The following is a 140,151-nucleotide window of genomic DNA, read 5'->3' on the forward strand; positions in this document are numbered from 1 at the left end:
AAAACTGCTGGAGTCGGATATTTCCCTCCTCACTACACTGAACTGTTCAAGTGAGCCGTCTCTGCCATGATTTGCCAACTGCTGCTGGAAGCAGGCCTGGCTCCACAGGAGGCTGCTGGGTTCACCAGTGCATAGATGCCCCATTTTGACAATTGAGCAGCTCTGAGGATGCCTTTCACACTTATTGCCATGCATAGGCTAAGCCCCCAGATCTCTTAATAGGCAAATGTGCCAAGGAAAGACAAGCTGTCCACAAAGTAAGGGAAACTGGGAGGAAAAGAGGGTCACTCTATATCCAGAGAATGCAAAGACAGAGGGCAAACAAGTCCCTTCCAACACTACAATTCTATGGTTCTAAGTCTGAATAGCCACACTGGCTCCAGAAAATAGCAGAGCACAAAGCAATGGCATAATAGGATTGTTTGGACCAACCGGTGTTCACAGCTCAGGGATCTCTTCCCCCTTTCCCTGGGGTTGCTGCACAACCGTATCAGAAATGAGAACAGCACGATGCCTTAAAGAGGAGAATAGCCAACAGGGCAAGGGCACTTTCAGAAGGTTGCTATTTTGGGGCAAATTCAGGTTGCACAATTGTTGTTGATTGGGCGATATGGAGCAACAAATCATCTTCCCCAAAAGTTCAGACTTTTTGAAATAAGGAAAGTGAGCGGGAAATGCACTGGAAGGTGTGGAGACACATTGCTTCAGTGCAACTTCATCTAACTTCCCCACAAACCAATCAAGAGGCAGGTCATCTGGAAGCACCTGAGTCCACAAAAACAAAGCCCTTACAAGTTCACCTAAGGCCATTTGGCTTTGTGCATATGGATGCAGCCTCTGATCTAACAGTTACCCACCTAGCATAAGATGTGGCCCACAGCTGACATGCACATTCCCATCTGCCCTGTGCAAATCTATACACATCCTTCTATCCTCTGAGCTCTCTCTACATTTGGGAAGAAGCTGAGCATTATTCCCATCAACCATTTTGCCCCAGCCACATGCCACCTCTCGTGGATCAATCTGCTACAGATTTCTTATTTATAGCTCCTGATTCATCTCCCTATAAAGAGGGATAATAGACGTCGCCATAGTAACTCCTGTGCCTGATGAATTTCACGCTGGTGCCTGTCCCTCTGCTTGAAGCAGATGTTTCTTGAGCGAGGAGAAACTGGAGACTCCCTCAGAGACCTCCGTCACAGCAGAGCGGGCCACCCCACCAGCTAGCTCACTTTCCTCCTGCGGCTGCTCCAGTTCCATTGTTGCTCTTACTCAGTCCTGTGACCCAGCAAAGGTGCTTGTCTGTCTTCATTAGCCACTATTTTCCCCCACTACCACCATGCTGTAGATCTCTCTCCTCCTCCTCTCACCTGGATGGTGCTGTCCTTAAACAGAGCAACCTTGGGGAAGCAACTGGGTGTGGAACAAGAGCATATTCTGTATCTGTTGGTTGGTAGTTCTGTATTGCAAGCTCAACGATTCTGGGCCAAAGACCAGCCGTTTCTTCTCTTTCTGAAAGGCTGAATTGTACTTGTTATGTTGGTGTAGTGGTGAAAGTGTGAGACTAGGGCAAGGGAGGCCTGGGTTCACATTTGCACTTAAGCTATGCAGCTCACTGGATGACCTCAGTTACTATCTCAGCCCAGCCTGCTTCATGGTGTTGCTGTGAGGATTAATAATAATAATAATTTATTTATATCCCACCCTCCCCAGCTGAAGCTGGGCTCAGAGCGGCTAACAACAGTAAAACGGTGGTGGAGGAAGGAAAAACAACTGGGAGCTCATTGGAAGACATGTGCAATAAAAATATCATAAATGCATTTGGGTATGTACTTTTCTCTCCTTCTAGTTCCCCAATAATGAGCCTGGTAAAATCAATGAATGCTGTTTTTCTTGAGTCAAGTTATTACCTATTTACACTTTTGCAACAATTACTCATCATTTCTCTTTCCTGTTCTGACCCACAGCATTTCCCCCCCTAAAGCAAAAGGCAACAATTACTCATCATTTCTCTTTCCTGTTCTGACCCACAGCATTTCCCCCCCCCCCCAAAGCAAAAGACAAGATGGCAGGCAACCCCCACCCCATTCCACTCACAGAAGATGACAGGAATGTCAGCTGAATCTTACTTCAATACATCCCCCCAACACACCAGAAGGCAGCATGCCAGTTCAGGGGATGCAAGCAGGGCACACAGCACACCTAGATCTATGTTCCAACAGAGGGGAAAGGCTGGGGGACTCAGGAGGAACAGCCACTACCTCTCAGCACCTGCTGCCTGAAGCAATTGTCTAACTGTGCCCAATGGTAGAGATGGCCCTGTTTCTAATTGTGCAGATGCCTCAACAGAGGAGGCCGGTTTTTCCTTTGAGCAGGGCACAGGCTCGAGGTTTTAGAAAACCAGTAAGAAACACTGATAGAGAGAGAGAGAGAGAGAGAGAGAGAGAGAGAGAGAAAGAAAGAAAGAAAGAAAGAAAGAAAGAAAGAAAGAAAGAAAGAAAGAAGGAAGGAAGGAAGGAAGGAAAGAAAGAAAGCTGGGTTTTTTCACTCTGTGCCAAGCTAAGGTGAACATTTGCTCTCAGGGACATTCCCAGGGATGCAGATGCTACAATCTGAGACCGCAGAGAGAGCAAGCTCACTAGACTAGCCAGACCACAGAATGAAACTTAGGCCGGGCAGGAAGCAGAGAGGAGAACCAAGGGCATCAGGAGGTCAGCCTAGGGCAGCCTTGGCAGGTCTGCGCTGCGACAAACCCGCCTTGGCTTGACTCAGCTGGACCCAGGCTCATGCAGAGTGGGGGCAGCCAGGTACACTTGCCCTGGGTCTCAGAGGGCTAAGTTGGTCAGGGGCCCTTGTCAGGGACCTGCCGTACTTAAGCTGTCATGTCAAGAACAAGACTCTCACCCCGAGCAAGAACAAGACAAGCTTTGCACAGGCCTGGCTGGACCCAAACCTGCCCCCTAAGACTGCTCTCTGTGACCAAGTATGTGGATGCCATCAAACGGATTCAAGTGCTTAAGGGATGCCCCTTCACTATACTAAGGGTGATTCATTCAAGGAGGGTCGGCTCTTGGCTGCTGTATCAGGTCAACTTTGATAGGTAGGAAGAGCCTTCCACCTGTCAATCACCTCACATCATAAGGACATCAGCTGAAACCTTGGAAAGGGACACACCTTTAAAGTCCACTTGTAAGCAGTTTCAGTACAAATGGACATAAAAACTGATGACAGTTTTGCCTTCACTTGCTTCAAACCCGGCAGGTGGGTGTGGCTTAGGGAGAATGGCATCATGGGCCAAATTGGGACCCTGCTGGGCCTGAATAAGCCTGCTGGCTGAAAGTTCTCCACCCCTGGTTCTATCCACTGAGCTATGAGATCACCCACCACAGAAGTGAGCCCGCCCCAGAGAGCCAGGATGGGCACTGATATAGGATTTTACCGATACAGAATACAAACAAACAGCAGACATAAAAAGTACAGCAAACCCTCACAGCCCATCCACTCTCATATGCCCCTAGTGGCATTCTACATGGGATAATGTTGTGTGCGAACTTCCACTAGAATCCGTTCCATATGCACCTTCCCAGCAACGGAAGATAACAAAGTAAGAGACATATTTGGCAGTTTGCCCCTGATTCCTATTTCCTTAGCATAGGAAATGCATCAACACCAAAGACCATTAAGACTGGTCTGATTTTTCAGTCCCTTTTAAGACTTCTATGCCATGAGTTTTCCCAGCAAGAGCTAATCTCCAAACATTTTTGTACACCATAAATCTATAGGCAGCCCCACCCCCCAGCACCCGGCACCCTTTCTTGACCAATTTTACTGCATCCTACAGTTTCTGTGTGTTTTCACATATGCTCTCCAAAGTCGCAGTTTGAATCTTTAGGCTAGATTTAAGCTAATGTTAAAAAACAGTAAACATTTAAGAAGTCTGTGTCAATTGATTCTGTTAATTAACATCTTTTAAAGAAACGTGATAACTACCTCTTATTGAAATAAATTGGTAGTTTCTGACCCCATAAAATGCCAGTTTCAGAACACACCCAGATCTCAAATTCAAAAGATTCTCAAAATACTGTCATGTTTGCATGTGGGAACCTCAGGTTTGGGTTGCAAGCTGCACAATTCAATCCAGCAGCATGAAAGCCGCCACCCCACCCCCACCCCGCTGCTGCCTACCTCTTGGAGTTCAGGCCAAGCCCTGATTGGGGTTAAGTAGAAAATCGATGCTAGATGGATGCCTCCAGCTGAAGCTGCAGAAAAGCTCTTTTCCAGGCCCTGCACTTGACTCCAGGCTGAAGGGAATGTGTGGCAGCAAATGGGTGCACAGGCAGTGTTATGTACTGAAGTTCTCACCCTGGGCCGGCAGGGGGATACTGTAGATAGTTATGCAAATGAAGGATCGAAAGTGACGTTCAGTGATTGGATAGTTTGTATGCAAATGAAGGATCGAAAGTGACGTTCAGTGATTGGCTAGTTACAGAATATGGTTACTGTTGCATTCTAGTGGAGCTCTATATAAGCAGGCTGACTGAGCTCCTCAGTTCAGTTCTGTTCCAGCTTACAAATAAAGAGCTGCTTTGGAAGAATCGCTGTGTCGTCTGATATGTTCGCCCACAACTTAACAGGCAGGATGGCAAAGGGCCAGATCCCTGGATCTCATAAGGCATGGCTGACAGCAACCACCAGGGCTAGAGCATTGTCTTTGGCAACACTTGTCCTGCAGAATGCATTGCCCACGTGAGGCACACTGGACTCCATCACTGTGGGTTGCATCAGACTAAGTTCCACTCAGGATAGGCCCACTGGAATTTGGGGGCGGCTAATCCTATATGCTAGATGCCGGGTGCAGGGTATGGGGCAAAGTGCTTTGCAAGAGCAGACAATCAGTTGATTGGGTCTTTACAAGTTCCACCAATCAGCTGGTTGTCAAGGCTTGCTTCATGTGGAGCTTTGCAGCAAGGCCTTCCAAACCACGGCACCCAGGACTTACCAAGCCCGAATGATCAGCTGACTGTTGAGGTTTCCAAAGCGCCATCCACATTGTTCTTCAATGCTTGTCCATAGCACTGTGCAAAAATAGGTCACCCAACAGCATTGTTTTGCCACCCATTTTTGCCTAGTGCTGTGCATCACTGTGATGTCGGGTGAATGCCATGTGGGGAGCCCCACCCACCTGCCCAACTTGGCCCATGAGGGCCAAGAGAGATCCAATTCCACACTTCTGCTACACTGTTTCAAGTGACTGGTGAAGATGTGGCCTCTGGCCCCACCAGCCACTGGCATGTGGCATTCAGAAGATTACCCAGAAGGGAATGTGGCCCCTAGGCTGAAAAACATTCCCCACCCATGCAGGAATTAAAGGCGTTCACTGGCTCTGCATGGAGCTGTTGTGCTTCCTCCCTCCAGGGATGTGTTTTGATCTTGTCTCGCAGCCATTGATGCACATAGCCTCCCCAACAGCATCCGCTTTGGCAATGCACGGAGGTGACTGGAGGCGCATTGTGAGTCCAGCCACAGCACATGCCAGCCAGCTGCGAGCGGAGAGACACAAAACATTGCTAATTGCAGGGAGTGATTAAGGCGGGGAACGGAAATGATTGCAGGGTGCATGGGCAGCCATGTGCGCCCCCTTCCAGCAGCAAACGCCCACCCTTCCGAGACTCCAAAAAACTTCAGATCAATTCAATCACAGGGCTCTTCTCTAGGGACCCAGACTCTTTTCTTCCTCTTTTCTTCCCTCTGTTACAGATTTCCATAATCTGCTAGGAGTGCAAACCACAGTTTTGCAAGTTACTCTGCCCAATATTAAACCCTTTGCTGCTGGTTATGATGAGCATGACCAGCAGGAGCGGCTGGTGCCCAGTGGGACTGATGGGGCAGAAGGCAGGGAGACCAGCAGGGAGTGCAGGCAGAGCCACCCCCTGGCTGGGTGTAAGTGAGAAGGCAGGCAGGTAGGCAGGGGCTGGCTGAGGGTAGACCAGGGGTCCCCAAACTAAGGCCCGTGGGCCAGATTAGGCCTGAGGGACTCGTTTATCCAGCCCATGGCGACCCCCGCCGCCCGCTGCCGCAGCCCGCTCTTACCAGCATTGCGCTGCGCGGCTGCCCACTTCCGGGTCAGAGGAGCACCAGAAATAGCTTGTGCACATGCACAAGCATTATTTGCGCATGCACAAACATTATTTCTGGTGCACATTTGGGTCGGAGAACGCCTGTGCACATGCACACAAGCTATTTCCGGTGCTCCTCCGACCTGGAAGCGCACCGGAAATAGTGTGTGCGCATGTGTATGGGCACACACTCCCCCGCCCTCCAGCCTGCCACACGATGAGCACTGGGGACACCAGTCTGAGGTGTGGTAATTTTGCTGACCCCTGGGGTAGACTGAGACCTGAGTGGTGTCGCTGCCACTCCTTGCAATGCTGCTGTGGAGCTGGGATCCTGTGCAGGCAGAAGTCCAACCTACTCAGCTGGACCGAAGGATGCTGAGCTCTAGGCTGCTGGCAGGAGACGCTCCCTGGGGTGGCACAGAGCACTTTGCTTCAAGCACAACAAAGCAGGGATGTTTAATTAAATCACTGGGATGAATCTTTAACGCCATTTGCACTTCACCATCATTTTTTAATGTCGTCCCTGTCCTGGATGGTGGGTTAACAGTAGCAGGGGATTGTTGTGAGGCAGGACAGGGCTTCTTCATATGTCTACATGGACATACATGTGCTTTGCATGGATGTGAAAGACTGCAGCACTTCAAGATGTGTGCCTATATGCACATTGCAACAGGCTGCCCAGGGATGCTTTTTCCCTATAACCCTCCCAACCCCCTTCCCTTTCTCACTCCTCCTGCCCCACCCACTGCCAAAAGATTGGGATGAAGTTTCATTGCTGGTACCCATTTCCTTAGTCAACACAGAGATACAGAGGCACCTTAAATAGTACCTCTCTGCATCTCCAAACAGGCTTTGGGCCATTGCAAGCCATGCCCCACCTCCACCTGCACAATGGGGAGACAAAGGGTAACTTAAACTCTTGATGGGTGCATCAAGACTTGTGATCTTGTGGGAGGGATTCAAGCGCACAACAGAAGTTTAGGTTTGCACAATTAAAGTGGATTTGAGTGCTCTGTCATATTCGTGCAACCATGCACTTTGGCATGTTTGAAGTTAGGAAAATGATGGGGAAATGCATTGAAAAGGGGGGGGGGGGGGTTGAATGAATGATTAATGGGAAGATGTGTAAACAACCAACAAGCAAAGCAGGACAAATGCTCATTGTCATATTATTAGTATTGTTACTATTTTTCATTTATGAATCACATCCCATGAAGCATCTCAAAGCTATTTACTATACAAGGACATATATAAAGCCAGGACAGGGTTGTGGTTAGACTGTTGGACTAGGACCTGAGAGGCCAGGGTTCAAATCCCTACTTGACCATGCAGCTCACTGGGTCACCTTAGGTCAGTGACCATCTCTTGGTCTAACCCACCTCACAGGGTTGTCACAGGAATTAACTGCGGAAGGGGAGAACCATGCATGACACCTTGAGCTCCTTGGAGAAAAAGGAGGGATATAAATGCAATTAAAAATTAAGCCATACTAATAAGAAATGTTACATATATTTTAAACAGTTTAAAACAATTGCATAGAAACACAATGTAAAAAACAAACAAACCCAACAGTTTAGAACAACAGTATATAATATCCACTCAGAGCCAAAACAGAAAGCAGCTGGATATCTGGATATAACCACTGCACAAATAAATCAGAATGAAGGCTCAATAAAGAATAGACAGCAGGCTCCTCCATATGAGCTTTTCATTGCACATTCATGGTGCTCAGGGCTCATGATAGTATTGGATCAGTTCTGCATGATCCCACATTCAATACTATTTGTGTCTGCAAAGGTTTCAGAGTAGACATACTGTTTCACGTCCAGTCAGTCTTTGTCCCATGACTTCCTGCTGAAATCCAGGATGTTTTCATGCCACAGGTGTTCCAGGGCATCTTTTGCCCTGCTTCTGGTGTGGCATGCACTCAGCGCGACAGCTGGATGTTTGGTATCATCAGTCCATGCCTGGCCTGGCTGGTTTCACTTGTGTGGCCATCCCTGGGCATGGCAATGCCTTAAGAGGAGCAGCAACAGGGAAGAATGGCACCACACCTGGCTTGGGCCATCTGTGCAGGACACAGTCATAGGAAAGAGTTGCCCACAGCTGGGAGGCCTCTTCACCCCCCTTGGTGCTCCTATGCACAGCGACCATCATATGCTAGTGTGCACATTTCGCGGAGCCCCCTCCCGTACCAAGCTGGCTGGCAGGAGGGGTTTACCAGGGAGGCTGCTACCTGTGGATGGAGAGAGTCGCCCACCTTCTGGCTCCCTGCAGGGCAAATTGCTTTGGCTGCACAGCTGATTGGCACAGCCTATAATTATTCTCAGGGAGAGAGGAGTGGGCACAGCAGGTGCCAGAGTGCAGCAAATCAGAGGGAAGGAGGAGGGGAAAGGTGCTGCGCAGGTTTGTATATGCCAAGGGAAGAAGGACCAATTTTTGACTGAGCTGACACCAGATGCAGAACAAACGGCAGGAGTGGGGGAGGCTCCAGAAATAGTTGGGGGGGAGTCGGGACAGAGAAGCCCACCGTGCTGGATGGATGGGGAGAGAGAGGTTTTTGGTAGGTATATGCGTGCGCATGTGCGGAGATGCTGCACATCAGCTAGAGACAGCATGTTTTGAAAGTGTTTTTAATTCCCTGTCCTCAGCCAATGAACCAGAAATTCATGCCGGTTCCAGTGGAGTTTGCTCTGTGCGGTTAGAACTCATCCAAGGTCAGGTTAGGTAAGCGTTAGCATCCTTGAAACACCTCTCAATCAGAGTGGGGAAAGGGTGCGCCATTCCCCCTTCTCAGCTTGCAAAGCACACTTAGGTTCTCTAAACTCACAGGAGGTTAGAACTAACAGCCAGGGGGCTGTAACTATTAACAGGCCACAAGGGAGTGGCAGTGGCTACAGACAACTATTGGGTTTGGATGGGATTTAATCACAATACTGGCAAATTCAGGTTCCATAATTGATTGGGAGGGCTTAGACAACAAATCCACTTCCCCAAAATATCATTTTTTTGCAGTAAGTAAAGTGATGGGGAAATGCAATGGAAATGTGGAGTGACGCTTGCTTTGATGCAACATCCCTGGACTCTCATTAAACAGCCAATGCCATCTCATCTCACTGCAATGAAATCAGGACGATTGCCCCAAAAACAGGCAGTCTGAAAGTGCCCACAAGTGAATTCCAGTGGCACAGCTGATCAACTGTTGAAACACAGTGAACCTCATTCACACAAATAAATCGTTCTGCAGAATACCACTGGAGGAAGCAGTGCATGGGATAGGGTGGAGGGTCACTTGGGGAGTGTGCTGGTTTTGTTCTGATTTTACAGTGGTTGTACTCATGCTGGCTTTTGCGTTTTCCTGTGTGTGCTGTGTATTGTATGTAATTGGTGTCCAATGGAACCCTTAAGATCTTCCCTTTTGCAACTTTTATGATTGAACCCTGGCTTTCATAAAAGGTCCACAGTCTGCAACCTGGCCCCCAAAGATAACCCCTCGGCCACTGGTGCCGAACCTTTGGCACGCGTGCCAGAGGGGGCACTCAGAGCCTTCTCTGTGGGCAAGCGAGCCCTTACCCCAGCACAGAGCTGGCAGAAGGCGAGGGCAGTGTGTTGAGTCCTCAGCTCAACTTGTGTCCAAGGAGAAGTGCCTCAGATGGGGCGTCAGGTATGTGTGTGTGCAAAACGGAGCCACAACCTCCAGGGCACGCGTTTTCTCTTGGGGAGCCTCCGCTGTGGGTGGGGAGGGCTCAGAAGCGCCACCAAGAGTTCTGAACAGCCGCCTTCCTCCTCCTCCTGCTGCTGCTGCTGCAAGGTTGAGGCTTTACACACCCTCTGGCTGGGGCCAATGGGAGTGGATGGAGTCATAAATGGAATGGAGACTTCCTGCACCCCAGCTGGATCCCACTCCTACTTGCATGCAAGCAGGAGCAGGGCAGGGATGTCTCAGCTGGGAAGTGCGAAGCCTCCACTTCTGAGAGATCCCCTCCTCCAGTCCTGCTTGCACGCAAGTAGGAGTGGGATCAGGCAGCTCAGCTGAGGAGCGCCTGGCTGCCTTCAGGTGATGCAGGGGCTCTCAGATGCAGCTTCCGGGCTGCCTCCACCTCCCCCAACCTCACCAACTATTCAGCCGGACTGCCTTCACGGGGTTGCAGGGGATCTGATGCGGAGGTGGGGGCTTCTTTAAACTTCTCCCTTGAGGGGAGTGCAGCCACAGCCCCGATCCAGCTCCTGTTCCTGTGCAAGCAGCAATGCTGCCTAGCAGGGCAGCCCAATCCCACTTCTACTTGCCTGCAAGCAGGAGCAGGCTGGGGTGGGGTGGGGGTGGCGGCAACATCCCTTGCCTGCTCGCTTGCCCCCGGCCCACCTTCCCTCACTCTGAAAACGGAAGTGTAGCACTCAAAACAGAAGTTATACTCAGAACAGAACATGTTCCGCTTCCGGAAAAAGATCGAAAACTGGACCACTCATTTCCAGGTTTGAAGTGTTCGGGTTCCAAGTAGTTCGAGAACTAAGCTGTTGGAAAACAGAGGTTCCACTGTATTGCTCCACTCTCTCTCCACATGGATGCTCCAACTTTCCCTTCTCAACTAAAACCTCAGTATTCAGGTTAAATTGCCTTGTTGGCACTTTGCGATGAATGAGTGGGTTTTGGGTTGCAGTTTGGGCACTCGGTCTCTAAAAGGTCTGCCATCACTGTCCTAGCCTCTCTTTCGCAAACCAGAAGTGTTATCTCATGCTTCTCCTCTGTCCATAATGGGATGTTGCTGCCCCCTGGTGGCTCTCAGTTAGATTTGCCAAGAAGCAGCAGTCACCAAGTCAAGGATTTTGCAGGCAACCTGTTTCTTGGGCTTTTGTCCTGATTCGCTTGCACAAAGCTTACATGGTGATTAGACTATATCTGGTCTTTATAGAGCATTTGTTCTGATTTGTTTGCAGGAGGTTATATGACAATGAACATTTGTGCTGCATTCATCCTGATTTGTTCATGGGGTGTTATTTGTTTATCTTATTGGTTTATTTTTATTTCATAAAATTTCCACAATGCTTGCTTGTAAAAACAAACCAACCTTCGAGTGGCTTTAAAAAGATAAAATAATAAAACAGAGGGGGGAAATACAACCATATTTTAAACCGTATAAAAGTTAAAATTCTGAGATTAAAATTTCCTCAGTCTTCAAAGGATCTGGGTAGACTTGTTTAAATAAGAATGTTTTTAGCAGGTGCCAAAAAGTACAGTGAAGGTGCCTGCTCAGTCTCAATGGGCAGGTGCTGCCTTTAAACATTTAGCAAACCCCACATTTTTCAATGCACCATTATCCAAACCTCAAAACATCCGGTCTATTTTAAGTGCATCTGTGAAAAGTTAACTTTCCCAGGAAGAACAGCATCCCTTGCAGGTCGGCTGATATGGCCCGGTTTGCTCCCTCCCCATTCCCTCCCTCTCCACCCCAGAGTGGCTGCTTCGGATGAAGGTGTCGTATCTGCTTTTGCAAATTGCTCGGCAACAAAAGAATAATCCTGCCTCCAACAGAGCGCAAAATTATCTGTGAAAGGAAAATAGATTTCCTCTCTGTGGAGGAACCTGTGACCTGCATCTTCCGAACACAGACAGTTGAGTTGTCAACAAGTGCCGCTCCTGCTGTTGTTGTGCGGTTTTTTAAAAAGAAAACATTTTCCTTGCTTCATCAGCTTCAAAGAAAGCCTTTCGCTCTGTCGTTTCCAAGATTATAGCAAATTGCTACTGAATGGAGAAAAGGGTCTACAAGATGAGCTTGTCCTTTGATGGGATTGTGCCTTGCATGATGCTGCCGCCAGCCTAACCCAAAACCCAAAGCCTTCGGCAAGCTGGCTAAAGTGACTGCGAAACAAAAGAGCAGAAAGGACAGAAGCATTTTGTTGATAACATGGAGAAGCTTGCAGAAAAGCTGCAAATTAAACATTCATCCTGGTTTGGTTTGCAGGGAGAGTGGACAACACTGGCTATTTAATGGGCATTCACTCTGATGTGGGGGTGTTAGGTGGTGTTGCACCACACTTTCCAGTGCTTTCCCCACCTCTCTGGTTTTACCAAAGTAGGAGCCTGCTTTTGTTTTGCATATCTCAGAACCACCGGGCAGACTCCCAGCATCAGGGCCAGCCCTACCATTAGGCAGAGTGAGGTGGCTGTTTGAGGCAGCAGATGCTAGGTGTTGATTGTAAGGCTGAGAAGGGTTCCCCATTCTAAGTATTGCAGTTGGTTCACAAACCCATAAAGATAATCAGTTGATTGACACAACCCAAGACAAAGTGGGTTGGTGAGGCTTATTACAGGGTTGCAGCTGATCACCTCCCTGTGGTGATATTTTGCTCCGTTCCTGGCTTTGCACAGCTGATGATTCAACAGGCCTACTAATCAGGATTTGCCAGCCTCCTGTTGAGCGACCCAATTTAGCCAGAGGCAAAGGAGGCCAGGGGAGGTGCCACAAAGCAGATGCACCCCCTGCAGCAGGGAGCCCACCTCATTAGAGACCGCTTAACCCGTGCGCCAGGCCTGCAGGCTGGCAAATTAGGCAGCCACAACGCAGAGAGACGGCGGCTCAAAGCCCCAATGAATCATTCAGCAGTTGCCTGTGGCACACTTGAAAGGGAACATCGCTTGTTCCAGGAGATCAGAGGCCCGGCTTGTAGGAGAAGAGGTCCCTGAGGGGGAGCTGCCCGCCCCGTCTGGAGCACAGTGCCAAGCATCACTTGCTTTGTGAGATGGGAACTGACAAAAACTTATGTCTAGAACCAGCCTGAAAAGGAATGTGTCCATGCCAGTTTTTGAAAATTCCCCTCGTCCAAGCAGAGCTCTTTTCCAAGAGGATCTCTTTTTGCTGCCCCACACTTTCTCCTCCCTAAATCTGGAGATTCCCTGCACTTTGAAAATTTGAATAGGAGAGCTACATTGATTACATTGGGAATCTTAGATTTAGGGAGGAGAAAGTATGGGGCGGAAATCACTGGAGAAAAGCGTGCACCGAAGAGGGAGAATTAAAGGAGGTGCAGGAAGTTCACAATCCACATTAAGCAGAGGTGGGGGATGGGCCAAAACATTCCCCCCCCCCATTTGATTTGGGAATTTTCCCACCCACCCCGCTTTGCATTTCTTACTCATAAAAATAGCAGAGACAAGACAGAATATGCATCTTAAGTATTTGCAGATCCTGCCAAAGAATTGCAACACACCAACATGCCAATCTCCAGCAGACTTCGCCAACCTGGTACCTTCCAGATGTTCTTGCTATGCTGGCTGAGGCTGATGGGAGATGCAGGCCAAAACATCTGGAAGGCACCAGGTTGGTAAAAGCTCATCCACACCAATCAAGCGGTATAATGACAAGTTTTGAAGTGCAGGATTTCCTCATGACAGCCCCGGTCACCAGGCCTCCAGAGATCCATATACACAAAATTCTATGCTAATTCACTGAGTAAAATCCATTGAACTCAATCATACCTGCTTCTGACTGTGTAGGTTCAACTTGTAAAATGCTTTGAGCTTTATCAAAAGATCTTCTGCCAGCTGAAATTAATATTTATTATTATTATTAATTAAATTTGTATATTGCCCTTCACCCAAAGATCCCAGGGCATTTCACAACAGAAAAATACAAAATTAGAATATAAAATACATTTTGCTTTCAGTTAGAACTTTGCAAAAGAGGTGTGAGAATGAAGAAGAAACTGCACCAATAGAAAGCAGTATATACCCCTGACTGATTAACTTCCTTATTCCTCTGCACTGATCTGTAAATCAAATTTGAAAGCCCCATAATCTTCGTCATTCACCTGCAGAGCAAAGCAGGTCTTCTGTTCCCCTAGCATTTTGGCAAATGGAGCGCTAAGAAGAGACCTAAATTTGGATCAGATCAAAGGCCCATCTAGTCAAACATCCTCTAGTCACAGTGGGCGATCAGATGCCTCCAGGGAGCTCACAAGGAGGACATAAGTGCTGTAGCCCCCTCCCCAGCCACTGGCCTTCAGAGGTAGGACACAGCCATCATGGCTGGTGGCCACAGATCACCTTATGTCCCATGAATTTGTCTGAAACCCTGCCCAACAAGCTGCTCCAGAAATATGTATCTCCCTACTCCTTGAATCCTTACAGGCTCTAAGTGACAGAGCATCTGCCTTACATTCAGAAGGTTCAGTCCTGAGCAACTTCAGGTAGGTGTCTTCTGTTGCCTGAAACTCTTGAGAGTCCCTGCTGCTACCAGTTAGACAGTGCTGAGCAAAATAACCAAGGTGCTGACTCAATGTAGGGCAGCTTTCTTTATTTCCTAATGCAGCAGTAACTGATAGACATGGGCCTCCATTCTGCAACTACTACTGAGGTCCTGCATTTGTGAGGAGTCATCTCTTAGTGTGCTGTATTGATTAAAGAGTTGGACTAGGACCTGGGAGGCCAGGGTTCAAACCTCCACTCGGCCATGAAGTTCACTGGGTGACTTTGGCCCAGTCTCTCAGCCTAAGCTACCTCACAGGGTTGTTGCCTGGTTTGAATGAGGACTGGGGGAAGCTATGGACACCACTTTGAGCTCCTTGGAGAAAGTGGTGGAGTAGAGATGCAACAAATAAAAACAAACAAATTAGGGCCATGGTTTCTAAGTCGTGAGTCGTGAGCTACTTTCAAATAGATCCTACATCCCATCCCCCACTGTGGAATTCAGCCCAATGTAGAAGCACATGAAATGAGAATGAGCTGGAGAGAGCAGGTGCTCACTGGATCACCTACAAAAGGGTTTTCTGACTCCTTTGCTTTTGACATCGCTAGGACAAGCAGTACTCCAGCTTTTAGATCTTTGCCAGGAAAAATAAACTTACTGGCTGAATTAATTTCTGCTTGGCACATGGCTGATAAAGGCACAACAAGGTGTGTGAGAGTGAGAGAAGGCAGCCTTTTTATCATCCTCAGTGACCACAAAGCCAGCCAGGAAAAGCATATGGGTGTGGCGGCCAAGAGAAGAAAGCTAGAGGTCATAAAGAAGACTTCCTTGGACTCCATCTTCCATAACCCTCTTTGACCAGGTTGGCCAACAGGCTAGGATGATGGAGCCACATCTAGGTAGATAAAGGATGGCATGAAAATATCCTGCTTGTGACGAGTGACCTCATGAGAAAAGAAGCCAATGCTCAGGGCCTTATCAGCAAAGGAACACAGGGAGCAGCCTTTTACCAACTCAGACCATTGGCGCATGCAGCCCAGTATTGTCTACACTGACTGGCAGCTGCTTTCCAGGACTTCAGGCAAGCATCTCTCCTAACCGTGCCTGGAGATACTGGTGGCAGTTAAACCTGGGACCTTCTACATGTAAGGCACTGAGCCACGGTTTTTCGCTCTATTCATGGTGCATCCCTGGAGCTGCCACTATCACGACAGTATGAGATCCCTTGCTGACACTAAAAGAGCCCAGTATTTCTCACTGTGGAACCAAGCCCTAATACTTTGCTCTGTGCTCCAAGACTGTCTTTGTTGCCGTCTTTGCCATGTATAGGACTGGGCTGTGAATGGGAAAGTCCTCAGCTTCCCTAATTCTGCAGTCACTCCCACCCCATACATTTAAGCATTCTGATATCACTTTAACTGCTACGGCTTTCCCCCAAGGAATCCTGGGAGCTGTAGTTTGTTAAGGATGCTGGAAACTGTAGCTCAATGAGGGTTCTCATGACAACTCTCAGCACCCTTAACTACAGTTTCCAGCATTCTTTGGGGGAAGGCATGAATGTTAAAGTGGCAGAAGACTGCTTTAAATGTATGGGGTAGATGCAGCCTGCATCAGATTGTGGTGTTCAGCATCTCAGCAGGACATGCTTCAGTTGCAGGGATGTTGATGGACTACAATTCCCATCATCTGTCGCTGTTGGCAGGTACGGATTGGAGGGGTTGGCCAGTCTTGTTACCTGGGCATGATTTGGGGGGCTCCACGTGTGAGAGTAGAAGAAGAAAGTGTGAGAAATCCAGCCAGGGCCACAAGGACCTTCAAGGCCCCCAGTCCCAGCTATTTGAGGCCTTCCACCCTGAGAACAGAATTCCAGGTGCAAATTGCCTCCTTCATTGCCCCCACCTCCCAGTGCAACCAAAGAAAGCATCCTGATGGTGACTTCTCCTCCTGAGGAGGCTATGCGAGGCTCAGCTCCACAGACTTAAGACTCCTGAAAGGCTAGCAGGTGTGCTTATCAACCATGATGATTCCCTGCTACATCTTGCTGCTGCTTCTAAAGCTAGCAGGCACCTGGGCTGCTCAAGAGGGAGAATGCAATGAGGCCTGGACTCCTGTGACTAAAGGACCAGAGCAGCTGGAGTCTAGAAAAGGAAACCTGTTGGCTGTACAAGAGAGAAAAGATGCAAGGAGAGATGGGCATGCCCTGGGAAAACAAATTCCCAGCCTGAAATGGAAGGAAGAAACCCAAACACTTGAGCCAAGGCCGCCTGAGGATCTTGTAGGGGAGGACCACCAAATTAAAGAAGGTCCCTCCTGGCAGCAGGGCCCTTGCCTCAGCAATGGAGGCCCTCGGCAGTGGTGCGGCAGCTGGATGGTGAAAACCAGCTTGATCTGTGTTTTGGGGCTGCTGGCCCTGGTGGGCAATGGGACCATCATCACAGTCATTGCCTCCTCTGTGTCCGGCTGGAGTCACAGCACTCGCCTGGTGCTGTTGTCCTTGGCTGCGGCCGATACCGCCCTGGCAGTGCTGGTTGTGCCCCTCAACCTCTACCGTAGCTTGGTGGTGGGGCCGATGGCAGAAGAAGGGGAGACGTCGTCCTGCCGGGCGGTGGCCTTCATCAACTGCTGCATTTTTGGGGCTTCCCTCTACTCCTTGGCAGGTGTCTCCCTGGAGCGCTACATGGCCATTTTCTACCCTCTGCACTATAGGCGCCTGCTGAGCCACAGGAGGGTGGTCCTCCTCATCACCGCTGCCTGGCTCCTGCCGGCCCTTCTGCTGGTGCCGCTGGCCGTGCCGGGCCCAGGAGCCTTGCTCCAAGTTCGCTTCTCGGCCTCAGCCCTGCTGTGTGAGCCAGACTACGGCTCAAACACCACCTACTCCCTCTTCATAGCAGGCACCATTTTCTGCCCTGCTGCTGGGACCATCACCTTTGCCAACCTGTGTCTGTGGAGGGCAGCCCGCTCCCAGTGCCAGCGTGGGAAAGGTGGCAGGGCCCTTCCAGCGAAAGAGGCAGGGCTGAAGATGCGCTGTGTGCTGCCGTTGGATGCTGCAGCCCGCATCCTCCTGCCTGTCGTCATCGCCTTCTATGTCTGCTGGGTGCCCTGCATCGTCACCATGCTGTACAATGGTGAGTGTACAGAGAGGGGGTGGCTGCTGTTCTGGGGATCCAAAGCAAACCGAAAGCAAGAGGGGCAGGGGTGGGGGCTGGCTAGCAATTCATATGCGCCTAGATACACTTTGATATAATTACTACCAGCAGGCTCTTGCCAGACGCTGAAACAAAAACAAAACAGAAAAGATGCTGCAGTTTTGAAATCGGGGGTCCAAATCAGTGCAGTATTGAAAGGTTCGGTCTGCTATCTTGAAACAAAATGGTATCTAATTATATCCAAACACAGATGAAAACTTGCTTCTTGAGCTCTGGAACCAGCATGCAAAATTTGGATATGATATCCTAAGAGGTGCTCAGATGCAAAGCAATCAGACAAACAAGTTTCCAAAATATATGGTACAAAATAATGGAAATGCAATACATCTCACAACATATGGGGAGATTACGACCAGGATCTCAGTAAGCAACACCTGGAGAACAAACTGTTGATGGCCAATTTCAAAGGCTGATGTGCTCTCCCCTTCTCATGGGTTTTTTAATCTTTAAATTTGACATGGACCGGTCCCAAAAGAGGACTGTCCTCTGACAGCAGTTCAAACAAAGAAACTTCCTCTGCAAAGTAGGGCCGTGGGCACTCTTATTGCTGCCTGAAGCTCTCCCCACCTCCAAGTACTAGATGCTGTATTGGTTAACTCTGCAGCAATTTGTACTTCATTGATTGAAAAGCCAAAGTGATTCAACAGAGAGAACGCAAGCATAATTGTTCTAAATAGGTTATCTACAGTTTGAAAAACACTTCAGCAGCTGCAACGTCTGATTTGCTGTTCCCCATCCTGCAAAGAAACATAAAGAACTAAAAGTCTGTATGGATGCAACAACAGAAAACATGTCCCCAAACTATGGGAGATTGTCTGTGTTGCAATTAAGACACAGTCCTTACATACACGTATACACCCCAAATTCCCTAAATACTACAGTGCATTATTCACAAAGATTTTCCAAACAATGTGGTCTAGAAGCTTGCTTAAAAACAAACAAAAAATGACTTTGACCTCATGTACCAAACATAAACAACCTGCAATGTTCACTTCTTTAAAACTTGTTTGGCATTAGGTAATTTGATCCTAGAAGGATGGATGTGGTTGGGCGAGTCTTTGCATGGAGGTCTAGAGACTGAGGTAATTAAGCACTACAGTTTCAATCAAATTTCTGACATCGCTGGGTAGATTTTCCTCTTTCCAAGCAGTAAGGTGTGTGTGTCTGTGGATGGCATTTCAAGAGTAGGGGTGGGAGGGATAGAGAAACTAGTAGGAGCCAGTGCTAAGACTGTTACGCTAAGATCAATTACCTGGAAGTAGAGATGGGGGAGAAATTTGATTTGCTTCAAATTTAAAGGCAAACCTACCAAATCCACACTTTCTGAAACAATTTGCGAACTGAAACACTGCCTCCCTTTTGAAATTCACTAACTTTTGCAATCCGTTTCTCCATCTGAGTAACGTGTAGAAAAGTGCATATTCTAGGGTACATGGTGGAAATAGCATGCAAAAATAACACACATAACTGCTTTGCAGAAATGTGTGTATGGTATTTGACAAAACTGCAAAACAAAAATTGCGTATATTAGGAGAAAATCATATTAAAATGCTGGTGGGTTCTCATGAAGACTTTAAGAAAATAATATGAATCCGCAAACTGGTGTGAAGTTCAGTGCAGAAGGGAATTTAAGATGGGTTAATTTCAGTTTCTCATTTTTCCAATTCACCCAGCCCTACTTGGGAGTAAGCTCTGTTAAATTCAGAGGGACCTAGTTCAAAATGATCATGTATCCAAACTGAGTTGGTGTCATAGAAGATGGGCTTGCAGGCAACATGGCGGGGGCAGAGAAGGCTTATCCATGATTGGAGTGAATAGGGTACTCCCCTTCCAACCTCAGTCTGCCCTCTGCCAGCCCCCACCAGCCTGCCTTCTTACTTACCCATAACCAGTCCAGAGGGTGGTCCTGCCTGTCAGTTCTCCTCTTCCTCCTCCTCCTCCTCCTCTGTCTCAGCATTGCCCTTTACTGAACTGAGCAGAGGGACAAAACTGGAATGAGTTTGCTCTGACTGCCTTTGACTTTGGCTCCATGTGCTCTTGGACTCCCTGTCTTATGCCTTACCTGTCCCAAGGTGCACCATCTATCAATGCTCCTTACCTGCTATATATTGCTGCAGACATCGGAGGAGGCACTTCTTAGATAGGAAGCTGCCTTATACAGAGTCAGACCATTGGATAATCTAGTATTGCTTGTGGTAGTGACTGTCTGAGATTTCACACAGTGAGTCTTTCTGTGCCCTACCTGGAGATGCCAGGGATTGAACCTGAGACCTTCTGCATGCAAGGCAGATGCTCTACTACTGAGCTACGAGGTAGAAGATCTGCTCAGTGGTGACACGTAGCAGAGCTTTAACTGAGCAGCCCACATGGCTGGGAACTTCCTTCCAGTGGATATAATACAGGAGCCTTTAAGGATCATACAAAATCTTTGGGGATTTTGGTTGCTATGAAATACATTTTTATTTCACCTGGCCTCCCCAGAAGGATAATCCAAGCCTGGTCACTGTTAATTTTGGAGCACTATAATGTTAATTTAATAGGTTTTTTGCTTGGTTTTCTTAATATATTGCATTGTATTTATTTCTATCCTGTACATCACTCATTAGAGGTTCTTTTGAACATAAAGCCATTAGGAAATAATGCTGTGAACTGCCCTGCGATCTAGAGATGAAAGGCAGTATACAAATTTTATAAAGAAATAAAAGAAACAAAAAGAAATATTCTAAGATAAAGAATGAAATCAGATAAATGCATTGCATCTAAAACATGTCTTCCCTGTGCTGTCTCATTCCAGCTATCACCCACAAAAGAGTCCATGGATGGGTTGAGATGGTGGCCTTGTGGCTCCCCATAGGCAGCGGCTTCCTCAACTGCTTTGTCTACTTCTGGACCAACAGGAGCTTCCGGCACAAGTTCCAGAAGATCGGGCGTAAGCTGTGCTGGCCCTGCTATAAGGCCACAGAGGACCAACGGTGGCAGCGGCAGCAGCAGCAGGAGCTCCCTACCGTCAGTGCGGCCGTGAGCAGCATAACCTCCCCCTAAGGCTCCTCCTGCAACATGAGTCGCCCAGCACCAGCTTTTCCAAGAAGGCCAAGCCAAACTGTAACAAACCAACACCCATCCAGGCTCTCCTGGAAGGGCAGTTCTGGAAACAGCCATGCCAGGAAGTGATTCAAGAGAGGAAACTCAGTGTCTTACTTGGCTGGGTTTCCACTTGGGGGTTATTTTTGTGACTGGCTGTGCTGAACTAGGCTCTAAGCTGAGAAGGCCAAGGAGCTGGGGACAAGTGCTGTGCCACAACACACCCTGATGCGCCTGCTCCCACTTTTCAGAACTGCTTCGCCAAAACATTGGGTGGTTTGCCCCCCCCCCCCCAAAAAGCACCAGGCAACTGCTGGGAAGTGGTGATAGAGCAGCCGCAGGCAAAATTTGTACAAGGGATGTAAAAGGAAAGCAGGGGTCACTGGAACATCAAGTTGAGCAGAGAGCTGCCTCTCCCCCCCCCCCCATTTATATTTCTATCTCTGTTCTCTCTTTCTATTCCTCCTCTCTTCACCATTACAAACACTGCAGCAACCATTTTGTTCCCCCAGACCTATGGAAAGGAGACTTGGTGGCAAGGAGAGAAACCCTTTTAAAAATAATAATAGTAATAAAATATGAAAAATGGTAAGGGTCATGGTGACTATTTTAATGCTCCTTTAGCAGCCAGACTCTGCCATCCGCTTGAATTTTAAGAGTAGGGTTTTAGTTAATGGTTTCCCTCCTCCAGTGTGCTGGGCTGTTGTTGACAGAAAAACACGTGTGGGAGACCCATCGTCACGTTCCGTAACAGCCAAGGCTCATGAACCGAGGACGAAATTGCTATGAAATGAAAACATCTGAGAAGTTCATCTGAGCTGACCTACCCTGTAGGGTCCACCCCCCGCTTTTTGGCATGTTGAATTGGCCACAGACCCCATACCAGACCTCATGACATCTTGGAATCTCTTCATCTCAAGCAGAAGTGGAAAACCTTTGTCCCTCTGAACGCTGCTAAGCTTCAACTCCTTCAGCCCTGGAGAGCAGGGCCAGTGGGAGTCTGGAGGTCCAAAGGCCCTCCACTTCTCCTCTAAAGAGATGTACCAGGATGCAGTGGGTTAAAACAGAAGACACGTGCCAGCGCTTTCACAAGACTGCAAACCCCACTGAAAAAGACCACCACTTGGATTCACCTCATCCCACAGGGGTGGAAAATGCTTGGGCAACTAGTTCCTTGTTCCCAGAAGCCATGTTATAGCATGTAGCACTCCTGTGGCTGTTCGTGTTTTTACAGCAGAATCAACCCTCCCTCCCTGTATCCTGTTGCTGCCCAGTCAGTTTTTACATAACCTTGTCTCTCCCTGCCCCACATCGCTCTCTTCTTAACTATTTTATACACTAGTTTTTAAATGATTCAGAGTGAGAACAGAGAAATGAAGAGATCAACGTTTCTGAATGAAGAGATCAAGGTTTCTGATTCAATTGCCTCCCCCCCCTTAAGATCCTAGCAGTTAGAGACATGCAGAAACACAAGCCATTGCATAGAGAGTGACTAATTCTCTTCCTTGGGAAACTCTTTCCCTCTCCTAGTAGGCATTTTTTATTTCTATTTTTTTTGCAAAAAGGCCGGTGGCGGGTGGGGTATTGGGGCAAACTTGTTACAGAATTTTTTTCTGCTGCAACAAAATTGGACTAAGATCTCAGGCAGGGCTTCTGTTCAGAAAACTAGCTGTGTTCGTGATGGGATGCCAAGAGCCCTCTATTTGTTTTCCTCCTTTCACCTGCAATATTCCTACCCTCTCTCTCTATGTGTGTGTGTGGGGGGGATTCTCTCCCACTCTGTAGCTGTTGTGCAGCAGCGATTATGCGAAATAGCATGTTTGTATCTGATTTGCTTAAAATAGCCATATTGAGAGTATTATTGTTTTTTTATGTAAAGAAAAGAAAAACAGCATGAAATGATCCAAATCTACTTTGTAAACCCAAACCTCTCTCTAAAACTATCCCCCTCTGTTTTATTGTTTTCCGAGCCTTTTAAAAATCCTTTTGTGGCTTGGAGTTCTGTGTGTAAGTAACAATCCTTTCTCTCTCTCCACCCTCCCCCTTTCCTTTCTGATCTGTAAGTGTTGTGTTCCTTGGAGAAAAATTATTAAGTTATAATTTAAAATGATTAAATAAAAATAAAGATTTTTGAAATAACTTTTGGATTCTGCCTCCTAATTTTTATTTTCTGCTAGCACTGTCAAAGGCCCTTGGGTTGCTCCCCCCTCCCCCATGCCAGTAGTTTGGGGGATGGAGGGAGAATTGCCAGCATAATTTTCTGGCCCTGTTCCTCTGCCTTGACAGAAGCCTATTGTGCAGGATTTGACATGGTGAAGCTTTTCCTGACATGCGGGTGGGGGAGGAAATCTCAACTTCTGGATGGCAGCATGTCAGTGGGCTGTGAAAGGCAACAGAGCAGGTTGAGAAAATGCCATTGGCAACCTCCTCTGTGCTGCTGTTTTTCATTCCTTTCCATTATATTCTTCCCCTTTAGAATACAATATTGCCCAAGAACAATTTTGAGTGATGTTGCATTTGTAGGTGGGGGGTGGCTGTTGGAACACTCTGTAGAACTCAACTGAGCCTTTCACTTCCTGGCCCCTAAGCAGCAGAGTTCACTCAGTCTCCTGACACTATAGCTCATGTGAGGTCTTCTACAGCCTCATAAAAACTGCTAATGGATTTCTCTCCCTCACTCAACAACATTTCCAGGGTGGCAAATTATAAAATGTGGTGGCAGAAAATGCAAATACAATACAGGAAAACCATTATAAAAATGACAGGGAGTTAATTCAGTGTGTCAGAATATAACTCACTCCTGTGTACATGGGGTCCCCACTTGGGTATCAGAGCACCACAGAACTATGTCTGGTCCATGTGTGTGAAAGAGAGAGAAATGGCCACCTTGCCCTAACCTGCTGCCCTCCAGAAGCTTTGGACTACAATTCCCATCAGCCTCAGCCAGCAGCCATTCTGGATTTTTAGGTTTGGATGTTTAACGGATGTGCTGTTGCTGTTTGTCATATATATATATATATATATATATATATATATATATATATATCATGGTTGTTAGCAGTTTATTTATTTTTATTGTATTTTTATGTACTTTGTGGTGTGGGTATAAAAAAAGAAGAAGCAAGGGGTAAGTAATACAAAACTGATGAAGCACACTTTGCTACTTCTGTGAGTTCCAGCAATGTTTAGTATACACACAAGATGGTACTGATACAACATTTTATTGAGTCCTGGGTACAGGCAGCTGACTACTTAAGAGACTGCTGAGCACTGGCCACCCTGGCTGGGACTGATAGGAACTGGAGTCCAACAGCATACGGAGGGCCAGGATCAGGTTTCCCACCCCTGACAGAGTGGTAAGCTGGTAATTTACTCCCCACAGAGCCTTCCCAACCACCCCCTGCTCATTGGCAGAGAATGTGGCTTCTCTGAAGAAGATCCCCATTTCAATCTCATCCATCTCTGGTTAAAGGACCTCAGGTAACAGGAATCTCAGGCAAAAGATCTTCATTGCTGGTGAGGGCCCTCCAGGTGTTTCAGACTACAACTCTCATCAACATCAATGGTCAACTTGGCTGATGTTGATTGGGGTTCTGGTCCAAAACATCTGGAGGACACCAGGTTACAGAAGGTAGACACCAGGTTATGGGAGGTAGACAGTTTCTGTCTATGTGGGTGACGACCTTGAATCGGAGCTCGTTCACATTTCATCTGGCATGGGAAAGGTCCCTGCAGAGCCTTTGTCCAGTGGCTGCCCTTTTCTGGCAAGCTGGTCCCCATACACCCACCATTGGTCTGTAGGATTTGGTTCTTTGAACACAGTGGCTATAATCCCTTGGCTCCTGGATCCTGGATCCCAGCTGGCTATAATCCCTTGGCTCCTGGATCCTGTTGCCATCAGTCCATGAAACACGGGCAGCAGTCTCCCATTTCCTGCTGGTACTTCTTGTTGAATCTCTCAATCTGCAGTGGGGAAAAGTGGTTCTTCCAGTCTCCAACAATACCTAAGAAGAACACAAAGGCATTGTCTGGCTGGGTCAGAGCACAGCAGACATCACCTTGTCCAGCAACATCTGGCCAGAGGCAGCAATTAGTGACTGAGGAGTGTGGGAAATGCAGATAGTGGATGCCTGTTTTATCTCGACAGGAATGGTGCTCTGCAGAACAGGGGCAGCCACACTAGCAGCCTTGCTCTGAGTTACTGCAGAGCAGGCTTCTGAGATGGAACATGCAGGAGAAACTCTGCCACAGACTGCAGCAAACTAATACTGGGTTTGTTTTGAAGGAGCACAGAGCAGGGAGCAGCAGCTTTGCTGCAGAAGTTCCCACTCGCCCAGCCCTCCTTGTCTCCCCACCCACCTTTCCGCATGAACTGGCTCTTGCTTGGATCCATGATCTCATGAGGGACGAGTGTACCATTCACCATGGTGTTGTTTCTCATGGAAGCAAAACTACAATGCTTTTGGATGGAAGCCATCTGGCCTGGTTGCAAAGGGCAGTCAAGAAAGGCGCTCAGTCGCTCCACAGAGCCTTCCATATCCTGGGGAAAGGGCAGGCAAGGAAATCCATTTTAGTTTCTCATTTTTCCCAATCTTAAGTTCAGTTCTGTGCATTTCTGCATTAGTGTGAGATTTATATTTTAAGAATGAAAATTCACCGGCATTTTAGCTGTGAATCCCAATACAAACACGTTTCTATGCAATTTTGCCTAATATAAACATTTTTGCAAAGCGGCTTTCTCTTAATATAATGCATGTCATTTTCAGTAATGTAATCATTTTAATGTAAGCTTTACTCAGGTTGGTGCATTTTTGTGGACCTACCTTCCTTGTCTTGAGAACTGCGCTGCAAAATTCAGAGAAGTGCGGATTACGAAAGATTGCTGCTTCAGTTTGCGTATTGTTTCAGAACGTGCAAACTGAATTGAATTTATCTCTTATCCTTACCCTGGGATCACAGAAGTGAGTAGAGGGAAGAAGCTGGACCTTACAGGCTACATCCAGCTGTTGAGAGACACACAAAACACTCAAGGCGCAGGCCTGGGACACTCATTTGCCCCCGGGCAAATCAAGATGGGTAGGTGCCCAGGATCTCATTGGCACTGAGCTTTGCAGCATGTCCAGCTACTCTGCAAAGTTGGCTTTTTTTTTAAAGCTAGAAAAGGGAACAGAGGAAGCTTATACCTAGTTAGACCATTGGCCCACCTAGCTCAGTATTGTCTACACTTACTGGGAACAGCACTCAAGTGTTTCAGGCAAGGATCTCTCTCAACCCTACCTAGAGAGGCCGGGGATTGAACCAGGGGCCTTCTGCATGAAAGGCAGGAGCTCTGCTGCTAAGCTATGGCAAAACAATACAGGGAATGTAGCTCCCTGATACTGTCTATACATTGATTAGCAGAGACTCTCCAGAGTTTCAGATGGGCCTTCCTCAGCCCCACCTGGAAACGCCACGGATTGAACCTGGAGTCTTCTGCATGCAAAGCAGGGTCTCTGCTGCTAATCTGCAGCCCTTCCTCAAGCATCACCATCCAACCTGTTCCCTGAGCTGCCTGCATGAACCTGTCACTCCAGGGCAATTGCTCACACCCACCCTCCCAAACCAAGACTTCCCACCTGCTCTCCAAACAAAAGGCCCACAGACAAGGCTGCATCAACTTAACCACCCATATCATGGGGGGGGGGGCTAGGGCATGGGTAGGCAAACTAAGGCCCGGGGGCCAGATCTGGCCCGATTGCCTTCTAAATCCGGCCCGCAGACGGTCCGGGAATCAGCGTGTTTTTACATGAGTAGAATGTGTGCTTTTATTTAAAATGCATCTCTGGGTTATGTGTCGGGCATAGGAATTTGTTCATCCCCCCCCCCAATATATTCCGGCCCCCAACAAGGTCTGAGGGACAGTGGATCGGCCCCTGCTGAAAAAGTTTGCTGACCCCTGAGCTAGGGGAAATCACCTGATGCAGTTCCTCGTAGGTGATGTAGAAAACATCCAACTCCTCCTTGCAGCTGAGCCAGCCTCTGGTGTGTTCAAACCAGGAGCCGTAGTGCACTGTGTGGGACAGGACAGAAGAGATGGGTCAGAGGGGGAAAGCAGTGTCTTTGCCTTCAACATTGCATTAATCTTTCTCAGTCTGGGGCGACCTTCCGAGGGCCACATGGCAGCAGTGGCAGGACCAGATGCAAAAGTGGTTAAGGTAATGACTGTAAATGTAACCTTTATACAGAGTAGGCTACTTTCAACACACAACGCTCTAACCTCCATCCACAAAAGCAAGTGGCATGATGAGAATTCAAGGACACATTCCAGCCCAGCAAAAACACTCTGGGACTGGTGCGGGGTGTGTTTGACTGGGGAGAGTTCCAAGGGCCACATAGAGAGGCTCTGGGTCTGATGTTTTCCACCCCTGCAATAATGCCAGCCAGCCAGTCTACAGGTCTCCCTGGAGGGCAGGGTCCATTCCACCCTCATGCCCTTTGCTGAGATTTCAGAATGTGGTTAATCCATCAAGTGGCTCTGGCTCATTTAAGCAAAGGTAAATAGCAAAGTGTGCAATGTTGCTCTGAATCAACAAAAAATTTCTTTTTCTGTTCTCTTATTCTGTAATTTATAAACTCTTTCTTTTTTATATAAGATATTTATTAAGGTTTTCAAAATATTACAAAATAAAAATAGAAAAAAGAAAAATACAAAATAAAAATAGTTAAAAACAAGTCAATCTTTCCATTACTTATTTTTCATTAGCTTGTTTCCCGGACCTCCTAACGCCTCCCTTTTTTGTATTCCAGTTCAGTTTGTTGGTTCAGCAAATCCTTCCCCTCTTTGTTTATCCTAATCTTTAATCTTAAAATAATATTTCAGCTAAAAACCATTTAATTTCTATCCAACATCATTCTAACATTCATTAATTTTACAATATTTCTGTAAATAGTCTTTAAATTTCTTCCAATCTTCTTCCACTGACTCTTTTCCCTGGTCTCGGATTCTGCGAGTCATTTCCGCCAGTTCCATGTAGTCAATCACCTTCGTCTGCCATTCTTCCAGAGTGGGTAGATCTTGTGTCTTCCAATACTTTGCAATGAGTATTCTTGCTGCTGTTGTGGCATACATAAAAAAAGTTCTATCCTTCTTTGGCACCAATTGGCCGACTATGCCCAGGAGAAAGGCCTCTGGTTTCTTCAAGAAGGTATATTTAAATACTTTTTTCAATTCATTATAGATCATCTCCCAGAAAGCCTTAATCCTTGGGCATGTCCACCAAAGGTGAAAGAATATACCTTCAGTTTCTTTACATTTCCAACATTTATTATCGGGCAAATGATAGATTTTTGCAAGCTTGACTGGTGTCATGTACCACCTGTAAATCATTTTCATAATATTCTCTCTTAAGGCATTACATGCCGTAAACTTTATACCTGTGGTCCATAACTGTTCCCAGTCAGCCATCATTATGTTATGTCCAACATCTTGTGCCCATTTAATCATAGCGGATTTCACCGTTTCATCCTGAGTATTCCATTTCAACAGCAAGTTATACATCCTCGATAAAGTCTTAGTTTTGGGTTCTAACAGTTCTGTTTCCAATTTTGATTTTTCCACCTGGAAGCCAATTTTCTTATCCGAATTATATGCCTCCATTATCTGATAATAATGAAGCCAATCTCGCACTTTGTTTTTTAGTTTCTCAAAACTCTGCAGTTTCAATCTGTCTCCCTCTTGTTCCAGAATTTCCCAATATTTTGGCCATTTGGCCTCCATACTGAGCTTTTTCTGAGCCTTCGCTTCCATCGGTGACAGCCACCTTGGGGTTTTATTTTCCAATAAATCCTTATATCTTATCCAGACATTAAACAATGCTTTCCTGACAATATGGTTCTTAAATGCTTTATGTGCTTTGATCTTATCATACCACAGATATGCATGCCATCCAAATACATTGTTAAAACCTTCTAGATCCAAAATGTCAGTGTTTTCAAGAAGCAGCCATTCTTTCAACCAGCAAAAAGTTGCTGATTCATAGTAAAGTTTAAGGTCTGGCAGGGCAAATCCACCTCCTTCCTTTGCATCTGTTAGTATTTTAAATTTTATTCTAGGCTTCTTGCCCTGCCAGACAAATCTAGAAATATCTCTCTGCCACTTCTTGAAACAGTCCATTTTGTCCACAATTTGCAATGTTTGAAACAAAAACAACATTCTAGGCAATACATTCATTTTTATCGCAGCAATACGACCCAGCAGTGAAAGCTTCAAATTTGACCAAATTTCTAAATCTTTTTTCACTTTGGCCCAGCATTTTTCATAGTTGTCTTTAAATAAATTCCCATTTTTTGCTGTCATGTTAATCCCCAGGTATTTCACTTTCTTAACCACTGTTAAGCCTGTCTCATTCTGAAACCTCTCTCTCTCAATCGGTGTTAAATTTTTCTCTAAAACCTTAGTTTTTAACTTATTCAGTTTAAATCCTGCAACCTGACCAAATTCTTGAATCAGTTCTAAAACCCTTTTGGTACTAGATTCTGGCTCCTGTAACGTCAATACTAAGTCATCTGCAAATGCTCTCAACTTGTACTGTTTGGCTCCGACTTGTATACCTTTAACCAACTGGTCCCTTCTAATCATATTCAGCAAAACCTCCAGGACCAATATAAAAAGCAATGGGGAGATTGGGCAACCTTGTCGTGTCCCTTTTTCTATCTTAAATTCTTCCGTCACCACATTATTTACAATTAGTTTAGCCTTTTGTTCTGAATAAATTGCACTTATACCGTTTTCAAAGCCTTGGCCTACCCCCATCCCCTGTAGGTTCTTCTTCATAAAGCTCCAAGAGATATTATCAAAAGCTTTCTCCGCGTCCACAAATATCAAAACAGCTTTAGTATTTATGTTCACTTCTAATTTTTCCAAAATATTAATTATATTCCTCAAATTGTCAGACAAGTGTCTTCCCGGGAGAAAGCCCGCTTGGTCTTTATGAATCTCTTCCATCAACACTTTTTTCAATCTCTTGGCCAGAATATCTGCAAAAATTTTGTAATCCACATTAAGTAATGATATGGGGCGGTAGTTCTTAAGCTGAGTCTTTTCAGTCTCTGTTTTCGGTATAAGTGTAATATACGCTTCTTTCCACGACTCTGGTGCCCTTTTCCCGTCCAATATTTCATTGCAGACTTCCTTTAAAGGTTGTACTAACCACTCTTTCAAGGATCTATAGTATCTAGAAGTCAGCCCATCCGGTCCTGGAGATTTGCCTAGTTGAATGTTTTGAATGGCACCTTCTACTTCCTGTTCAGATATTTTATAGTTCAACATTAGTTTGCTTTCTTGAGAGATTTTTTGTAGTCCATTTATCTTCAAAAATCGATCTATATCCATTTCTTTCTGTGGCCCTTGTGTATATAATTGTTTAAAGTACCTCTGGATGTAATTTGTAAACTCTTAATAAATATCTTTTTAAAAAAAAAATCTCCCCTAGTAATGCAGGGAACAGACTCCCCATCTAAAATAGGAAGAATCAAAACCAGTGATCTGGCACAGTTGGAGTTGCCACTTGAATAGAATAGAATAGAATAGAATAGAATAGAATAGAATAGAATAGAAAGTGTACTGTGCCTTTAACATTAGTGGTATGACAGGCAGAAGTTCCATAGGTGCAAGGATCCTTTCCATTCTCTTTCACAGCAAGCTGTCTCAACTGGATTTCTGATTAAATAAAGGTGGTCTCAATAACTACCAGTTCAAGCAAGTTAGAAGCTGGGTTTATTTAGTGGTTCTGCTTTTCAGAACTGCCACTTTGCAATGACTAAAATCACACAGCTCCAAGGCTTTGCAAACTGCAGTGAACTTTGCTAGGATCAAAAGGGAAACCTGACCTCTGCTGTCCTGTGGGTGTTTGCTAGAAAAGTGTTTCATAAGCTCATATTAAAAGGGCAGAAGTTCGGGAAGGTATCCAAGCTAACACAGCTGGAAATTTAAGAAGCTACATTCCCTTAGAGTGACCCTCCTGAAATCTCAGTACAAACCTCAGAGGGCAGAAATCAAACAACTGCTTATTATGGTGTCATATTTGTGTAAGAATTTCAATTACTATTTTAAATTGTTTTAAAATGGAGGCCAGACTGCCCCCAAAATGTTTTATTTTTATTTATTTTTCAAAAAACAAACAAACTGGATTTCAAAGAGAAAAAGACACTACTGGTAGCAGTAGGGATCCCAGATTGTAGTAATAATATGACACTTCTAGTGGTACTAGAAATTCCAAATAGAAGCAGTAAGTTGTAGTAGTACTAAGATTGTACTGGTAGCACTATAGATCCCAGAGTAAAATCAAAATGCGAGCAAATGTAAGGTTTACAAACAGGCACTATTGTTAGCAGCAAAGATCCCAGATAGCACACAGGGAGAGAAGTTATATGTTCTTTTACTGTGTTATTGTGACCTTAAATCTCAGCTTTTATGAGTTTCCTCATGGCTTTTTAGCAGCAATGATGACACTGTAGGGAACTGAATTTCTGTTGCTGCAGGTAGCATCATTATGGGCCCAGCCCTCAGTGCTGCTGGGTATTTAAATGACGCCAGGGCACAGGCCCACAGTGCAAATTTGCACATAAAATTTGTATATGCTAATTTAAAGGTACAATTTCAAAATTAGGCCAGATTCCAGAGGTGGGAAATACAAACTCTGCCTTTTGCTTACTCTGAGGAATGGGATGCTAACAGGTCTTCCAGGGCCCAGTACACTGTGGATAGGGCCCTCTGCAACTTAAGGTGACTGGGGTCTCCATGACACTCTGTGTCTTGCAGCGCACCCAGCTGCCCTAGGAAACACCCTGGGCACAGTGTTGATGCCAAGAGAAATGACCCAGCAACTAGCTTAGAGAACAGATGAGCAAGATCTGAAGTTTATAAAATTATGCAGAGCACAGAGAAAGTGGATAGAGAAAATGTTTTCCTCCCTCTCTCTCAATGCTAGAGATCATGGATGTCCAATGAAGCCGAATGTTTGGAGATTCGGAACAGACAAAAGAAAGGACTTCTTCACGCAGCGCATTAAACTATGGATCTCGCTCTCAAAATGGGCAGTGGTGGATGGCTTTGAAAGAGGACTCGACACATTCATAGAGAATATGGCTCTCCACAGTCAGAGGCAGTAATGCTTCTGAAATATCAGTTGCTGGAAAGCACACAGGAAGGGAGAGGGCTCTTGTGCTCAGGCCCCTGGAAGGTTACCCAAAGGGAATGTGCCTCTCAGACAGAAAAAGGTTCCCCACCCCTGGGCTACACTGACAGGCTCTCCGGGGTTTCAGACATGCATCTCTTCTGGAGGTGCTGTGAATTGAACCCAGGACCTTTCACCACTGAACTTTGGCCCTTCCTCTATTAGGTAGAAGTATCTGTACCATCTCAAAACTACATATTCCCAGGTGGCTCTGGGGTGTGTGTGTGATTGAAGCCATGATAGTTAAGGCATTGTTAGGCAGGCAGCCCAAATGACACCTGTGACGCAGAGATGCCCCACCTGACTCACACACCTGTGCCATCCAAGAAGCTGAGGAGGAACTCATCAAAGGTGCCAGGGTCAGGGAAGAATTTGGCCATCCTGCAGAAGTGATAGAAGGACACAGCAACATCTTTGGGGTTTCTGGTCAGGTGGATCACCTGCTGGAGCAAATGAAGAGGCAGAGGGCACACGCCATGTAGGTCAACATGACACAGCCCAGGTGGAAAGGATGAAAAGCACCCCTCCATTTTCCTTCCCCTCCATAACAAGAGCCAACCAACCAGCCCCACAATGGCCACCTCAGTGCCTCTGGGGAGCCCACAAACAAGACCCTCCTGCTGCGGTTGTTCCCCAGGAACTGGTGCCCAGAGGCATACAGTATATGAATCTAGAGACTGCATAGAGCCATCATGACTAATAGTAGCCACGGATAGCCTTATCCCCCTTGAAGTTGTCTAACTCCAAATTTTAAAGCCATCTAAGGCTGCATACAAACCATAGTGTTTAAAGCACATTTCCAGGATAAACTGTAGCTTACCCTGCATAGAATTAAAATTCCCAACACCCTTAACAAACTACAGCTCTCAGGCTTATTCGGAGGAAGTGTCCTTTAAATGTATGGTGTGCATGCAACCTAAGCGGGCAAGGCTCTTCCTATCTTCTTATTCCCCTCCCTTTTACAAACTTTAATGAAATTTGTAAAAAATAAAATAAAATACAAAACATAAAGTGTTGTCTTCCAGGACAAATACATGTACACATGTTAAGTCTTGTATGCAGTCATCCACATGACATCAAAACAGACTTGAAAAATGTTTTACATTACAGATTAAACTCACATCCACAGTGTATTCTTCAATCTAAAGTGTGAAGATAATTTCTCCATAGTGGCTGCTGTGACTGAGACAGAAGGAATCCCACTGTACTGTTGTTAATAAACGACATGAATCGAGACCATAGTGCCAAATCCATCTTTCTTCTTATCTTTTTGAGAGGGCTGCTGGTTGCCAATAAGCTTCCTTAAGTTAAAATGCCTGGTGGGAAATCTTGGAGAGCTGCTGGCAGTCCAAGTGTTAATGACTTGGGGTGGGGAACCCCTTTTGGGCTCAAGGGTCGCATTCCCTTCTGGGGAGATTTCTGGGGGGCCACATGCCAGTGGTGGGCGTGGCAAGAGGCAAAAGTGGGTGGGGCAAAGGGGTGCAAGTTTTACCTTTGAACAGTAGCATAGTTTCCACATACATTCTCGCTCCCTTCTCTGTTCTCTATCCAGCCAAGCAAGAGTTCAAGGATATATTCCTGCTGAGCAAAAACACCCAACGAGGGTGTGCAGCAGGGCCAGTGAGGGGGTGTGGCTTAGGGAGAGCTGGTGTGCTGCGGGGAGGGACCCAGGGGCCAGTTAGAGAGGCCTGAGCTTCCCCATGCCTGATGCAGCCAACACTGAGCCAGATGGAACAATAGTCTGCCTTGAAATAAGGCAGCTGCTTATGTTCCAACAGAAGGGAATGGCCAAGGGGCTCAGGAGGAAACAGCCATGAAGGCTGCTGCTGCTGCTGCTGCTGCTGCCACCCCCGGACATCTGCCGCCTGAGACAGTTACCTAACGGTAGAGCCAGCCCTATATGGCCAAGTATGGGATCTCCTTGCACATACCTTGGGCTTAGCTTTCCTCAGAGAAGCTGATAACACACGGTAGGGCAAATGGGTGGTGAGGAGGCGAGGTCCTTCTGTCTCCCGGAGAATCTCTGAGAAGTAAGTGTGCTCCAGCCATGGGTTCCGGGTCCAGTTGGGGATGTTCTTGGCAGGCTGAGGGTCTCCTTTGCTGTAGATTAAGGTCAGGATCTCCTGCATCCAGGTGGTGCCTAGAGGGGAGGACAAGAACATCAGCAGGGGAAGGCCTCTGACCTCCAACCACTGCATGACCTCCAGGGACAACCTCATTAATGGCAGGCTTGTTAAATATAAGGACTGCAGTTGTTTCTGTTGCAAGGAAGAAGGCTTATTCATATAGGTGTAATAAGGTTACAGACTATCGAAGGCAGTCTTTGGTCCACCTTTGGTCACATCCACACTATACATGTGAAGTACATTTAAAGCAAATGAGTTCCACCAAAGGATCCTGGGACCTGTAGTTTCATTCCTCACAGAATAACAGTTCCCAGCACCCTTAAAAACTGCATTTCCCAATATTATTGGGAGGAAGCTATGCCCTTTAAATGTGCTTTAACTGTATTGTATGGATGAGATAAACTGTGAATGTGCACACGCCACACATTTAAAGCACATGACTTCCTCCAAAGGATCCTGGGACCTGTAGTTTGTTAAGGGTGCTGGAAATTGTAGCTCTGCGGGGGTAAATTATAGTTCCAGAATTCTTTAGCGGGAAGATCTTGTGCTTTAAATGTATGGTGTGCATGCAGCCTGTGTTAGCTTATTCATTTGATGAATAAAAGCGTGAGTTAGACATTTCTTATAGACTGGGGGCAGGTCCAGATGGGAGTTTGCTGTGGCATTGGTTCAGTTTTGTTGTTGTTGTTGTTTTTGGCAATGTTCACAAGTCGTCATCATCATCAAAATGCCAACCCTTACTTTTTATACATTTAATCCAGATGTTCCCTTGCTGTAGAAAATCCAACAATTATGAATAAATTGTTATATGTCTACAGTTGTTTCTGGTATGGAAACTCATTGGCAGACATTTTGGGAGGAGGGGAGGAGAGTTGAACACATTCTCTCTCTCTCTCTCTCTCTCTCTCTCTCTCTCTCTCTCTGCATACATACCAAACATTTAAAACACACAAACACACACACACAAACGAATTCTGGGAACTGTAGTCTACTCCTCATGGAACTACAATTCCCAGCACCCTTACAGTTACAAGGATTTTTTGGGCAGTGTGGGAATATGCTTTAGAGGTATGGTGTTTATGCAGCCATCTCTCTTTCTCTCTCTGCCAAGCTCCACAACAAAAATAAGTGCTTCTAAAGCTGCTATTGCATTTCAGTGGAAACTCCCATTGGCACAAATGAAAGGCTTCCTTGAGTCTCTAATCCAGATACTGGAAAACTCTTGGGCCGACTGCTCCCCACTTGTCTCTCAGTGAGTCCGTGGCCTCATTGTCATTATTACCAGATGCGGTTCTGCTTCAGCTTCTCATCATTGGTACCAGTCCAGCAGAGACTATTGAGGCTCAACACAGATATGGAGAGGGTAAAGAATTTCTTTTATTTTGCTATTTGTTAAATTCATTTCTGTAGTCTCTACTATATATTTTGGAAAGTTCATCAGTCTGTTCGCCACGCATTTGCATACTGCTTCAGATATTGTAACCAAATTTTGTGTCAGCCAACGGAGTTTGCTGCAATACCAGAAGCTTAGTGAAAGGAATCCTTGTTTTGGAGCACACCTTCAAATGGAAGGCGTTCAGACTGGGACTATAAAACAAGAAAGCTTATGTTTATTAAGGGAAGTATATTCTTGAGTTCTACAGCACTAATTAGTTGGAGAAACAAAGAAGCCAGACTTGCCCCTTGGTTCTCAGAAGAGACATCTGAGATGACCTGTTGGCTCAAGGTCCAGAGAAAAGTGTGTGAGGGAAGGTGGAAGTGAAAGACAATGCAACTTGACACATTTCACTTTGACTTCAAAGGGTAGGTCAGCACAGAGATCAAAGGGACAGCTTAGGAATCTGAAGGCCTTCGATGCTGTGAGTCTTAACTCCATGCAGTCCCTTCAACTTCCAGCCGCAACCACTACTACCCTCTGGTCATCAGAACATTGCCTCATCTCTCATGCTTTCCTTCTCCAAGATGGGCTACTTTCCCAGGCTGAGCTCCAACTGCCCCTCACTTCCCTCTACAGCACGTGCAGAAACCACCTTCTTGACCATTGGACCCACTATTGGTCTTGTCCACTCAATCAGCCGGAGCCTGTCTTTGCATGCAGGAGAAGTCCCTAGAACAATGAGGGCTTGAGACCCATCGGCTACCCTCACCTGGTTTAGCCAGTCATCAAAGCTGTTGCTGGGATGTGGCCACTGTCACATGTTGACAGCTTGTAGGAGCCACAGTTCAGTGCTGAGTGCAGGATGGGTATCAAAAGTGGACAAACTACCCCAAAAGGAGCATGACATGTCTCCCACCACAGGTAATACCCCTCTCCTAACACTCCATACACCTCTGTCTAGCGGTATTCAAGCTGGATATGAAGTGCAACCCACCTACCCCTGCAATTAAACTACACATTTTTCAGTGCACTTTCCAGTTTCTCCCCTCTAACTTGTCTGCCATTTAGGGGGGAAGATCTCTTAGCTTAAGGAGCCCCTTGGCCTTCCACTTTACAAACTGCTATAATCTTGACTCCATGATAAAACAAGAGGCATCCCAGAAAGGAAAAAACAGATGAGCTGAGCATGTCCTGTTTCTCCCCACACCAATCAGAAAAGGATTAATTTGTTTAATTTGCTGGACCCTTTTAGCAAAGCTGAATTATACAGTGGTGTGGCCACATTCTGACACCACATCCTTCACTGCAGGTATGAGTATCAAAAAGTTTGTTGAGGGTTTGGTGGTGGTGCTAGAGAACTACAGATTGAGTCACCATCCTGTTGCAAAACTGAGCCACTGGTTAGGCCACTGGTTCCATGCAGCTTTGAAGGCCAAAGTGTGATGCTGGGACCACCCCAATGCTACGAACCTGGAGCAACCCAATGTGCCAGGTGATGTCCATGATTAAAATCGAGATGGACTTCCTCTTTGCACTGCCTGGGTTTTCACTAGACACCACCTATCTCCCACACTCAAAGTTATCACACTATCTTTTTTTTAAAAAAAATAATTTTTTTTAAACTTTCTTTTCTGTCATTACAAACATCTCATATCAGTAACATACATATTACACATCTTCACCCCTTCCCTCCCAGGCTTCCCTCAGCTTCAATTTCTGGTTTGTTACCCCCTTATTGCATACTGCTGTTTCTTACAATCCACTGTATCATTTCTTCATTATTTTAAATGTTCTCTATCAATAAAGATGTGAGTGTTTATTTAAATCCTGTCATCAAGTCAATGTTTTTTCTTTGTTTCTGCAAATATGTTATAAAAGGTTCCCACTCTTTTTCAAAGTCACTGTTGTCCTTTTCTCGTAGTCTATCCGTCAGTTTTGCCAGTTCCACATAATTCATCAATTTCTCTTGCCATTGTTCCTTTGTTGGAATTTCTCCAGTCTTCCAGTTTTGTGCTATCAAAATTCTCGCCGCTGTAGTAGCATACATAAATAATGCCCTTTTCTCTTTTGGCAGATCTTGACCTAAAATACCTAACAGGAAGGCTTCTGGTTGTTTAAAAAGTTATCACACTATCTAAGGATGGGTGAGACATTTGGTTTGGTTTGCATTTTACCACAAACTTTTCTAATCTGCACATCTCAAACAGCATGCAAATGAAAACAGAGGTATCTTTTGAACTCTGTCCTTTTCTCAATTTTGCAGTGCAGTTTTCTAAGCAAATAAAGTGTACAGTTCAAAATGCTGAGCCTTATGTGGCTCATGTCCACAATAACCTCCTCTCCCCACAAGAACTTACCTGGACCCTACGATCGTTATCTGAGGCCCTTCTTTGTGTGCCCCCATCACAGGAGGCTTGGAGGGTGACAACACACAAACCGGCCTTTTCAGTGGCGGCCCCCTGTTTGTGGAATGCTCTCCCCAGAAAGGTACACCTGGTGCCATCTTCATACTGTTTTAGGCACTGGACAAAGACTTTTATTTTCTCCCCTGGATTTTTGCCCTCTGATTTGAAGGATACCATGGCCTCTTTTCATGGGGTAGGGCTTGTAGTCCTGCCTTTTTGTTTGTGTTTTTAGTCTTTTATTTGAATTGTTGTGTTTTTAGGTTTTTATTGTTGTTTTTAATTGGTTTTAATGTGGGTTGCTTTGAGTTACTTGGTAAGAGTACAATAAATAATAACACAAAACTGTGTACAGTACATAAGTGAAAGTGTGCCTAAAACTCCATATACTAATGAGAATAATATAGAAAGATGCCTATGAGGGGGGAAATTGCTTGCAAAAGCCTTCATGTAAAGCAAAATTGCATACATATGTTAGGAGAAATGTACACTAGGTACACATTTGCCCCACACATTTAAAACAGAATCATGCCACTTTAAACAGTCATGGCTTCCCCCAAAGAGTCCTGTTATGTTAAGTTTCTTAAGGGTGCTAAAAATCGCTAGGAGGCAATTCTCCCAATTGTTTATGTCACAGAGCTACAATTCCCGGAGTTCCCTGGAAGAGGGATTGGTTGTTAAACCACTCTGGGAATTGCAGCTCTGGAAGAGGAAGAGGAGTCCTTTAACAGAAGGGCCCAGATTCAATCCCCAGCATCTCCAGGTATGGCTGGGACAGATCCTTCACTGAAATCCTGGAGGGCCACTACCGGTCACAGAAGACAACACTGGACTAGATAGACCAAGCTCTGACAGTGTAATACAGCTTCCTATGCAGCTAACAGGTATTTGTGGCTCAGGGGTACAGCATCTGCTTTGCATGCAGCCTGTCTTAGCCTCAATCCAGAGCTTTTCCAGGTAGACCTGGAAGAGAGAGGCCCCTGCCTGAAACCCTGGAGGGCCCCATCAGCTCAGTAGACCAGTGGTCTGACCAAGGCTGTATACACTCTCTCATTTACCCTGCAATCAGTTACCCGCAACCCATATCTAGCCTGTACCTAACCTGTTGTTTCTTGCAAAACACCGCATTCTGATGCGCCGTCCCCTAAATAAACCCTACCGTATTTACTCAGGTCTAATGCGCCATCGAATCTAATGCACCCCTCGATTTTTGCAGCGTAATAAAGGTGAGCATTAGATTTGAGTAAATATGGTAATTAAAATAAAAAGGAAGAAGAAGGGTGACCTAGCTATGTCCATTTGTACACAGAATAAAGCAACTCCCTAAGTTCCTGTTTCAGCCCAATGCTTTTGCTGCAGACAGAAAGGAGGGCGGGAGGTCCGTGAGCCTCTGAGGGGCTTTTCCCTCCACTGCCCTGCCTCACACAGCCCTTACCTGATTTGGGGTAGGTAACCAGGAGGACGTCAGAGCTGCAGAACGGGAAAGTGCTGGCAAACTTCAGGGACGCCTGTGTGTGGAGATGGCCAGGCAGGCTGAGGCCGGCAAAGGTCTCCGTTACATCCAGCCTGTACATATTTGCTGGGTTGCAGCAGTGTGTGGGGAGAAAAGCAGCAGCAGGCGGGGAAAGGAGAGCTCCCTTCTTCCTCCCCGCCCCAGACTCCGGGGTAGGGGGCGGAGCGAGGGCTTCAGAGAGGCTGCTTCTGTTTAAGACTCGCATTTTGTGACTGGTACACTCTTTACTCTCTTAACTTAAGTCCCCCCCCCCCGCCAAAAAAGCCAGCGTGCTAGTTTGTGTGTGTGTGAATGACATTCGTTGTGAATGTAATTGTGCAGCTAAACAGCTTGCAAGCCTTGCTGTGGTCTGTTTCATGAGAGAGAGGATGATGGCAATAAATCTGCTAGACTTTAAAGAAACAGCAAGACTCTTTTGTTGCTTAGGCAGCTGGGTGCCCCTGAAATAAGCGCAGAAACCAGAGGCGGGGGGGGGGGGGGGGGCTGATTGCGTCTTTCATGTCTGCGTGTGCCTCTCTCTGCAAATTAATTTTACAATGTGCTCAACCCGCTCTTTGGTACAGCGAAGCTCATGGGGCGACATGATGCCTGCAATTAATGCAATAATTTTGCATCACAAAAATCACAGAACCGGAAAGGCCCTCAAAGGTCACCTGGTCCAAACCCATCGGTGTGGGAAATCCAGTTCAATTGCTACCCCTGACATATGGTTATCCAGCTTTTGCTGGCACATCCTGTAAAGCTCTCCATACCTCTCCCAGCGATCAGAAGTCCTGGGAGAGTTTTGCTTCCTTTGGATGAAACAGAAGAAGATATTTAAGGGGTACCTCCAAATGACATTTTTGTTCAGGGTTCATTGTGATTTACTTGTGCAAAGCTTACTCAATGGTTAGACCACAGTCCCCTCCAAACAGGTGGGTTTTTGCAGGTGTATTCCTGCAACATGCCGTCGATTCAACAGTGGTGCATTATGATGGATGTATAGCTGAAGATCAATACGCCACTCTTTTTTTAAAAAAACAAAACCAAAAACTAATTTTTATTAAAAATTTACAAAAAGTATGTGCATTGTCTTTTTCAGGTTGCAAGGTCTTTTCTACAGATCAGTTACATTTGATAGGAGTCGCAGTCTATACGTCATTCTGCTTTATTAGTTGTACTGTAATGCTTCCCCAGCGTTAATGCATCCTTGACATCTGGAGGAGCACTCTTGCACTATAGTGTAACAAAAGCAGGACAACAACAACCCAGCAGGAAAGGCAATGATTGCCCTTTTGGAAAGGGCTGCACCTCCATGGTAAAGCATTGCTTGGCATACAGTTGGACCAATGCTCTGACTCAGTATAGGAAGACTGACCTCCCTATGTTTCTTGAGGAAGGGCGTAGCTGAGCACCTGCCTTGCATCCAGAAAGTCCACTTTTCCTTCCTAGGTATATCCAGGTAGGGTGTAATAAGACCCCTTGCCTGAAACCCTGCAGAACTGCCGGCCGTCTATGTTGACAGATCTGAGCTAGATGACTCGCATTCTGTGTTTCCATGTGTGTCCCTTCTGAAACGAAGCATGTGTATTTGTTTGCTTGATTCCTTCTTTATACTTTTATTTTATTTATTTCTTTATTAAAATTTGTATACAGCACTTCATCTGAAGATCCTTAGGCAGTTCACGTCGTAAAAATGCAGAACAAAGCCACATAGCACATAATAAAAGCAAAAACAAAGAAAACCAATAACCCCATTTCCACAAACAAAGGACATAATCAGCCAAAGGCCTGGTTGAAGAGGAAAGTTTTTTCCTGACACTTAAAGATGTATAATGAAGATGCCAGGCGAACCTCCCTGGGGAGAGCATTCCACAAATGGGGAGCCACTGCAGAAAAGGCCCTTTCTTGAGTTGCCACCCTCCAGACCTCTCATGGAGGGGGCACATGAAGAAAGGCCTCAGATGATAAATGCAGAATCTGGGTTGGTTCTTATGGGGAGAGGCAGTCCTTGAGGTATAGTGGTCCTGAGCCGTTTAAGGCTTTATAGGTCCAAACCAGCACTTGGACCCAGAAGCTAATTGGCAGCCAATGCAGTCAGGACAGGATCTGTGTAATAGGCTCAGACCATCTTGCCCCAGTGAGCAACTTTCAATCCCGGTGCCTTGATCTATTTCCATGAATTTGACATTGTTGGATTGGGTATTTAACTGCCAAGTGTTGTGCAAACATGCACACAAACACATAATTTGCATTATATGCTGTACCACAGAGTTTGCATGATTGACTGCTATATATCAAATTCCTTGGGGGGGGGAGCTTGTAAAAAGTCCAAGTCCAAGTAAGGGCCAAAAGTATATTATACATTTAAAAGCAAACAAGCAAAACTGCTGCACGTAGCACTTCACCTATGCACACCCACACACCCCTGGTCTGTTTCCCCTCAGTGTGAAATTGAAGACCACAAGAGGGTCATGAGCTCCATTTTCAAAAGGAACAGTTTTCAAAGTGTGCACAAATTTAAGGCTTGTGGTTGTAGAAATGCAGGTCAGAGAAGCGGAAGTGGAGGTGGAGGCAATTCTGCTAATTATGCCCACAATCTACAAGAAAAAGCCACATCATACTTTAAAGGCATGAAGTGGCCTTTCTGTTGCTTGCTGCCTTTTTCACTGATATAGTGATGCTATGAGAATGGGAAAAAATAGTCAACTTTTCATATTACTAGCTTCACACAATCTCACCCAGAATCAGTCTGGGTTCAGGCCTGACCATGAATCTGAATCACCTTCTCCCTTTATTGGGAGAAAGACAGGGAGAGTTCTTCCTCAATCTCTCAGCAGCTTTTGATACCATGGACCATGGCATCTGTCTGCGCCAACTTAATGAGATGGGTATGGTAAGCACGGTTTGACAGCAATTCCCACCTTATCTTGAAGGTGGGTTTCAGAACTTCCTCCCATCCAGGCAGATCTGTACTATGGAAGGGAGCGGGTGGCACTGAGTTCTAAACCACTGAGCCTCTTGAGCCTGCTGATCAGAAGCTCGATGGTTCGAATCCACGCTCTGGTGGTGAGCTCCCATTGCTCGGTCCCAGCTTCTGCCAACCTAGCAGTTCGAAAGCATATCAGTGTGAGTAGATAAACAGGTACCGCTGTGGCAGGAAGGTAAACAGTGTTTCTGTGCTCTCTGGCACTCGTCATGCTGCCCCATTGTGCCAGTAGTGGTTTAGTCATGCTGGCCACATGACCTGGAAAGCTGTTTGTGGACAAACGCCAGCTCCCTCGGCCTGAAACGAGATGAGCGCCATACCCCATAGTCGCCTTTGACTGGATTTAACTGTCTAGGGGTCCTTTACTTTCCTTTTACTTACTATGGAAGTAATGAAATTTAATCTTCAGGGCCCCTGACCCCCTTTTGAGCAGAGTTCTTTCCCAGTCTGTGGCTGTATTATGATTGTTTTTAGATGGTTGTAGACATTCCAGTTGTTTTATCTCATGTTCGTTTTATCTCTTGTCAGAGTGTTGGACCAAGACTGGGATGAGGAACTTGTGGTCCTCCAGATTCTCTGTTGGACTCCAGTTCCCATCAGCATCAGACAGCAGAGCCAGTGACCAGAGATGTTGGGAACAGGAGCCTAGCAATGTCTTGAGGACCACAGGTCTCCCATTTCTTAACTAGGTTATGGGAAACAAGATTTTATTTTATTTTATGGCATTTTAGGCCAATGTCTCTGAGTCTAACTTACCTCACAGGGTTGTCTTGGGGATAAAGAGTGGAGGGGGATAACCATATACCCCACTGCCTTGAGCTGTTGGAGGAAAGTTGAAATATAAATGCAATAATAAATAAAATAAAATGCGAATGTTTATATTTTAATATTTTAGTGTAATTGAACTGTCCCTTCCTTTGTTCTTCTTCCAGCATATTTCACTGATAATATTTTAAAGCAAAAACAGGCCAAAACAACAACAACAACCCTCTACTTTGTTTAGGTGTGTGATTAAAATTGTATGTTTGCAGCCATAAAGAAAACAAAAGAATAAAACCTTTTATCTTATTTGGGGGGGGGGGAGAAAATATGTTGAATAATAAGACTCCTGCTGCAAGCAAACAGGAAAGCCTGAGGTAATATGTGTGACATTAATACTGTTTTCGATGCCACAATTGGTTTGGGCTTGTTGGAGGCCCCTGGAGCACCACTGAATCCCAGCTCGTGGAATTGGTTTCTGTTTTTACAGACAGAGGATTTAGACAGGATGCAGCGATGAGGCTGAATCCACCGTCTCTTGATCCCTGCTTATTATAGCTGAAGGGACTGACTGGATGGGCCATTGCCTCATTATGAAGATCTCCTGCCTGAATCCAGAGTTTTCAAAATACGACCATCCACTCTCTAATATTTCCTCCCTGGGCAACATGATCAAGAGGGTGTTGGCCCGGCAGCTGCAGGTATACCTGGAAAAAACAGATTACCGGTATCTGACCAGACCATTCCAGTCTGGTTTCAGGCCCTGTTTGTGCACTTAAACAGCCTTAGTCACCCTTTATCAGGAGAGAAACTGGGAGACTGTGACCCTGTTGGTTCTCCTTGAGCTCTTAGAGGCTTTTGACACAGTTGGCCATTGTGTGCTTCTGGAGTGACAGCAAGGAGGTTGGAGGAATACCCTTGGGAGCTGTCATCCAGCGATTTGGAGTACGGTGTCTTCTGTATGCTGATGACACACAAGCGCTTTCTCTCTCTCCCCACTCTGTCACAATCAGGAGAGGCAGTGAAGGTGCTGCACAGGTGCCTGGAAGTAGTGATGGACTGGATGAAGGCCAATAAACCGACACTGAGTCATGTTAAGAAAAAGTGTCATGGGTGGGTGGTTCCCAGGTCTGAGAATTGGGTGTGTGATCCGATCTGGGAGGGGCAGCCCTTCCTCTGAAGGAGCAGGTTCATAGACTTTAAAGCTTCCCACCTCAGAGATTTAATGAATTTCCACTCACTCAGATTTTGCTATGGGTTATAGAGGGTTCCATCATTTGGGGGGAAGTGTCTGCCCAACTGCGCAGGTTAACTTCAAAGGCAAAACCATGGCCAGCTTTATAGCAAAAGGAGCTCCTTAGAGCAATTCTGGGCTGCATCATGGCTGTGAAGATATCAGTTCTACCAAAATTTATCCCAATCTAAGGTATTGCTTTTCAGCTGAAGTGATTAGTACCTTTTATTAAGGATTCCAGGAGCCTTTCTTGGGTTCAACTTGAAACACTCCCTCCTATACCCACAATTAAATTCCTGCCATTTCTAAATCCCTCATAGACAATGATTCATAAGATTTCTAACTTCTTCCTGTGCGTGACTCTCTACAAATTTGGAAAAAAATGGCCATCAGGAAGTAACATTCCCTCTTTGCTCCATTCCTGGATCATAAAGAGTTTTGTCATCCTGATAAACAGAAGCGGTTCCAGGGATGGGAGGACTAGGGGAGGGGTTACTCTGACTTTGGAAAAAGAGGCTTTCAAAAGCACTTGTTCTAAACTATATTGCAAGGTTTAAAGGTGAATTGGTTTCAAATTGCACAAATAAAAGCAATGGCTGCCCAGGTTACACGCAGAGGTAATCTGGTATGCAGTCTTTAAAAAAATAAATTATTAGTATTTTCCATACAACAACAACACGAAAAATATCAAAAAATAACAATACACAACACACAAAAACCAACATTCAAAAAATAAAGAAAGCATCAACAACTAAAAAAAACAAAAACACAAATCCATATCTTACAAGTTAATGCTATAAACACTAAAACAACAACAACAACAAGACATTGACTTCCACCAATCCCACAGCACCTCCTTTATCTCTCATTGTGTCTTCCTGTTTTCCTGTTTTCCTTATCCTCTCTATCCTAACATCTAGATATAAATCCCTCTTTCTTATCCTTTTCTTATCCTTATCCTCTCTTATCCTGGGGAAATTGACAGACATAATAAGACAAAAACCCAAAACTGGTATGCAGTCTTTGACATCGAACGAACATTTTTGCAATCAATCTATTCCTTCCCTGAAAGGTGTGGCTTCTCTTATTTGCCACTGGTTACAGGATGGGGGACAGAAGTAGTCTGAAACTGGCAGGGGTGGGGGACTTAAACACTGGATTTGATGATGAGGTGTGGAAAAAGATCTGGTCTCATCCTCCACTGAAAAAGAGTCTTTGCTAGAATTCAGGAAGCATCCTTAAAGGTGCTCCTGCGCTGGCTCTGGGCTCTGGTTCTGCTTTCAAATATGCTAAGCACGGCTTCCCCACAGTTTTGGAGGGTGTGCAGAAGTCATGGCGCCCTTTTCTACATGTGGTTGGAATGTGCTTTAATTCACAGGTTTCATTCAGAGTGGGCTGGTGCTTAGTGTGGAGTCAGGATTTAATTTTGTTTGTTACTATGGAAAAGAAGCATACAAATAAATGATGATGGTGAGGATGTTTTCCTGGGGGTTCACCTTGGCCTCTGACATAACCACCCAAAAAAACCAGCCTCTTTGACCTGCAGTGGCATTGCTAGCCTCTGAAAGTGAAGACGACCCTTTTCTGCATCACAAAGACTTCCTCTCCTTGAAGACACATCTAGAGATAGCTGCTCATTGGAAAACCTCCCAAGGACCTTCTAAAGAGGGGTGGTGGTGGTGGACTTCAGTATGGGACCACCTCGCTCTCTCTGAGCAACCTTACTTACCATCATAGGGTGGTAAAAGGAGCTGTCAAACAGGTCTGACATGATTGCGTTCCCCTTTACTAGTTACGTCAACAAATCTCTCACTCCACTGCATCCTCATTCCTCTCTGTTCAGGGGGAATTTGAAACTGTGAATATGTAATATAAAACGCCTGGTTCCTGGTCATGAAGTCAACGTCTTTGTTCCTTTTTGTGCTTTCATGTTTGTGCTGATACAACTTACCTGTCATTCTTAATCTGTAGCATTCCTTTGTCCACTGAATTGTTAAAATGTAATAATGGTATCTGACACAAAAAGGGGGGTGGAACATGTTTGTAGTCTGGGAGGACTCCTGGATTTCAGCTTGTCACTGGAGTGTCTTCTCTGCTTATGTCCAGCTTAGGCTGGTTCACCAGCTACAACTGTTCCTGGATCAGGATATTAAGCTCAGTTGCCCATGCTCTAGTGACCTCCCACCTGGACTACTGTAATGTGCTGTATGTGGGGCTGCCCTTGAAAACAGTCCAGAGCCTGCAGTTAGTGCAGAATGTGGCTGCCAGGTGAGTAAGTGGCGCTACGATATGAGACTATGTGTCGTTGGTCCTGAAAGCACTTCAAGGGTTGCCAGCAATCTACCAAGCCCAATGCAAACATATAAAGGTAAAGGGACCCCTGACTATTAGGTCCAGTCGTGGCTGACTCTGGGGATGCGGCGCTCATCTCGCTTTATTGGCCAAGGAAGCCGGCGTTTGTCTGCAGACAGCTTCCGGGTCATGTGGCCAGCATGACTAAGCCGCTTCTGGTGAACCAGAGCAGCGCACGGAAACGCCATTTACCTTCCCGCCTGAGCGGTACCTATTTATCTACTTGTACTTTGACGTGCTTTCGAACTGCTAGGTTGGCAGGAGCAGGGACCGAGCAACGGGAGCTCACCCAGTCGCGGGGATTCGAACCGCCAACCTTCTGAACAGCAAGTCCTAGGCTCTGTGATTTAACCCACAGCGCCACTCGCGTCCCCATGCAAACATATAGTACTAGCATATACAATGGTACCTCGGGTTAAGAACTTAATTCGTTCTGGAGGTCCGTTCTTAACCTGAAACTGTTCTTAACCTGAAGCACCACTTTAGCTAATGGGGCCTCCTGCTGCTGCCGCGCCACTGGAGCACGATTTCTGTTCTCATTCTGAAGCAAAGTTCTTAACCTGAGGTACTATTTCTGGGTTAGCGGAGTCTGTAACCTGAAGTGTCTGTAACCTGAAGTGTATGTAACCTGAGGTGCCACTCTAGCATATACAGTGGTACCTCGGGTTACATACGCTTCAGGTTACATACACTTCAGGTTACAGACTCCGCTAACCCAGAAATAGTACCTCGGGTTAAGAACTTTGCTTCAGGATGAGAACAGAAATCATGCTCCGGCGGCGCGGCGGCAGCAGGAGGCCCCATTAGCTAAAGTGGTGCTTCAGGTTAAGAACAGTTTCAGGTTAAGTATGGACCTCCAGAACAAATAAAGTACTTAACCTGAGGTACCACTGTATAACCTTTAATGGCCAGGTACCCAAGTACCTCAAAGAGTGCTTGCTCCAATATCAACCATCTCGGATCCAACAATCAGCAGGTGAGGCCTTGTTGGTGGTGCCGCAATGATGAGTTTTTCAGTGGCAGTTCCCTGTTTGTAATGCCTTCCCTGTTGACAGAGCCAGCCCACCCATAAGGCAGAGTGAAGCAGTTGCCTCAGGCAGCAGAAGCACAAGAGGTGGTGCCATTACCTCTGCCGCAGAAGCAGTTCAGGTCAGGGAGGTGGTGGCAGCAGTAATGGCAGAGCAGCACAGTGTTCCACTGCCCAGCTTCGACACTACTGTAGTCTCCCCTGCCACAAGGGGAAGAGAGGGACAACAACAAAGCTCTGAGGGGAGGTGTTCCACTGCCCAGCTTTGCTGCCAAGCAGGCAGGGAGATTTGGCCCTTGCTGAACTCTCCCTGCCCTGCATACACCCATTGCTGTGGTGAGGTTTTGCAATAGCTTCTCCTTAAGGAAAAGCCGTTGCAAAGCCTCACTGCTGGGGTGGGGGGAGACTCTGCAGAGTTTGCCCCCCAACCCTACACCCAGTGGCAAGTCTTTGCAAGGGCTTTTCCCTGAGGGGAAGCTCTTGCAGAGCCTCATGCCCCCACCTAGCAGTGGCAGTGGGACGTTTTGCCTCAGGCTCCGAAATGTCTCAGGCAGCCACTGCCTGCTAAATTGCACCCATCTTTGTAATTATTAACTTTCGGAGGAATTTGAAAACCTTCTTTTCCCAGGCATTTGGTGACTGAAGGATACTGTTCCTGGCAACCCTGAGCTCACTGGATGAAATAATGTTTTTAACTCTGTTTTCACAATGTTTCCAACTGTACTGTTTTGAGAAGTTTTCATTGCAATTGTTTTGGAATGCTTTAACTGTTTGCAAGATGCTTTTAAACATTACTATTGCTTATTAATTACATTTATATCCTGCCGTTCCTCCCAAAGGAGCCTGTGGTAGCATTTTATTTTATTTTTTAAAGTGAGTGTTTGCTGCCCTGGGCTCCTTTGGGAGAAAGGGTGGAATAATAATAATAATAATATTAATAATTTGTAAGCCAAGGACTTACTGTGCCATTTCCGAGGTGTAAAGGCAATTTTACCCTGAAACACCCAAATGCCATTGCACTCAAAAAATGTTTTCCAAGAAGGTGTGATTTATGGATGTACACAGGACCAGCCCAATATGTTTTGCCACCTGGGGCGAATCATAAAAGCAAGCAGCCCTTTCATGTCTCATTCCTCCAAAAAAACAGCATGACTTTGTCCCATTTCTAGCTATAAAGGTAAAGGTAAAGGGACCCTTGCCATTAGGTCCAGTCATGGCCGACTCTGGGGATGCGGCACTCATCTCACTTTATTGGCCGAGGGAGCCGGTGTACAGCTTCCGGGTCGTGGCCAGCATGACTAAGCCGTTTCTGGCGAACCAGAGCAGCGCACGGAAATGCCGTTTACCTTCCCACCGGAGCGGTAACTATTTATCTACTTGCACTTTGACATGCTTTCAAACTGCTAGGTTGGCAGGAGCAGGGACCGAGTAACGGGAGCTCACCCAGTCGCGGGGATTTGAACTGCCGACCTTCTGATCGGCAAGTCCTACGCTCTGTGGTTTAACCCACAGCGCCACCAGCGTCCTAGCTATAGAGCACAATAAGCCTTCAAAATTCAGGGCAACAATCGGAAATAACCCCTGTATCCCAATCAATCACAACTTGGGCATTATGCCTGCATTATAAAGTCCACAAGTATGATGTCACTTATGAGCCCTCACTGAAGCTGTTTCCAGGATGCAGGGCTAGGCTGGGTGTGAGAGGAGCTGTGAGGCCTACACTCAGCCACTGGGCCAGCCACAGCACCATCCCCAACCTCCTCTGAGCCTCCACGCTGCCCACCCAACTTTCATTGGCTACGGCAGCCACCACTGCTGTCAGCCAGAGCAAGGCACACGTTGCTTCCATCTTGGGTCACACTTAGCAACACTGCGCAAGAGCAGCCACATCTTATACCTGCTTCGTCTAAAGGGAGTCCCACTGAGTTCAGTCAGGGATAGTCCACTCAAAGTAAAAAATGGGGTATTTTTACTAGCGAGGAAGGAAGAAGAAGGAGAAGGAGAGAGAGGAAGGGGGAAAGAAAGGGGGATAGGAAAAGAGAAAGAAAGAAAAGGGAGGAAAGAGAAAAGAAAGACAAAAAAGGGAAAAGAAGAATAGAGGGGAATAGAAGAGGAAAAAGAGGGAGGGAGGGGTTGATAAAAGAAAGGAGGAGGAAGGAAGGAGTAGAAGAAAGAGAAGAAAGAAAAATCTAGCTGGCAAAAAAGTGTTTCCAAGCATCCTGTTGAAAGTGAGGCTTCCTTCCACCCTGCACCACCATATGCTAGGGGTTTTTGCGAGGGAGGGAGGCTAATCTGTTTTCCACCCACTCAAGCTCTATGGCCAAACAGGATCACAGTTTATAGACCGTGAAATGTTAAAATTGGCCCTAAAGACTGCTGCTGGGTGGGGCAGGTGAGCAAACTCACCCAGGAGGGATCCTTATAAAAAGAGTGGTGGGGACTAGACGGCTCCCCCTCTCTCACCGTCCATGAAAGTGGCCTGTTATCATGCTGCACTTTTAAACTCAGAAAGTTTATGGCCTGCCGGGCAAATTAAGGACCAGACAGGCGTATGCCAGCATACATGGAAGCCTGGCCGGGAAGAACCTTGGCTGGCTCGGCTTTGTCAAAGAGACCCATTCATTACAGCCCCAGGATATGGAGCCAGCAATGATATATAGACTATAAATTTCCGCCCTGCCCACCCACTCTGCGCTTCTTCAAGCCCCCACAGTTCAGGCCACCCACATTCTTCAAGGATTGGGGGAAGGAAAAGAGAGAGAAAGGAGAAAGGGGTCCTGCATCAGGAGGAGTGAACTGGGAGGGAGGGCAGGAGATGTCAAATGAGCCCAGATCTCTTTGAGCCAGGATCTCTCCCACGCACAATAAGGTGGAGCATCAAAGAACTGCCTCCATGCTCTCAGTCTGCAGGTGCCAATCAGCCCAGTCGGGACAGGAGGAATGGAAGGGAGCTAGGACCCTGATCCAAATCTGCCACCCCTCCCATTCTGCCACTGAAGTGCCCGCCTCACCTTGGCTCATTATAGAGTCAGCCCTGGGAGTACAAATGCCACAAACCAACGTTCCCTCCAGATGTTTTGAACTACAACTCCCATCCGCCCCAGCCAACACAGTCCAAAACATCTGGAGGGCACCAGGCTGGGGAAGGCTGCCATAAATGACTGTGCTCAAGAGTAAAGCAGAAACACTTTTAGCCATGGGTGCAACTACTGTCCCTTTTGCTTCCAACTCAGGCTGTGCACACACAGCAGTTTAAAGTGGATTCAGTGCAACCCAGGTGGATATAGAAGCAGCATCTGGAGCTCCAAACTTCATGCTGTACTTGATTCTGAAATCCAATAAACAATATTTCTGTATTTTATGCTTCGTGTTCACATTCCTGTCAGCAGAACGGGGGCGGGTCATTATTACTGTTGCTATATTTGTATTATCGATGATTTGCTATTTCTTTCTACATGCGCACTAGAAACTTGTATTATATTCCACTATAGTTCCAGATGTGCCTTTTATGCCTTGTGAAAGCTCAAATATAACGTGGAACTTAACAGCCAGGGGAAAGTCCTGAAAATGAAATACTGTATACTGCTGTGTGAAGGCAGCCAAAATCGGATATTTGCAAACAACATGTGCCATAGTGCTCTGGTGTGCACTACTACCACAACTCTCAAAAGATAGCAATTAGATTTACAGCTGCTATCAAAGTTACTTATCACACAGGCTAGGTGTGACTGCTCATCAAGCCATCATCATCAGGGTGCCAAGAGGAAAGAACACTTCAAAATAAAAAGAGGCATCTCCCACTGATCAAAGTGTAAAGGTAAAGTAAAGGTACCCCTGCCCGTACGGGCCAGTCGTGTCTGACTCTAGGGTTGCGTGCTCATCTCGCTCTAGAGGCCGTGAGCCGGCGCCGTCCGAAGACACTTCCGGGTCACGTGGCCAGCGTGATGAAGCTGCAGCTGGCGAGCCAGCACCAGCGCAGCACACGGAAAAGCCGTTTACCTTCCCGCTAGAAAGCGGTACCTATTTATCTACTTGCACTTAAGAGTGTTTTCGAACTGCTAGGTGGGCAGGAGCTGGAACCAAATGACGGGAGCTCACCCCGCCGCGGGGATTCGAACCGCCGACCATACGATCGGCAAGTCCTAGGCACTGAGGTTTTACCCGCAGCGCCACCCGCGTCCCCTTAATCAAAAGTGTATAGGTCAAAGTGTATAGATCAATTAATGTCATTCAGGAAGTGATTTATTTTTTCTTTAGAGAAAGAGGAGCCAGATTGCTCACCATGAACTTTTCCATTGTTGTCTTAGAATGACAATGGCGCCCACCTGAGAGGTGCTGGAGCTGAGTTCTGGTGAGCAGTGGCTGGAAAAAAAGCCCTGTCTTCAGGTCTCCTGGTCCTTCAGATACCCAGGTGCCAGATCTTTGATGGCTTTAAAGGTAAAAAATGAGAACTTCGAATTGTTCTCAGGAATGAAGGGGCAGCCAGTGAAGATAGCATAAAAGTGGAGATTTATGTCCCCCAAATTCTGTACCAGTTAAGAACCGTGCTGCAACGTTATGAGCTAGCTGATGTTTCTGAACACCCTTCAGAGGCAGTGATAAACAGAGCGTGTCACAGTGATCCAATCTCAATGTAATTAACGCATAATAACATAAAAAGAGCCTGGCTGTTAGATCGGGTCAATGCCCCATCTAGTGCAGTAACCTGTTCTCACAATGGTCAACCAGATGGGAAGCCAATGGGAAGCCACAAAGCAGAACCTGAATGCAACAGCAGCACTCTCCCCTCTTGTGATTTCCAGCAACTGACAGTCTACTGGCATTATGGCTTTATCCTCCGACTATGGAGGCAGAGCATAGCCATCACCACTAGAAGCCATTGATAGTCTTATCCTATGTGAATTTGTCCAAGCCGTTTTGCCACCTGAGACAAGCAAGAAAATGGACACACAGAAACACCCCGAAAATTATGGAAAGTGAGATTGTTAAGGGGGCTGGAAACCATTGCTCTGTGAGGGGTAACTGTCTGCCAGGACTAGATCACTAAAACTCTTCCAGCTAGGGGAGGTAAGGGGGGTGGGGAGTGCCAGGAGACAGAGGCAGCCACACAGCTGGGTGAAGAGCAGCTATGGTAACAGGCAAGTACTGCTGCTAAAGGGGTGCAATTCAGAGGGAGCACCATGAAAGGAACTGCAAAATGGCTGCCACTTTTCTGGAGCTTCCAGTAGGAAGCAAAGATGCTGCTGAAGAGCTGCTGCTCCAAGGGGGCACAAAATGGCCAGGAAAAACACAAAAATCTACCTGCCAAGCTGCTATAATGCCCACATATACACCACAACAGGACTAACAGGACTCTCTCGCCTCCAGTCAATCCTCTCACACGCTAGACCTGATCAACAGGATGAGGGCAGCAGAGAGGAAACAAAGTTTGGAGAAAAATGAGAAAAGGGGTATTTTTTCTCTTAATGAGGAAAACACAGAGAAGAGTTGTTCTTCTCCTTTCACTCTTGCCTTCCTTCTCTTGCTTCTTCAGCCCCACCAGCAATGAGCAGTGGCAGGAGCAGAAACAGCCATGGCTGGCAGGCAGGTAGGCAGGCAGGCCAACCCCTCACCTGGCTCTGTGAGGCATAGGCCACCCACTGAAAATGCAACCACAAGATCAAGGAGGAGGCCTGTCTCTACCAGCCCTGCCCTCCACCACCAGCCAGTGGCATGGACCTGCTCCTACCTGCCTGAAGCCACCACCAAGCGGGGCTGCTTTCTGGGAGGAGAAGAAAGCCACCAGGTGAGTTGCCATCAGGTGGGATTGCATCACTCTCCACACACACACCCTCCCCGTCCCTCACATTTGCCACTGAAATTATGCCCAGGCCAGGAGAAAGAGGAGGACTCACCACCATGTCCAAGCATGTAGGAGACAAGAGGTGGGTGGAGCACCCAAATCCAAGTCTTCTGCATGCACACACCCACACCCACACACACCCACACACCCACACACACCCCGAGTGCTGCTTGAGGAGACTTGCCTCAACAAAGCTCATGGCAGTGCAGGCCCTATCTCTAATGGGAGAAAATGCCATAATTTAGCTTTGCATTGTGTGAAGAAGCACTTTGTTTTGTCTGTCCTGAACATGTCAACATTCAGCTCTACCATCTATAATTACGTACAGGTCAATATCATGTCCCACACCTCCATGTTTGCCTTTCCGCTAAACTCAGCTGCCCAAAATGTTGCAACCTTTCCTCTTGCAGAAGTTGCTCCATCCCCTTGATCATTTTGGCTGCCTACTTCTGAAGCTTCTCCAGTTCTACAGCATTCTTTTTGAGGCAGCACAACCATAACTGTAATGGGCACGGTGCCCTAAGAGATACAGTGAACCCAAGCAGCTGATATTATTCTGTGGCTCCTCCCAAGCTCTTATTTATTGGCTGTAGGGTGGCAAGTGCACCACAGAGTTTGCACCTGCTTGTCTGCTCCTGGTGTGTCAATCCAAGAAACCGATCACTTTTTGCAGCAAGTAGAGGTTCCCTGGAATTCCTCTTTTGCATCACCTGCTGCAGGAAAAGCTTCAGGGCCACAAGAGAAACTTCAGCAAAGGGAGGTGTAGTCCAGCCTGCCACGCACCAGGATGCTCCTGAAAGCTGCTTGCTTGCTCCTCTCCTGCCTCTTCCTCTGTTCAGCAGATCAGTATCAGCAAGAGGCAGAGAGAATCATGACGACATCACCTGTGATAGATGGGTAAGACCACACTTCCTATGCCTTCTGGGGGAAGGGCCATACAGAAGATCTCGTGGTCAATCCAAGCAGGGCTGGGGAAGGATCCTGCCTGAAACCCTGGGGGAACTGTTGCCAGTCAGGGTGGACAGAACTGAACTAAATGGACCAATGGCCTGACTCAGGAGAAGGTAGCTTCCTATGTTCCTAATTAGAGTTCAAGGCAGGCTCAGCATGTGGCCAGAGGGGTCATTTAGGCCTCAGGAAAGGTACACCCTGAGGTGAGACACTTCAGGCTGCCCTTTGGACAATGGTGGTTTCCTCCAGATCTTCAGTTGTGGGGAGGTTCTCCATGGGGTCCCAAGCCTCTTACTCCAAAGAGGTCTTCCCAGAGTCTGGATCAGATGGGATACTGTCACCAACCCTCTTTGCATTTTCAAGGGCCTTTTGAAATATCACAGAAGGGTTGGTTCACACATTGTCCTCCAGAAATACCTTGTTGTAAAAGCAGTAACCCTGCGGAAGGAAGGATGCAGAAGGTGCCTGAACTGGGAAGGTCCAGAAGGGAATGACTCCCAGGCTTTTAGGGCATTGACCTGGAGGTTTGGGCTTAATAGCAGCTGTAGAAGCTGTTCTCCAAGTTAATCATTAGCAGGCAAATGGGCAAATTATGCCCTTTGGTGCCATTCAAACCTGTCATTCTCTCTGGAATAAGAACAATAAGTACAGCCAGGTAGCCTTGCAATTATGAAATTAAGAGCTCTTGCCTCTCTGCCAGGCCAAGCCCTCTGAGATATTGGCACATCTCAGAGGCCTCAGCCTGCTGCTTTCTGATTCCAAAAATTCTGCCATATAGGACACAGTGCCAGGGAATGTGGTGCTGCTGCTGCTGCTGCTGTTGCTGTTTAAAATTGACTTAGGCAAAGGAGCATCTGAGCATATGCAGGGCAATTCTCCCATCTTGAGAATATCCAGTTTGGGTGCTACCATGTTTATTGAGAGAAAGCTCTCAATGGCTACTAGACACGATGGTTTTGGTCTTCTTCCAATGTCAGAGCAATATGCCTCTGTCAACCAGTTGTTAGGGTTTACAAGTGGGGAGAGTCCTGTTACGCTCAGGTCCTGCTTGCCAGCTTGCCCTCAAGACATCTGGTTGGCCATTGTGAGAACAGCTGGACTAGATGTGCCCATGGCTCATAGCTGTCAAGTGTCCCTTATTTGAAGGGACAGTCTCTTATTCCAGTGCCATGTCCCACTGCTGTCCCTTATTGATAGATGTCCCTCAAATGATGTCCCTTAAATTTCAAAGGAAGCAGCTCCTCTCCCTCTCTCCTTGCCAGCCAGGGAGGAGGGAGGCTCCTACTGTGTTGCTTGGCTGTGTTGCTCACCCAATAAGAAGTCTAAGAACAACTGGGGGGTGGAGCTTGCATGCCTTGTGTGTGGCTAGTTAATGCAAGCTGAGGGGGGTTTTGAATGCTGGACGCCATTTTGTTGCACGTGCTGCTGCAAACTTAAAGGGAGATGGGAAAAGGTTTCTCTCAATATTTTCTGTGCTTAGAACTCTGTACCTAAGAAAGGTTGCTCTCAAATACTATCTGCAGTAAATTCCTGTGCTAATCCTGTGCTAATCTTACTTCTGCAAATTTTGGCCAGACAGTTAGCACACCACCAGTGACTGCTTGCAAAATTTGGCTGGCGGGTCAAAAGTGCAGATTTAACCAGGCCTGCTAAAGAGGCCCCTTTTCCTGTCTTATGCTTACTAATGCAAAGATGAGAAAAGACACGTGTACGAAGGAAAGGGGAGGAATGTTTAGCAAGCAATAAAATGTGTTTAGCAAGCAAAATAGAAAGACAGGAATGTTTAGCAAGCAATAAAATGTGTTTAGCAAGCAATATAGATGTGCCATGTAAGGGAATAATTTGAGAAGGTATGGGAGGGGGGAGAGTGCTCAGAGAGTATAAGAAAGTTTGCTGAAGTGTCTTGCTTTACAGCCAGTATATTTTCAGGAGCTATCCAACTGGTTGTCTCTGTGTACAGATATTGTCTCTGTGCACAGATTTCAATAAACTTTTTCTCCAAAGAAGATTTTGCTTTCCTGGTACTTTTGTTCCCTCCAAGGTCCGGGGATGGCGTGGCTGATGGATCCCTAGGTAAATAAGGCTTCATTTCTTTGGGGGCTCGTCCGGGATAAGCCCTCTCCCCAATACGGACCGGAGGGCCAGGCTCAACCAAGGTGAACAGCTCAGCAGCGTTTGCAGGCTTCCGTGCGCACCCCACCTGTTTCGTGGGGGGAGCCAGCCACACTGTTCTGGAGTGGAGACATCTTGTTGAGGGAGAAAAACAAAGAGGACGGCGCCGAGGGGACAGGTCCGCAGCGGAAAAAGGTAAGCCCAAGGGAAAGGGCGTGGGCCCCCAAGGAAAAGGGGGGCGAGGTCTGATCAGCCTCACCTGGTTGGGCAGTAGAGTGCCAGCCACCAGGAATAAGGGGATTGGTTGGGCAGTAGAGTGCCAGCCACCAGGAATAAGGGGATTGGTTGCGCAGTATTATTTTGGTGTGTTTTGTGTATTGCATGCTGAAATTATTTTGGTGTGTTTAGTGTGTTACATGTTGAAATTATATTGGTGTGTTTTGTATGTTGTATGTTGCATGTCAAGATACTCTAGTGGCTGAATTGTCAAGTGTGGGCCAGGGCTTAGTGTCCCCTTGGCCGAGCAATTGTAGGTCTGTTGTGTGTGAAGTATCTGGAAGAAATGGGTTCTGGCCAAAGTAAAAGTACCCCTTTGAAATGCTTTTGGGGATTCAAGCTGATGAGAGGGGAGGATGAGGACATTGTGTAAATTAGATTGGCCCACCCCAAAATAACAAATTGGCCGTCCATCAGGACCCTTGATTTGCAACTCATTAATCCATTATATCAGAACATTTTGAATGTCCACCCTGATCAAATCCCCTACATTTCCACATGGAAGACCAATGTGGAACAGAACCCCCCCCCCCTCCTGGCTGAAGTCATGCTGCCAAAAAGTCTCAGGCAGCCGTATCTGCTCAGTCAGGAAGACAGGAGGACAACCCCCCAGTCCTCCAGGATTCAGAGAGGGAAGAAGATAAAAGTTTTGATGCCCCACCACCTCATGCCCCGGCAACAGCCCTGGCACCACCCCCGCCACAGGGAACAGATGGCCCAGCCCCCAATCCCGTGGACAATGCATTGGTAGACCTGGGCGAGGATGGAGAAAGGGAGGAACGAGAAGAGGATGGTGAGGATGAGGAATTTGTAAAAAGTTTAGTTAAGTTGATAGGTGATAATAAGAACAGGCAGAACGTTTGAGAAAGTATGTGGAACCTTATGCAGGAGAAGTGGACGTCAGTCCCCATATGTTAAAAACAGCGGGATGTGTAGGGGAACAGAGAAGAAAGTGGCAGAAAGAGTGGGGAAGGCAGTGAAAAGAGTGACCCTCCATAGGGCACATAAAACACAGGAGGAGGGCGCGGCCAGAGTGATGCCTCTCCATAGAGTGTATGACCCTCCAGCCCCCACGGGACCTAACGGGGTGGTGCCCAATAGAACTTATACAGTTCAACATGTCCCCTTCTCTAGTGCAGATGTTTGTAATTGGAAGAACCAAAACCCTTCATTTGAAGGAAACCCTGCCAAAATCATTAAGCTGTTTGAGGGAATTTTTTAAAACATACAACCCCACTTTTTATGATGTGCAATATTTGATGGATGCCCTGCTAGCTACAGAGGAGGATAGGCGAATTCATGCTGAAGCCCGAGCACACATGAGAGCGCAGGGGGCAGGAGATCAAGCTGTTGCAACTGGATATCCTGAAACTACACTGAATTGGGATTATCAGACCATTGAAGGGCAAAATACCCTCACCACTTATCGCCAGAATGTCTTAAGTGGCATGAGGAGGGCAGCCAGAAAACTCACCAACTTTGTGGAGGCCAGAGAAATAGTGCAAGGAACAGAGGAGGCCCCTGGAGCCTACTTAAAGAAGCTGAAGGAAGCCTACCGCCAGTATATCCATGCCCCTATCATAAGAACTGCCTTTGTAGCCCAAGCAGCGCCCGATATTTGCCGAAAAATCCAGATGGGCCACACCCTGAAATGGATGTTAGAAAATAGCCCAAACCACTTATAATCAGAGAGAGGAAGAGGCCCAGAAGAAAAAAGGAGAAGTACCAGGCAAAGAAGTTGATGGCCCTGAAGACGGGAGGTCCACCGTTAGAAGAAGAAGAGGAGGGCGAGGCCGCTTAGGAAAGAGTCAGCGTGCCATCTGCCGAAAGGCACCTATTTCCTCTCCCAGGCTAAAATGAGGAAATGTCAGATGCTACTACATCCGCGTTAGAAATTCCAAGTCACCACAACCCTCAACCCAGCTGCCCTATTACCGGTAGGAGTAGGTGAGGAGCCCACGCATGACTGCATTGAAGTAATGGATGAGGTGTATTCTAGCAGGCCTGACCTTAAAGATGAAGCAGACCCCCAGTGGCCATCATGGTTTATGGATGGAAGCAGCTTCATTGAGGCTGGACACCGGAAGGCAGGTTATGCAGTGGTAGCCCTGGAAGACCAGGTGATCGAAGCAAAGTCACTCCCGCCTGGAACATCGGCCCAGCTGGCAGAGCTAACTGCGCTTACCAGAGCCCTGAGCCTGGCAAAGGGACAGAAGATAAACTTTTATACAGATTCTAAGTATGCATTCCTGACTTTACATGCCCATGGAGCCTTATGGAAAGAAAGAGGTTTGCTTACCTCCAGAGGAAGCCAGGTGGCCCACCCACAAGCCTTGTTGAACCTTCTGGATGCTGTATGGGAGCCCGAGGCAGTGGCAGTTATCCATTGTTATGGACACAAGACTGGACCAGGAGAAGTGGCCAGAGGAAACCGATTGGCAGACAGAGTAGCCAAGGAAGCAGCCCAAGAACTGGCCCCCGCCCCGATTATTGGAGCACTGGTCCCAGAAGAAATTTTAAGCACCACTGACAAGCCAGCTTATACGAAGCAGGAAAGGGACACTGCAGACGCTCAGGAGCTGACATTGTCCAAAGAAGGATGGTACCTTACCCCTGATGACAGGATATGGATTCCAGAGTCCCTTTCTCGGCAGGTTACTCAGAGATACCATGATTCAACCCACATAGGACCAGATGCTACAACCAAGCAGCTGGAGAAATGCTTCTATATAGCCCACCTCTACCAACTGGCAGCCCAGGTTTCCAGGAAATGCCTGCTATGTCAAAAGAATAACCCCAGAACCGGACCACTAGCTCCCCCAGGAGTTCAGCGCAGTGGAACTGCACCTATGGAAGATCTTGTCGTGGACTTTACTGAATTACCCCGTTGTGGACTATATCGCTACCTGCTGGTGGCAGTGTGCACCTACACCGGATGGGCCGAAGCATGGCCAACAAAGACTGAAAAGGCATTTGAAGTAACCAGGTGCCTGCTTAGGGAAATCATCCCTCGCTATGGATTGCCAAGGTCCATAGGATCTGACAATGGACCAGCATTTGTTCATGCAGTCCTACAGGGACTGGCAAAAGCGCTCCAGATCAACTGGAAGCTGCATACTGCTTATAGACCCCAGAGTTCTGGAAAGGTAGAGAGAATGAACAGGACTCTAAAGAATCAGCTGTCCAAGCTGACGCAGGAAACCGGGTCTAATTGGGTGACCATGTTGCCCTTGGCATTACTCAGGGTCCGCAGTCTCCCGTCAAAGCGAACCCACCTGTCACCCTTTGAAATTGTGCTTGGGAGACCGGTCCCATATGTCAGAATGTTGTCCCCACATGCTGGTCAGGATATGCAATTGAATAATTAAGTCCAGATATTCTTCCGAGTTTTCTTTTGTCTCGACAGGTGGACCCAGGCTCGCAACCCCTGTGTGTTGGCTGCATCAGTTCGAGCCAGGTGATGAAGTGTGGGTAAACGATTGGGCACGGACGCAGCTACAACCGTGCTGGAACCTTATACCGTCCTGCTCTCCACACCCACCGCCGTGAAACTCGCCGGCATCACCCCTTGGGTCCACCACACCAGAGTGACCACTATAGATTGAACTGTGCAGTTAAATCCTGATTGACCCCTTCGGCTGACCATCTCCAGACCCTCCGCTGATGACCGCTCTGCTGATATATCTCAACGCACAGCTGAAGAAATGGATGGGAGGGACGCCCGCGGGCAGCGTCCCCAACGTGAAAACCCGTGCCGGGACTGATCCAGGAAGTCCACCAGGACATTTAATACTTTCATAAGGACTTTCTCTTTTCCTTTTTTTTCTGTTATATTCTGTATTGATTTGCTCTATGCCCCACAGCCCTGACCCTACCGAGCCATACCGCCCTTACTGGCCTGCTGGCCTCTGCTACGACTGGTTCGTCTTGCCGGTGGTAAGAGATGGCGTGCTCATTGACTACTGGAAACGGGTTTGATGAGGTTACTATACCAACCTCATCTGATGGACCAGGTTCTAATCTTAATCCAGGCGTTAGATGGGACGGAACCTATCTTAATGCAAGTATTGCAGGGGTGGGAGCCTTAATCAGGTGTGCATTGAAATTGCTAAACAAGTGCCAGTAAGAATTGCCACCCCAAGATTTCAGCTTCCATATGCTCTGGTCAGTAGGGAGGCAGCACGAGAGTTCAATCCACCCAACAGGGTTAGTATGGTGATAGGCCCAATAATGCTTCTATTGCTTTTTTGCTTTTGTATTCCCTGCTTGATGCAATGCTTGCAGAATATGATGGGAAAGATGATGTCTCGCATGATGGGACCTCGCGTGATTGCTGTAATGAGAGAATATAGACCCCTACCCCAGAACGAATCTAAGTAATAGATTGTTCAAAAGAAGAGGAGGGAGTAAAGGGAGATGGGAAAAGGTTTCTCTCAATATTTTCTGTGCTTAGAACTCTGTACCTAAGAAAGGTTGCTCTCAAATACTATCTGCAGTAAATTCCTGTGCTAATCCTGTGCTAATCTTACTTCTGCAAATTTTGGCCAGACAGTTAGCACACCACCAGTGACTGCTTGCAAAATTTGGCTGGCGGGTCAAAAGTGCAGATTTAACCAGGCCTGCTAAAGAGGCCCCTTTTCCTGTCTTATGCTTACTAATGCAAAGATGAGAAAAGACACGTGTACGAAGGAAAGGGGAGGAATGTTTAGCAAGCAATAAAATGTGTTTAGCAAGCAAAATAGAAAGACAGGAATGTTTAGCAAGCAATAAAATGTGTTTAGCAAGCAATATAGATGTGCCATGTAAGGGAATAATTTGAGAAGGTATGGGAGGGGGGAGAGTGCTCAGAGAGTATAAGAAAGTTTGCTGAAGTGTCTTGCTTTACAGCCAGTATATTTTCAGGAGCTATCCAACTGGTTGTCTCTGTGTACAGATATTGTCTCTGTGCACAGATTTCAATAAACTTTTTCTCCAAAGAAGATTTTGCTTTCCTGGTACTTTTGTTCCCTCCAAGGTCCGGGGATGGCGTGGCTGATGGATCCCTAGGTAAATAAGGCTTCAAACTTTGCAGTGCAAAGCCAGGCCAGGGAGCCATCTTAAGTTGAGGCTGCATAGGCCTTGTGGTGCATGTGATTCAGATTCTATTCAGTTGAACCTCTGGTTACAAAGTTGGTTGGACAGTGTTCTCGAAGCTACCAGCATGAGTTTGACCAGACTGCAGGAGGACTCAGACTGGAGTGCCTGGAACAGGTGAGGCTGCAGGTCCCTTATTTTGGCTGCTGGTCCCTTATTTTCAAGGCTGCTGGTCCCTTATTTTCAAATCTGTAAGTTGACAGCTATGCCATGGCTTGATCCAGCTGAGGGCCCTGATGGTGTTTGTTTAAGGTATTTATATGCCACTTAATTACCAAAGTTTCTAAGTGGTGTACATAAAAATCATTCTTTTCACACTCTATTAGGAGGAGGAAGTATAGCTTGCTCTCCCATCAAAAGTAGCCCAGTACCTAGATGCTTAGAAATGTTCCCGTGAATTTTAATCTGTTTTATATTTGAACTTCTTGTATGTTTTAATGTATTGTAAATTTTCCCTGATTTTATGGATTTATCTTTTTGTAAACTGCTTTGAGTTTTTTAAAAAACAAAACAAAACAAAACATGGAGCTCCAACTGAACTGGATAGGCAGGAGGCAAACAAGACTGGAGAGTAAAAGTCCCATCAGCATGCCTAAGAGAGCAAGAAATGAGGCCATGGAAGAGAAAAAGGCAGCAGTCCTAGCAACCAAGAAAGCAATAAGAGCACTAGGTGTTTCACTTGGGAAAGAATCATAAAATTCTAGAGTTGGAAGGGACCCTCAGGGTCATCTAGTCCAATACAGAAATTCTTTGCAGTTACTCGGAATCATAAAGGAAATTTGACTAGACTTTGGCCCTGCATATAATTTCCAAAGCATGGCCATTTATGTCATTATTATGACCTAATCACGATGTCTGTAAAAACTGGGCTGGCCCATTGCCAGTTTGCTGCAAAAGTCAAAACAAACCAAGAACATGAGAAGAGCCATAAAACTGAATGAGATCAAAGGCCCGTTTAAGTCCTACTATTCTCACAGTTGCCAATCAAATGCCTTTAAGAAGGCTGCAAGCAGGACCTGAGTACAAAAGCGCTCTCCCCATTTGTGATTCCCAGAACCTGGTATTCAGAGGCATTATGCCTCTGAGAGTGGAGGTGAAACATAGCTTTCAGGGTCAATAGCCACTGCAAGCCTTATCCGCCATGAATTGGTCTAATCCTCTTCTAAAGCCGCCCAAGTTGGTGGCCATCACTATGTATTCCAGGAAGTGAATTCCATAGCTTAGCAAGACGCTTGCTTACCCCTGCCCCATCCACTCCACGGAAACTGAATGGTGTGGCTGCTGAGTCTTATTTGCGTGGCGAGTTCCCACCCCCCACCAGGATAAATAAAGACACAAGACACCATAATTTAAGGTTAAATGGGCGAACTTTATTGAATTCAGGAATGAGAGGCATTGGCTTAGGCATTGGTCCTATCGACTATCCGGCTCCAGCCCATTTGCTGGAGACACGGGAAGGGTTAATAAAGGGGGAGTCTCCTGCTGAGGCATGTCAACTAGGAGCTCCCCCGGGTCACCGCTCGGGGGGCGTGCCTTTGGCCCACACCTCCATAGGCTTCGGACAGGGCCACGCCCCCCCCCAGAGTCCTTTATCGGACCTGGGCAGGCCGGAAGTGGCTTTCCACTCTAGTGACTGGATAGTGCTTGCCTGAAGACAGCAGGCTAGTTGGAGGGGGAGACAGGGAGAGAGATAGGCTGAGTAACATACAAAACTCTGTCCTCCAACGGGGGTAATAGAGTGGCAAGGGTGGGAGGCTTAGGAGGAAAAGCCGGGGGACTGCTGCTGCTGCTGCCCCCCAAAAGCACATTCACCGCCTCAAGAATAGTGCAAACTGTAGTTTACTCCTCACAGAGTTATAGTTGCTAGTTCCCTTAACAAACTACAATTCACAGGATTCTTTTTCGGGGGACGGGGACGGGACGGGACGGACATACTTTAAATGCAGGGTGTTATGTACAGCCGTCACCTCAGCGTTTAGTGTATTGTGGGTGGTTAACATGGGTTTTGCAGTTTTGTCATGGTGTGCATATTTGAAATGGCCTTTTGGGCTAGCTCAGGCATTCAGGATCATCTCTTGAGAGTACTACTGAAGTCAGGTGGATCTGTTGCTCTTTTCATTCCCTTTGCCGAAGTATTTCCATTAAGGCTTGCAGGGTCGATTTCCATGTCCTTGTTCAAAGGAATCCCATGAATGATTGACTTAGAGTTACTGTCTTTCTTTTCCTCCTCCTGTAGAAATTGAGTTTTAGCATGTTCTCTTTCTCTGTGTGCCCTTTTAAAGCCATCAGAAGATGTACACCTCCTAATGGCTGTAGAAAAAACTAATGAGCGCCATTACCCTGTCATTAAGGCTGCTGTCCTACAAATATTTACTAGAGAGTAAGCTCCATTAAACACAGTAGGACTTACTTCCACATAGTAATGGTGAACAAGCTTAATTCAATTTGCAATCACAGGCAAACTCACTTTGCACTTTTGGAAACCGTATGAGAACTAAAATTCACCCTTCAAAATTTGCCTTTATCCAAATTTTGCTACACAGTCAACAGCCACATAATGCATATAAATGTGCATATAAGTGCACATAATAGTGAAAATCACATTCCAAAATGCATTGTGTTACAGAAAATTGTGTAAGGCAAAATAGCATGTTAAAATGTGTAGGGAGCAGGGAGAAATTCACACAAAAATGCTGGGGAATTTTCAAGAGAACTTAAAGAGATCAGAAAAAAAAGTTTCAAACTCATGCGGAAATGTAGCAAACTGAACTTAAGTTTGGAAAAGTGGGAAACTGAAAGAAACCAAAATTGGCATATTTGCCCATCCCTGCTTTCAAGTCAACATGCATAGGATTTTGCTGTGAATATCATTTTCAGAACACAAAACACAGCTGGAAAGTTAATAGCAAGTCCTATTTTCACAAAGGGCTGGACAGAGTAACAGACTGGAAAGTGGAAATGTCTATCTTAGTCATTTATTTTCCTTTTTGAGGGTAGATGGTAACGGGAAAATAAAAGTCATATACAATGACTCACAAGCTCTTTTCTTTTTTATTCCTTCCTAGGAAGGTGAGTATAGGACTGTTTCCAAAGTTGAAAAGTTGGAGAAGTTCATTTATATATAAGCTTCGCCCTACCATTAGGCAAAGTGAGGCACCTGCCTCAGGTAGCAGCAGGTGGTGAGGTACAAGGGTAGCAGTCCTCTGGCTGTTCTTCCTAAGCCTCCCACCCTTGCCACTCTATTCCCACTATTGGAGGTTAGAGTTTTGTATGCTCCACAGCCTGTCTCTCTCCCTGTATCCACCTCCAACTAGCCTGCTGTCTTCAAGTGAGCACTATCCAGTCACCAGAGCAGAAATAAGACTCAGCAGCCATACCATTCCGTGGAGTAGATGGGGCAGGAGTAAGCAGATGTCTTGCGAAATTATGGAATTCACTCTAGAATACATTTCTTGGCCAAACCATCCTTCAAGTGGAATAACCCAAAGTTAAGGATTGTGTTGGCAGCAATATGCAGGTATCACACAGCTGTGTGTTTCTCCTTTTACATCTGCAGGTGTGGCAGCAGATGTGCTCGCTTTATGTCTGGCCTCAGTAATGGACTGGATGAGAGCCAATACATGAAAAATTAAGGCAGATAAAACTAAGGCATGTTTAGTGGGTGGTTCCCTGGACCAGATGGGTAGAATGCTGGTTGCACTGGGTGGGGTTACCCTCTCTCTGGACGAGCAGGTGCATAGTTTGGGGGTTTGCATTGGATCCACTCCTATCATCTGAGGCTCAAGTGGCCTTGTTGGTGCCTTCTATCAGCCTTGGCTGGTAGCCTAGCTATGCCCTTCTCTGGACAAAGGCAGCCTCAGTCGTGCAGTGCTGGGCCTGCTGACTTATTGTTATTTTACCCTCTCCTGTTCTAGGCACAATGACTTACCTTGGCAGTTGCTGAAAAAATTCAACAACCAACTGTCTCTGAAGTCTGCAAATCTGACCACGCTGAATGACACTCACACGAACATCCCAAAGCTGCGTCTTGGACACGTGGGAGCACAGGTATAAACAGTGGGGAAGAGACAGAAAAATAGAACAGGTGAAATGTGCACTTCTGTCAAACCATTTGATTATTCGGACACTTGGCAAGTTTCCAACCCCTACAGGTTATTTTTCAGAGAAAAATATTTGGTAATGCATTTGTGTTTTCCCATGTGCCACAATATCACATCAGTACAGCAAGTATACCACTAAGTGGCTAACTTAATGCTACGTTGGTTGTGTTCAGGCTCTTTCCCAGCTGCCAGGTGGCACGGGTGGCGCTGTGATCTAAAGTACTGAGTCTCTTGGGCTTGCTGATCAGGAGGTCATGGTTTGAATCCACACAACGGGGTGAGCTCCCTTTGCTTTGTCCCAGCTTCTGCCAACCTAGCAATTTGAAAGCATACCAGTGCAAGTAGATAAATAGGTACTCCTATGGTGGGAAGGTAAACAGCGTTTCCATGCGCTCTGGCGTCTGCTGTCATGTGATAGACAACAATCCCATGACTGCAATCACAGAGCAGGAATTCTAACAGCCACATGACCCGGGAAGCTGTCAGTGGACAAATGCCAGCTCCCTCAGCCTGAAGCGAGATGAGCACCGCAACCCCATAATCGCCTTTGACTGGACTTAACCATCCAGGGGTCCTTTACCTTTACCTTTAGTGTATGAGAGACCCATTCTGTGGAAGATGAAACGCCACTATATGCTCCCTTTCTTACCACAAACAACACACAGAACTTCCTGTCCCTACACTCAGTGCAAAACTGTACGTGGACTAAGCGATTGGAGCAAGCATTGTCTTGTCAAGATTCTACAGACTGGTTCTCCCTCACCAGAAGTTAGAATGTTTGCTGATGTTCCATGGCATCCCAGCAGCTCATTCCATGGTTGGGGGGGGGGAGTGTGCATGAAAGAGGCAGTTTTCCTAGCCCTTGGAAACCTTCCTTTTTGCTTTCCTCTCTCCTTGTTCAGTTCTGGGCTGCCTATGTGCCCTGTGAAACCCAGAACAAAGATGCTGTCAAGAGAACCTTAGAGCAGATTGACGTCATCCATCGCATGTGTCACCACTACCCGGATGACTTTGAGTGTGTCACTAGCAGTTCAGGTAAGAGAGGAAAACAACCTAGACAGGAGAGCTTCTCCCAGGCTGGAGATGGGTAGCCCAGGATGGGAACACATTCATTCAGCCTGACCTGCAACAATTCAACACAGGGCAAGACCTTGACAAAAGTGAGAAGTCCCAGGGCGCGGAGGCTGGCTGCTGCCCCCTTCCTATCTGTGATGGAGCAGGAAGGCCAATGGGGCTGCAGGATTCAATTGAATACAGGCTACCATTCATAGTAGGGACAATTTCAGCAGGTGCCACATTCCCCATGGTTGTGCTTTGGTGGTGGGAGAATCATAGAATCACAGAATTGCAGCATTGGAAGGGGCCCATAGGGTCAGCTGGTACAACTTCTGCAAAGGATTCTCCCTGAGGAACCTCCTGCCAATAGAGATTCATCAGGTGTGCTATGTACCAGCTTTTAAACGGCTGCTGAAAACTATGCAGGCAATTAAGCGTACATTCCCAACAATAGTCTATGGATTTTTTCCCCTATTTTTATTTTTGCTTTTAACTTGCTTTTAACTTTTTATGATGTTATTGATTGGTTTTATGTTTTTATATTGTTGTATACTGATGTGATATATTTTAGTGATGCAGCCGTATATAATTTTTTAATAAATAAAGCAAGAATCACAGTTTAAGAATTTCTGACAGATGGCTATCCAACCTCTGTTTAAAAACCTCCTGCAAAGGAGAGTCCACCGCCTTCCAAGGTAGTCCATTCAGCTGTCAAATAGCTCTTACCATCAAAAGAGTCTTCCTCATGTCAGAATCTCCTTTCTTGTACATACTTTGAATCTACCCTCTGGAGCAGCAGAAAACAAGATTGCTCCATCTTCCACGTGACAGCCCTCTTAGTCTCCTTTTCCCCCAGGCTAAACATACCCAGCTCCTTCAGCCATTCCCCATATGGTTTGCTTTCCTGACCCTTGATCATCTTGGTCATCCTTCTCTGCACACATTCCAGCTTGTCAATGTGCTTCTTAAACTGTGGTGCCCAGGACTGGACACAGAAGCAGCCCCTGCCAAAATTCTCTCTACTATTGAAGAGATTATATTCCCATTGAATCCCACAATGGGTTACTTGGTGATAAGGGGCTGATTTAGAGTGCCTCCGCCTCCCACACCTGTCCTGACCCCACCCTCTGCAGATTCCTCATATCTTGTTTGATGTTAGAAGCCCACAGGAGATGTTTTCTTTGCAGGTATCCAGAATGCTTTCACCAATGGACGGGTGGCCAGTCTGATTGGTGTGGAGGGTGGGCACTCGATAGACAGCAGCATGGCTGTCCTGCGCACCTTCTACCAGCTGGGGGTGCGCTACATGACCCTCACCCACAGCTGCAACACACCCTGGTAAGGCTGCCTTTGCTAGAGGCAGGGCATAGTCTGCTTTCAGTATCAGGGCCCAGCCCCAGAGCACTGGGCAAGTACGTCTGAGCAAACACAGAATGTAGTTTCTTTATATTTTTATCAGAATATTTATTTACCACTATTCATAGAAATACAGTCGTACCGAATGCCTTGGGAGTCAAACATTCTGGCTCCTGAAGTGAGTGTTCCGGTTTTCGAACGCTCTTTTGGAAGCCGAATGTCCAGTAGGGCTTCCACAGCTTCCGATTGGCTGCAGGATCTTCCTGCAGCCAATCAGAAGCCACGCTTGGGTTTCCAAACGTTTTGGAAGTCGAATGGACTTCCATAAAAGATTCTGTTTGACTTCCAAGGTATGACTCTATATCAAAGCGATTTACAACATTACATTGTAATGCAATAAAATAATTATTGGACTAAAGGCTAAACGTAGCCTTTCTCCTGCTCTGTGTTTCTGTTTTAGTCTTGTGGTTTAGAGGAGATGTTTTAGGTGAATGTAATTTTATTTGAAGAAAGAAAGGGGATATTTGGGATTATGCACCTATCTACATGCATCCCTTATGCACATGCGTAAAAGATAGTGTGTATTAACCAAAACTTTTATAACATTCTGCAGGGCTGATAACTGGCTGGTGGACACCCCGGAGGAGGAACCAGTTCACAATGGCTTGACTGAATTTGGGAAGGTGAGTGGAAGCTCTCTAGCAAGTTTTGATGGAAATATATGACATTCCTCCGTCTGACTCTCGGTCTGAGTCTGTTTTTTCAGCCCTGCTGGGAGATGCTAGGGATTGGACCTTCTGCATTCAAAGCAGATACTCTGCCACTGAGCTGTGGTCCCTCCTGTTTGCTCAGGTTCAACTCCCAATGTGACAACTGTATGAGCCCTTATCACGCTTTAGCAAGCTGCTACCCGCCCCCCCCGCCCCCCAAATAGCCTGGTTTAGCTAAGGATAGGAAGAAAGTGGATATGCTTTGAGTGATATCATCATCGTCATAGAACCACAGAACTGGAGAGTTGTAAAGGATGCCAACAATAATCAAGGCCAATTCAGGAATCAGAGGTAAAGAATCCCTGACCATCCAATCTCTGTTTGAAAATTTCTTCTGAGGCAATCTACTCCCCTGTTGGGCATTGGCTCCTCCTCCTCCTCCTCCTCCTCCTCTTCTTCTTCTTCTTCTTCTTCCTCATCACCTGTCCTTCACCATCAGATTCCAGGGTAGGGTGCAACAATTTAAAATTCAGAATTAAAAAGTTAAAACAGGCTACATTAACAAGAATAGAGTGGGCCCTGAAAATGCACAGCTCAGTTGTCAAAGATGTACGTCTTCAGCATTTGCCGAAAGCTGCATAGTGAGTAAGCCAGACACATCTCCGTGGGGAAGGAATTCTACAACTTAGGGCAGTGATTCCCAATTAGCTAATTACTTAGGACCCCCAATTTTTCAAAAGCCACGGACCCTCTACTTTTGAAATTTTTGATAACTGTATAGTAGTTACCTGTGCAAAGCAATTTTTTTGAAGAAAATGTGAGGTGGCCCCTAATAAGCAAAGGATTTTAGTTAGGGTTGCCATATTTCAAAAAGTAAAATTCCTGACACCCGCAAAGTTGTTCACCTTTCTTTTCAGAAACCCACCAAAATTGTTAAGCTTTTTGGGGGGAACCTCCCCCCCAAAAGAGTGATTTTAAGCTTAACAATCTACTCAGTGAGCATCTATCTCTTGGTAAGTGACAGTTTGAAGGGTTTGTCCTCATATACTGTAGCTGCTTGTTAAACTCCCCTCTCCTCTTGATCATAAAACTTCAGGAAATACAAAGAGACCCACTGGTTACTCTGCACCCAATTTCTCTCTCTCTCTCCACCCCTTGCCTTGTTTTTCCTCCCTCAAAGCGCTTGGTCAGGGAGATGAACCGTCTGGGAATGATGGTGGATTTGGCTCACGTCTCTGTGAAGACAATGAAAGACGCTTTGAATGTCTCCAGAGCACCTGTGATATTCAGCCACTCCTCAGCCTATGCCATCTGCAAACACCGGCGCAATGTGCCAGATGATGTCCTCCGTGAAGTGGTGAGAAAGACTATGATGTGTGTTGCAAGGTAATCTGTGTCATCCTGGTTCCCTCCAACTGTTTTGGGGTGTAGTTACAATTCCCATCAGCTCCTGCCCAAAGAACTAATGCCTGAGCTTGCCTTTTTCCTCCTCACCCCACAGTGCCTTTTCCTTTTGTGTCATGACTCTTAGACAGCACAAAATGGGTGGTAGTTGTAGTCCTAAATATCTGGAGGGTACCAGGGTGGTGCAGACTGCTATAAAGTGACCTTGTACCAGAGATGTGAGTAGGGCAAGACTTAAGGATATGAGGCAGCACCAAGGTCCCCATGGCAGCCATTTTGTGTTATGCCACACCACGCAATGGCAGCCATTTTGTGACTGGCACTCCCGACTTTCTCTCAAAATTCCAACTGTATCCACTGGTCCAAATAGGTTAGCGGTCCCTGGTTTAAATAATAGCAGCAGCAAACTTACACACATAATATTGCTCAAATGGGGGAGCAACCTTGGGGCAATTAGGGGTGGATTTTTGTTCCATTTGGTTAGAATGAATGAATTCCAAGCCCAGGAATTTGTTTTTTGCATACCAGAAGTAATTCCTGGGCCTGGGCTTCCTTAATTCTAAGTGGCCTGTATTTTGCACATGGCTCTGCTTGGTGGATCTTGGAGGTTCTCATAAAAAACATCACCCCCAAAGTGGATCCCACAAACCATAAGCCTGCCCAGTCCTGTCTTAAAGTGCCAGCTTCTTCCCAGGAATATGCTTTCTCTGAAATGGCTCCCCTGCTTACCTTCTACAGAACAAGACCCGTGGCCTTGTGATGGTGAACTTCTACAACACCTATGTGTCCTGTAGCTCCAAAGCCAACCTTACACAGGTTGCAGGTGAGGCAGAGAGGGTGGGGCTAGGGCACACCTGAGGAGGTGGGGTGGGAGGGATCAAAGCACACAAAAACAGTGAGGGTGTTGACCTCCCAGACTTCTTGCCCACAGACCACATGGACTACGTAAAGCGTGTTGCTGGACCAGAGGCAGTTGGCTTTGGAGGAGACTATGATGGTGTTCCCAGGTATCAGCAGAAGGGAGGGGAGGAGATAGAAGGGTATATCAGATACCCCAGATATGTCCATTTTTGAGTCTGTCAGGCTGGCCTGGGCGGAATCAATCCAAAGCCTGGTCATAGTAGATATTCATGTCTCACCCATCAGAGTTCACTTGACCACTTGGAGACCATAAGTAACTGACTAGTGACCCCCCCCCCCGCAAGTTAAATTTAAAATGTACTCAGCCCCCTTTTTGTTACAGTGACGCTTGTGGGGCGACACAATGGTCCCAGATATTGAAGGTCCACATTTTGCATAATTATAGATCACAGAATTGGAAGGTCTCTCAAAGATCATGTAGCCCAATCCCATCAGTGATGCACTCATTTTATTAATTGTACAATTGCCATTATGGATTTATTATTTTTCAACTCTGTCTCTTTTGTATTTCATCTCATTTTCTTGTATTGTACACCACTTTGGCTGTGAGATGATTTATAAATAGAGAGAATAAAATAAGGGCGCTTGGGAGCATGAAGGCTGTAATGCTTGCATGTCTATTACAGTGGTACCTCGGGTTAAGAACTTAATTCATTCTGGAGGTCTGTTCATAACCTGAAACTGTTCTTAACCTGAAGCACCACTTTAGCTTATGGGGGCCTCCCGCTGCAGTTGTGCCACCGGAGCACTGTTCTCATCCTGAAGCAAAGTTCTTAACCCGAGGTACTATTTTTGGGTTAGCGGAGTCTGTAACCTGAAGCATCTGTAACCTGAAGCGTATGTAACCCGAGGTACCACTGTATATGCATATGTGGCTCCACCAAAACTATCTCAGAGATACAACCCAAGAGCCAAGGGATTCCCCGAGGTGTCTCTTGTTGGCTTCTTGAACCCTGACCAAGGGTATACAGCCAATCAAGGTGCGTGAGCCATCAAAGAGAAGCTACTGAGCTGACCCTTCTAGATGCAGCCCCATCTTGAAGCTTCCCTCCTGTTGGGGTAAAATGAGGAGATTTTGCCGTGCGGGGGACTCTTGACTCTCATCTCTTGGATTTGTTCCGGCATTCTTTGGCCCACACAGTGTCCCAGATGGTTTGGAAAATGTCTCCAAATACCCAGACTTAGTTGCAGAGCTTCTGAGGAGGAACTGGACAGAGAAGGAAGTGAGAGACGCCCTGACCAACAATCTGCTGCGGGTCTTTGAGAGTGTGGAGCAGGTGAGACTGCCAAGACCAGCAAGGCTCTGTCTGCAGAAGGGTTGGGAGGGGGACACAGAGAGCCTCGGATAATGCTTTGCACTGCTAGGATTGTTCCCCTCTTGGCCCTGTCTCTTCCCTTATTTATGCTAACCCCCTGCCCAAGACATTTTGTTATCTGAAGATGGCTCACACCCCATCAATTCCACACAGCAGCAGTCAACCAGAATGGCAGCTGGATCTTCAACACTAGCAGGGAGACACTGCAAGTGAGGGGAGAAAGACCTGGAATCTTGGAAAGCCACTGACAGTCAGTGTTGACAATACTGAGCTAGATGGACCAATGGATCTGCCGCAGTATAAGGCTCCTTCCTTTGCATGCAAGACCATCCCATTTCAGAATAGCTTTTTTTGTAAGAAGTGGTACAGCATCTGCCTGGCAGGCAGAAGGTCCCAGGTTCAATCCCTGGGAAGGACTCCCTGCCTGAAACGCTGGAAAGTGCTGCCAGTCAGTGTAGACAGTCCTAGACCAAATGGACTAATGGTCTGACTCAGTATAAGGCAACGTGCAACGGGGATGAATATAATGCTAGTCTTGCTGAGAGTAGACCCACTGAAGGTAATGAATATGAACAGCTCAGGTTTATTGATTTTGGTTGATCTATTGTGAGTAGGGCAAACATTGACTGCCACTCTAACTGAACTTTCTTTCCCACTAGGTGCGGGACGCAATGGCCCGTGAAAAAATAGTTCCTGATGATGGACCCATCGACTTTAAGAACTTGGAGGGGACATGCCGAACAGACTATGGGTACCCTAGCAATGGGGACCATCCCAAAATGCTGCCTGCTGTGCTTGCAGTCCCAGTCCTCCTCGTGTTGCGCTGGTAGAAGTTCCAGCACCTCCCTTGTCTTGGTGACCTCATGGAATCTGACTGGTTGAAAGTTCACACCAGAGATCAGGCTCTTGCTGCATCCCTCCTACCACAAACCAGGCTGCGCCCTTGCCCAAACGCTTTAGGAAATTCAACTGAACTATTGATGAATGCGTTTCCAGCTGTTCCCCCCTGTCTGGTAGCTTTGGCCCCAGTTCCTCCAACCCCAATAACTGAAAAGCAAAGGGCACGATGCTCATCAAACCCATGGCAACCAAGCTGGACTCATCAGCTTCACAGACCTTCCAAAGTGTGGCTTCCAAGAACACTGAGGACCGAGTTACCTATCAGTCCCATCCAACCTGGTCAATGGCCAGAGTTGGTAGCTGCAGTCCAGCAAATAAACAAGAGGCCATCACAACAGCTACCCTACCTTTGTATGTCCTTTATAGGACACAGGTCCTGCTTGCAGGCTTCCCTTGGGCATCTGGAGCTATAGTTCAGTGGTAGGACATCTTGCTTTGCATGCGGAAGGTCCCAGGTTCAATCCCCAACATCTCCAGGTAGGGCTGGGAGAGAACTCTGTCTGATATCCTGGAAAGCTGCTGCCAGTCAGCGTGGGCAATACTGAGCTAGATGGGCCAGTGGTTTGACAGCTTCCAATGCCCTATGGCTGGCCACTGAGCAAACAGGCTGCTGGACTGGACTGGGCTGCTTTGGCCTGATCCAGCAGAGCTCTTCTGACATTCTTGCATCCTCTCCCAACAGTCCAGCAAGACGTTTCCTCCTTTCTGGAGTCATTCATGAGCAACCTTTAATCCAGCACTCTCCTGCTCTTTTCCCTTCTATCCTCACTGTGCTTAAGTACTGGTGGGGGACCCCCTCACATGTTCTGTACTGCAGTAGTGCCAAGCACACTCCTAGGTCTAAGTAAAAGTTTAACTGCAATTCAAAGGAGACCAGCTGCCTTTCTCTTTGGAGTTGAATGCATGAACATGACAAGAGGCACCTGAGCTTCCACCAGCGGAGAAGAGGATCCTTTTTGAAATCTGTTGCTGGGGAGCTCCAGGCAAGGCCGGGGAGGTCATGGTCGCCTCTGACTACAGCCGAGAGGCCCAGGTGACCACCTTCCCCTTCTTGCCAGCCTTGTAGCTTGCGCAAGGGCCCCAACAGAGCTGCCAAGCGCCATCCGGGCAGGTGCTGTCGTCTCGCAGCCTCCATCCAAGCATTCCTCATTAGCCAATTAATTAGCTAATCAAGCAGCTCATTAGCAGCTTCCGGTGGCATTTCAAGAACAGCCTGTCTTTGGACGCAGAGGCGGTGATGGGCACCTGCACAAACAGACCTGGGAAGGGATTCAGCCTGCCTGCTTGCATTTGCTGGCTGGCTGCAACACAGGGAGGATCAGCACCGGGGCAGCAGGTGGAAGCCGTTTCCTGCTTTTTGTGGCCCCTGCATAGCCCTGCCTGCTACCCAGCAGAGAGGAGGCAAGCTAGGAAGACACAGGCAGGCACACACATGAGATCCAGGTCTGCTTTACAGTGCAGAAAAGATATCAAAACTGAAACTGGGCCAAAGCTGCCCTGTAGAGCCTGGCATCCGCCTGTAAGCCTCTGCACTTTAGACCACAGCTCCAACAGCCACTAATCTTTTATTTTTTAATGGCCACTATTATAACCTTGGTACACCACTGAATACCAGTTGCTGGGGGCACAACAGCATGAGAGGAAGGACCACAGCTGAGCTGTAGAGCCTCTGCCTTGCACACACAGAAGGTCCCAGGTTCAATCCAGGTATGGCTAGGGAATGGCTAGGGAAAACCATGGCCTGAAACCATGGAGAGCCACAGCCAATCAGTGAAGGCCACAGCCCTTTAAGCAGTTGGTCAGGACCCACAGGGTATAGCAGGTGGCTTGCAGCATATCTGCCATGCCGGATTCTAGATAAGTCTGACTAGGCCAAAAGAACACTACATGTGGTGTCTAGATTAGGGCACATTTGTCTGATGACACACACCTTTTATCGATTTCCATGGGTGCTGCAACATGGCAGGAGAAAAGCATGAGCCATTTTTAAGAACGTACATATTTCTGGCCAAGCACATGCCCCACCACCCTACATCTATGCTTCTAGAGAGGAAGCTCTGTACGGAGCAGGGGCGCTCTGTTCACTTTCGAGTCTACTTCTATGGCTTTCTGGACTTCTCCCAGAATGCAAAAATTGGGTTGTTTTTTTCAACAGCTTCTCAGCCTTTTGACTAAAAAATAAATGTAACAACCATTGCTTTTCATTTGGTAGCAATGCTAAAGCATATTGCTCTGTGAATTGCTATTTTAGCATTAATAATGTGCATTAAGTATAAATCAAATGTGAACATTTGACAGCAGGTCCCGTGTTGCAGGTTGTGAGTCAGAGGTAGGACTTGGGTCTGGACCAATTGAAGACCACGGGTGTGGACAATACTGAGCTAGATGGACCGATGGTATGAAGCAGCTCCCAAGGACTCTACGTAGGGGTTAACCTGAGACTCACTTTTAAATGGAGGGCCCTCTGTGTGCTGAAGAAGCACAGCCAATTTCTTAAGAAAGAGCTGAATGGTGGGATTACAATTCTGCAGACAAGCAGGGGGTGGGGAGCGATAAGCGGAAGCTTCTTTTTTTAAATGAGTAAGGAATGAATTGTGGGTCTGATGCAGACTACAACTGTGATTATTATTGCTATTTTTATTCCACTTTCCAGACAGTTGCCATTTCCCAAGGCAGACTAAAAAAAAAAAATGAGAGGAGAGTAGGGGAAAGGTAGATGAGGGGGGTGTTATTTTAAAGCCAGAGAAATAAGCCGCATAAGATGGCATTTGTGGTGTGAAAAGAGCCAGGCTGATCTCCCCTTGTTGGTGCTTGTGCTTGAATAGCAATTGCTAGCTCTTGTTCCTTTAGCAGATGACGGATGGAGCCAGAGCATCCTCTCTCCTTGTTTCTACAGTCCCAGAGTGACAGGCAATGGGAGCCGAGAGTGGGGAGGCCAGCCTCCTTGCATCTGCTCATTCTCTGGCGAAAGGATGGGGTCAGGTTGGTCTCTTATTTGCCCCAATTCTGAGCCACTGCTTTGACAATCTGACCAGGCAGTGCCCAAGAATGGGATGTGATCAGATACCAGCCGCACAAGGCTGGCTTAGGGAGGGTGGTGTGAGTAGCCCCCTGCCTCAAGGAAAATGTGCCCAGGCCAATCACCCCAGAAGCCGCCCCACCCCCCAATGCCTCTGCTGGAGCTAAAGCACATCGAAAGCCGGGCTAAGCAAGAAGCAGCACCGTTCCTTAGGGGGAGGGAGCCCTCTTGTGGCAAACCTGTTTCATGCAGAACCACACAGAATCTGAGGGAGCAATCCAGAGTTTACCAAGCTTTTTGGACCGGGGGAGGGACATAACACCAGAAAAAAACTGTCAGGAGCCATGCTGTGTTTCAGAAGCTGCAAATTCAATTCCATGCCCTCACCTCGGACACCAATTCTCAGCCATAAGAGCTAGAACAGCAGTTGCTGCTCTTTCATCATGCTGCAGTTGGCATGGCCACCTATTGGCGGACATGTAAGGTGCCCTGTGGCAACAATTTTTCTTACAAAATGAAATAGGAAGGATTGGGCCTCCTGAGTAATTGAACATGGTAGGCGGACACTGTGGATAGGAATCAAACTTCGATCTCGTTTAAAAGGAGCAGCTTTGGGGCCACAGCAGGGAAGGCAGGGATGGTGAAAGGGCAGGAGACCCTTCTGAGCACCTGGGGCTCTCAGTCAGTGCCTAATCTGGCTGACCACTGCCACCGACCTTAGTTTTTGTAACCCTCCTTTCCTCTATGTATGATCCCCAAGGGCAGAAGTGAGGAAACCTATGTAAACCTAACTGCACCTACTGATTTCCAGAAATTGTTGGCATCTACCTGCCTTGAGACTGAGAGACAATGGAGTGTACCTCCAGGGGTGAATTAAAATCACTGCATTAGCAGTACTGAAGTGACCTCCCTGGGGTGCAGGCCTGGCCAGTGTGTATGGAGGTACTGGGCTGCCCATAAGACCCCCCTCTTGGCCTCAGTGATGTGCTCCAAAGGAAAGCAGAGCAATACCTTTGGCACCAGCTTGACTGCAGGAGTTTCCAAAAGGTGGCGTACAAGGCATCATCTAACCGTCTTAGAGACTCCACTCCAGATTTGTGTAGGGTAGCCTTTTCTTCCCTTGAAGATACCTTGCAAGGCAGCAGAGTTCTCCTTCTCCTAGACTGGGTACCTTCCCAGGTTGACAAACCTCATCTGCCTCACTTCCCTCTACAACACATGCAGAAACCACCTTCTTGATCACTGGACCCACTATTGATCTCATCCTCCCAATCCACTGGAGCCTGCCTTTGCATGCAGGGGAAGTTCCTAACTTACTGAGAGTTTGAGACTCATTGGATACCCTCGCCTGGTTTAGCTGCCCAGTTGAAGCCATTCCCATGGCGTGACCGCCGCTGCATGTTGACTGCTTCTAAGAGTCCCAGGTGAGAGTTGAGTGCAGAGTGGGGACCAAAGGTGGACAAACTACCCCAAAAGGAGCATGATGTGTGTGTTCCCCTGGTGGTACTACCCCTCCGCTAAAACCCCATACACCCCGATTTCCGGAGAGTAATTTATTTAAAACAGCATTAAAGAAACAACAGCATACGCTTTAATTTTTTTTTTTAACTAGAGGTGGAGGAAGGCAAAACAGAGCAGTGTTTTTCCCAAGAAGGAGCTGGGAGGATGTGGCACTCCATAACCCCTTTCCAACAAGCCTTTCACAATGAAAACACGCCCTCTGTTCCCACACCCCACCCCACAAAGTGCGGCTTAGAAGAACAGGAACAGCACAAGCATAAAGGCCAAGCCCTTCAGAGACAGAATGGCGGGAGGAGAGAGACCTCATTTTAAATACCAGCAGCAAAGTGGAACAGCGTGGTTTCTTACAGGAGACCAAAGAGGTTCTTGCTCTCTTGACATCGGCTCTGGCAGAAAGATCAAAGCAACACCATTGAAGACAAGAACCTAATCCTGCTAAGCCCCACCATTTCCACCCAGAGTATTAGGAGGTCCCAAGTCTTGTTGAAAGGGGAGGAAAAGAGAGTGACAGCGCAGGGGGAAGTGCTGCTCTGGAACCAAGAGGCAAACTTCTCCAATATGACAAATCAGGGGGAAAGACCCAAGCATCTCTGTACATGAGGGTTCCCCTTCCAGAAGTTTGAGGAAAGGTACATGTTGGACAAGGGTGAACTGAAATGCAGAACACAAGCAAAGAGTTCTTAAGAGGGCCGGCAGAAGAATCAGAGGGTGTAGAATCAGCAAATGAATCTATCTCTCTCTATGTGTAATGGAGGGAGAAAATAAAGGAACATTAGTTTCAAAGGTCACTTAATGGTGTGTAAATCCAAAATGGTGTGTAAATAGACAGGCGGGGGAGGGGAGAAAGGTACACATCCATTCTCTCGACAAGCTCACTTTGTAGCACAATTCCAATTCCAATTTCCACAAGTCATCCCCTAAAAAAGCCTTCCCTGACTTAGTGCTCTCCAGATGCTTTTGACCACAACTCCCATCAGATGTAGAAGCTGGGGTTTATGGGAGTTGTAGTCCAAAGATCTGGAGGGCAGGGCAGGGAGGCTGCCTTAAGCCAAGGAAGTGACTGATATTAGGAGAAACAAACAGCACACCTGCCTCCACACACCAGACACAGGTTCCAGATATAAAGGTTTTAAGTCTTGCAAGGGCTCTGCCTGAATCATTTCTAAGAGCTATATGCTCTTGTTCCTTTCATCCAGTGACTTTCAGGCACAAGAGGATGATGGGAAGTGTGGGCTGAAAAAAGAAGTTGGTGGGGGGGTTGGGGGGGGGAGGAGAACTATACCAATAAATTTGCCTCCCAATCACGCCATCCCAGCCAAGCCTAGGCAAGTTCATGCACAGGTGCTTGCTGCTGCCACTATCTTTAGAGAGTAAATTGCCATCACTATGAGAGGATTTAAAGTCCATTGCTGAACGCAGCAGGCCTGGAGGAGTCGAGGGACCATTCTTCCTTCCGATCACCATAGGACAGGGTGGCCAGGGGCCTCCCGCAGGAAGTCCACAAATCATAGTTGAACAAGGCAGAAGCAACAGTCCATTAGGGGGAGTAGAGAGGGTTAATTCCGCAGGGCAGCCAACCTGGACAGGAACACAGGAGAAATCGAAAATTTAAAAAGAAGGCTTTTTTTAAGGTACAGAAAAGAGCTGGCTTTTTAGTTTTGACCATGGGGAATTGCAAAAATGTATTACAGCTCTTGTTCAGTGTTGTCTTCTTTCCCCTCTTGCCACATCAGGGAAGCTTCTGCAGCCCAGAATCATGCTCAGTGCTTGTCAGGCTATTTCTGGAGACTGTCCCTTAGGGTTGTTTGCCCTTAAGCTTTCTTTCTTTCTTTCTTTCTTTCTTTCTTTCTTTCTTTAATTTTGCATTTAACATTTATTTTATATAGTTTTTTAAAAATACTTTTGAAAACCTCTTGGCTCCCCAAAACCAGCTGATACCATGGATGGGTAGTGCTGTTTTGGGGAGAGAAGAGTGATGCTACTTGCTACCAGAATATGGCAACCTATAGATATTTTAAAAGCTTCCAGCCTGGGTCTCTGTTGTTGGCCGAGAAGCAGGAATTTGAATCCTACAAAATGATTATGGGCATGTTTGGGTGTCAACGAACCTTCGCGATAGCTGGTCCTCCTGGGAACGCACAGAGCTCTCTCCCACCGCCGAGGCCCCCTCAGGCAGCTGGTTCAGCTGATCCATGACTTCCAGGCCGTTCTCCTCAGCAATTTGTACTATCAGACTGTCAACTTGCTCCTGGGGTGTGGTCAATGTAGTAGCTGAGCTCATGGAGTCTTCCATCACCTGTGGGGACCACAAAACAGATCATTAGCAAGGAGGGAGGAAACAGAACACAAGAATATGTCCCCAAAGCTACAGAAGCAAATGGGTACAGTCCCAACAAACAGGCCTGCTTCTCAGTGGAAATTATTCCTCCTGCTGTCCCCCACATGTGTCCAGCACAAAACATCCCCTTCCAGATCTCCCTGCAGCAGGAAGGTGCTACTACTGTCCCCCACTGATGAACATCTGGTGGTGGCTCAGATGTTCATTGCTCAACATTGGAAGTAATGTATAATGACAGAGGCATGGTTCAACATTGTCTGGAAGATAGTCCTGTCTGAACATCTTACACCACACAGACAAGTGGCAAGAAGTGAAGTGAGGAAAGATCAGTTTGAAAAATTGCGGTTCTTATTTTTTCCTCTTTATCAATATGGACTTAAAATTCTCAGGCCCTCCCAATATCCACACATCGCTTTGGAGGGGCTCCGCTGATGCCTAGTTATCACACACAACTGTTAATGACTCTTTCAATATAATTTAATTATTATTTTTATATATTATATTTTTATTAGTTTTCAAATACAAAAACAAATTTATACATTCCATACATCTTAATTACATCTTACTTCTCTTTTTTGACTTCCCTCAATTTGTCTGCCATTCCTTCCTATTGTTACTTTTTACACATTTCTGCCAAGATAATTTAATTATTTGCTGTGAGCTAGTCAGTACTAAGTATTGTATAATCTGCAGCTGGATTCTATGATGTTTACTTGAAGTTTCTCTATTTGTTTTCTCGAGATAAATAAAAATTACATATGAATAAAAAAGGGAAGGTGCTACTGCCGTCCACCAATAAGCCCACCAATCTTTTCCTTTTCCCCTTGCAGTTTGTGGACAGAAAATGAAGGGGGCTCTCTCCCCATTCCTACTGGAATTTGTAGAAGGGCGACAGCAGTAGTAAGGACCGCATGTACCTTCTACAAGAAGCTTGCATTGAGAGCAGGGGAAACACACACACAATCACTTCCTCTACACAGGAAGGGTAGAGTTGTGCACAACCAAACAGTGGGCTAGCAGACCCAACACACTGCATACATGAAAAGGGCTGTTCATTTACATTCTGTGCCTTCCTCCTGCCCTAGCCCACATCCAAGGCCATAGTTCATCAGTAAAACATCTGATTTGCATGTAGAAGGGCCCAGGTTCAATCCCCAACAACTCCAGGTAGGGCTGGGAGAGGCTCCCTGTCTGAAACCCCTGGAGAGCTGCTGCTAGTCAGTGTAGACAATACTGAGATAGATGGACCAGTGGTCTGACTCAGTATAAGGCAGCTTCCTACATTCCAAACTCCAGACCAGAGCATATATACTGCTAAAAAAGAGTGTTTTACACACTTCCTACAGCAGAAGTCTGAACTTCAACAGAACTTCACCATATCTGGCAGTGAGGGGGTAGATGGAAGGAGAAGGATTCATAGGCAAACAGGGGGGGATGGGGACAGAACAGGTTTACTGGAAGAAGGAGTTTTAAGGTGTCTTGCATCCCACCACCCATAGCATTACAGCACAGATGCCTTGTTCTAGCTGGACAGCAAACAGCCCTTACCGAAGTGTGAACATCCAAGTTCTGGACCTGCTGCTCAAACTTGTCCATCACAGCGGAGACCTTCTGCAAGTCCATAGAGCTGAGTGCTTTGTCCAAGGCCTTCGTCACCTGGGCCATGTTCTTAGTCACCTGCAGTAGAGAGTCAGAAAATGTCTCATGCATTAAGGAAGCAGAAGCCCCTCAGAGAATTGCCCAGAGGGCTGGAGCCAGGACATGAAGAGGACTTAAATAAAGTGTGGGAAACTGAATCTGGTCCACAAGATGCATTCTCCCCTTCTCCCACCCCATGAGCCAAATTTGACAGGTGGGTTGTCAATCACCTGGCATCACAATGATGTCAGGTGGCCTGTTCTGCCTGTACAGTTTAAAATCAAACTGTGCAGGCCAAAGCACCGCCCTGTATTTTGCAAGTGCCATCAACCAGCTGATCAACAGCCTTTGCAAAATGTGGTGCAGAGGACTGCTCAGCAGTGCCTGCAAACCCGCTTTCATTTCAGCTGCACTGCCTCTTTACCTGCTCCAGAGCAGATGGGCATGGCTTGGCTGAAGTGACCTCCATTAGCCAAATGGGCAGGGCTGGTAGGTCTAACTAGGTTCACAGGCTGGAGGTTCTCCACCACTGATTTAAGAGTTATGTCCCTCAGAGCAACAATGACAGGAAAGGCCAGGGGGCAGAAAGTGTCAAATGAGCAGGGAATGAGGGTTTCAGAAGCGCAAGTCACAACCAAGACGGTCCTCAGCTGACAGACCTTAATGGCTGTTTCATCACTTTCAGTCTTGGAAGCCCAGACTCAAGGTCTAAAAGTCAAGAGGGGCCAGGACTGAGATGCTGAGGGCAATAGAGAGCAGCAGAGAAAAAAATGGGCAGAGTGGAAAGGGGCAGAGTGGGTAAGAGGAACATTTTTTGGCCCCAAAGTAGCCCACAGGGCTCCAATGGAGCAAACCAGACTGACCAGTTCTGCTCACATACCAATATGGGATAAGGAAGAGTCAGCAATCCAGGGGTTAAATGAGCATGTTTGCCGATAACAATATGCCTAATATTATGGATTAAATTGCAGATTGGATCTCGGGCAGTAAGGCTGGAAAAGTACTCTCCCAGAGATCTTAGAAATCTGTTGCTAACCAAGACAGACAACACCTGGCTGGATCGGTGGCTGTCGGTCCAACTGTAGCTCAGTTTTCATGTAATGGTACACCATAGCCTGAAATAATAAATTACTCTGTGTGCTGCTCAGTCATCCTGCCCAGTTCCTTCCCTGTGCCCCCTTTACAGAACCATGGAGCGGCTGGCTTAGTGTTACATACTAAGCGGTGCTGGTGATTTGTTTCTCGCCAGATAAATCACATGTGGAAGCTGAGGTTTGCTCTTGGCTTACCAGTCATGGTGTGTTTGGAGAGAAACAAGACATAAGCACTGGCTTGAACGTTAAACCACACAGCAGCCAGCTCAGTGTTGTTTCTTGCTAGGGAGGGGTGAAGCAGTTGCGACTGAGAGAGTGCATCAGTCTGTTGCTCGTTCCCAGTAAGCCATAGTTTGTTATTGACGAATGGTGAAGTGTGGACTTTTTCAGATGGACTGGAGTGGGGGAAGGTTATGGAAATATGAGAAACTGGCATAGGCACCACCACAAAATGGCTGTGATTTAAATCATCTCAATGTAAATCAACCCACTTGCCCAGCAATGCCTATGGTAAAAACGTGATTTTTTAAAAAGCAATGAGAGGGGCAGGAGACCTTGGTGAGCACAAAGTAGGGGATTTTCACTGGGTGTCATGAAGCTGCACACCATGTTGGTAAACATTATGTGCAAACATGGCCAATGTGAAAGGCAAGTCCTTGTAGCCTTTAGCAGCAGGGAAGAGGAAGTATCTACCAGGTTAGACTGTGGATACTCAACACCAGCGCCAAAGTGCATCTTCTTACCCCCTTCATAGTCACTGCTGTCTGGACCTTAGAGGCCACCGCATCCACTCGAGAAGCCATACGGAGCCAGTTCAAGCCTTCGTTCTTCTTCCGAATGGCATTCTCTGCATAGACACGGGCACATTCCACATTCTTCTGTTGAAGGGCCTGGAGCAGAAGAAAAATGGGGAGATGCTCAGGGTGAATTCACCAGAATCAGAGCACTTGCATGGGGCTCTAAACATCCTGCCAATCAGCTAGAAAACCTTTCAAGCCAGCTGCATCTTTACCTGCCCCACACCTGACAACGTATATGCATGGCTTGGCCAAAACAAGAAGGTGGCCTTCAAACAGTGTCTCCCAACATCAAGAATTCTATACATGGCACAGACTTGCTAGGCCCACCTTTTCCCTAAATAAGGACTGCCCCATGCCTCTCCATTTTTAGTGGTGCAACAATGTAGTGCCCACAATGTAGAAAGGTCCTTACTTACAATCTGCACTAGACAAAGAAATCAGGAGTGAAGGAAAAAAGCAAGAAAATGGACAAACATGTTCAGGAATGGAGCTACTAAAGACAGAGACAGACAAGTAGATCAGTTATGGGGGAAGGTGAGGCTCTGCCAGAAATGGAATGCAGCAAAAGACAGAGAGGATGGGCATAGAAAGGAGAAGCTAAGGGAGCCAAAACTTTGCACTGAGCAGAGAGACACAGGAAACACAGAGCCTTAACACAAAAACAATTAAAACAAGGATACGGAATCTGTGGCACTCCAGATGTTGTTGGACCCAACTCCCATCATCCCGAACCACTGGCCATACTGACTGGGGCTGATAAGAGTTAGAATTGAACAAGATCTGGAGGGGCACTGGTTCCCGATGTTCAAATGGGGAACCACAGTGTGTAAGCAAAGAGGCTTAGAGAGAGCAGCAATGCTGCTATCGGAGTTCCTGATTGGAGAAGCAGTCAGCCTTCCAGGTACATCTGGCAGTTACTCTCATCACCAGCATTCGTTTCCATTACCTTCTTGACTTTGGCTTGCTCGGTTTTGGAGTCCTTTTCTGCTTTCTTGGCAAGCTTCTCCAGCTGCTTGGCTGTAAACTAGAGAGAATGAGATGCTCAGTAGGTAGGCAGGCAGGCAGAAAAACATCTCCAGAGGAGGAGATATCCACAGGGAAGAACTTGCCATTTGTACATTTCTAGTCACCATATCTCAAAAACTATGTGCAAGACCTCAAAAGATGAAGAAAAGACAAGCCATATGTGGCTAAAGTAACTCCCCTATGATGAAAGGTTATAATATTTGGGGTGTTCTAGTTTACAAAAAAGACCAGTAAAGGGCTGTGGGGAAAATATGGCAAAGGCTTGTAAAATTATGTATGTAAGAGGTGGGAAAAGAAGATCATGTTTTTCTTCTGTTCCTCTCACAATACTAGACCCAGGGTCAGCCAAAGAATCTGAAATGTGGAAAATTTAAAGCAGATGAAAGGGGGGTGGATATTCACACATCACACAGTTCATCTATAGAACTGGCTACCACAAGAGATTGTACTGGCCACCAACTTGGATGACTTTAAAAGATGATTTGACAAATTCATGGAGAAACGGATAACAATGGCTACTAGTCATGAGGGTTATATCACTTCCAGTGAATAACTATTACTGTGGATCATGAAGATGAGAGTGTCATTGTGTTCGTGTCCTACTTGGGGGCTTCTCAGAGTCATCTGGCCTGGTCCAGGAGGGCTCTTGTACAGAAACAAGAGGTAGAAATGGCCATTGTCTCCCTACTTTAGACCAATACATCCTGAGTAATTTTTAAGTTGTGTGCATATTCAGAGTCCACAAATCTGAGGCCCACAAAGAAGCAATACCAAGGGTTTGGCATACTGTAGAGTATCAATAAATTTTACAGGACAGAATAGAAGCCACCTGCATTGAATGCACAATTGAGAGCTGTGGGAAAAGCTAGTCTGAGTCAGTGAAACTTCCACTACCTAAAGTGGTCCCCAGGAGCTGCCCATCCCAGAGTCTCATACACAACTACAAACTAGTAACCTACCAGTCCAGAAAGGAGATGCATTCTCTGTCCAAGAAAGACAACACTTCCTGACAGAAACCTAGGTGCCACCTACATAAATTCACCATGAAAAAAGTGCATTTTTTAAATGGTGATTTTTTAAAAGCAAATTGCACATACAGCTGCCTTGAGGACTGTTAGCCTCCTTGCAGACCATCCATTTGAAAGGCAAGGTATTAATCTTCAAAATAAATAATTCTCTCTTAATAATTCAGCATCTGCACTGTGTACAGTATATTTTAAAAAAAGAAATTTACATCCTTTTCTATACTTTGCTGCAGAATAGTTAATAGTTAAGCCCTAGCTGGCAACAAGAAACAGCATTTCATAGTGTCCAGCACTCACCTTTAACTGGAAGAGTGTATCTGTGAAGAGAAAGATGACAATAGTTGGGTTTCAGAATAAAGGTCTCAGAATGAAGGGTACTGACTGAAATTTCCACCAACCCAAACATTCCTTCTAGCCCAAAGAGGTCCAAACTGGGTACATTAAATACACCCTTTCCATAGAGCAACAAATATCCTTTGTGCTAAGCACTTTGTCTCTAGCAACTTTACATGAGGAATATGAAATACATTCATCTCTATACAATGAACTAGCTCCTACATTTTTTACATTTGCTGCTAAAAATCATTATGTTTTTCCAGTCCCACAGTTCCACAGGAGGAATCGTTGCACCTTGGAGCCCAACTTCTTGACCTGTCATGCATTTATAGCCTATATACTAACCATGTGACAATATATTAGTAAGCCAGTCTTTCAAAGTGCCACAGCACTTTCTCTCTCCAGAATTCAACACTCAACTTTAACCATGGCAATCATTTTCCTTTGTACTCTGGCCTCTCAAGCTGCCTGGAGGATAACTGCTAGCTGGAGACTCCTGTTCTAACTCTGTGGTGAGGGGAAATCGATCAAACACTATGCTACCCAGGTAACTGGCTCATACACTGTGTCACCTGTCTGGCATCCAGGAACAGGAAGTGGCATACAAGAAATGAGGAAAATACATTACTGCTTGTTAAAGGATCCCCTTTTGAAGACTCTAAACACACAGTCTTATATGGCTCGCAAAAATGATTCTCTTGAAAGGACTGCCAGCCAGATGAGTGGCTAGAACAACCCAGTCAGATGGACAGGGTACACATAATAAAAATATTGTTAAAATTATTATTATGAAAAGATCAGTTTCTGGCCAATGCAAACATGCCTCTCACAGGCATACATTTCTGTCCACAGGGCTCCATCCCTTGGGGCATATCATAATACCAATAGATATTTTCTAGTATGGGTTAGAAAATCACTGACTGACCCCCTGCCCTTAGGCAGGAACCTCTGTGCCACTTATTTAAAACAAAACGCACAATCCAGATTACCTAGCCATTTGTGAGTGAAGTGCAGGAGTAATGAAAGTGGGCTATATCAAAGATCAAAGCCAAACATCTGACTCTGTCTCCCACAAAATCACAAGGCATATCCAATACACTATTTAGTCCAACCCTGTGACATACGACAGGGTGGTCAGACTCGGCAACCTATGCAATCCATGAATTGTACTAAGTTGTACTAAATGACTAAAATTAAGTTAGCCTAAACACACTCTGCAGGCAAAAAAAAACACCCCAGACATTTAATCAGAACAATTTGATGGGGAAGGGGAAGCATTCCTTCAAAATACCAAACACAGCAGATAGATTTTTGCCTGCATGTCAAGCAGCCACTTGCCTTTAGTTGAAGGAAGAAGAAAAAGAACCTCCCCTCCTCCTCCCATGTGTGCTTCTTGACTGCCTTGTCTTAGGGGGGCAATAAGGTTGTCAACTTCCTTTTCTAGGAAGGCACTTGTGCCAGAAACTGAACAGGTGAACCTTTGCCTGACAAATGTGTGTGAGGCAGGAGCCTGGGGGCGGAGGGGAGAGAAAAAGTCAACAACTCTAACAGGCAGGCAGGAAGGCAGCCTGGAGAGATATCCCCACCCCAGATCCCTTCTAAACAACTCGAGAGAATTTACCTCCAGCTCACATGCACATCGGGTGTACACACACACACACACACACTCTTTATGGGAGTCAAGGCCGGGGGCTGGGTGGGCGAATGCTAAAGTCATGTCTCGATGGCTTCATTGTTACACACTTCCCCACCCCCAGGAACCCCACCCCTCTTTCACCTTCCCAGTTATCCCCACCCCACTGTAGGCAAGGCTCCAGTCCCCACACCCTGCATCAGGGTTGAATGTGAAATCGCTCCATCCCCCACCCACCCGAGGAAGAAGGGGAAAGAGCTGCCTTACCGTCCATTCTGAATTGAGTCCTCTGTCTACTCCCCTGACCAAAACTTCCGGGCTCCCTCCTCGCCCACTTCCGGGTTCTCTCCCCAGCCTCTTCCGCGTCGCCTCGAACGCGATCTCAGCCACGCCTCGCGAGACGACGGTCTATCACGACCGCCATCATCTTTCTCACCGCGCCTCAGTCTCGCTCACCGGGTCCGTGCTGGCGCATGCGTAGACTTTAAAAAAGTCACTCGTGGGCCCGCCCAGCAAGACAAGGCTCGTAGGTGGCGGTTCCTATAGCAACGAGGGAGAAAGAAAACGAAGATGATGAGATGCGGGGGAAAGCGCTTTTGCACAGCTTGGGAGTAATTTAAGCACGAAGCAGATATAAATCTTATTTGCATATCGATATGATTGTTTTTTACATATTGCTGTTATTGTTGCGTATTATTTGACGGTGATGATGATTCCCATCATCATCAAGTATTTAGGGCTGTATATAGAAGAATTAGGATAAAAATAGTGTATTTAGGGCTGGACAAAAAAAATAGACTGGTTCCTACTCCAGAATGGCTTTCAAACTAACAAATATTTGACACATACAAAAGGAAGAGACAATGAAGAGGAGAAGAAAGGAAGCGAATTCAGTGTTCAGGCACCATTGCTTTCCAAATAAATACACATTGGCCATGGATAGAGCCAGTTCATAGCACAGCACCATGCACATTGTGCTTGGTCTGCCACTTGAGAATGTTTCTGCTGGTTGTATGACACTAACTGCAGCATAACTTTGGAGCATAAGTGAGCGGCAGCAAAATTATCCCCATTCTACTGACTGGTGAAGATGAAGTTGTGTTGTGTTGACTAGAGCACTGGTCTTCAACAGATGAGGTTGGGTGGGATCCTCTACTGTGTGACAGCTTGACTCAAACTACAGGGATGTCTACCACCATGCAAATTTACAACAACTACTACTAATATTAGAAATTAAAGACCACCTTTCTTTTCAAGAAGAATATGGCCAACTTTCACTTGGAGGAAGGATACTGATAAACTGGTACATTTCTAGAGAAGGAAGTAAAGATGGTGAGGTGTCTGGAGAACCAGTCTGATGAGAAAAGGTTGAGTTGGTTATCTTTAACTTGGAGAAGAGACAATTAAGAGGCAATATTCAGAGGCCATCTTCAAATTTTTGAAGGGCTAGCACAGGGGACAGCAAACTTTTTCAGACGGGAGCCAGTCCACTGTCCCTCAGACCTTGTGGGGGGGCCAGACTATTTTTTTGGGGGGGGATGAACGAATGACTATGCCCCACAAATAACCCAGAGATGCATTTTAAATAAAAGGACACATTCTACTCCTGTAAACATGCTGATTCCCAGACCATCCGTGGGCTGGATTGAGAAGGCGATTGGGCCTTAGTTTGCCTACCCATGGGCTAGCCCATAGATGGAGCATTTTTGTTTTCCATCGTTGTTGTTTAGTCGTTTAGTCGTGTCCGACTCTTCGTGACCCCATGGACCAGAGCACGCCAGGCACCCCTGTCTTCCACTGCCTCCTGCAGCTTGGTCAGACTCATGTTTTCCACCACTCTAGCTAAATATTAGAAAAAGCTTCTTGGCAGAATGACCTGTTTAATGGTACAAACAGTTTTGGAGGGTTCTTCAGGGTCACCCACAATGGGAAAATAGGGGAGCCCCCTTACTCTGTCCCAATAGCACTTACCTGTCATCACCAAGAGTCTTGCAACATCCAAACCATCCTAGTGCAAATTCCAAATAGGTCAGAGCACTTTAGAAAAGTTAGAGCCAGTGTAGTGCAGTGAAGGGGATTTAGGTTTTGCCTATGGGAGATGCCTCCCAACCATGATGAGAGTGGCTCAAGATCTATTACTCTTCACTCTAACTTCTCTCTCCTGAGATGGTTTTGTCTGAGGATGTAAGGGAAAAAATCATTTGAATATGGTGAGAAGGATATAATATAAAATGGTGGTGGGAGAAAACATGCCAAACATTAATTAGCCCAAAAGAAAAAGAGGGCAGAAAATAAGAGGGAAACCTGTACTTTCTTACAGCACCCATACATTGCCGCGGGTAAAGGGTCCTGAGGAGGATATCACAGGAGTCGTTTCCTGAGCTGAATCAGCCCCCTCCTGCTGTGCATCTGGTGTGCTGCTTCTTTGATGATGATGGCGCTGGTTGGTGCTGAGTCACAAAAGGACCCAGACAATGCAATCAAGGATGGAGTAGTGCCAATGTCGGGGGAGCAAGGACTGTAGGCTCATCTATGGGGGGGTCTCACAGCAAACATGAAGATGTGGGAGGAGGTAAAATGTTCTTGTTCCTCTTTACAGAATGATGTCCAAGAAGGGTTCAGGTTAGTGCCAGGTAACAGTTGGCATGAGCAGAATGAGGTCAAACCAGCCTAGTGGCTTTGGCTTGTAAATGAAGTGGGGTGGGGGAGGAGAGTTGCTACTCCTTTTGTTTTGAGAGCATGCCATTGTGGGTGAGAGATTGAGGCAGCCTGGACACTACACAGGCAGCAGGATGTGGTGGTAGGAACCTGAGGTGGTAGAATGAATGGTACCACTTCAGGCTGCAAGTAGGAGATAACATTTTTGAAAGCCCCTCTGCAAGTAAGTACACAACCACATCAAGGAGAAAGGTTCTATCCCAATCTCCTTCCTGATCTGCCAATTTTTTATATGCAGGGACAGATTTTTTTTAATGTCAGGGACCATTCAGAAATGTGATTCCCCCACCTGCAGCAAAAAGTAGCACATTCCCTTCTATTACCTCATTACCACTTCATTCTGCTGCACATGTACATCCATCTTCAGGCTTCAGTCCTGGAAGCAAGTACTGCAGAAACTGGTGGAATTTCTTCTCAGTAAATATGCCAAGAATCAGGCACTTAGTTCAAAAGAACAGTCAGTCAGATAATGCCTGCCTCTTCCCCAACCTCCTTTCTCTGTCCCTAATCCCATCCACTAACTAGGTAGGATAAAAAGTCCAACATCCCACAAGTTCTCATTTTTATTTTTTTATTTCTAACACACCCTACATTTACAGCACAAGCTTTCCTCCAAAGAATCCTGGGAACTGTAGTTTGTAAAGGTTGCTATGAGTTATTGCTCTGTGAGGGAAACACTACAGTTCCCAGGATTTGTTGGGGGAGGCTGCTTTAAATGTATGGTGTGGACGTGACCTAAGCATTTACATTCTGTTCTTCATTGGATATTTCAGTATCAGAGTGTGAGACAATTAAATAACTAATAATTCAAATCTACAGAAAAAAGATATCAATATACATAAATTACAGAATCCATAAAAACAAGGCCAATAAATAGGAAACAAATTAACAGCACTATCATAAAACAAACAAAGCTAAAGTTCAATGAGGACATTTAGAATGTCATGTTCGTAGAACCAGATCAGCCGGTCTTGCTTGATATGTTTGTTTTCTGAGTGGGAAACTAATTAGCATGGCTTCTGTGAAATTCTAGTAATTCCTATATTTGCATATATATGCATAAATCAGGACATGCAGATTTGTGTCCTAGTGCCTATGCCCCTGTTCTTTTTAAGTACTGTATCTATGTAGCATGCCTCTGTAACTGTTTAGCACCACAGTTATTTGGGGGAGGTTTTAGCCTGGAAGCACCCATGTTATTGATCCTTAACCTCTTCTGGATCTCTCTCTGTCTTCTTCATCAATTGGGTAAGCACTCTATAATATCTGTAGCACAAAGAACCCTCTTGAAACACTGTAGGGGGTGGGGAATAAGTGTACAACTTACTTTGATTTCAGAGCAGATCTGCTGGAAATGAATGACAATTAGATTTAAAATAGATCTGTGGGGGAAGAGAAGTCAATCAATGGCTATTAGTCACAACAGCTAAATGGAGTGTCCACATTCAGAGAGAGTCTTCCTAGGGGGAAGCAACAAGGGAGGAAGGCTGTTCCCTTCATGGCTTGCTTTTGGGTTCCTTAGTATCTAAGCCAGTGCCTGGCAGTGCAGTTGTTAGAGCAGGGAACCTGTGACCCTTTAGATGCTGCTGGACTACAACTCCCATCATCACTGACGGCCCTCAGTCTGATCTTGTAAGGTGTTCATGTTCTGATTGGCTGCTGGTCTTTGGCAAAGAGCTAGCAAATGGCAAGATAAAAGATTGCTTGTTCTATTTAGGTGGGTTTTTTAAAAATTTCGTAGGAACGTGCTTTATCCCAAGTCAGACCATTGGTCCACATATCTCAGCATTGTCTATAACTGTCAAAAACAATCCAAGATTTCAGGCAGGGGACATTTCCCTAGCGATGCCGGGAACCAAACCTGGGACCTTCTGCATGCAAAGCATAGGTTCTACCATTGAGCTACACCTGTCTCCTTTTCCATTCTTAATATTTGTATTTTTCCTTAGCAGCTCATGTTCATAAAAATATAGATGGTAGCAAGGTCAAAGAACCCAAGCCCAGCTTCCAAGAACAGAGCCAGCATATGTATGGAAACATTCAACCTTCAACATCGGGTAAACCAACAAAGAAGCCTGTGCCACATCCTATGCAAGTAGAAGGTGAGGAAGGGAGAACAGTGGGTCATAGTGACAGCAATGGCATATCTCATTCTCATGTTCTCAGTAGTCCTTTGTAGATACAGTGGTACCTTGGGTTAAGTACTTAATTCATTCCAGAGGTCCGTTCTTAAACTGTTCTTAACTTGAAGCACCACTTTAGTTAATGGGGCCTCCTGCTGCTGCCGTGCCGCCGGAGCCCAATTTCTATTCTTATCCTGAAGCAAAGTTCTTAACCTGAAGCACTATTTCTGGGTTAGCGGAGTGTGTAACTTGAAGCATATGTAACCTGAAGCATATGTAACCCGAGGTACCACTGTATACACGTACTTAGTGAAGCCATGCATCTAGCAACATAGGCTATAAGGGTATTTTTTCTAACCCACCTTATCTCGAGGGTTTGGAGTCTGCAACAGTATTTAAAAAACCAAACAAAAAAAACCAAAACCATGAGAAATGGTTACTGTTTCTTTAAAAGATTTATACCCTGCTTTTTACTGAAAGATTTTCAAGGCGGTTTGCAGTAGAGTGCAGTAATACCCAGCCCTCCCCCCCCCCCCATCAACCCAGCAGCACTTTGTCCGTTGGACAGAGTGCTACCTACTTAATTCCAAGGGCAAATGCAGTTGGAGCCTCCTGGGAAGGAGGGAGGGGTGAAGCACAAAGATACTCTGCAGCTGCTCCTTCTCTGGCCCAATCTTCATCTTACTGGGGCAATCTTCCTGGGAGGGCAGAGGTGTAGCCTGCCACTTCCCCTTTGTTCCCTGGCTGATGGCAGAGACAAAAGCATATTTCCCTTCAGCTCTGCAGTCCTGGTGCAACTATTATTCTCCATCACTAGGGCATCACCTCACTTCCAGTTATATGGATTGTCATTGTCACTCTTCAGCTGGAACTGAAGCAAACTAAATTGCCTGAGGCCTTGGTAGCAGTGGTGCAGTGGTACATTTTGAAGAACTAGAGCTCATCATGCAGCCCCCTGTATCCAAGGAAGGGCCAAGAAGTTTTACTGTTTAAACCGCTAGCATGAAGTCAGAACACCATCAAAGAAAGTGTTTCCAGTCTCTTGATTATATTCCTCATTCTCTGACTTCCTCATTGACCTACATTGAAAGTGATCCAGGTGAGTAAGCCAGGTGAGAGTGGGATCACTCCAAGTTAACCTGCTCCTGCCTTGGAGGGAACAAACATAGCAGCTCTTGAGTGTCCACAACTAGCCTTCTCACACTTAGGATCCAAGAGGAGGTTTCATGTCAGAAGCAGAGTCTTCTTGCAGATTTTGGCCTTGGCAGCTCTTTTTGAAAATGAAATACTAAATTCCATTTTAGACTATTACTGCATCCCTTTGATATTAGGAAGGTCCATTCCCCAGCAGCACTTTTATATTTCCTTCTTTCCTTGCAGTATCTACTGATAAACTTGCCAAGAAGAAAAGGCTTATTCCTAAGATCATTGTGACTGGGCCCTCGGAGGAAGTGCTGTTGAACAGTTATACTGATGAAATCCCTGAAACAAAAACCATCCGGGACACTGAAGACTTTGGCGCATATAGTGTGCACACGAAGCCCAGCACTGTAGACGCTTATAGAACCAGCAGAGATCAGTGAGTGCACAGTGGAGAGTCAACAGCACTCAGTGTGATGGATACCATCTAGGGAAGCTAGCAGCCCAGTCCTGGATCCCCCTCTCAATAAATGGGAATCCCACCACAATGAATCCTTTCATGGTTTCACTTTCCCCACCTCCCACATTTGGAGGTGGAGGAAGAGGAGGAGGAGGAGGAGGAGGAAGGGCAAAGCTTAGCCAAATATAAATGAGGTTGATGATGGATGTTCATTTCCAAATAAATATGTTTGGTAAATGTTTTAAGATTCCCAGTCAATAATGGACCAGTATCTGCATGAGTGATTAGTATTGTTGGAGCAGGGGGAACATCTCAGCCATACCTGCACTCCTAGAAAGGAAGGTCCAGCAAAATATGTTGCGAAGGGTTTGGGAGATCCATTGGATTACACCTGGAAGAGGGTGTGGTGCGGTTATAAGGTGCAATCCATCCTGAGCATATTCTGTGGAAGTTGCTGAAGCCTTTGTTAAATCCCTCACATCTTCCTCCAACTAGCCTAACTACTTGTAACTGCTATGATCACATAGGCTCCACATGTACTATACATTAAAAACAGTATCATATCACTTTAAACTGTCATGGCTTCCTCCAAATAATCCTGAAAACTGTAGTTTGTTAAGGGTGCTGAGAATCATTAGGAGATCCCTATTTTCCTCCCAAAGCTACAATAGTTCTCTGGACAGAGGGATTGGCTGTTGGGTTTCCCCACAAGCAGGTGGGTGGCCACTGTCTGTGGGAACAGGATGCTGGACTAGGGGGGCTATTGGCCTGATCCAGAAGGCTCTTAAATTCTTATGTTAAACTACTATGAAAATTGTATCTGTGATAGAACCTCCACACTGCACACTGACCACCGTATGTGAAATCCTATCATCACACCCACAACTCATCAGATAAGGTGTGAGCAGCATCACCCTGCTCTTATGTGAAGGTGAAGCACGGAAGGGAGAGCTTTGATGAAGGGGCATTTGGCACAAAAAGGGAACACATTCTGAAGTGATTTATAGCTCAGAGAGCTTCCATGGCAGCAGGCCTTCAAACGCATTCCAAAGCTCTGAGCAAAACAGCAGAATCCAGCAGCGGTCAGAAAAATAAGCCCCTGTCTCCTGTGCGTCGGTGTGCATAAATCAGAGTCTCATGCAGAGTTACTAAAAGCTAAAAGCACTTTAATACAGCAGAATTATCCACAGTCACGGAACATCGTGCAAGCATGTCTGTCCCGGACAAGAACCAAAAGCAGAATAGAGCAAAGGACTGAGACCCTCGGAAGTGACGCAGTCTCTCCTCCCCACAGTAGGCAGGACGCACACTCTGAGCTGTGTAACCCTGTAAGCTCAGGTTCTCCTCACACACATCTTATTATGCCTGGAAGACACAATGATGCAAAAGGAACCTCCACTTCTCTAACTGCAGATGCAAGAGTAAGGCACCCCTACGTGTAGGGAGGAACTATTCATTTATTAATTTTATCACTTTTATGTACAATCTTTCGGCAAAGACAGTTTGCAATTTAAAATATTAGAATAAATGCTACAAAATATATTCAGGCCAACATCATACAGAGTAAGCATGCACTGTGGGTGTGGCTATGAAACCCAACATGCAGAAAAGTGCCTATTGTACCAGTGAAAGCAACACTGGGGAGTACACTTTGTGAATGGCAACTACTCCGCTTCAGCCATTGCTATTTCTGGTGAAATGCTTCCTGGCCCCTCTTGGCCTGCCAGGATCACAGGCTTGGTCAAATGGAGCAGAGAGTAGCCACTTAAGTTGGCAACACATAATGTTCCACTGCAACTCCTTGCATGGCCTAGATGACATGGCCTAGATCGAGATGTAGTCTCGATCCTGATAGGTGCATCTTTCTGACAGGTGCATCTCTCCTTGTAGACATTGGATGGTTGGAGGAGAATGAAAGCCCAGGTGGGCTAAAGCATCACATTCTTCCGAACGCCCTCTACCAATGGCAAAGCATCTAAACTCAGCCTCTATATTTTGCTGTATATTACCTTATGTACAGCTTTAGTATTAAAGTTTTGGGGTGCTTTTTAGAAGGCTAATAATAATAATAATAATAATAATAATAATAATAATAATAATAATAATAATTGTAATTTTGGAACTTGTTATTTATGTTCTGTAAGCCACTTAGAACGCTATGCAGAAAAAATGATAATTTAGAAAAGGTGTGTTCCCCACTCTTCAGTCTAATCTAGGAGGACTGGATCCTTCCTTTCTCTCCCCCTCGCCCATTTTTAGTACCCCAGTTTCTCCCGCTCAGGGCAAAGGGCTCGCGTAGCAACCGTTGCTTGGGTTCTCTGTGCGGAAGTTCATACTGTAACTGTACGGAAGTGGCTTGAGCATGCGCAGTGGCTGTGGGGAAAGTAGAAGTGCGCTCTGCTTCGGCCATGACGGAGGCGGGTTCGGCTGAGCCGGAGTCAGAGAGTTTGCGGCTGAAGCGGCTCCGAGGCGGCGGCGGCGGCGGCGGCGGCGGCTTCTTCACGGTACCTCAAGGACACAGGGTAAGTGGAACTACAACTCCCAGGAGACTTTGCGGTGGAACAGTTGCTCCGCCCCTCTTACGTGTTTGCAAGGCGGACGGGGCAGGGGGGGTGCAGGGTTTTTATTCTCTGGCGCTTGCAAATCCTACATTGAAACATCCGCAGAAGAGCTGCGGATTGTGCGTTTTATTAAGCCCTGAACATGCAAATACTGCTTGTGCAAATGTGGCCTTGGCACATGCTGATGGGGCTGACTGTGGATGGTGAGATTATTTGCCCCGAGCGTATTTCATCGATACTGAAACCATGTGCAACTTTCATTCCACGTAGACATAATTTTCATAGAATTATAGAATTGTAGAGTTGGAAGAGACCCTCAGGCTCATCTAGTCCAATGCAATGCAGGAATATGCAGCTGTCCCATACAGGGATCGAACCCGCAACCTTGGCATTGAAAACATTGCTAAATCCCCAGGAGGGATAAGTGGGTAAGGTGTGATTCCAGTTTAATCCCATGGGTCTTACTTCCAAGTGGGTGTGTATGAGGGTGCTCTGCATGGCTATATATATATATATATATATATATCTCTCACTTATATGTGCAGTTACTGCATAACACTGAAAAGTATTATTAAGTTGTGCTATTGTTGTTATTCTCACTCTTGGGAATTTTTTAATTGAAAAGCAGGTTTAAAAATTTCTACCATTTTACGTTATTTAACAATAAAAAGTTGTGCAAAGAAGCAGAAATAATATTATTCACCATCTTCCAGTTGTAAGGAGACGCCTAGGAATGGTGTAATGATCTGTGTTTATATGACCAGGATCCTCAGCAGCATCTCCTCAGGAATCAAGCAGGGACTTAGTTCTGTGACCCATCTGTTGTTTCAGCTGGGAAGATGTCGGAGTGTGAAGGAATTCGAGAAACTAAATCGTATTGGAGAAGGGACCTACGGCATTGTGTGTGAGTGCTGCCACATGAACCGGTCAAGAACTGGTGCTGTGTGTGACCCAAGACGATCTGGAACACAGGGGGTGGCCCCAGAGCTGGTTAAGGTCCTGTCTGTTCCTTGATGTTATGACTTAAGCAGGTGTAGTTGGAATTCAAAATCTCAGCTCCCTGATCTTGGCCATGCACACACCCTCTCCAGCTCTCTTTGAAATCTCTCCAGTGATAATAGATGTATATTTTTCAGGCGTAAATGTCATTGATGACATTTTCACACCATCTGATTTAGGACAATGGTAATCCCAGGTGGAAAAGCAAGAAAGGAGGTAGGAAAGTGGCTTGTGTAAAGCCACTTTGATGAGAGGCAACTTTTGAGTTGGCACTTGAGTCCAGGAGCGCTCCCAGCTCTACGTTAGCTTGTCTGGAGGAGTGGAAGGTGGAGAGTGGCTTCCCCAGGCACAGAACTCTGATTGCATTGCCATTCCAGATCGTGCCCGGGACACCCAAACAGATGAGATTGTGGCACTGAAGAAGGTGCGGATGGACAAAGAGAAAGATGGTGAGCAGAATGGGAGAGCTCTGAGGCATCCCTGCTGGTCTTGGCTCAATGAAACATACTTTGTGTTTAGTCTTGCCCACTGTCGTCTTAATGTGCTACTTCTCCCTGTAGGGATTCCCATCAGCAGCCTACGAGAGATCACCTTGTTACTGAAGCTCCAGCACCCCAACATTGTGGAACTGAAAGAGGTGGTGGTGGGGAATCACTTGGAGAGGTACTGACCAGGCCCTTCCTGTCCCCATAACCTTTCCTCTACCGCAAGCAGGAGGCTTTTCGTTCCTGTCCCCCAAAGCTGCCATTTTATGTCACCCAAGAGTGGGGAGCTGGATCTTGCCAGTGGGCAAGAGTTTTACCTCCCTCACTGCTCCCATGGGCCAAGTTTGACAACTGGATCTGTCAAAACACCTGACACTGTAATAGCATTGGATGACCCATCTTCCTTTGCTCATGCTGTTTGAAATTAAAACTGCACAGGCAAAAGCACAGCACTTTGCAAGTTCTGGCAATCAGCTGATAGGTGGCACTTGAAAAACACAGGACTTTGTAGGCACTCACCATAAGATGATTAGCAGAAGTTGCAAAGGCACAGGACTTTGGTGCAAATTGTATCTTTACCTGCCCTACAGGTAGCTGCCCCAGTTGGCGTCGTGGGGCGTGTCTTATTCAACCTGCATGTGAGAGGCTCCCCACTGCAGTTACATCAGCTTTTCGTGAATGCTAAGGCTGGCTTATATAATCTTTTAAAAAAATAAAAAGTACAAACTTTAAAAATACGAAACTTTGCACACAATCAGGATGGAGGTTAGCAGGAATAAAGGAAGCTGGGGGTGGGGGTTACTTTGTTTCTGAAAGCGAAGCATGGTTTCCAAGGCATTGTGGCCTCCAGAATATGACTCAAGCAGTCAAGAGCCTGTCTTTTAAGCCACTTCTTTCTGGCCTCTTGGGTAGCTATATCTCCAACTACAGAAAAGAAAACGTGTGTGTTTGTCCTGCAGCATTTTCCTTGTGATGGGTTACTGTGAGCAGGACCTCGCCAGCCTCCTGGAGAACATGCAGGCTCCCTTCTCTGAAGCTCAGGTGAGATGGGGAAAGTAGCAGCCTTGTGTTGATTGTTCGGATCACTGTCTTCATCAGAATGAAAGAGATGTCATAAAAAGGTGCAGTTTGTTGAACCCAAGGCATGGTTGTGACCAAATTTGAGATGGAAGAAAGAGAAGAAGGCACTTTTTAAAAGCAAAGCTTGAACAAAAGAATCAAAGTATGTAGGTGTTCAAATAGAGCGGGAGTAGCCTGGTGGGTTAATTTGGGCTGAGGTATTTGGGCATCATCCACATCATAGGAAGCTGCCGTATATTGAGACAGACCATTGGCCCATAAGGTAAAGTATGCTTTATGTCAGTTCAAGAAGACTAATCCTTTCAGCTTCTTGTGTTGCCTTTCTGTGGATCTTTGAACCCCAGAACAGAATCTGGCGCAAGACAAAGTAGTCTGTACTTTATGCAAGAGAGGTGGCTCCTTAATGATGCCCCATTCATTTGCTCCAACCCATTGCAGGTGAAGTGTATCATTCTCCAGGTGCTCAAGGGCCTTCAGTACCTGCATGAAAACTTCATAATCCACAGGTGAGAGAAGAGCAGGGACTGGGCATTTGACTGGAGATCAATATGTAGCTTGCAGGCCTGCTACTATCTGTGTCAGTGTGGGAGAGAGGCTGCTTAAAGGAGCAGGATTTGGGGAAGGGCTGCACTTGGTTTTGTCTGTCCCCCGGTGAACTCCTCTTTCCTCCAACAACAGGGACCTGAAGGTATCCAACTTGCTCATGACTGACAAAGGTTGTGTAAAGACGGGTGAGTGTTTGGCCAACATCTGGCCTCCCTTGATGACTTCCACCATCACAGACACATACCTGATTGGTTTGTAATGCAGTTGGACCTGCCCTTTGACCTTGAGTGTCTCCTGTTTCCTTGCAGCGGACTTTGGGTTGGCTCGTGCTTACAGGGTCCCCCTGAAACCCATGACTCCTAAAGTTGTCACACTTTGGTGAGTAGACTCTGAGCATCCCTTGACTAATCAACACTCCTGCACAATCACTACCTTTGGGCGAGGGGGTAGTTAAGGAGGAAAGGGGCTTTGCTTTCACTGATAGGCTGCTTCCTTATGGTTTTGATACTAAACCAACTCAAAATAATTGCCTGGGGAAGGCATGGCAATGAAGCTCATGGAAAGAAGACTCCACACCTTTCTGACATGTATACTTAGGAAATGTGATTGAGACCAGAGCCAAAGCAGGACAAGAGTTTCTGCTCTTGACACATATAGGGGCCTGATTCAGCAAGCCTTAAAACCCTGGTTAAAAATAAGCAATGGTTTAAGGTGAACAAGCAGTGTGCTGGTGCCCACTGCTCAGAATTATGCACTTTCCTCCTCCACATCTCCTGTAGCACTGTGGAAGGAAAAAGCAGTATCTGGCTTGCCATTATGTGCAGACCTGGACTCATGGGTCAGGCACAAACTTTGGCTTCCACTTGTGGTTTGTTTGGAGAGAAACAAATCACAAGTCTTGGTTCAGACAACAGCAAGCCAAGGCTTATGGCTTGTTGCTCCTAGAGCTGCCAGCAGCAGACGAGGAACACAGCAGGACTTTAGAGCAGCAGCACGTTAACAAGAGGTTTCTTTTAACTAAGGTTTAATGTGACGAGGGAAGCAGGTGGGCAATGTGCAGGATGTGCAGTCTTTCCCTATGTCTCACCGTTGGTCGCTCAGGGCCCTCGTTATCACTTGGCTGCCTGTGACAGGCTGAAGGGAGATTCGCTGCCCTTATGCTTGGGAGCAGGAAGGAGGAACATGTGCAGAGGGGATCAATGAGATTCTGTTTGTGCATCTTCTGCCTCTTGTGTGAGAAAGAGGAGGGAGGGTGCGTGCGTGTGATTTCCCCTCCCCCGGCCGCCACCCCAATACCAAGTGCAGCCCTCAGGGACAAAAAGGTGCGGGGCTATTGCAACAGAAAAAGATCCCTCTTTTTCCAATTAAGGAAATGCCCATTGCCTGCTGAATTCAAATTACAAAATCCAGCATCACAATGCACCAGCCCTTGCAAGCTGACATCGACCTTCCCTGGAACACTTTCTCCCCTCTTTTCCAGGTACCGAGCCCCTGAGTTGCTTCTGGGGACAATAACACAGACCACCGCCATAGATATGTGGTGAGGGAAGAAGACGTCTCCTTGCCTCCATCCCCCACACTTAATGTGGGGATTAGGAGGACAGAAAGGAAAAATGCATCATTTGAGGCCTGGATTCATGGCTCTGTGGACAAATTGGTTTTTCCTAGGCCTGAGAGGGTGGAGGGAATAGCTGCTAGCCTCTCTGTGTTAACTGTGAGTCTTCCCTGCAGGGCAGTGGGTTGCATCCTGGCAGAGCTGCTGGCTCATAAGCCGTTGCTACCTGGGAGCTCTGAGATCCAGCAGATAGACATGATTGTGCAGCTTCTGGGCACGCCCAACGAGACCATCTGGCCAGTGAGTACTCCCCAGACCTCATCCCACTGCTTTGTTGCTCCCTCCTCCTGCTTGGGTTTTGCCCCTTTGTGCCTCTTCTTACGTAGCCTTTCCTTAGTGTTGCAGAAATGCAGGTGGTGGAAAGGTCCTCTGGCCAATATAATATGCAAAGGCATGGCTGCTTACCCGCAGTCCGACCCCCATCAACCCATGCAATGCAGGCTGCAGTAAGATACGAGGAGATCAGGTGCACTGTTGAGAGGCTGTAGCATTAGATCAGGGATGGGGGACATCAGATCAAATATGCTCCTCCAAGTCTCTCTATCTGGCCCTTAAGAGTTTCCCCAGCCACACCCACTTTCCCCAGGTCACACCCTTCACCAGCTCTGCTTTGCACCTTCCTTGAATTTTAGCTGGCTGAAATGGTTCCTTGAACTCTGATGATGCCTTCCTGTCTGGATGGATAGAAAGTAGTGTGAGTGTATGTAGGAACTAGCTTACAGTACAATATAATGGTAAAATCAACATTTGGTGTCTTAGCATGTGCCGCTTCCCCCCTCCCCTCCGCATCCCTGGTTATCCCTTCTTTAGATGGCTCCTGCAAGCAAGTTAAGCCATATGTTAGAGGCAAATGCTCTATTTAGTGCCTTTGTGTCCTTCTCACCTCCAGGGCTTCTCCAAGCTGCCACTGGTGAGCCAGTACACCCTGCGCAAGCAGCCATACAATAACCTGAAGCACAAGTTCCCTTGGCTGTCGGAGGCTGGCCTTCGACTTCTCAACTTCCTCTTCATGTACGATCCCAAGAAAAGGTAACTGGACCCAGGCTGGGAAAGAGGCCGACGTTGTTGCGATGCGCCTGCCTTTTGGAATTCTGTTTCGCCATTCTGATCGGTGCCCAGACAGGTAGAGTTAGAAAAGGGCAACTAAAATTTAGCCAGGGCAGAAGTGTTTTCTCCATCCCCGGTCAAAATACAGAAGCTCTCAGGGTCATCCACCTAAACCAATCAGCAGCAAGGTTATGAGAGAGACAAAAGCAGCAGCTTTACATGCTGCCACAATTAACCCGTGGAGTGCTCCTGCAGCTTTCCAAAGGAATGAAGTAACTTGGTGGAGGACAGAGCAGTTGAAAGCAGAACATGCAGGTTCAGAGACAGCATAGGGGGATGACCTACAGCAGGTAGTCACAACAGGAAATCAGAATCCTGAGCAGGATGGATTAGACCCTGCATGTAATATCTGTGCAACTGTACAAGGCACAGGTTCCTGGATGTGAGCCCTTCCTTGCCTGGGAGAGACTAGCTGCATCCTTGAATAAATGAGCTAGCTGTAAGGTGGGCACCTGCTCGCTTGTCTTTTATTGCTCCTGTGATATCCTCTGGCCAGAGCCCTTGGCTTGCCAGAGGCACATTCAGGAAGGAAGAGTGGAGCCGCTGCAGGAGAACAGCCTTCCTAAGCCAGAAATTTATGGGTGGAATAGAGGGATAAGCAAGTGAAAGGTGAATTCATCCCTTGCTTTCATGCCTCTTCCTCTTCAGAGCGACAGCTGGCGACTGCCTGGAGAGCTCCTACTTCAAGGAGAAGCCTTTGCGTAAGTCTCTTGTGGCTTCCTTTCCCCACACTCAGGGCTGCCGCCACAACCTGATTCATCTTCTCCCTCTTTTTCCAGCCTGCGAGCCAGAGCTCATGCCAACCTTCCCACACCATCGCAACAAGAGGGCCGCCCCCAGTGTAGAGTGCGCAGGCAAGCGCAGTCGGCCCTGAGGATGCACACTTCTCCTGGTAAGGACGGGCGAAGGCTAGAGCAAAGTGCACTTAACAACAGTGGAAGCTGCCTTATACCAAGCCACACCATTGGTCCATCTAGCTCAGTATTGTCTACTCTACACTGACTGGCAGCAGCTTTCCAGAGATTTCAGGCAGAGCTGTCTCCCAGCTCTACCTCCAGACACCAGGAATTGAACCCGGGGCATTTTCTACCACTCAGGTATGGTCCTCCCCTTAGTTGAGTAGATGGCTTACTGGTCTCCTGATCATAAGAAATAAAAAGATGAAAAAATATTTTTAAATAATTCCAGTGGCACCGTTAAGATCAACTAAATATAAGCTTTCAAGGTGGGACTTTCGTGTGTAATACACACTTTGTCAGATACCGTACTCTGAAGCAGAGGACACTTCAACCTTATAATGATGCCATTGTTATGTGAGGTGATTGACAGGTAGGTGGCCACGTTTGACAGATGCATGGGACTTTGCACAGCTTTGCAGGGGCTACCAATCAGCTAGTCAACGCTGCCTGCAAACCCCATTTCAGCCTGGCCATGTCTGTACGTACCTGACACCAGATGCGATATATGATGTCAGGTGCAATGCAGGTGACTGTGGCTTCGTCAGGTGTGGAGGCTTGGCCTAATTAGACCCGTGGACTGTGGATTCCCCACCACCAACCTAGAAATGTAACCAGCTAGGAGTCTCATGAAGCTGAAGCTGCTCCACTATTCTCTGCTGTTTATGTCTCCCATGTGCTTTCACACAGCTATGACCACAGGAAGCTGAAAGCAGAGTGCAGAAGTTGTGGCCCATGGGCCAACTTTGGCCTTCCGTGCTGCTCCTAGCAAACCATGCCCACCTGCTCCACACCTTAAGCAGCAGCCAACGTGGCTTCAAAGGAACAATAGGGCGTTAAAGGAAGCTACCGATTGTTCCTTTGCTGAAGCAAGGTGTGCTCCAGCCACCCATTAGCTGATGAATGGTTAGGAGTATGGCATGCTCTGGGATCAGAAAGCAGGTTGCACTGAAGCCCTTGCTAAAACAAAAGGGGCATATGAATAGCATGAAGTCTTTGAAAACACCTTTGAAATACTGGATCCTGAAAGCAGCAGCAAATGATGCTTAGGGAAGGTTCAGGGAGGTTTTTAAGCAGAGACCACCGATGCCCTAGAAGGGGGTTTCCTGCACTGGCGGAGTTTGGGACTGGATAACCTTTCTAGCCCCTCCCAACTCCATGGTTGCTGTTGCCTGAGTGCAAAAAAGCAAATCTGAAACAATTGCAGCACTGTGGTACTTCTGTTTCTCTTTCAGAGGACAGAGCTTGAAGAGAGGCAGTGCTGGGAGCTGCCAGCGGCATCGGGGCGAAGAGCCAGGAGCCTACAGAGGGTATCGGGACAGCTCCCATGTTCTTCATAGGAATCAGCTGCCCCTGCTGGGAGACACTGATTACGAACTGGGAGCTGGCTTGCCAAGCTGCACCGAAGCTCCTGAATTATCAGCTTGACTCTCCCATGATGGAAAGAGCAGGGCCGAATAGTAGCCCCTTATCCTGCCCCTTATTTGCGGGCAAAACCCAAGACTGAACCAGGACTGTGTCTCAATAAAGTCTTTTGCCGCTGCTGTCTTTGAGTAGTGCTCCTGGAGGGTAAATACTAAAGCTGCTGTGAGCCTTAGCAGAAGGACTGGGAGGGTGGGGAGGGAGATGCCAGATCCCTAGGAGGCAGCCTTATATATAGTGAAGGGAAGTTCCTAGGCAGCAACAGCAGCATCTCTGCATTTAGAGGTGCCCAGGCGCCTTTAACTCCCACACTGTTTTGCATCCCTGCCTGCATGCACTGCTTGTTCTGTGCGTCAAGGTCTGCTTAGCAACTTATCGTGGGTGGGGGTTAGAAGATCAGGGACTTCAACCTCTTCGCATCTCTATTGTAGCAAACACATAAGCATATATCCCTTCTTGGTCTAGTGAGCTTTTGAAGGCCTTCCTTTCTGATTCAGAGGTGAAAATGGTAGTGGCTCTGGAGCACAGCAGTGTATTCAAGCTCTTCTCCATTATTGAAAATTCACCCACTTGTCATGGACAGTCAAGCAGCAGCAGCAAACGAGGGCTCAAGCAGAATCCTTTTGCTAGAGCTGTGGTATTACTTTGCTTTGTGTAGGGAAACAGAAAACAGTGCTTGAAGCACCTTTAGGAGGCCAAAGTTATGCCAGAAGCATCAAAAAGAGAACTGACCAGTTACACCTGCCTCCTGACTTTTGTGCAAGTGCCAAAGTGACACTGGGAAGACTAGGTGGCCAAGGAAGAAAGTGTGGGAGGGAAGTTTTCAGAACAGCCTTGAAAACAACTACTGTAATAGATAAGTGCATCTTTTACTTCTGGAAGTGCTTGTCTTTAATGATCAGAAAATTCTGATCGGTTAACTCCATGATACGTATGCAGCTGCTTTACACTAAGCCAAACAGCTAACAGTAGTTTCAACTTTTCCAGACCTGAGAGCCAGCTATCTAAGCATGCTTTCCGAGATGGAATTCTTAATATTTTACCATATATTTCTATGGTGGTAGCATGATATCCCCACCCCATGGGACAAATCACCTGCCAATCATCTAATGTCATGCTTTCAGCAGGGAGTAGCTGCTCAGTCCAGTTGCCCACAGAAAACTTGGTTGTGCAGCTGTGTACCAGCCCCATATATGACATCACATATGACGGCAGGTGGGCGTGGTTTGAGAAAAATGGAAACCCTGAGCCAAACGGTGACCTAGTCCCGGCCAAATTTGACCAAAGAGCCAGAGGTTCCAAAGCCCTATGCTAGTGGATCCCAGCCTACCAGCTGAAGACCAATGATCTAGCCAAATATTGTCTATTTGCCAGGGTCTCTGGCAGAGAGAAGTTGCTACCCAGCCCTTTTAAATCATTGCTGCTCAGACCCCCTGCGTGCAACACAGCAGCTCTACCCCTGAGCTACGTAGTTCCCAGCTGGGTTCCTTCCAGTGAGTATTCAAACTCTGGAACTCAACTACCCACACTACTGGTAGGTGGGGGAAGGGAGAAAAGAAATCCAGAGAACAAAGGAGATTACATTTCTGTTTATTTTGCACCTCTGCTTCTGTAAGCCACGAGGGAGATGCTGAGTGCCTCTGAGGGCTTGGGAACAGCTCTGCCCCTGCCTAGTAGCAGGAGACTCAAACTCAGCATTAAGGCTTTTCCGGCGCTGTCTCAGCTTCCAGAGGAGAGCCACAAGGATTCAGGAAAAGGTATAAACAAGGAGAGGCAACCTCCACCCCCTCCTGTAATCTCAGCCCATCTTCTCCCATGGCAGCTCCCTATAGTAGCTTCCCCCCAAACCTTGGTGCCCTCCAGATGTCTTCCACTACAGTTCCCATCAGCCCCAGCATTCTAATGCTCTGCTGGCTGCAGACGGTGGGAACTGTAGTGCAAAACAACTGGATGGCACCCAGTTGGGGAAACGCTGCCCTACATCCTTTGAAATACACAAAGAGGGAGCAGATGAGCATCATGTAAAACTTCATTGTGCCCTGATATTACAAAAGATGGATTCTGGCAGAGGGGTGTGCGTGTCCTTCTAACATGTCAATTGACTCGCCATTTCTTGTCAGCCAGCTGGAACCACTTTCAGATGAAGCAGTGCCCCCTCAAATGCTCAGTGGAAAGGATGAGGGAAGTGGAGGGGGGAGAATCTCACCTGTCCAGCAAACACTACTGCGGGAGACTGTTTAGGAGTGGATCCCCCCCACCCCAACAAATTTGTTCACCTAAATCCTCAAAATATTTAGGATTTGAGAAAAGTCCTGTTGGCAGGGGAAAGAGAATGTATGCTGAAAAGTGAGTGTCTGGCTGTTTTTTCCTCTGAAACAAAAATAAGGGAAAGTGTTTTTCAGAAAACCGAGAGGGAAGGCCTGGGAGAAGGAGGACGAAAAGCAGACTGTGTGTGCAGTTCTAGATGAAGCCTCAGAACTGCAGAGGAAGCAGCTTTTCTGTCCAAGGTCCGGTTGATGCCCTGGTGGGTTCTCGCAGCGCGCGCTATTGCCAGACTCCCGGCAGCCCCTCGTGCAGCAGCTTGTCCACCTCTGTCCTCTGCAGCCAGAGGCGCTGCTGCTTCTCGCTTTGCAGCTCTTCCATGTGGTGGCTGCTCCGGCAGACCTGCGCTCCATCGCAGCTGCCGCCGTGCAGCAATCTGCAGGTGTTGCAGCAGGAGGCCGGGAGGGTGCCCGGGCGCATGCACGAATGCAGGTGATAGCGCGGTGGCTCTGTTGGGGACATCCCTGCACCTGGCACCAGAGCTCGGTGCATCCCCGTGGGGCTCAGCTGGGGACTCCTTGGCTGCCTTGCTGAGGGAGAGGCTGGGCTGCTGCCCCGGTGAAGCTGGGGGCCGCCAGGGCTGTCGTAGTGAGGGATGGGAGACAAGAAGCGGCTTCCCGGAGGCGTGGGGTAGTCCGCTTCCGTAGTTCTGCTGAGCTCCCGCCGCAGGGAGATAAAGGAGAAGGAGGTCTCCAGATCGGGGCCCTCCAAGGCTGGGATCCCGTTGCCGTACGGTGGCTCCTCCGGGCCCAGCACCCACATCTTGCTCCTGTTCTCCGCAAGCCCCTGCGGAGTCTGGAAGTGCTGCTCTCTGCTCCGCAACCGGGGGCTGCTGCGCTCGCAGAGGGGAATGGGGTGCTGGTGCTGCTGCGATGACAATGGCAACCTAGGTCCCAAAGGGTCGCCATACGGGCCCTGCCCTTCCGGACTCTCCCTGTACAGGTCTATTGCATCAGCTGGCTCCACGCGGAAATCTCTGCCCCTAGGCCACCGCACCAGGCTCTGCAACTTGGCCACACAGTTCTCTAGGCTGCCTTTGGCTTCCCTGCGGGCCTGGAGAAGATCTTCAGGTGAAGCGGCATACGGCTCCAGCTCCCGCACAATCTTCCCCAGGATCTCGCACTCGACCCTGGCTGCAAAAAAGCAGCAGGCTGCAGCGAGGAGGCTGGCACTCGGGGGCAACTGGGCGATGACCAGGTGGAGGCTGTCTCTCGGGATGTAGCCCAGCCGGCGGAAACTCCTGGTGATGTCGGCCTCAGGCAGGACTCCCTGGAGGACGTGCACGTAAACACCTGAGAAGGTCTGCAGAGAAAGACACAGAGGTTATTGCCCTGCATTGCTCGACACACAAATTTAATACTGTTACTTATTTACAGTGGATGCTTGGGTTGCGAACGTGATCCATGCAGGATGCATGTTTGCAACCTGCGTCTGCGCGGGTTGCGATTTGTCGCTTCTGCACATGTGCAAAGCTTGATTTAGCTCTTCTGCGCATGCGCGACCGCGAAACCCAGAAGTAAACCCATTCCAGTACTTCCAGGTTTTGGAAGTCCGTAACCTGAAAAAACGCAACCTGAAGCGGCTGTAACCCGAGGTATGCCTGTACAGCATTTGCTGACTGCTTGGTTACAAAGCAATTTACACAGCCATTGATAAAACAATCCAGTGTTCAAAATAATACAAGGTTGCAGTCAATGCTAGTCCTACTCAAAGCAGACCCACTGAAGTAAATGAACATGACTACCTTAGGTTCATTAATTTCAGAAGCTCTGTGAATATGACTAGTTTTGGATACAACTCATAGTGTTTCAAGCACACAAAAACCACAAGTTTGTTTGTTCGTTCAGTGACTACAGGCATGGTACACAGCAACAATATTATTTTCGTATTATGCATGAGTTTATACATGCTGCCCAGCTGTCATTGACCAGTTAACAGGGCCTTCTCTGTGGTGGCTCCCTGTTTGCAGAATGCTCTCCCTGGGTGAAGCACATTTGTCTCTCTGGTTATTAACTTTCAGGAGGAACTTAAGAACATTCTTGTTTACCCTGGCATCTGATGGCTGAAAGATACAGTTACTGAAAATGAGTATGAAATTTATCCATGCCATGAAATTAGCAGCTGTGGGAGTATGTGACTGCTTTAAAAAAAAAAAATTAAAAAGGAAGCTTTAAATTTGTTTTTATTTTAGATTTAATTGTATTGTTTCTGCCATTTTGCTATTTGCTGCCCTGGGCTCCTTTAGGAGGAAAGGCAGCACAGAAATTTAATAAAGAATAATGATTCCTTCAGTTCTCTGGAAGAGAAGCAGACTCAGGATTTCAGCTGTGAATATTACTACTCTGACCGAGATAGGAAACTATCAGGAAATGAAGGAAAAGGTGCTGAGAGGCTAAGTAAACCTCTGCACACCAATGAATGGAAGGTGGTTGGCTTTATTTTTATACACTGCACATCTATACGTGAGGTGAGCTGCTCTTTGCATGATTTGGAAGGAAGGAATTCAAATAAGTAAAATAAACAACTGTTTCTGTCTGCAATATAGCAGAGTCCTGTGTAGCCTCCTCCCTCTGCCCCCACAATGCCTGACTTCCCCCCCACAATGCTCACTTTTATGGTTCCAAATTCCTTGCGCCAGGGGAAGAAGTAAAGATTGACGGCTGCCAGTTCCAGCACCTCAAAGGCCCGGCCAAGATTCTGGAGTGCCAGTCCCAGATCCAGCTGTCCTCGCAGGGCCGAGGCAAGCATGGCAAAGGTGTCCTCCCCTCTCAGGGCACTGTGAACTTCTGGATCCTCCAGCAGTTGCTGCCACATCCGCTCCTTCAGGGACGAGTCGGTGCAGATGCCAGTGTGGCCCTGGTGGAAATTGTTCTCCAAGCACTGACGATACTTCTCCTGCAGCGCCGCTCCAGGAGACATCCTGCAGCGGGAAAAGAGCAAAGCCCTGAACCTGGTCCCATTTGAAATTCTGTCGATCAAATCAGCCTATGGCTACGAGTGGGATTGCCAAGCAAATGAATTCAGCCATCAAGCCATAAAACAGAGCCTTGTATACTGCACAGGATGGTTGTTGTTTTGATTTACAAAAGCCATGGATGAGTTTTCCCGCTGCAAAGAAAATACCCATGCCAAATATATATATAATTCTGCCCCCAGAAGCCCTTTAACATAAGCTGCATTCCATAAATAGGCTGATGCAGTATGGGCAGATATTCTTCATTTGCATGTGCATTCTCACTTCTCATGTTTTCTTTTCAATGCCATATGCACATGCATGCAAAGGGTAATGCAACTGCAAGCAGGAGGTGGTGATAATGGCCAAGTGATGGGAAAGGGAATTTTAAGTGTATTGATTCATTTCAGTCATTTCTACCCTGTCTTTTAGAGGTTAAACCCTCATGGTTTTTATAGGATGATGCTCTGGTGTACAGAGGAATGCTACTGTGACCTAACTGCTGGAGATTCTGGCAGAAAAAAAGTGTTCTCAAGATCATTACTGGCTCATCAGTGAGAATTTGGCTATTCCCTTTCTCTCATCCATCCCAAACTGTTGGCACTCACACACTTCCCCGATTGTCCTCTTGCTTTTTTCAAGCACTGATTAAGTTTCCAGCAGAGTTGCTGCACAGAGCTCTGGTGTACAAACTGACAGCTGGTATTGCAGAGGAATGACAAGTGATCATTTTGGTTAGGATGCCACTGACAATGGAACTCCCCCCATCTTCTGTGTTACTTGTTCAATTTTTATCTTCACTCTCTCCGCCATCTCTGCTCCAGCCTCCTGCAACCTGGTGTCCTCCATATTTTTGGGACGCTGACTCCCCATATGCCTTGCCACTGACCATGTTGGCTGAGGCTGATGGGAGCTGTGGTCCAAAAGATCTGCTGTCCTCCAGAAGATGCTTGCTCTGGAGAAACTGACAAGCTGCATGGCTGGGCGAGGGGGTGGGAAGGAGGAGAGAAATCTTGCCAGTTTCACCACATTGCCTTTTAAATATGTCTCTACATTCTCCACCACTAAAGCGAAAGGAAGTCCTTGTGAGAATATCTATATCAAAATATACACACTGTATAGTATGCCAAGACTGTTCCGATTAGGAATAAAAGTTAGGAAATATTTGCTTCCTCACTTCAGTCACATTCAGTTCATTGGTAGAGCATCAGCTTTGCATGCAGAAGTTCCAAGGTTCAACATCTCCAAGTAGGGATGGGAGAGACCCCTGCTTGAAGCCCTGGAGAACTGCTGGATACTATGGGACTCTGCCTGCCACCCTGAGCTCCCTGCCCTTTGGTTGTCACTCTGGGGCTTCCGCCTCTTTCCCTCCATATGTCTGGGAGCCAAAAAGGCAAACCAGTCACCACAGCCACGGCTCAGAGAGAGAGGGTGGAAGAGAGCCACCCTGGGGACTAGAGCACATGAGCCAGACAGGGGACAGCCCTTGCCCCAAGACAAGTTGTTGGCACTTCTTTGCCAACACTTGCTACGTTCATGGTTTCTGAGTATGTGGCTGTCTTCTGGAAGAAGCCCTGCTGTTAGTGCATAGCGCCATAGACAACAATACATAGTTGTCAACCCAGTTCCTGAACTAACAAGGTAAGTTGCTATGGGAGCACTTTAGAATCAAAGCCCCACAAATAGCTCTTAAAAATAACAATGTGAAAAGATCCAAGCCTAACAGAGGGAGACTCTTGGAGAATTAACCACCCACCAGATCACAAAGTGCTGAGAATGAGAGACTTGAAGGAGATAGCTTTGCTTTTGCGTGGGGGGGAGGGGGGGCGCAGGAAGTCAAGTCTTTGGGAGAGAGTCCTGTCACAGCCTCAAGGTGGTAGTGGGGCACACCGTAAGTGCTTCCAGTGAAGGGGGGAGAAGTTGTGCTGTTATTATGTGGGTACTGTGGCTTTGCAGGGAAATAGGGAAAGGGACAGAATCATAGGGCAAAACAGCGGGGCATCAGCAGAGTGGGTGCCCAATACATAAATCAGTGGGAGACTGTTGGAGTAAACCACATGAAAACCCCTTAGTATTTTAGGAACCCCCTAGTGGATCATGAATCATTATTTCAAAAAGTGCCTCATCCACACTAATTTCCTATTAGTCTGCTTCAAAAGCCTTATCTTAAATTCTCCCACAGCTTCTCTGGACCGTATGCCAGCATAAAGTGTGCCAGCCTTTAAGATGCCACAAGGCGCTTCTTGTTCATGCCTGGTAGGCGCTGTACAGAAAATAAAGACACACATCGCTCCACCAGCAACTCCAGTCTAAAAAAAGGGACCGGCATCAGAAGAGACCCGCTGGCTCAGAAGATGCCACCATCACCCTGGCAGACTTTCAGGTGCCACATGGCTGTTGGTCGCTGCTGCTGCTGCTGCACTAGACAAGGAGATTTGGAGCCGGGGGCGGCAGTATGCCTACCACTTGGGGGGATCCCAGGTAAAGAGCTCGTATTTGGAGGGTGGGGGTCTGCAGAGCCTGAAAGAGACGCCTCTCCCTGCTCGCAAGGCGAGGAAGGGAGCGCCTCTTCGTCCCGCTGGAACGTCATTGGGGGCCAAGTCAAACACCCCCGCCTCACAAGTTTCCCCCGCACGCCCCCGCAAATCCGGCCGGTTGGGATTCGAACTCGCGTCCCGCTCACCTGCCAGCGCTCGCTCGCTAGCTCCTTGGCCCCCTTCTCTCGGTCTCTCGCTCTCTTTCCCTTTTGGGCTCGCTCCTGTCACTTCCGGTTCTTCTTTGCCCCGCCCTTCCCGAGAGGAGATTACGTCAAGTCTCAGGAGCCGGCCGTTAACCTTTTCCTTGCTGCACTGAAGGATTTGTTTTTTGTTTTGTTTTTAATCTTAGAGGGACGGGTTAAAAAAAAGTTTTTAAAATCATAATTATAATAACACACAAAAAGGAATGTTATAATATCATTGGCAGGTATTGCAAGTAAATGTTTGTGTATTTCAGACAAATGTCCCAGTTATATTTAATTTGTTTATTGCTATCCATTTCAAGAGGAAGGCTAAATTATTTTTTTTAAAAGAGAGCTCATTACCTTCAGGTTTACAGTCTAAGAAGGCATGACACAAAGGTGGAAAGGTGCATTTAGGTAACCCACCCCAAACAGTTTAGGGACCCGAAGATTAAAACCAGCATTTTGAACTGGACCTAGAAACACACTGGTAGCCAGAGCAATTGGTGCAGAAGTGTTGCATGATCAGACCATGTCTGGGTAACAGTCACATCTAGGGAATAAAAAACAGATCCTGGTAACTTAGCATGATTGTTCCATGGGATACACCCCAAACTGCTATCAAATCGCAGATTACATTTATCACACAGACTAAGCTGTAAAAATCAGGCATAGAGCCAAAGTGGGGATCCTCATGATTTCTACATTAAATCTTCCTAGTCACTATAAAAATGCACATAACATTGGTAGCCCATGAACTGAACCACAAATGTTACAAATCCCATACTTCATGATGCCACTATGGCATGAAAACATGGAGCAGGCCCCTGCAAGGAGGGACATTTGGAGTACTGGATGGTGTATAGACACCAGAGCTTTTCAACCTTTTGGGTCCACTGCTCCCTTGACCAACTTGACACATTCTTTCTGTGGCACCCCTGTGGGGCTCAGGAGACCAGTTATGTCACCCCTTGCCTGCAGAGCTGGTACCCCCCACCCCTCCCTTGTGGAGGGTTCCCTCAGCCTCCTCTCTTCTCCCCTGTTCTTGGGAGTCCTTTGCACAGCTGCAGCTGCCACCCCGGTCTCTGAGCTGCCCTCCCCCCACCCCAAAGAGAGGTGCCTCCTCACAATGCCCCACAGGGGCCTGGGAAGCATCCCCTGGCCAGCCCCAGAGGCACCATTCACCTGGGGAGCTTGCAGCCAGAGCTCCTGCAACAAACAGTTGTGCAAGCATTTGGGAGGCAGAGACGTGAGAGGGCATCAGAGGAAAGGGCCAGTGTTGCCCATGGCACCCCTGACTATCATTCAAGGCATCCCAGGAGAGCCAGTGTGGTGTAGTGGTTAAGAGTGGTAGACTCGTAATCTGGTCAACCGGGTTCGTGTCTCTGCTCCTCCATATGCAGCTGCTGGGTGACCTTGGGCTAGTCACACTTCTTTGAAGTCTCTCAGCCCCACTCACCTCACAGAGTGTTTGTTGTGGGGGAGGAAGGGAAAGGAGAATGTTAGCCGTTTTGAGACTCCTTCAGGTAGTGATAAAGTGGGATATCAAATCCAAACTCTTCTTCTTCAGGGTGCCACGGCACACTGGTTGAAAACCACTGATAGAGGCCAATGCATGCCCCAAGGCTTCTTCAGTCTTGAAGAATATCAAAGCTAACATCATAACAAAACATAGTGGCTGGCATGGTGCAGCCTGATCCTATGCACACTTACTTGGAAGAAAAGCCTGCTGTGTTCGGTTAGGCAGGGTAGTTCCCTAAAAAGTGTGCATTTAAACCCATCCAGTACTAGAAATCCAGCAGCAGCTTCCAATAAAACCTCAACCCCTTGGTAGAACATCTGCCTTGCATGCCAAAGGTCCCAAGTTCCATCCCCAGCATATCCAGGTAGGGCAGGGAAAGGTCCCCCAGTCTGGAATCCTGGGGAGTTGCTGCCAGTCAGTGTAGGCAATACTGAGCTAGATGGCCCAATGGGTCTGGACTCTGTATAAAGCTTCATATGTTCCTACCTGCCTTTCCATCACTGGCTTCTAGCAAGACAGCTTTTGTTTGTAAATCAAAAGACCTGCAGCAGAGGGCGCATTTGCATTGAGAAATAAGCTCTTTTTCCTGATGCAACTGGAAACCTCCAAGCTGTGAAAGGGGCGAGGGGCACAACGCTGAGGAACAGGACAGTTCTTCTGTCTTTCCTTACAGGGTTCTGCTAGAAATCCTGCCTTTATTACCTTTACGGTACTTTTTATTACTATTATTTATTTCCTAGGTAAATGGATTTTAGAATTGCTAAGCCTGATTTGTATTCAATTGCTATGATTTTATTGTACAGTGCTTAAAACAAAAATTGTCATGAGCTGTCTTGCAGGCCTTGTTGTGAGAGCTAGTGTGGTATAATGGTTCAAGTGTAGGACTAGGACTTGGGATGCCAGGATTCAAATTCCTGCTCAGCCATTAAAGTCACTGGGTCACCCTGGGCCAGTCACGGTCTCTCAGCCTAAACATACCTCACAGGGTTGTTGTGAAAATAAAACAGGGAGAAAGTGGAGTGTGTGTGTGTGTAAGTAAGGCAGGATAAACAAAAATTGAATGGATAAATCTGGTGCATGTTTTCTTATAAGTACAGAGTTCAATGGTGCTTACTCCTAAGTAGGCGTGTGTACAGGGCTGCAGCCAGTGTGGAGCAAGTGTATGCAGGTGTCTCCAAAAGTAAATCCCTGTTGGAGAGTGTCCATGGTGGCTCATTGGAACTGGTAGGGTGGAAGACAGGGAGGAGGCAACATGAGGAGGAGGAGGAAGCTGCCAGACTGGGCTACCCTCAGGATGTTGTAAGAAAGAAGACAGGCAGGTTTATGCAACTATGCATGGCATGGAGAAAGCAGATAGAGGAAAGTTTTATTCCTACTCGCACAACACTAGAACCCGTGGACATCCATTGAAGCTGAGTGTTGGCAGATTCAGGATTGATAAAAGACTTCTTCATGCAGCTAAGCTATGGAACTCGCTGCCACAAGAGGCAGTGACAGCCACCGACTTTGATGGCTTTAAAAGAGGATTGGACAATTATATGGACAAGGCTATCAATGGCTACTAGCCATAATGGGTATGTTCCACCTCCAATGTCAGGGGCAGTAATGCTTCTGAATATCAGTTGTTGGGGTTCTGCTAAAGGTTTCCCACAGGCATCTGGTCGGCCACTGCCAGAATGAGATGCTGGGCTAGATGGCCTGGACCAGCAGACCCGTTTTATATTCAGGTGGGGACAACTGGACTCAAGGATGTGTGCTTGTGAGTCGCAGCTCAGTCCACTGCAGAATGACCCTACAACAAGCCTCTCTGACCTCCAGAGGCCTAAGGCTACACCCACGCCATTGAAAGCACGTTGTTCCCCCCCTCAAAGAATCCTGGGAAGTATAGTTTGTTAAGAGTGCTGCGAACTGTAGCGCAGCGAGGGGCAAACTACAGTTCCCAGGGTTCTTTTTTCCGGGGGACCATGTGCTTTGAAAGTGTTCTACCTGAATGGTTGCGGCTAAGACCTTATTAACGCGGGAGGGACTGCAGCAGTCCGCTCACCTCCCCCGGCGGCGCGGCTGCAACCTTTGCCGAGCTGCCCGCCCGCCTCCCGCTCAGGCTTCCCCGGCCCCTCCTCTGAACCTTCTCACGTGGCAGCCACTGTGCCGCCTCCTTCCCCGGCCGCGGCTCCGAGTCTGCGCCCTTCCGCTCGCTCAGTTCGCAAGAGGAGGGAGAAGACGCGCAGCCGGACGCACGGAGGGCGCTGTAGCAGGAGGTAAGGCGCAAGTGGGCGCAACCGACTTTCTGGGGGGTGGGGCGCAAGCTGATACAGGGATTCGCGCTGGGAGAACTCCCTTTGCAAATCGGGCGCTGCAGCGTACAGACCACTACGGGGTATATGCAGAGTGCCTTTGCTTGCATTCCGTGGAGTAGAGAGGTGAGAGGCGTCGTGGTTCCCTCTGCGATTTAAACAGGGGAGCGGGTAAAGCTGAAGGGCCTGGGGGCTCCACAGAGAGGAGGGGCGCGCTTCTGGAAAAGCCTAGCCCCCCTGCCTACCGTTCGAGATCCATTATTGGTGACGCGTTGCATGGATTCCCTTCTGCTTAGTTTCTGGAGATGGCTGTCAGCCCTCTGGTGTATGTTTGTCTTTCTCCAGTGTTGGGCTTCCCAGATACATCCTGGGAGAAGAGGATGCTGGGCTGGATTTGCCTTTGGCCTGACCCAGCAGCCTCTTCTTAGGCTCTTGTGTGAAATTCTGTAGAGCGCCTGCCACTCAGCTGTGTAGCCAGTACAGAGCTAGCTGGACCAGTGGTCTGAGGCATCTTATTCCATCGCAGTGTTTTTTACAGTGGTACCTCAGGTTAAGTACTTAATTCGTTCCAGGGGTCCGTACTTAACCTGAAACTGTTCTTAACCTGGAGCACCACTTTAGCTAATGGGCCTCCCGCTGCTGCCGTACTGCCGGAGCACAATTTCTGTTCTCATCCTGAAGCAAAGTTCTTAACCTGAAGCACTTTTTCTGGGTTAGCAGAGTCTGTAACCTGAAGCATATGTAACCTGAAGCATATGTAACCCGAGGTACCACTGTATTTGTTTGATCCATTGAGCCAGCCCTTCAAATTGCATTGGCTAGCTGGCTGGGCAAGAGAGCGCTTTTAAGCATGTAAAGAGTGCCTCAGATTCCCTGTAAGTGCAGTTTATTTATTTTTACTATTTTTTAATAGCAGGGAATAAATGGCGCTGCCCAAGAGTTTTTAGAACCCGAAAAATATTGTGTGTGTGTGTTTTGTTTTGTTTTTTGGAATGGGTAGTGTCATTTGTGAATTTGGAGCCATCACACCAAAAATGGGGTGAAGTCTTGATTCAAAATGGCACCTGGCTTCCAAATGTCAACAAAGACCCCTCCCCCACCTTGGGAACCCTTGCGACCAAGTTTAGCGGTGATATCTCCAGAGGCATCCAAACCTATAGAGACCAAAGGGACAGACAAACCACTTTCCAAATTATATAGTGGATTGTGTTTATATTTCACCTTTCCTCCAGCGAGCTGAAGGCAGCCCTGTTCAGGGAAGTTTTTAATGTGTGACATTTTAGTGTATTTTGGTCTCTGTGGAAGCTGCCCAAAGTGGCTGGGGAAACCCAGCCAGATGGGCGGGGTACAAATAATAAATTATTATTATTATTATTATTACTATTATTATTATTATTGTAGATGGCTTCCCCACTCCCTCCATATCATTGCAGCCCCGTGAGGTAGGTTAGGCCGAGAGTTGGTGACTGACCCAAGATCCCCCAATAAGCTTCACAGCCGAGTGGAGATTTGACACACCACATTGGCTTTCGTGGGATATGGTGCTTCCTGGCAGCACAGATGTGTAAAATCCACTGACAGCTATTAAAATGCTGTTTTCCTCTCCACTTGGTATAATTTTCAAGATAGCAGCTGACAAGCCAGGTATCCTATCCACCTGCTGACAGGCTTAGTGTGGCCAGTAGGACAGGCATCATAACATGACTGCAGCTTCTCACTAGCCAGCTGTGTGCACACTATACATGCATAGCATGTCTCTACCCACTCAAAGAATTGTAGGCACTGTAGTTTAAGGGTGCTGGGAGGGGTAAACTACAGTTCCCAGGATTCTTGGGGGAAGCAGTGTATGGTGTGTAGATAGCCTGTGCCTTCGTCCCTGCTAAGGAAGGGTCTGCTGGCATGGGTTGATTGGTGGGGATGGGGGACGTTGAATTGGAGGCACGTGACATTAGACAACCTCTGCCATCAGGTTTTCTGCACACTAGCTCCTGAACAGGAGCAGTCTTATCTGAGCTGTGAGAACTTTGAATTGCAGTAGCTACCATCCTAGACAGTCCAGTTATTCCAAAGCCTCCCTAAGTGCTTATTCCCTCTGTCTGTATAATTGTGAGTCTTCTCCGGGCATAGATATAGTCTGCGGGGGCTGGTTAAACCGTTGGCTTCAGCTGTTGAATTCTTGCTGTTCTTGCTTGTGGGCCTCCTTAGGCATCTGACCGGCCACTGAGATAACAGGATGTGGACTAGATGGGCCAGGGGCCTGATCCAACTGCAGAGCTCTTATTATGTTAAGCCTGTCAGGCCTCTGGAGAGCTCATTAGGGGAGCATTAAGGTACCTTCCGGAGGCAGTGGAAGACAGGAGTGTCTGGCGTGCTCTGGTCCATGGGGTCATGAAGAGTCGGACACGCCTAAACGACTAAACAACAACAAGGTACCTTATTTCCCTGGATTCAGCATTCAGTACTTTTGAGATAGGCTGCCTCTGAACATGAAGGCTTTGTTTATTGTGGCACTGTAGGTTAAACCACAGATCCTAGGGCTTGCCGATCGGAAGGTCGGCGATTCGAATACCCGCGACGGGGTGAGCTCCTGTTGCTTGGTCCCTGCTCCTGCCAACCTAGCAGTTCGAAAGCACGCAGTGCAAGTAGATAAATAGGTACTGCTCCGGCAGGAAGGTAAACAGTGTTTCCATGCGCTGCTCTGGTTCGCCAGAAGCGGCTTAGTCATGACCTGGAAGCTGTACGCCGGCTCCCTTGGCCAGTAAAGCGAGATGAGCTCCACAACCCCAGAGTCATCTGCGACTGGACCTAACGGTCAGGGGTCCCTTTACCTTTACCTTACTTTTGAGATAGGCTGCCTCTGAACATGGAGGCTTTGTTTATTGTGATTGGCCTGTATCCTCAGCGTTGATTCAGTAGAATTTCAGGTTCAACCGATTCTGGAATAAATGTCTCCTTTCTGTGAAGTCTCTCTTGGATTAAAATGGTTTCCACTGGCTGACGGTGGCTTTGTTCTCTTCTTCACCTTTCACTCTTGATTACTCTTAATAGGTGCAAATTGCCTTTGATCCTTGCAAGATCTTTTATCTGCTAGGGCTGGTGTTTGCCTTGGCTAGGCAGTAGGGTTTTTGGAAAAGGAGTGTGGGGAGGGATCCCAGTTGTGACAGCTGGTACGTAGAAAGATCCTAGGAGAAGCTGTTCTAAAAACAACAGGGCAAGAAGAAACTTTCTTTGAATTTTGGCAAAGCTTTGGCAAGCAAGGTGCTGTTTCTATACAATAGTTAATTAAAAGCTTTGGGATGGTTCTGAGGCTAAGGTATTCCTGCAAAGGGAAGAGAAAAGTTGTTTGCAATATATTTCCTGGTGGAGAGAGAAAGCCAGGCAGAAGTCCTTTTGCAGTAGGCTATGGTCTCATGGAGCAGAGGATTCTTTGCTGCACAGTGCTGAGGTGAGCTGGGATGAGTGAAAATGGACAGAGACAAGTCCCCCCCCCCCTCGCTTAATGCAAGAACCTGTGGCCATCTGATCAAGTTGAATGTTGGAAGATTCAGGATAGACAAAAAGTACTTCGTCATGCAGCACATAATTAAACTGTGGAATTTGCTCCCAGAAGAGGCAGTGATGGCTGCCAACTTGGATGGCTTTAAAAGAGATTACACAGATTTCTGGAGGATAAGGCTATCAGTGGCTGCTAGTCACGATGGATATGTATTCCTTGCACTCTCAGAAGCAGCCTGCTTTTGAATGCCAGTTGCTGGGAATTCCAAGTGGGGAAACTTGCTGTTGCACTCAGGTCCTGGGGGGGGGGTCCATTGGGGAACCTGGTTGGCCACTGTGAGAACAGGATGATGGTCCTTTAGCCTGATCCAGAAGGACTCTTCTTGTATTCTTAAATGAAACAGTATGAAGTTATAGATTTCTGGGAAATGGGGGCTCTTTTGCCAAGGTGTAAAAAGCCGGAGGGGGTGGGATGGTACCTGCATCGAGACAATAGATTTTAAAACATATATAAGTTTTTACAGTAGGACATAGGGGTATAAGAAGTTCTTTGCTGGATCTGACCAAAGTCCTGTTTAGTCCGGCATCTTGTTCTCTACAGTGGCCAGTCAGGTGCTTCTGGAAAACTCAGAAACAAGAACATGAACTTCCAAGGAAAAGCCTGCTCTGAGGTCCACACCTGTCCACTTTATACAACATCACAGCATCAGGCCCTTTCTTTCAAACTGTTCACTGGGTCTGTCTAGATGCAGCATGATCTGTGTACATAGGCAGGATCGTCTCACACTGCATGAATAGGGGCAACTATGTACAATTGTATTTGCTCACATGGATGCAGTCTATCAGCACAAACATTAATCTACTCCTCTGGGTTCTGTTAATGATCTCTTGCTTCCAATGCCCATTGATGCTTGAGGCAAAGCACAGAACACCCCCACTACAGTAGCTATATCTAGTTCCTTCATATGCGTCCTGCATGAGTCTTCCTTCTCCTCCCTTTTAAAAATTGAAATTTTTTATAAGTTTATAATCTTCAGGCCACCGGAGGCAAACCTTCAAAATAGGATGAGCGGAGGAAGGGGGGTGCGGTTGGTGCTGGCCGGCCTGGGTGTCACCACTGAGGGGAGGTGACAAAATGCCGGGTGGCACTCACCATGGGGCCTACAGCGCGCAGGCTCAGCGCTGCCCCAAACGGACTACCCGCTGCCTCCCCCCCAGCTGTAGGGCGGCTGAGTGGGAGGAGGCAGGCAGACTCTGGAGGTCCCGCAGTGCGTCCCGCCCCTGGACATGCCGCCCCAGGCGCCCAAGCAGCTTCCTATGCCACTGGATGAGCAGGTGCATATTAAAAATTTATAAACTGGACCTTCATCCAAAAATGGATTTTAGGGCAATATACATAAGAATCTGAAGCCACAGAATTATAGAGTTGGATGGGACCCCGAGGATCATCAACCTCCCTCAATGCAGGAATATGCAGCTGTCCCTTATGGGGATCGAACCTGCAACCTTGGTGTTATCAGCACCCCACTTTAACCAACTGAGCCATCTCCAGTGCAAAATTAAAACAACAGAAAGTGTTAAACAGCAGTATGATAAATCTGAGAGGAATGAAAATACCTTACCAGCTGAAAATACAATAACTTAAGATGCCTGGGCAAATGAAAGGTTTTAAGCTGGTGCCAAAGGGAATTCATCATTTGCTATGGAGTGGGATGAGCAGGTGCTCACTGTAGAGAATAGCTAAGGGTCCAACTTCACCTGTGTGTTAAAATGGATCCATTAGATTGGGGTTAGGTTGGACTAGGGGTCGGGGAACCTGTGGCCCTTCAGATCAGCCCCTGCCAGCATGTCAGGAATGATGGGAGTCCCAGTCCAGTGATACCTGGAGGACCACAGGTTCGCTATCCTGGCATTAAATTAAAGCTAGGAATATGAATACTTGTCAAATGGGACTTGTGCCAGTACTCCTACTGTGCCTGTGGTCCTGAGTGTTCCCTTTGCTTTTTCTTCCTTTTTTTTTTTCAAGCAAGCCTTGGCCAGTATCCTCCTGGCCACGTCTGGGACAATCGGCTTCATTTTTTAAGGTGGCATTTTTCAAGAGACAGCGTGTTCTGAGGTTCCTCTCTGATCACAAAACAGCTGGCACTCTCCGCACAAATTTAGCAAAAAGCCCAGGTTAGATCAAAACGATAACGCAGTTCACCCTGTCAAGTCCTGGTTATAAATCTGGAAGGACGTGTACTTTGGAGAAAGGCCTGGAGGAGCCTCCTACCACCACTGCTTTTTTGTTCTTGAGCCAAATCATTTACAAGTGCGAAACCCAAGGGATTGCAGTAGCCTGGGACCTGATAGGATAGGAAGAAGCACTTTTAACTGTTGGAAGGCTGTGGGGACCTTTGAGAGGCCTCCTACCTGAAGCTGAATAATCTCCTTCCATGTCCAGGAAAAATATTTCCAATATTTAAAGTGCCAGGTGATTCTTTCTTCCATTTATTTCAGGAGCAAGTGTCAGATTTGGTTTGGGGTGCTATGTTGATGTTCAGGACAGACAAAACTGTAGGTGTCTTTATGCAATGCATAATGAATTTAGTTGCACATGACGTGCTGACAGTCCTAACGGTGTAAATGGATAAGACCACTGTTCTTCAGCTTGGGGGATTTGGCCTGATCCAAGGTGGCTCGCAGCAGGAGCACTACCACCATGCAAATATATGATAAAAGATTAAGAAATGGGTCTCCTAGGCATGTTTGGGTTAAAACTTAAAATTGTATCTTGGGTCTGAAAAGGTTGAAGCTAAATGGATTGGACATTTCATTTCATTTTCCTTTTAATTTGTATGCTGCCTTACTATATTACTATACACAAGGCCGTTTACAAGCTGAAGAAACAACAGTCCGATATAATACGTCAGGCAGGTATAGTATTAATTGTTCTTGCCAGCAGCTTTTAAACTGTGCAGCTAAAAGTGGGAGCTCTACAGTTCAGAGATCAGAGATGGCACACCTGTGCAGGCCAGGTGTTGGGAACAGATACAAAATGATCACGGGGGTAGAGCAGCTCCCCTGTGAAGAAAGATTACAACATTGGGGGCCCTTTAGTTCAGCCAAAAAAGTGACTAAGAGGAGATACAATAGAGGTGTATAAAAATGATGCATGGTGCTCAGAAAGTGGGTAAGTTTTTCTCTGTCCCTCATGATACTAGAACTCAGGGAAAACCAAGGAAGATTCAGGACAGACAAAAGCAGTTCCTCCTTCACACAGTGCATAGTTACAAACTATGGGATTCGTTCCTGCAAGAGGTAGCGAGTGCCACCAACACATATGGCTTTAAAAGAGGGTTATTTACGGTATTTTATTTCATAACATTTATATACTAATTGGTTGTAGAAGAAAAACCTCAAGAGCTGTTTACAAAAAGATAAAACAATAAAATTATCAAGAAAAAATTGCAAGAGCAGTTTAAAATGTACAAAAAGTTAAAATAGTAACAACAGGTATTTATTAGAGAAATTCATGGAGCGCAAGCCTATCAATGGCTTCTAGCCACAATGGCTATGTTCTCCCTTCCACTGTCAGAGGCAGTGTGCTGCTGGCTACCAGTTGCTGGGAATCACAGGTGGGGAAGAGTTCTGTTGCATTTGCATCATGCTTGCAGGTGCCCCATAGCCATCGTGTTGGCCCCTATGCTAAGAGAGTGTTGGATTTGACGGGCCTGATCTAGCAGGGCTCTCCTTATGTCCTTGTGTCCTGTTTTTCAACTCCCCAAGGGTATCTGTACTTTCCTATGGGTGACTCTGTCTTCTGTTGGAGGAATACAACCCAAAATTTCATAATCTTTCATCCATATACAAAAAGTGAATTATGGTTTAAGGAACATTATACAGATTTTGTGTGTGTGTCCTTGGTTACTGTGATATTTTAAGCAGAATGTCAAATTATACGAGAAGAGTGTCAAATTATACGAGTGAAAATAATGTAGGAGGTTGAACATTGAATTGGAATTTTATATTCCTCATAATTAACAAACTCCATTCTTCAATAAATTTGTTTGGTGCACATCTTTCAAGATCTCTTTTATAATGTATAAATGTTGCGACAATGCTATATCATATATCACATATTTTTTTTGTACCATTGCAAAATGTTAACCGGTTTATCTGATATCCAGATTCTTGCTGTGACTAGTCTGTCTGCAGTGATCTCAGTTGTTGCAGGTTCCAGATCTTTCTTGTTTACTGTGTGTTTCAGATATCCCAATAAAGCAGACAGTTTCTTAGGTGTTGGCATAAAAATATTTTTTTCCTTTGTTTTGCCGGTGTGATTTGCCTCCTGCCCAGTCCTTCTTAAGCATCTCTTGTGGGTTTATGTGATATTCTTGTGCTGCTTTTCCAACAGCAAATACTGAGCTCAAAGCAGCTGATAATACCATGAGCATGAAATTGATTGTAATAAAACCTCACAGCGGTTTACAAAAATAATAAAACGATAAAATTATTGGTAAGAAAAGAAACCTATTTAAAACATTCAGAAATAATTAAACAATAAGCTAAAAACCAGATTAAAACACGTCAACATTTTGTGTGTCTAGGTAAAGGTAAAGGGACCCCTGACCATTAGTTCCAGTCGTGACTGACTCTGGGGTTGCGGCGCTCATCTCGCTTTATTGGCCGAGGGAGCCGGCGTAGGCTTGCCTAAACAAAAATGTTTTTAGCAGAGGCCAAAAACAGTACTGTGTAGGGGCCTGCCTGATGTTTATAGTGCTGCCTCACTAAAATATCATTTTCTTACAAATGTACAATGAGTATAAACCTATAATGGTGCCAGTTCCACATCGGGCTGCTGATTTAATAGTATCAGCTGCTCTGAATCTGAGAGAGAATTTCAAGGGCTTCCATGCTTGCCCACCATGTGCATATAAACAAAGAGGTAGGTAACATCTTTAAAACAACCTTAATGTATTTGTAAAGCAATCAGGAAAGAAAGGGGGAAGTTGTAAAATACACAGTGCAGTATATCAGTGAGCAAACAAGGCCTTATTCTGCTTTTGTTACTCATGTTACTCAGTAGGAGGAGGAAGGGACGGAGCTTTTGAGATATTAAGGCAAGGGGACCACACTGAAGGAATGCTGTTTTGTCTCTCCTGTTCTCATAATGAATGGGTTTGATGTATCATTTACCAAAGGGCTGGGGAATTCTTTGGCCCTCCTGGGTTTCAATGAACCCCTGATGTAAGTTGAAATCCAGCAGCATTTGGAAGGCTATCAGCCATAAGTTTCCCGTCCCTAATTCTTGTATGCTATCTATGCTTTGTGGTTGCAAAGCAGAGCTGCTTTGCCGGAATGACATACAGTGCGTTGTTGAAGTATGTGAGTAAAGAGTTGAATAATAGACGTTTCCTAATAAAAATGTAGGTGCAGCCCTGCTAGATCAGGCCAAAGGCCCATCTAGTCCCAGCATCCTGTTCTTGCATTGGCCAACCAGATATCTATGGGAAGCCCATGCATTTAATGCATTTTAAGTATATCCTTTTTTACACATGGATATGGAGACAAAATTTGAAAGCATTTAAATGCGAGAGATACACACAATATCAATTCTGTATAAAGCTATAGATTCATTTTGTAGAGTTGTTGTTTTTTATATTAAAAAGTTAATGAATTTAAATGCATTACATCCTTTCCCCTTTGTTTTAAAATGCTTGTTATACCTGAATCATTGTGTAGGATGTAGCTGCAATATGACTTTGCTCTGAGCTGTATAAATCATCTCTTGGGGCCTGTGAGCAATGGAAGGACTTGCTTTGGAGTTCTTTGCTACTCGCAAGTATTCCATGCTGGTGGGCTTGGAACATAACCTAACAATTTAGGAAGAGTCCAGATGCATCAGGCCAAAAGCCCATTATAGAACAGTATTTGTCCAATCCTCTTTTACACCCATCTAAGTTGGTGACCATCACTACCTCCTGTAGAAGCACAATCCACATTTTAGCTGGGCACTGTTGTCTGTCCTGAATCTTGGAACATTCAGCTCCACTGTATGTCCTCAAGTTCTAGTATTATGAGAGAGGAAAAGAAACTTTCCTCTACAGTGGTACCTCGGGTTACAGACGCTTCAGGTTACAGATGCTTCAGGTTACAGACTCCGCTAACCCAGAAATAGTACCTCGGGTTAAGAACTTTGCTTCGGGATAAGAACAGAAATCGTGTGGCGGCAGTGGGAGGCCCCATTAGCTAAAGTGGTGCTTCAGGTTAAGAACAGTTTCAGGTTAAGAATGGACCTCCGGAACGAATTAAGTACGTAATCCGAGGTACCACTGTATTAACTTTCTCTGCACCATGCATCATTTTGTTCACGATTCTGTCATCTCCCCACCCTTACTTGCCATTTCTCTAAACTAAAAAGCTCCAAAAGTTATAACGAAAGTAAGGGTGGGGAGAGTAAGGGTGGGGAGAGATGACAGAGTTTCTCTGTTTCCCCCCTTGATCATTTTTGTTTCCCATTTCTGAACCTTTCCCCAGATCTACAATATCCCTTTTTGAGGTGAGGCAACCAGAGCTGAACACAGTATATTCTAAGTGCGGTCTGACCGTAGATTTGTATAATGGCATTATGATACTTAGAGCACTGGCTAAGCTTGTTAACACGGTCTGCAATTTGCAATGATGCTGCCAGGATTGTCTTTGCCGTCCTTCCAACTGTACTGCGCTGTGCCCTTTCCGCATGTGTTGTTTTCCTTCTCTGTCCTGTGACGGCGGCGCAGCTGACAAAAGCTTTTCCATCTGCTTAATTCTCTTTCACTGCAAGGAGAAGGGGTGGGGGACTATTTTGAAGAGCTCTTTATGCATCTTCCATCTAGCCAATTATTATATTAAACTCTAGGGCTGAGATGCATGAATTAATTAAATTTCCATCTTTGCTTTTTAAAGCGAGGGAGGTTGTTGGGATAGCATCACCCTTCTCTTAAAAAAAATTCCTTTGCTCTGTTGCCACTGGTTCAGATGCTAGCCTAGTAACTGAACTGTCCAATGGTTACAGAATGCGTTGCTGCAGCTTCTCATCGTTTAAGCTTGAGCTGAGCGTGTGTTGCAGGATTGGAGAAAACTGGGGCAGCACATGGGGCGCTGGAGGGCAGTGTTAACAGCCGGTGCACAGCGTGGACTTGATGCCAGCGGCTTTGGCGGTGTGCTCCAGGACTCGGATAGCTCACGCTAGATAACTGCATTGCTGTGGTTTGTGTTGCTTTTCTTTCCCTTTAGAAATACTGTTTAAATTGTGACACTGGCCCATGTTAGGACCATCTAACAAGCTTAGCACAGAAGCATACAGCCAAGAAAGTCATTAAGAGAAAGACAAAGCATCACTGCCACTAGAACTGCCCTCTCCTCCAGCACCTTTCACCCTTAGCATCAAAACCCAACACAAATTAGAAAGCTCTGCCCAAGTCTTAATTCTCCATTGCTATTGCTGTTAATGCTGTTTTGCTCATGGGTCATTGGTGGAGCATCTGCTCTGCACCTAAAAGGTCCCAGGGCCATTTCCTGGCTGCTTGGGCGGGGGGATCCCTTGGAGATCCACTGCCAGTCAGTATAGACTGCAGTGGTCAGCAAACTTTTTCAGCAGGGGGCTGGTCCACTGTCCTTTAGACCTTGTGGGGGGCTGGACTATATTTTGGGGGAAAATATGAACAAATTCCTGTGCCCCACAAATAACCCAGAGATGCATTTTACATAAAAGAACACATTCTACTCATGTAAAAACACGCTGATTCCCAGACCGTCAGCGGACAGGATTGAGAAGGCGATTGGGCTGCATCCGGCCCCCGGGCCTTCGTTTGCCTACCTATGGTAGACTGACAGTCTGACTTGGTACAAGGCAGCTTCCTGTGTTTCTGCTGGCAGTCTGGAATGCCAAGCTGCAGTTTGTTCACTAAGGACACTGAGAGTCAGGGGGAAGTAAAAGTCCCTGGCTGTTTCATTAGATAAGCTCTTTCAAAAGATCTTTGCATGGGATCCTGCCTGAGGCAGTAAGCAGATGATGAAATAAAACTTTCTTGCTAGCTTGCGGTTCTGTAAGTGATTTGAGTCTATCCTGTACGAGAAGCTGCTTGAATGTGGCAGTGGTGTACCATGCATGGAGCATGGACAGCTCTGGACATTTGCAAGTACATATCTTCTGCAATAGTGAGTTAGTGGTGGATTTATAGTGGACCATCCACACATACATCATTCAGCTTTATTAGTTACTCTGTAGTGCTTCCCCGATGTTAACACATCATTGCCCTGCGGAGGGGCACACTTGCGGTATAGAATAACTTGCGCTGTAGAAAAACAAAAGCGGGACAAAAAAACAAATGTGGAACATTTGTGGCATGGTTCCAGGATTTCAGCAGGAAGTTACGAGATATGTACTGATTGGAAACAAAGCAGTATGTCCTCACCAAAACCTTTGCAGGTGTAAATGAGGCTGAAAGTGGGATTGTGTATAACTGCCCCATTACCTTAATGAACACAAATTGTCATGAATGCACAATAAAAAGGCCATAATGTGCTGTGGTCTGCATTAACTCTGGACACAACTGATGTTTCTGGTTTTTAGAGATGCATTGCCATCTGTCTTTTGACGATAAGTTTGCAACTCATATTTTGATTGATTGCCCTCTTGTTCGGTACACTTGTGGGAGAGCTCAGAACCAGGATAGGCTAAAGAGGCAAAATACACAAGCTTTGGCCTCAGAAGTATGCTTACAGGATCAAGCATCCAGCTGCTTCGATGTGCCAGCATGGGAGAAGCAGTTGCAGGCCAGGCAGCTGACATAGCTGGTTCCTTATTGCTGATGTTGACATGAGTGTGCGGTTATTGCACAGGTGTAGGTTGTTTACACGATGAATGCGCTCTTATTCCTATAAATTGATTCACGTCCTTAAAAATAATGCCCCCCAAAAGCATATAGGTAGCTGATGGACTGTTTGGACTTGTCTTGTTTGATTAGGTGATCCCCAAAACTCCACATGCTTGCTTTTCATCACATGTACACAGGTGTTTTCCTTTGTTTGCTTCATGATGTTTGGACTGTTGGAGACTCTTCTGTTTATTTCACACCTTGCTAATCAGTTGAGTGCTATCCCAGCCTCTTTTGCTTATTGCTAATTGCAGCACCTGACCACGCTAAATAAAGATATTATACTGCTTGGCTTAAAATAAGCTATTGAAGGAGAGAGGAAGGATGAGAGGACAGAATGGTAGGATTTAACTTTGGTTTAAAGTAGGGATGGGGAACCTGTGGTCTTGCAGATGTTGCTGGACTACAACTCCCATCATCCCTAGCAATTGGCTATGCTCCCTGAGGCTGGTAGGTATTGGAGTCCAACAACAGCTGGAGGGCCACAGCTTCCCCATCTTGTATCAGTCAATGCAGAACTTAAATGTGTTTGCCCAGCTGGATTAAATTACTATCCCCTCTTCTTTTGCTCTTAAAAATCTCCTAACATGTAACCTGAGTAAGGAGTTGACTGCCAGGTGTGGGTCCTGATTTGGGAAGTGAACCAGCAAGGTGAATGGGAGGTGTGATGGAGAGAATGCCCCAGGTTCCCTCTGTTGGTCTGTCATTTTGACAGCTGTAGTCTTAATAATTCATGTCATTTCAAAGTACACGAGTAAATGTTGCAAAGCACTCTTAGGTAATACGGGACTTCCTATGCCGTCTCTTGGAACAGTAAGAGAGACAATGATAGATCCTTTTGTATTCTGGGTGAATTATTCACATAAAGACTTTTTTAATGGTTTTGAATTTTTGAAAAGGAAGAGCTTTGGCATGTAGCCTTCAATCTGCTTAATAGGTATTTTTTTAGATTATTGCCAGAGACCGGGGGGGGGGGGCAGCATTTTAAATTGCAACATATGCTCACTCCAACTTCAGTGTCTTGTGGTATCCTTTCCTATTTTCTCAATAAGCTTCTTTAACAAAAGATGAGCCCAGCAACTTGGGGTTCAGGGTAGCAGTACTCTGGTAGCACAAGTGAGCCTAATCACTCTGTGTTCTGGGTAACAGTGATGCTTCCTGGATCCTCCCTCTCAGCTGAATTCATCTAGAAACCTTAACGGCACTCTCACTCTGTCCTTTGCTTGGGATTATGAGGTTTTCCATGGGGTGGCAGCAGTGCCAGCCCTACCATTGGGCAGAGTGAGGTAAGCTAGTTTTCTCTGGCTTTCCTAGCTTAGCCTTGTGCCTTAGTACAATGGAGGAAGTTGTTGCATTACCAGTGAGATTCACCTGTCTCCATTCAGTCAAATTCTTTTGTATGTGAACTGGAGGGGGGGGGTTGACAGAGAGAAGGGGGACATCCAATGAAGCCAAGTCTTGGTAAATTCAGGACAAGCCAAAGAAAGTACTACTTCATACAGCACATTGAAATTCCTTCCTCCAAGGTCTAGTGATGGCCAGCAACTTGCACAACTTTAAAGGAGTAAAAAAAAAAATCATGGGGGAATAAGGCTATCAACGGCTGCTAACCCTTATGGATGTATTCTGCCTCCACTGTCAGGGGTGGTATGTGTTTGGAGTGTTAGCTGGTGAGATTCACAAATGCAGAGGGCTTCTCACAGGCTTCTGGTCGGGCACAGTGAGAACAGAATGCTGGACTGGCCCTGCAGAGCTGCTCTTGCATTCTGATGACAGGCCCTCTCTGTTTCAGTTGCCTTTGAGCATCATTTGGTGGAAAGATGGGGTGCAAATACAAATATATTATGGAAGAGTGAGGGATGGAGTTTTCTTCCCCAAGGACAACTCCTTTTCTGCACCCAGTTCTGTGCTCCAGTACATAGCCTGGGAATCACCATGTGAAGGCACAAGCGTTCAAAGGATTTCACTAGCTTGAAATATACCACCCGCTGTGCTGATGAGTTGCTGTAGCTAGGCGATCGCATGGAGGCAGGCAGGCAAGCTTTTGGCAGGGTGTCACGAGATAGGAATGATTTACTGCCACATTTTTACTGCTGTGTCTTTGTGACATCTAAGCAATAAAAGATAAGTTGGCATGCCTCTCTGGGGATGTTGCAGCTTATCTCTTGGAACCGTGTGCACCTGGGTATGCAGAGCTTTCGTTGATTATGCACACGTGCGCAACGTGGTTCCTGCTCTAACAGCATGTCCTCGGCCCATTTCTTCAGTGAGTGCTTTCTTGAAACCAATCCTCTTTCACCCTTTGTTCTCCCTCTAGGCCAGAGGTAGCCAATGTTGTGCCCTTTCTGGCCACTCTGGCTAGACTGATGGGAGTTGGGATCTGATGGGAGCAGGTTAAATAGAAGACACCCAATGAAGCAACATCTGGAGGGCACTGTGTTTAAGGTGTTGCCTAGTCCCAAACTGAAGGATTATCAAATCACACCTTTCTGAACAACTGAAGCCATGCATTTGCAAGTTAGAAAAGCACTGCTGGATCAGACCAAGCTGGTTCCATCTAATCCAGTCTCTTGGATTATTGGATGATTGGCCCGTCAGGTGCCCCCAAGATCCTCCCCCCTGCAAAAAAGGCTCAGCAAATTTGCCCGGCAATCACAATGGGTAGATCACATCCAGTATTTTTATACTGTGAGTAGATCACAGTCTCTTAGGAGTTGGACGTGCCTGCAGTAGACCATCCTTGCCTTTAGTTGGTTTCCCCCAGCAGTTGGCATTCACCTGGATGTTTTTATTTAGCTCTTGCGGCTACTTCCTGTCAACTTCATATTTTCATGAGAGCCGCTGCTGCCTCTTATCAGATTGCACTTGCGTAAATATCATTTCCTGTCCTCTTGTTGTGCAAGATCCCTAAAGTATAGTGTTTACTGTCTGTTTGCTCTCCTGCCCTGGTTTCCTTGCTCTGCATTCAATGTTGTTTCCCTGGCCAGAAAAAATAAGGCTCCTTCATTTTCCGGGAAAACATACATACACACACACAGAGAGAGAGAGAGCGTGCTGTGTCTCCACCTTTGCCAAACGCTTCTCAGTGTTTGTTGCTATTCTGGAATCTTGCACCCTGCACATATCCCAAGGCTGTTCTGCCTCTGGCCTGTGTCATGCATGCCACACCGGAGGCAAAACACACCTCGCCGTGGATGGAGAGCAGCTTCAGTATTGTGCCTTCTAGTAGACATCCACTTCCTTTCTGCTCAGTGAGTGTTGTATCTCTCCCATCAGTCAAAGTGCTGGGCAGATGACAGCACATGCCCAGATGACCAGCTTCATTGGCTAGGAATTGGGGGAGGGCTGTTAGTGCAGGAAGCAAACCAGGTTTTGCACACCAGGCAAAGACAAGCCCACACCTTCTCTTGTGTGTACAGCAGCATAAAAAAATCACCTACTTGAAATGCAGCAGGGGGGAACGACCTTGTTGTTTTAAGCCACTAATGTGCACATAGCCCTGATCTCCCTGGTTCTAGTCCAGCAGTGCAACCACAGTTGTTTCTATTCATGGGGCAAGCAAAAGTAAACAAACAAAATGTCCTGGTAACTTCTATGCCTCCTCATCCCAGAAGAGCCAAAGGGATGAAAATCATGTCCTTTGGTTGCTCCCACAGCCATTGACACTTCCATGCCCCAAGTGGCATTGCAATAATCTCTGGTGATGCGATGGTTGCGAAAATGTTTTAATGCTTTAGAACCTCTAGTGTGATGGTCATGATACGCTTCCTGGTCTGAGGTTTTAAGTGTTTTCCACTGAATGCTTGCAAAACAAATATGCCCAACACACCCAAGACCACAAGCCGTGGCATCCGCATTCCTGGCAGATGTCAAAAGAAGACAAAAAGAGATTTTCCTAACCCAGATACCACAAGATTACTCCCCCCTGGTTGCTTTGGATCTAGAGACAATTCTAAGAGTCGTGATGCGATAGGGAACTTGCTCCCACACATGGCAGTAATGGCCATCAACCTAGATGAAAGAGGAGTAGGCAAATTCATGAAGGATAAGGCTATAAATGATGGCTACTAGCAAATATGTCTATGCTCTGCCTCCAAGGTTGGATTCAACAAAGCTTCTGAATGCCAGTGGCTGGAAACTACAGGAGGGGAAGAGTGCTTTTGTGCTTGGATGCTGCATGTGGGTTTCTCACAAGTACCTGGTTGGCCACTGTGAGAACAGGATGCTGGCCTGATCCAGCATGGCTTAATCTCTGTGTTATGTTAGGGAAAGGGCTTCCCACGTATTCTTGTTTTTTGTGGACACTAGTATAATCTGGCAAAGTCCCCACTTAGTATCTGTACTCTGCATAACTGGCTGTGCTGGAGGCAAGCAGCCTTAGGTAAGGTGCAGTTGCTGTCTTTGGTAGAGATCTGTAGGGCAAGGGTGGCTAACCTGAGACATGTAGTTCAGCAACCCCTGGAGGGTCCCTACTATATGGTGTTCATAATTCTACACAAATACAGAAAGAAGGGCAGGATTTAGTTTTGGGCTACAGATTTGGCTTCCCCCTAAAAAAACCCACCACCCTAGGTTATTACATTTAAAGAGTAAGAGTGGTAACAAACACTAAGTAACATCTCCTGTCAGAGCAAGGATTTTGGCTTGTGCAAGAGGGCTTCCCTTCCTTCACCCCCCTAAATTTGTTCTAGTGGTTCCCCCAACCCTCTGGACTAGACTGGGGGAAGTATAGGGGGAGAAGACATGGGGAAGATGGAGTCCTATTGTGCAAAACAGAAATCATTGCACTGACAGAATGGGTCCCCTAGATACTGCCCTGAGCTTCCAGCTGTTAAGAAAAATCCCTGGAAGCGATTGACAGTATGTGGGAAAGAATTATGGTGACGTAGAAGCCAGAGAGGGAGCAGTACGTGGTTTCAGTTGTTCAGGAGTCATGATACTTTTTTACATCTCCAAAGTCTAGAAACAGCATTATTAAAATTGCTGGCTCATATTTCTCCTTCCAAACTGAATGAGCAACACAATAATAAAAGCAAAGCAAAGTAAAGCATCGTGTCCTAATTTGTGTAATTTGATAGCTTTCACAATAAATGGATATTTCCACCACATGCAAAAGAAAAAAAGGAAACCATTTTTTTTTTTTAGCTTGCATCCTCTTCAACAGCCATGGCCTGAAGCAGCAAATGTGGAAGCTTTGCTGAATCTAAGTGGGTCCCTGCTTAGCAGGGCTGCCTGGAAACACTGTATAGTTCTCATTGAGCTTCTCAAGGATTGTGGGGCTATGAAGGTTAGAAATAATTAAATCAAGCCGTTTAGTACCTCCTTTACAAGGTAGATTTTAACATCTTACACCCTATGCTCCAAATTCTGAGAAGCGTATCTTTCTTTCATGGGTGGCGTCAGGTTTGAAGGTTCTCTAAACAAGGACCCCCTGATGTTTTTCTTCAATCAGTGAGCTGTATTTGTTGGTTTTATTTGGTGGCAGCAGTGAGGTAGCACTTTGAGCAGTACCAAGCAGCTGAGTCTAGCCTTCGTTTTCATTTCCCATAATGGTTCCCAGCGTGGTGGCACTGCAGGGCATTATGGGAAATAGTGGCCCTAGAGCAGAATTAATTTTAAAGGGCCCCTCAGTGGTGGGCCTTGTTGGCGGCCCAGCAACTGCCCACGGATGCTGGGTGCCAGCACCAGCTCTGCTTCTTTCTCTGAAGGGAACTAGGCGAACAGATGCATTCTCTCTTCAGCAGAAAATCCTTCACCTCTCCTTGAGTCTTTATCCCTCTCCAAGGGCTGCTACTAGGAGGCTGACGCACAGCTGCCTGGCTCTTTATTTTGGCAGGTTGAAGGGGGAGGGGTTGAAAACACTTCCAGAGTCTCATCATGTTAGCTATGGGCTATATTTTTATTTCCAAGGCCGCTTCAGTATAGGGGTGTGGGTGTGGGAAAGAGAGAGAGAGAGAATGTGAGTGTGAATGTGTGTGTGAGATAGAAACTGAATGACAGCAAACATAAAATCAGAAATCTAATCTTTCCCTGGCGAAGTTAAACTGCCTTAGTGTCAAATATCAAATAATCCCTTTTGGCTGCTGATTAATGAGTGAGTGGCCTCTGTGGAGGTCTGACTCTCTTATAGAGCTGGGCAGATCTTTGCTCAGCATCCAAGCCTTGTAGGGATGGGATGCTTCTAGCATGGCCTCCACAGCTCAGTGGTAGAGTACTTGCTTTGCATGCAGAAGGACCCAGGTTCAATCCATGGCCTCTCCTGTTTGAAGGATCTGGTTTTTCAAAACACCCTTCTCTTCCTGAGAGCCTGGGAAGATTCTGCAGTTTGGAGGAGGCTCGATGAACTGTTAGCCTGACCAAATCTAAGGTTTCTGAAAGATTATTTCCCCCATGAAGCTCGCTGTGTGACTTTGGGTTAGTCATTATCTTGGAGCCTAACCTTCCCTTCAGGGTTGTTCTGTGAATCTATGCAGGGGAAACGGGGAAGGAAGAATCCATATATGCCAGCCGACTTGAGCCCTTTGTGGAAAGGCACACTATAAGTATGATTAAAAAATGAATAAAGTACTTCCAGGCTACTTGGAAACCTGGACTCTGACCCACATATATCTAAGGCACATGAGAAACCTTTCCAAAGATAAAATGGAATATTTGTGCACTTAACAGCTAAAATGTTGGGGAATGAAGGTATTCATAAAGGAAGGGGGTATTCCAGCAGAGAGCAGCAAAACAGCCACGCCTCAGTTGCTGGGTCTGGGGGTACAGCTGCCTCTTGGATTTAGGGCAGGGGGCATTTTGCCTTCAGCCCAGAGCCTGGATCTGTGTGGGGGAAATGACAAGCTTCATTTCCCAATGTGTTCGGGGGACCGTGTTAGATTGCATCATGCCATGCCCAAATGAAGTTAAGAATTGACCGGCTGCCTCTTCATTTCCTGCCCTGATGGCAACTAATTATTTTTATTAGCCTATAAAGTTCCATGGCCAGATAGAAATGGGAAGCGGGCTGCCTGCCTCGCTTTTCTTCTTCCACAGCTGCAGCTTTTATTAATTTCCCAGAGGAAGAAAAGGTAGGATGCGTGTAAGGATAGAAGGCAGATAGCGGAGCATCACTGAATAAAAATAAATGAGGAAGGTGGATTCTTCTCCTGTTTATGTTGAGGGATATTGGGAGTAAGTGCTGGAGAAATTGTTCTGTATGGGGCTCAGAGGTACTTCAGATTCCATGTAGAAGACAGAGATGAACATAAGAAGAGCTTGCTGGATCTGGCCAGTGGCCCATCTTAGGCCAGCAACCTGTTCCCACAGTGGCTGACCCATATATCTCCCTTCTCACCCTCTCAGGCGCTACGATCGGCAGAGGGGGCCCTCTTGGTAGTTCCTGTGAAGCTGGGTGGTGGTGATGGCCCAGGAGAGTGCATTCTCTGGGGCAGCCCCAAAGTTGTGGAACTCTTTCCCTACTGGGATGCGCCTGGCACCTTCACTGTACAGTTTTCGCCAAATGCTTTTGACACTTGAGAGGTATATTTTCAGGACTCGCCCTATTCTTGTGATTGTAATTTGTTTTAATGTTGTACTTTAAATTGTTGTGGCCCACCCACCCTGGGACAAGCCCTAGAATTCCCTGGGAAGAGGGTTGACAGTTAAATCACTCTGGAATTGTAGCTCTGTGAGGGGAATAGGGGTTCTCTTAACAACTCTCAGCCTTTAATGTAAATTGCAGATGTGACTTAAGTCTCCTTCGGTGTTTTTGTTTGTTTGTTTGAAGATTCCTCAGCTCCTATTCTTCTCCTTCCCACTTTCTACCTTCACATCATGTGTTTAAAGCACTATTATACCACTTTAACACTCATGGCTCCCCCCCCCCCCCCCCAAAGGATGCTGAGAGTTGTTTTAGGAGAGCCCCATTCCCTTCATGGAGCTGCAGTTCTCAAGAGTGTTTCATCAATCTCCCCCTTCCCAGCGGGACTCTGGAAGCACGGAGGGGAGAAAGGGGTCTCTCTCTGGTAACAAGGCTGCAGGCGAGATAAATCAAGCCTGCTCTTGAATTTCACCCAGAAGAAGGAAGCAGGTAGTGATAGGATTTTATTCTTCTCCCCCCCCCCCCCCGCCTTTGTTAAATGTCACTGAATATGAGTCACCAGGAGTATAATTTTCCCTTTCTGACGTAGATGCAGCAGATTTCTCTGCAGAATCTCTCTCCTGCAAAATGAGAGGCTGCTGTGTTTGCATTCAAAGCTGTATGCTCATGCTGTGTTGATCCCCTGGGCTTAGCATGGAGATGCCTTTCCTCCTTGTAAGTTGAAAGCTGGCGTGTGTGTGTGTGTGGAATTTTGGGCCAGCTGGGCTGAACAGACTGCAGGAGGATCAACAGTGCTTGCAGCCTGCTTTGTATGTAGGGGCTGCCCCCAACCTGCTTATCTCATGAGGGGGCAGGTCTACTGGTGAGCACCTGCCCCCTCCAAGCACACCAACTGGGGTGTGTGTTTGTGTGTTCAGGTTCCCTCATTCCCACAATTACAGCAGCTGTGGTCCCCCCCCCCCCCCCGTGGTGGTTTTCCAGCAATTGGATCAGCTTCCTATAAAGGCATCCAAGGTGGAAACTTCAATTCAGAAAAACCTCACATAAGTCTTGCAGAGCAGAGAATCCAATAGCTGCCCTCCTTGTTCCCTAAGCAATTGTGTAAGGTGCTAGGAATGTCAGAATATTCCGTCAGAAACGGAAATGTTAGCAGACATTGCTGAAGTTTTCATGTTCATTAAAGGTCAGGAATGGCAATCTTGCAAGCGAATATGAGTGGTATTTCATAGAATGGTAGAATTGGAAGGGACCACAATGCTCATCTAGTCCAACCCCCTGCAATGCAGGAATCCTTTGCCCAGCGTGAGGCTCCAACCCATGACCCTGAGATTAGGATTCTCATGCTCTACTGACCGAGCTATCCCAGCTGCCAGTTTGCTATCCCAGCTATCCCTACTGCTGATTTGATTAGCGTTCCATAAGCAATATTTTCTGCATTGTTTGGACGATTCACTTTCATGAAATTAAGTTGTAACTAATTACATAATTAACTACTTTCATTTCAACCGTAGCAGATAGCAAAGTGAATCACAAAGGTTTTGCCAGAAGCTGAACTGTAGCGGAATGGAAACACCACTGGTTGCAGCTAAGACAGGACAGGACAGAAATCACTACACCCCTAAGGGTAGGAGTGCTTTCTGTCTTGGCTGGCATTTCAGTATTGCACATGTGGCCATATGTTCTAGCGTACACTTTAATACAGGGTGAGTCCTTTAAAAGAGTACACATGTTTCACGGGGCCCTGTATTCCTCATGTTCAGCTCATAACATTCCTGTATGGTAGGCCACTATTCTCTAGGGAATAGGGAGAAATACAGTTTAGTTCACATTTTGCTAAGCCTACCTAATTTGCATTTCCAACAATAATATGTGAACCGAAAGGCACTTGTCCTTCAGACTTTGCATTTCTCCAAATTTTGCAGTGCATGCTGTTTTCCAGCCAAACAAGTGTGTAAAGAAATGTGTGTTTATGGGGAAAGTCTGAATAGAATATGAGATATATATATAGATATATAGATAGATAGATATAGATATAGATATAGATATAGATATAGATATAGATATAGATATAGATATAGATATAGATATAGATATAGATATAGATATAGATATAGATACACACACACACACACACACACAGTACAAAAATGTATTGTACAGTATTAGTGGAAATTACTTGCAATATTGTGTATATTAGGAAGAATTGCATATACAAATGTCTTAAAAGGGTAGAGGTAAAGGACCCCTGACAGTTACTAGAACAAATGAGCAGTAAAATGCTGGCAATTCTGCCCACCCCAGAAAAATTGCAAATTGATGTGGAAATGTGATGGGTTTAACCTAAGACTGTGAAAAATGATAAACTGTGAGGAATTGAAATTGGACAGATTCATCCATTTTGCAGATGGGAAACTGAGGCTGAGACTTGCCCAACCTCACATGTTGAGTCCTTGGCCACAGTGAAGACTGGTCGAGGTCTCCCATATCTGAATTTGTTCACCGTATTGCAGGAACATAAGTGTTTATATTACTCCCCCTTTCCCTTCACCATAAAAAGACTTGCCTCTTGAGGATAGCCCTTTTATGTTTTAGAGTTATGTGGCAGAAATGGGCCGTGGAGCCAAATGCCAGGAAAGGCAGCTCACCCACTGGCTTATTTTAGAGTTAGCAATGCATCTGCCTCGCTCCATTGATCTGCGCGGGAGCAAACTGCCTGGAGACTCTTGCAAAGTGGTCCTTTGCTCCAAAGGAGAATAGAGATGTATTTGCCGGCAACACAACTTAGTGCATTCAGAGGAACTGTTGTAAAGCATCTCCTGCAAAAAAGAAAGAAAAAAGGTTGTGGAGGTAGTGGCTGGGAGAAACCCCTGAGCATTGATCTTGCCACCAAAGAGAGGCTGAGCACTGTCTCCTGCCATCCCCAGGCAGTCCATTGGCCATGCACTGCTGGCTCATTGGAGATCATAAGAGGCGGGGGGAACAGCTGACCTATTGGGACTGGGGAGGGCGTGTGTGGGTGTGCGTGTGGCTCCCTTGGCAATAAGGTGCACAAGGACTGCGATGTGCGCCACACTCCAGCGACGAATGGAT

At 46.6% G+C, this 140,151-nt stretch overlaps 8 protein-coding genes and 1 long non-coding RNA gene across 17 annotated transcripts in view; 5 read left to right on the forward strand and 4 right to left on the reverse strand.

Annotated features, from left to right (window-relative positions):
• Nucleotides 1–16,667: 16,667 nt before the first annotated feature.
• LOC308483273 (putative G-protein coupled receptor 21) lies at nucleotides 16,668–20,632 on the forward strand (the record flags this gene model as incomplete). Its single annotated transcript, XM_081016960.1, has 2 exons — nucleotides 16,668–17,424; nucleotides 20,300–20,632. 2 exons carry the CDS (start codon nucleotides 16,668–16,670, stop codon nucleotides 20,545–20,547), a joined length of 1,005 nt encoding a protein of 334 aa, XP_080873086.1. The 3' UTR covers nucleotides 20,548–20,632.
• A 3,815-nt stretch (nucleotides 20,633–24,447) lies between these two features.
• On the reverse strand, nucleotides 24,448–39,331 carry LOC308483704 (sulfotransferase 2B1-like). Of its 2 annotated transcripts, none has more exons than XM_081017856.1 (6): nucleotides 39,141–39,331; nucleotides 33,731–33,939; nucleotides 32,113–32,242; nucleotides 26,541–26,635; nucleotides 24,946–25,126; nucleotides 24,448–24,590 (listed from the first exon to the last, which is right to left on the reverse strand). In XM_081017856.1, the coding sequence occupies exons 1-6, from the start codon at nucleotides 39,277–39,279 to the stop codon at nucleotides 24,484–24,486; spliced, it is 861 nt and encodes a 286-aa protein (XP_080873982.1). In that variant the 5' UTR covers nucleotides 39,280–39,331; the 3' UTR covers nucleotides 24,448–24,483. The 2 variants fall into 2 exon arrangements, with proteins under 2 accessions (XP_080873982.1, XP_080873983.1); XM_081017857.1 differs by having other exon boundaries at nucleotides 32,113–32,239; nucleotides 39,141–39,330.
• A 3,610-nt stretch (nucleotides 39,332–42,941) lies between these two features.
• Nucleotides 42,942–46,194, reverse strand: LOC308483980. The gene is made up of 3 exons (XR_013989851.1): nucleotides 46,131–46,194; nucleotides 45,909–46,014; nucleotides 42,942–43,005 (listed from the first exon to the last, which is right to left on the reverse strand). It is a non-coding gene; the product is annotated as an uncharacterized lncRNA (long non-coding RNA).
• A 7,799-nt stretch (nucleotides 46,195–53,993) lies between these two features.
• Nucleotides 53,994–73,619, forward strand: DPEP1 (dipeptidase 1). Its single transcript, XM_081017847.1, has 10 exons — nucleotides 53,994–54,297; nucleotides 65,787–65,919; nucleotides 66,875–67,007; nucleotides 68,216–68,366; nucleotides 68,998–69,067; nucleotides 70,275–70,451; nucleotides 71,237–71,321; nucleotides 71,430–71,505; nucleotides 72,561–72,696; nucleotides 73,395–73,619. Exons 1-10 carry the CDS (start codon nucleotides 54,188–54,190, stop codon nucleotides 73,563–73,565), a joined length of 1,242 nt encoding a protein of 413 aa, XP_080873973.1. The 5' UTR covers nucleotides 53,994–54,187; the 3' UTR covers nucleotides 73,566–73,619.
• Nucleotides 73,620–78,222: 4,603 nt separating this feature from the next.
• CHMP1A (charged multivesicular body protein 1A) lies at nucleotides 78,223–90,477 on the reverse strand. Its single transcript, XM_081017873.1, has 9 exons — nucleotides 90,395–90,477; nucleotides 90,037–90,241; nucleotides 88,333–88,605; nucleotides 86,394–86,413; nucleotides 84,992–85,069; nucleotides 83,989–84,135; nucleotides 82,062–82,190; nucleotides 80,284–80,471; nucleotides 78,223–79,753 (listed from the first exon to the last, which is right to left on the reverse strand). The coding sequence occupies exons 3-9, from the start codon at nucleotides 88,337–88,339 to the stop codon at nucleotides 79,732–79,734; spliced, it is 591 nt and encodes a 196-aa protein (XP_080873999.1). The 5' UTR covers nucleotides 88,340–88,605; nucleotides 90,037–90,241; nucleotides 90,395–90,477; the 3' UTR covers nucleotides 78,223–79,731.
• A 52-nt stretch (nucleotides 90,478–90,529) lies between these two features.
• SPATA33 (spermatogenesis associated 33) lies at nucleotides 90,530–94,594 on the forward strand. 4 transcript variants are annotated; one of them, XM_081017891.1, is made up of 3 exons: nucleotides 90,530–90,687; nucleotides 92,736–92,885; nucleotides 94,287–94,594. In XM_081017891.1, the coding sequence occupies exons 1-3, from the start codon at nucleotides 90,666–90,668 to the stop codon at nucleotides 94,487–94,489; spliced, it is 375 nt and encodes a 124-aa protein (XP_080874017.1). In that variant the 5' UTR covers nucleotides 90,530–90,665; the 3' UTR covers nucleotides 94,490–94,594. The 4 variants fall into 4 exon arrangements, with proteins under 4 accessions (XP_080874017.1, XP_080874015.1, XP_080874014.1 ...); XM_081017889.1 differs by having other exon boundaries at nucleotides 90,560–90,698; XM_081017888.1 differs by having other exon boundaries at nucleotides 90,561–90,698; nucleotides 92,733–92,885.
• Nucleotides 94,595–96,863: 2,269 nt separating this feature from the next.
• CDK10 (cyclin dependent kinase 10) lies at nucleotides 96,864–105,399 on the forward strand. Its single transcript, XM_081017851.1, has 14 exons — nucleotides 96,864–97,028; nucleotides 97,899–97,971; nucleotides 98,444–98,515; nucleotides 98,627–98,729; nucleotides 99,511–99,592; nucleotides 100,070–100,137; nucleotides 100,310–100,362; nucleotides 100,486–100,555; nucleotides 101,658–101,717; nucleotides 101,909–102,032; nucleotides 102,682–102,821; nucleotides 103,548–103,600; nucleotides 103,679–103,791; nucleotides 105,091–105,399. Exons 1-13 carry the CDS (start codon nucleotides 96,915–96,917, stop codon nucleotides 103,771–103,773), a joined length of 1,107 nt encoding a protein of 368 aa, XP_080873977.1. The 5' UTR covers nucleotides 96,864–96,914; the 3' UTR covers nucleotides 103,774–103,791; nucleotides 105,091–105,399.
• Nucleotides 105,400–106,851: 1,452 nt separating this feature from the next.
• SPATA2L (spermatogenesis associated 2 like) lies at nucleotides 106,852–113,323 on the reverse strand. 2 transcript variants are annotated; one of them, XM_081017833.1, is made up of 3 exons: nucleotides 113,236–113,323; nucleotides 110,210–110,519; nucleotides 106,852–108,901 (listed from the first exon to the last, which is right to left on the reverse strand). In XM_081017833.1, exons 2-3 carry the CDS (start codon nucleotides 110,516–110,518, stop codon nucleotides 107,822–107,824), a joined length of 1,389 nt encoding a protein of 462 aa, XP_080873959.1. In that variant the 5' UTR covers nucleotide 110,519; nucleotides 113,236–113,323; the 3' UTR covers nucleotides 106,852–107,821. The 2 variants fall into 2 exon arrangements, with proteins under 2 accessions (XP_080873959.1, XP_080873960.1); XM_081017834.1 differs by lacking the exon at nucleotides 113,236–113,323 and adding an exon at nucleotides 113,016–113,197.
• Nucleotides 113,324–116,924: 3,601 nt separating this feature from the next.
• KIAA0513 overlaps nucleotides 116,925–140,151 on the forward strand; it is a 54,246-nt gene continuing 31,019 nt past the window's right edge. For 2 of the 4 annotated variants that reach the window (XM_081017842.1, XM_081017846.1), the window contains exon 1: nucleotides 116,925–117,051. The gene's annotated coding sequence lies outside the window, so the exon portion shown is untranslated. Of the gene's footprint in view, nucleotides 117,063–117,939; nucleotides 117,963–140,151 lie in introns of those variants that run through there. The other 2 variants (XM_081017843.1, XM_081017845.1) reach the window with 2 other exon arrangements.

Source organism: Podarcis pityusensis (genome assembly GCF_964106645.2).
Source record: "Podarcis pityusensis genome assembly, chromosome: 8".
Taxonomy (NCBI): Eukaryota; Metazoa; Chordata; class Lepidosauria; order Squamata; family Lacertidae; genus Podarcis; species Podarcis pityusensis.

Bases quoted from the DNA above. Each gene is read 5' to 3' on its own strand.
- DPEP1 (XM_081017847.1), top strand. From the start codon at position 54,188: ATGCTCCTGAAAGCTGCTTGCTTGCTCCTCTCCTGCCTCTTCCTCTGT. The intron at 65,920-66,874 runs GTATAAACAGTG...CTCCTTGTTCAG, and splicing joins TTGGACACGTGGGAGCACAG to TTCTGGGCTGCCTATGTGCC. The intron at 68,367-68,997 runs GTAAGGCTGCCT...AACATTCTGCAG, and splicing joins CACAGCTGCAACACACCCTG to GGCTGATAACTGGCTGGTGG.
- SPATA2L (XM_081017833.1), bottom strand. From the start codon at position 110,518: ATGTCTCCTGGAGCGGCGCTGCAGGAGAAGTATCGTCAGTGCTTGGAG. The intron at 108,902-110,209 runs GTGAGCATTGTG...CTTTCTCTGCAG, and splicing joins AGGAATTTGGAACCATAAAA to ACCTTCTCAGGTGTTTACGT.
- CHMP1A (XM_081017873.1), bottom strand. The intron at 82,191-83,988 runs GTAAGAAGATGC...TCTCTACTGCAG, and splicing joins CAGCAGTGACTATGAAGGGG to GTGACTAAGAACATGGCCCA. The intron at 80,472-82,061 runs GTAAGGGCTGTT...TGGTCCCCACAG, and splicing joins ACTTGGATGTTCACACTTCG to GTGATGGAAGACTCCATGAG.
- LOC308483704 (XM_081017856.1), bottom strand. From the start codon at position 39,279: ATGTACAGGCTGGATGTAACGGAGACCTTTGCCGGCCTCAGCCTGCCT. The intron at 33,940-39,140 runs GTAAGGGCTGTG...CCTCCCCTCTAG, and splicing joins GGTTACCTACCCCAAATCAG to GCACCACCTGGATGCAGGAG. The intron at 26,636-32,112 runs GTGTGTGAGTCA...TGTCCCACACAG, and splicing joins CAGCTTCTTGGATGGCACAG to TGCACTACGGCTCCTGGTTT.
- CDK10 (XM_081017851.1), top strand. From the start codon at position 96,915: ATGACGGAGGCGGGTTCGGCTGAGCCGGAGTCAGAGAGTTTGCGGCTG. The intron at 100,138-100,309 runs GTGAGAGAAGAG...CTCCAACAACAG, and splicing joins GAAAACTTCATAATCCACAG to GGACCTGAAGGTATCCAACT. The intron at 102,033-102,681 runs GTGAGTACTCCC...TCTCACCTCCAG, and splicing joins CCAACGAGACCATCTGGCCA to GGCTTCTCCAAGCTGCCACT.
- SPATA33 (XM_081017888.1), top strand. From the start codon at position 90,620: ATGAAGATGTGGGAGGAGGTAAAATGTTCTTGTTCCTCTTTACAGAAT. The intron at 90,699-92,732 runs GTAACAGTTGGC...ATTTTTCCTTAG, and splicing joins AGGGTTCAGGTTAGTGCCAG to CAGCTCATGTTCATAAAAAT. The intron at 92,886-94,286 runs GTGAGGAAGGGA...CTTTCCTTGCAG, and splicing joins ACATCCTATGCAAGTAGAAG to TATCTACTGATAAACTTGCC.